A 144,179-nucleotide genomic window follows, 5' to 3' on the forward strand; every position below is an offset into this window, starting at 1 on the left:
TCGAGAGAATTAGAGTTTTTTCTCTTGTCAAATATGGAGATATGTATACATATGGGAACCAAATTGTGATAGCAATAATAAAAAATAAAAATAAAAACCCTATTACTATACCACCAGACTCTGCCGAGGACGGAAAAGAGCGCGAAAACAGCAATGGAACCTCGTCGGCCGAACGGTAAGGGAACCACCCAACCTCTTCCCACAGCTTGTCGTCAAGAAACAAGTTAGCCTCGCGATCACTAAGAGGTATCCCTTCAAGAAAAGAAGCAACCTCGGATCGCTAATCAGGGGGTTTTGGGCAATCAGCCGATGTACGAAAACCAAGGGGAATGTTTCCAAAATAGTCGACGTGCGTGTAAAAGAACTCATCGACCCACTCACGCCCCGTGCCGGGTAGTTTGTCGAGTATTTTTTTTGACGTATTGTTACGAAGAAAGAACGACCCTTTCGTTCTGTAATTCGGAATCACAGCACACAAACTTAGAAATTCACACACCGTCATTTCACGGTGCTTTTCCCGGAACCACATGATATAACAAGCCACGATGACCCAATAGCTCCTTGGATTTAGTTGACCGGGTGGCAGCTTGATCCTCTCGAGCAAATTGCATATGAAGGGGTGTGGAGGGAGCTTCAACCCATGCTTAAGACTCTCCACGTAGACGGTTGTATATCCCTCGGGTGGCTGGTCGGAATAATCATCGACGGAGGGAACAATGATGGAGATTTCCGGCGGGATCTCGTACTTCTCACGGAGGAACCTAACTCTATCTTCCGTTGTCAAGCTCACGGCATCGAGGCCAGCAAAATCCCCGCATCTCGACCGCCTCGACCAAGACCGCGGCCGTTTTGGGGGCTCAACTATAAACGAGTTGCACCGATAAGACTCGACCTCTCCCTCAGAGCATTCTGCCATAACAACCTTATCACCATCATCATCAATATCAACCCCAAGAGACGGAAAACTCACCTCGCCGCTCGCCGAGGAGTTGGCACCGAGGCCTTCGTCGTCGCGTCCTGGGATGTGACGTGCCGAAGTCTCACCTCCGACCAAATGACCAAACGCCTCGAGCAACAACGACATCTTCTTCCCGTTTTTTGGGGAGCTACAACGATGCTCGCTTGCTGGAGCCTCTACGCCCTCTGCGGCAAACGACGAGCAGGCATTCGGAAGAACGTCTACGTTGCCCTCCCCTGATGTCAACGAAGGCCCGCCGATGACAGAGCCTCGGTCCAGACCGACCTCCGAAGTCCGCCGGCAGCGACGGGGACCCGTTCGTGAAGAAAAGCGGCGTCGAAGTCAAGGGAGTATCACTTTCCAAACTCCGGAGAACACCCGGTGTGACACCATCTTCATTCGCTGGACCTACCTCGCAGCCTCTCACGGCCAGCGGGGACCGAGACGACTCGCCATGGGCCGCTGATCGAACGACATTACCTCTCCCATCGAAACACAGACCCGACACACGCGGAACCGGCCTCCGTCCGAGGACCACATCAAGAAAGGCATCGAGGTCGCCATCACCGAAACCATTAGGCGAATTTGTGGAACCCATACCTTCGCCAAAAGCGCATGGAAAGTCATCAAACACCCACGACTCACCAAAATCGAAAGTGTCAAAAGCTCTAGAACAATCGGGTGGGACCACTAGGTCGTTGGGACCACGGGGCGAATTAGGCCCACCATTGATCAGATTATTAAGAGTCATCACAGTATTTTGGAAGAAAAGCCAGAAAGATTCAAGGAAGGGGACAAGAGGGTCGAGAGACGGAGTGAAAAAGAAAGAAATGGAAAAGTGAGAAGTAAAGAATATATATAATCACCAAAGAAGAAACCAACCTCAAGAAGGAAGCCAGAAAATCCAAGGAGATTTGCTGATCTCAACTCTGCTACGCTCCTGTGATGGCAGCTCAATCCCCGGATACATCTCAGTTTTTAAAGAAAGAGAGCATGGGGTAGGTGTTAAAGTAAAAAAAAAACAAATGAGTAAACCAATCTATGCACAGAGTATAGGAAATAATAATAATAATAATAATAATAATAAATGATAAATAGGATAATGGGCATATACCTATACACGGAGTAATGATGATATAAAAACTGGCTACCTATAGTACATCAAAATACATATATAAGTCTATGCCTAAAAAGAAACCTACGCAACTTGCAAATGTGTGGGTACTTGTGCATGTATTTTTCAAAAGTTATAACCGGATTAGTCACCTTTCCTAAAAAGATAATAAAGATATTATACACATACAATATTATAAATAATAAATCAATAAAGAAGAGGATGAGAAGCAAAGTTTCCCACACGACAAGTCGCACGCGAAACTGGGGGGTTAATGTTATGCCGTCTTTTTCTTATGGTAAAAACGACGCCTCAATTGCAAAAACGACGTTACAATATAGAAGGACAATTTAGTCAAATGCTAAAAATACGCATGACTAAAACAAGCGACAAGCGAATTTTCAACAAGCGACAAGCAAATTTTAAACAAGCGACAAGCGACAAGCGAATTTTCAACAAGCGACAAGTGACAAGCAAATTTTCAACAAGCGGCATGTTTTCCCTATAAATAGCTCACTCACACAAATCAAAAGGGACAGAGAATCCTTTGAACTCAAAATTCTCTCAACCCCAAAATTCTCTCAACCCCAGAATTCTCTCAGCCAAATACTCTCCCAACTTCAAAATTATCCCGGATCATAAACAAAAACCGAGAGCCACCTCTCGGCGGGAGGAAAAAAAACAAAAATCCAAGAATCCATTCACATAGCAAACACACTCGCCCTGAACTACGTCATGACCTGATCCCGCAAAGCGGGTGCGTAGGCAGCTCACGAAGAGCACGGTCACACCCCCCAGGATCGACCTCCAGCCAGGTTCGACCTCCAGGCGAGCTCGACCCCCCAGGCGAGCTCAACCTCCAGGCAGGCCCGACCTCCAGCCAGGGTCGACCTCCAGGCGAGCTCGACCCCCCAGGCGAGCTCAACCCCCAGGCAGGCTCGACCTCCAGCCAGGGTCGACCTCCAGGCGAGCTCGACCCCCCAGGCGAGCTCAACCCCCAGGCAGGCTCGACCTCCAGCCAGGGTCGACCTCCAGGCGAGCTCGACCCCCCAGGCGAGCTCAACCTCCAGGCAGGCCCGACCTCCAGCCAGGGTCGACCTCCAGGCGAGCTCGACCTCCAGGCGAGCTCGACCCCCCAGGCGAGCTCAACCTCCAGGCAGGCTCGACCTCCAGCCAGGGTCGACCTCCAGGCCAGGCTCGGCCTCCAGGCGAGCTCGACGCCCCAGGGGAGCTCCACCCCCCAGGCCAGGCTCGACCTCCAGGCGAGCTCGACCTCCAGCCAGGGTCGACCTCCAGGCCAGACTCGACCTCCAGCCAGGGTCGACCTCCAGGCCAGTCTTGACCTCCAGGCGAGCTCGACCTCCAGGCGAGCTCGACCTCCAGCCAGGGTCGACCTCCAGGCCAGGCTCGACCTCCAGGCGAGCTCGACCCCCCAGACGAGCTCAACCTCCAGGCAGGCTCGACCTCCAGCCAGGGTCGACCTCCAGGCCAGGCTCGACTTCCAGGCGAGCTCGACCTCCAGGCAGGTTCGACCTCCAGGTAGGCTCAACCTCCAGGCCAGGAATCAAAGACGAAGAACGCATTCCCGACGAAGAAGAAAGCAAAGCATTATTTCCCTCTTTGCGATTCTAAGATCCTCTGAAGCTCTTGGACGCTTTGGGCTTTGTCCCGAACTTCCTTGAGCCCTTTGGACTCTCGGAAAGTAATTTGGGCCGATCCAATACTAGGCACGTGACTATTCCAGGCCCACCACGTGTACTCAAATGTTAAAACCAAAAAACGGCTTAACAGTTATTTAATTAATTGTTAACTTAATGAGAATTATCATCAATTGCGTGCTTAAAAGGGGTGCATATTGCACCCTTCCTTCCTTGCCTGAGAGCGTGACTTATATACAATCTCACTAATAATGTAAAATTATTAATTTTATCTTTATAATTTATCAAATTTATTTTATTATAAATGAATACTAAATTATTTAAAGAGAAAAATATTTAAAATATGTGTATTTAACTTTTAGTCAAATTATTTACAAAATTTAAATTAAATATTTTTAATTATTGACATCCTAAATAATCATTTTCATCACTTTGTATACCAATTCTGTAAATTTCATTTTTGTCTTCTAAATTGTGAATTCGTACTCTTGGATGATTACATGGATTTTTTATTCATCATCAATATTATTTTTAGATCAATAGTTACTGAGATTTAATTGCAACTAAATACCTATTAGCTTTGTTATTCCATTGAAAAATGATTTATTACTCGTAAAGTTATGTTCAGATAGTTTTATTTATTTTATTATATTTGTTTACTTTATAGTTAATATTTAATATTCTGATTATGCTCTTCTCTGGGATTCTAATCCAAAGTTTTATCCATCATCAAATCTATTTTTTGAAATTCGGACATATTGAGATTTATTTTTATATAAATTTAGCTAACTATGTTTTTCAATCGAAATTTTTTTATTAACTATTCGAAGAGTTATTTTGTTACGATGATTTTACCTCATGATATGTTTTTTTATTTATTTACCATTTATCACGTTCGTATGAACTTCAAGCTTTTTTATATCAACATTTCTCATTAATATAATTTAATGTAATTCCCTACAAATAATAAAAAAAAAACAAAAACAAAAAAAACAACAACAAAGCGGTGTTAATGAAAAGCTAAGCAAGCAAAATGTCCACCTAGTTTATTAATAAGCAAAATAAAATAAAAAATATGCTCAAGTTCATTAGATCGTCGTCAATGTTTGGACAGTTATCGTTGTACCGACGTGCAAAGCATTTTTAATAGCCATAAATATTGTATTAATATTTCTTCTCCAATAATAATATATTACAGTTTTAACGAAGAAAAAAAAAGAACTATTATATATATTACAGATGTCTATACTGTCGTCTCAGATTGGTTTTTATTATTAACATTATCATTATGCAACTCTTTTTTTTGTTTTTTCTTTTTTCTTTAAAAGGGGGAATGCATCTGGTTGGTTATTACTATCATAATTAAATCTAATTAAATCAGATAAATGACAGACAAGCCACATGAGAAGAGACAAAAGAGAGGTAAAGGCGTAAAGCATACTAGAACCCCCCCACAAGTTTAAAACGTGCGTGGTGACTTTTACCTTTATTTTGGTACCATTCCTTTCTAATTAGATGTAAAGCGATCAGTCATTTTTTTTTTACTCATACAATTTAATCGGTAAGAAAGTTAGGTGGGCCAAATTTATTGCTCTCTCCTCCTCTCTCTCCTTTCTCTTTCTCAGCGTCTTCTTCCTCGAAATTCGAGTAAACAACTCAAACAATGCACAAATTTATTGTTTGTGCTACGAAGCCCTGCTGCTATTTTTATTTTTTTATTGTGTTATTAATTTATGAATAGTACAGCTCTCTCTCTCTCTCTCTCTCTCTCTCTTGTCGTCAATGTTTGGACAGTTGTCGTTGTACCGACGTGCAAAGCATTTTTAATAGCCATAAATATTGTATTAATATTTCTTCTCCAATAATAATATAAATACATCGTAAAGTATGTGCTTTTTGAATTAATCAACGGCTCAATTAATATACCCTCTTTTTTTTCCTCCACTATAAATACACCACCACCCCAAAGCAAAGAGTTCCAAGTCCCAAGACTCCCAACCCATCTCTCTCTCTCTCTCTCTCTCTCTCTCTCTCTCTTGTCGTCAATGTTTGGACAGTTGTCGTTGTACCGACTAACCGACGTGCGAAGCATTTTTAATAGCCATAAATATTGTATTAATATTTCTTCTCCCCCTCTCTCTCCTTTCTCTTTCTCAGCGTCATCTTCGTCTATAAATATAAAGCCCACCTAATCGATTATTTCATGCCCACACGCACATAAGAGTCCCGCACTTGTAATATATAAATATATGTATATATCATATATGTTCCGATTGTTAATGTTTACAATTGAGAAAGTGAAGCTGCCAGCATGTTTTTATATACATACATATTTATTATATTTATGTTTTTGTTAATTAGAGGAAACATGGTGGTCTATATGTTTATAGACGATGACAGAAGAGAGAAAGCACAGATGATTTGAAATGCATGGAAGCTATAGCATTTCACTCATTCGTACTTTCTTTCTTCTGTCGCCGTCACTTTGATATACAACATTATCACCTAAGTTCCTCTGGTATAACCTGGTGTTTTTTAATCTAATTTAAGCCTCTGAATTATCCTCGGTATGATCTTTCGAATGTGTGTAAATTAGGTCGCGTTTAACTTTGGGAGTCATACCATAAGCGTCGATACGATTCAGAATTCCATCCTAGGGTGTCGATTACCTCGACCGGGACAATTAAAACCGATTCTCATTTTATTAATATCATTGAAACTGTTTGATCATTGCTTTTTTGCCTTACCTTTTTTTGTTGTTGTTTATCAGCAGTGGTTGAGGATGCTTTTTTCGTTAAAGAGCAGGTTCAAAATTGGAGATGCTCGGAGACCTTTTGCCATCCAAAGAATCGAGCCTCTTCTACACTTCTCGATTTGCTTGGGAAGCAAATCCGATCCCGCGGTACACCTGATATTTCTTCTTTACTTGTTGGCCTAGTAATCTTCATAGTAGGGGTCTTTAATTGCTAATTATCTTAACCGGACTAGACCAGATCGTTTGAAATTGAGACTGAATTGTGCCTGAGAAAAAATAAAAATAAATTTTTACTTGTTAAGATATCTTAACCAGACTATCGTTTTGGATACGTTTAAATTTTTCTTTTTTTCAAATTTCGAAACTCCAAGTAAATGAAGCGGCGTATAAATTTCATCCATGCTACCAAGTCTTAAAATAAGCACGGATTCATCTTTAATTAACAAGTTTTAAATCCTTGCAAATTGAAAATAATAAAAAATTTCTGATACGATTTCGTTTGGACTGCGGTTTCCATTACTTGAAACCAAACCGGACGTGCCTTTTCAAATAAAAGCTGGTGATCCAATCTGATGTGGAGTTTGGACAATTTTTTTTTTTGGGCACCACGTCTAGTAAGTATTGACTTTTATTTCAGGTTCGTGTATTTACTCGGAAAAGGGTGTTCGAGGAGATGGAAAAAGCAAGAGATGTGTTCATCCGGTCGAGCTTGTTCGCGCAGAAAGAGCAAAAGATTCTTCTCCCGAAGATCGTGGAGTCTTTCGCAAAGGACTCGGGTTGACAACTGCTTATCTGGCCGATATGGTCAATAATTTGATGCTCGATTCTCGAAGCAAATTCGTCCACAAGAAAGGTTCCAAGGGCATCGAGTGGATTCCCCACAACTTCACTTTCCACTATTCCATCTCGAAAGAGGTCGTTTTTAAGGATTGACGATCGATCCACCAAGATCTCCTTTCCGGAAATGGTGTCCCGATCTTTAGCTTTACTGAGTCGCGCCATAAATAAGCTGTGTGTGAAAAAAGAGAGGCTTTAATGGGTGATCAAATTGGCTCAACTGAAACTAGTTATAAATAATAATAATATAATGCGAGTACAAAAGAGGAACGGAAGCAGAGAATGTCATTGACGTCTTTGTAAGGTTGAGCTTGTTTGATCACTAGTTTTAATGGCTTGGTTTGAATGTATTATATAGACTTGCTATTGCTATGCAAATTTTTGAGGAATAGCTAAATTATTGGTTTCTATTTAATGCATTCCTGTGTAATTAGGAGCGATTGACTAACAACTAATCAGCTTTTAATCACCGGATTAAAACTGACACAACAGAGATTTTTAAGTGTTTATTAAAAGCTCCAAAATTCAACACATTTTTTCGGAATAAATTAAAAAAACAATCGTAATCATTCTTTGCCGGAAAATAGCATATCTATTTGAGCAATTTTAATCCATGTATCTGAGGTTTCTATCAAATAATAAATATTCTAAGTTTATTGTTTAATTATCTCTTTTAAAATTGAAGACTCCATAACTCTGTTTTTCGAAATAACAAAAATGCCCTCAAAATCATTCACATAATATTTGAAAAATGAAAAACATCATTCACAATTATTTCACTTTCTTTTGTTCAAAATAACGATAGTTTATTTCGAAATAGTTAATATTTAAAAAGAAAAGAAGAAAATAAGAACTGAGCTGATTTTGAACAGAATAAAATAGAAAAATAGAAGAATTTTTTCACCAAATAAAAATTAATGAAAAATGTAAAAGATAATTAAGAAATAAAATGATAATTAATGAAGAAAATAAGAACTTAGAAACAGGCTTAAAATTTCAGCGTGGATCGATGAGGACACAAAGAAAATCGAGGTGGATTCCATGTTGATTCCTAACAAGAAGCCTCCCGACAAACCGCCCGTGTGAAGGCCGAGAAGATCAGTCTTTGTGAACCTCTCAATGTCCATAAGAAAAAAAACACACCCTTACAAATTCGAGGACAAATTTTCTCCACTCCGGACGAATTATGAGCATCAATTGTGATCAGTTTTATTTCATTTCAATTTTAGAATTTGGTGCATTGATTATGGTTTATTTCCTTTTTTTACGCCCTTTTCAACTCTATAAGTATTATTCTCCATTGATGTAATTTGGTAGATTTTATGAAATAGTAAAAAGAAGTCAATATTGCAATTTGCGATTATCTCTCTTTCCTATATTACGCTCTACATCAGTCATGCTGTGACAGCCTCACTTCTTCCTGTTTGTGGACCCTTGGTCAATGATTTCAGGAAACTACAACACCATAAACAAAATGATAAGTAGGAAATATATATATATATGCCCGGAATTTCCCATCTCAGTAGGAGCCTCTTGTTTGTGACATGCTATGTTTCCCTTATAATATAAAGGGTGAGTCCCTTTTCTTCTCTATGAAGCATTAAACATATAGAAAACAAAATCATAATATGAAGTATGAACTAAACTTTCACAACCTAATCCCATAACCTCTGTACCTGGACGTTGTCGTAGAGCTCAAACAACGGAACTGCGAGTACTCTCTCTCCGACAAGTGAACAACGTAAAGCTTTTTGCATTTCTGTAATGAACCTGGCGAACATCGGTAGAGAAATATTGACATTTACACCGATAATAGCAACAACCCAAACATATATAACCAGTAAAGGCTACAGATTTGAACAAATATGTTTGTTCCATTGCAACTTAACTACAAGCTGAAACACAACTGGATACCAGAGAAGAACTCTACAAAAGTCATTATTTACACCCTTTACAAGATAACTTCTAAAACATGCCAGCTGTCTTTCGCTTCCTGCTGACGTGAAACCACTTTCTTATTCAAATTGTATGGTTTCACTTCGTGTACTCTTTCCGTATCATTATACAAATTCATCTTTCTTTATTTTCGGAATATTCAGAGGAAAATATCAAACGTATGTTATGATCCTACAAAGCCCATATTAGCTTTGTAAATCCGATATAGAGCTTAATGAGATATATATAAATGACTGTAAGCTAACATCTCACGTTGAAAGATAACTTGAACATGAAAAAAAGATGCAGTAGCTGAAATATGGTAACATACGTTGGTGACTGTAAGCTAACATATCCCATATTAGTGACTGTAAGCTAATTCATATTTATGCATACGTAAGTTATCTTGTATCTCCTATAAATTCACATATATCCCCATCTCTTTACGTTGGTTTCTTAGTGCACTTATTTGAATAACTTGTTCTCTGGGATGGATGGGTTTCCCTGCTTTCGTATCATTAGCTTGTATTTCAGCAGTGAAACAAAAGACTTGCAACGGTACATGTGTATAAAAAAAAATATAGGAGAGATACCTTGAGATGATCAGGCATGCGCTTAAACTTCTTTACAAGATCCTTCTCCAAGGGAGCTGCTCCGGAAACTTGAACTAAAAGTCTTCGCATCAGCTGGATCGCCACTTGATCTGCCGAGCCGAAATTAAGCAAAACAAGAACTCTACATAATGCCAAGATGTAGGACTTCACCATTAACAATCCACACTCTTGAAATCATAATGAGATCAATCAATCTAATTGAAACTCAATCAATAAGTCAGCCTAAAATCTCAATCAACCAAAAACCATGAATCACCAACTAAATCAATCCAAACAACCACGATTTCGGAATCCCCAAATCAGATGACAATTTCAAACCTTAGAAAACAATTAAAAAACCCCTAATTTACAAACCTAAAAGTCTGGAAGCTGATGACGAAGACAGAGGAATCGGGCGGCCGAGATTCTTCGGAAGCGTCGTTGCCAGCGAGGACAGAGCAGAGGTCAACGACGGGGCGGAAGCGGCTTGGCAGAGGCGGACTCGGCGGAGGAGAAAGAGTCCTGTCAAGTCGCGCAGAGGACTCGGAAGCGCGCGTCGAGTGAGCGCGAGGACAGAGAGACAACAGGCGAGAGGGAGAGATGGCGGCGCCCGGTCGCTGGTCGCGCAGTCGGCAGAGGCGCGCGCGCAGTCGGGGTCGGCGCTCGCGCGGGAGAGAGGAAGAGAGGACGAAGGAGAGGGAGCGGGTGAGAGAGAGGAAGAGCGGAAAAGGGTGGTGGCGACAGCTGTATCGAACAAGTGTGAAAACAAAATCAGAACAGCAAAAGCGTGAAAGAGATTTGGATTTCATATTGACTTACTCTCTATATCCGGAAGCTCTTGCGCAAAGAATAATTGGCGTGCAGACATGTAGGGGACCTTAGACCGTTCGCATGTCGTCGTTAATTTCTTATTTGCCTGAAAAATACATAATGTAAAAACAATGCAAGAGCAAGTGTTGGTAACCTATATACTATTCTAAAAATATAATTGATCCCCGATCAATTAACATTTTAATTTTTTGTCTAAGCTATTTCTATTGGGAAAACATTTTTTTCCTGAAATTTGACAATATTAACAAGTAACGTGGCAGAAGTTTAAGTTAAAACAAGGAATAAAATAGCACGTCCCCAACCATTTAGTTTGTATTTGATTTTTCATTTCTTGACAGTTACTAATAATATCTACAAAACATTTGCTTGGATATGTAATCAGTTACTAACAATTTACGATAGAAAACGGGGAAAAAAAAAAAAACTATGTTTCTACCTGCGTACTGGGAAGTATTTTTTTCCAAATCCTAGTATTCTCAAGAGAAAGGAAGGTTTTCCCGAAAACATGTTTCTTTATGATGGAATCGCCATGAAAATAAATACTGTATTTATAAATAATTGATGTACATATTCTTGTACCTTTATGGAAGAGTTCTTATTCTTCAACGCCAGAAAAGTACTCAGTACCGTTTCTGAAGGAACAGATTCAGAAGTGGTGTCAGTAGAAGTCCGTGCTCCTGCAGTACGTATTTATTACGTTATTAGGCAGGGATAACTACAACTTGTTGTACCAACATGATAGTAAAAGTAAGCAGCATAAAATGAACACAAGTTGTAAAAGCGTGTAGCGTAAAGGAAATATGGTATAAGCTGAATATAGAAAAGCATATATTTACCATTTGGGTGTGACTGTGTGGTTGATAGGAGAGGAAGAGTTTGCTGTAAAGAAACATGAAGTTATTAATGTAATAAGAAAATAAAACATAGACAGTTGTTCGAATTCCTTATGATCCGCAACTGAAACAAGTTCTTGCTAATGGTAAAAAAAAGGCTGGGGAAAGGAAAAAGAATTTCAAGTTCTTCCTTTCGAGAAATGGGGTTTTTTCCTATTGATTGCAGCTTTCTCCAGATCAGAATAGCCCTAAGAAGACATGATAGCTAAAATGACCTTTAAAATTAATTCATTAGGCTTCCTGGAATACTTAGTAACACAAGCAAATGAATTTTTTAAAAAACTATTGTATATAAATAGCCCAAAAACTCAAATTCAATGAGGGTATTTCAATCTCTTATGTTAAACTAAAACAACTCAAAAAATTATAATAGACAGCTGAACTCATATTAGGCAAAGCTTTAATAACTCAAGCGGCATCATGGAAAAAATCATGTAGTTATGTTGGAAAACATTCACAATCTAAAATTACACCAAAATGGAAAAAAAAATAGACAAAACACGAAATTGGGTTATTATTTAGAGTAATCTAATTTAAAGGTGAAAACAAAAAGGACAAAACTCAGTAAATGTGTTTTGTGGTAATACGTTTCCAAAGGTCGGGTAGTGGTCAAACCTAAATAGGTACTTAACATCATGTCTGAAGAAATGGAATCACCAATAGCGTCGGATGTGGATGCGTCGTCATTACCTGCTTATTAAGTATAGGGAAAAGATAATGCATTATACAGTCAGTGCTTCAAAAAGCAACTAATATAAATTGAAATATTAAAAAGATGACAAATGTAAAATAATAAAGACATACTTAAATTGAAGGGCCGATGTACAGGATTCTGTAAGCCAAGATTACGCTTACTCATACATTTCGATACGATTGATGGAGGTTCAGAGGACCGGAGTTTCCGGTACAGAAAAGATACGAAAGCAATTATTTTGATGAGCGTCATTGTAAGAGGTAGCTAATTTAACACAACTAAATGATTTCTGACTGTAGAAGACATTTATACTATATGATGCGCATTTTGGAACCGTTGAAGAGAGTAGTTTAGAAAGAAAAACCATAAACAGACCTTTTTATATTTTCTCGACCGAGTGGAGTCGCGATATGAAGCTAATATTGTAGCCGATGATATAGAATCTTCCGGTCCTAAAAAGGACACCAACATACCAAGAATGAACAGACACCAAGGTCATGTAAGCATAGTAAAAGACTGACAATTGTGATAAAAGTGCACCGTAAAAAAAGAAGACGTTAGAAAATATAATGGCTAACCTTCTTCAGCCATTTTGTTCATGTGCGGAAGTAAGATTCAGAAGTAAAACTGGTGTTGACAATCCTGCAATGCCACGGCGATGACAAGTGCATTGGACGTTTAAACCCGCTACAGAAAACCTATATCAGTTGATCCAATACTATTGTAATATGCATGGTAGCACAGAATTAACAGTGATCTGCACAATGGCCAAATCGATTCCGTATACAATGCCCAATGTCCAATCCAACCAAATTTTATTTTTTTCAAGATGCTTAACCAAATTTTGACATTTCGTGATTTTTTTTTCTTTTTTCTTTTTCTTTTTTTTTGTATTTAAAGGAAAAGGTAAAAGTTACAGTACAAGAGCCCAACACCCAAACAAGACCCAACAACTCTGGAGCAAAACAACATTTCCTGAATTTTGATTGGCAGAGGATTTAATGGTTGAGAGAAAAATGTACATGTATGCACAACATAAACTTGTAAAATAAACAAGATCACACAATTATCAAAGAAGTGGATACATACTGGTGGTTTCCCATACGTCTGGTGGAATCTAAATTGAATCTGATTTAGATTTTCTAAATATAAAAATTTGATTTTGATACAGTAACTACGATTTAGCATTTCCTTTATGTATGGTTACTTTCCAATTTTTTTGTCCCGAGGATATAAGTTATATGAAAAGTGGCTCAAAGAAAACTTTTATGCTCATGATTTGAAAGTGCCAACATTTTTTTTATGCTGTCTAAACTGCAGGCAAAACATGCTCATTTAGACGCTCAAAGAATTGCTGTCAGATGTCTTGGGACTTTTTGGGTTGTTAGAGAGAAACCCAAGCAAAGATATAGTGAGGCAATTACTGCTCTCTTTTGCTAAAGGACTTGCGCGAATAGACATAATGGCCTCTAAGACATTAATTGATCTCAGGAACAACTAATACCGAGTACATATAAGTATCGGTATTGATTAAAGAAGAAAAAATCGAATCTCAGTAGAGGGTTTTGTGACATAAATATGTATTATTTGCATTTATAAAAGTATTTGTAAGCTGCTTTGATATTTTGTATATTCGATATTTTTGGTACATAAATATTTTATGATGAGGAAGTGCTAAATTAATGTGTTGAGAGTGTGTTCCCCTATTTTATTTAACTAATTTCAGCAATTACGTGTCTTTAAGTATCTACAGCCATGCGACTATTTTTGGTTAAATTGTTGCCAATAAAAAAATATAACTCTTTAAATTTTTATACATTATGGTTTTATTAAAGTTCTGCATAATTTTCGTTAAACCAGCATTGTTGACATAAAAAAATAAATGCATATATACTTATATAAATGTAAAACAGATCACGCATACAATAAAATACTGTGAATCAATTCAATTTCGTACTCGGTATTTGATTCTCTACTACAAGTGCACAACACCATAGACCATACTATATACCTATATCCATCAAATTGTTCTGCAGAAAGTTTGTCAAAAAAAAAAAAAAAAATTGTAGCTACTTCAAGGAAAGCATTGTTGACATTAAAAAATCAATGCATATATACGTATATAAATGTAAAACAGATCACGCATACAATAAAATACTGTGAATCAATTCAATTTCGTACTCGGTATTTGATTCTCTACTACAAGTGCACAACACCATAGACCATACTATATACCTATATCCATCAAATTGTTCTGCAGAAAGTTTGTCACAAAAAAAAAAATTGTAGCTACTTCAAGGAAAGCATATTATTTTTTAAAAAGTCAATGAGCTTTCTGTGTGTATTCTTTAAAAGTCAAGGAAAACATACTATATACAGAAAACAAAATCATAATATGAAGTATGAACTAAACTTTCACAACCTAATCCCATAACCTCTGTACCTGGACGTTGTCGTAGAGCTCAAACAACGGAACTGCGAGTACTCTCTCTCCGACAAGTGAACAACGTAAAGCTTTTTGCATTTCTGTAATGAACCTGGCAAACATCGGAAGAGAAAAATTGACATTTACACCGATAATAGCAACAACCCAAACATATATAACCAGTAAAGGCTACAGATTTGAACAAATATGTTTGTTCCATTGCAACTTAACTACAAGCTGAAACACAACTGGATACCAGAGAAGAACTCTACAAAAGTCATTATTTACACCCTTTACAAGATAACTTCTAAAATATGCCAGCTGTCTTTCGCTTCCTGCTGACGTGAAACCACTTTCTTATTCAAATTGTATGGTTTCACGTCATGTACTCTTTCCGTATCATTATACAAATTCATCTTTCTTTATTTTCGGAATATTCAGAGGAAAATATCAAACGTATGTTATGATCCTACAAAGCCCATATTAGCTTTGTAAATCCGATATAAAGCTTAATGAGATATATATAAATGACTGTAAGCTAACATCTCACGTTGAAAGATAACTTGAACATGAAAAAAAGATGCAGTAGCTGAAATATGGTAACATACGTTGGTGACTGTAAGCTAACATCTCCCATATTAGTGACTGTAAGCTAATTCATATTTATGCATACGTAAGTTATCTTGTATCTCCTATAAATTCACATATATCCCCATCTCTTTACGTTGGTTTCTTAGTGCACTTATTTGAATAACTTGTTCTCTGGGATGGATGGGTTTCCCTGCTTTCGTATCATTAGCTTGTATTTCAGCAGTGAAACAAAAGACTTGCAACGGTACATGTGTATAAAAAAAAATATAGGAGAGATACCTTGAGATGATCAGGCATGCGCTTAAACTTCTTTACAAGATCCTTCTCCAAGGGAGCTGCTCCGGAAACTTGAACTAAAAGTCTTCGCATCAGCTGGATCGCCACTTGATCTGCCGAGCCAAAATTAAGCAAAACAAGAACTCTACACAATGCCAAGATGTAGGACTTCACCATTAACAATCCACACTCTTGAAATCATAATGAGATCAATCAATCTAATTGAAACTCAATCAATAAGTCAGCCTAAAATCTCAATCAACCAAAAACCATGAATCACCAACTAAATCAATCCAAACAACCACGATTTCGGAATCCCCAAATCAGATGACAATTTCAAACCTTAGAAAACAATTAAAAAACCCCTAATTTACAAACCTAAAAGTCTGGAAGCTGATGACGAAGACAGAGGAATCGGGCGGCCGAGATTCTTCGGAAGCGTCGTTGCCAGCGAGGACAGAGCAGAGGTCAGCGACGGGGCGGAAGCGGCTTGGCAGAGGCGGACTCGGTGGAGGAGAAAGAGTCCTGTCAAGTCGCGCAGAGGACTCGGAAGCGCGCGTCGAGTGAGCGCGAGGACAGAGAGACAACAGGCGAGAGGGAGAGATGGCGGCGCCCGGTCGCTGGTCGCGCAGTCGGCAGAGGCGCGCGCGCAGTCGGGGTCGGCGCTCGCGCGGGAGAGAGGAAGAGAGGACGAAGGAGAGGGAGCGGGTGAGAGAGAGGAAGAGGGGAAAAGGGTGGTGGCGACAGCTGGATCGAACAAGTGTGAAAACAAAATCAGAACAGCAAAAGCGTGAAAGAGATTTGGATTTCATATTGACTTACTCTCTATATCCGGAAGCTCTTGCGCAAGACATTTCTTAATTTATTTTTTGTTGATTTGGAATGTAAATGAGACAGTCCAGTGTGAGTGATGGAGAGACATTTACCATTCCCGACCATGAGTTTGTCACTGCCATTGTACTCAGTGTTCATGTGAAGCTTGTCCAGCTCAGCAGTCACGTGATTCGTTGCACCAGAATCAGCATACCACGCTGGATCAGCTACAGTTTCAGGACCAGCATAGAACGCTGCCTTGTTGAGTGGATTGTTGTTGTTGCTTGTTGCTGGTGCTGAGATAGGTCCTTGGAAGGACTCATCGAGTCTGTGCCAACACGCAATAGCCACGTGTCCTTGCTTACCACAGATATGACAAGTAGGTCTTGAGTTTGAACCTCGACCACCAGTGAAACGTCCTCGACCACCTCTGCCCCTAGAGCGACCTCTACCATGAGTATCTGTGTAGTTCGCCATTGCTCCATTGTAGTTTGTTGAGACTGACTGAACATCAATCTATGATTATGAGGTGAGCTGGTCAATGCGCGTTTCTTGTGAGAGAGCCATAGCTAAGACCTCTTGGACGGTTATTCCAGACGATTCACCATCACATTGTTGCAGACGGTTGTTTACCAATGCAACAACAACATCATACTCAACAGGTAATCCCATGAGTAGTGCCAGGATCAGATCATCGTCGGAGATGTCACCACCAGCCAAGAAAATTGAGTCTACGATGGCTTCCATTTTGGCGAAGTAGTCACAGATCGAAAGACTTCCTTTCTTTGTTGCTTGGAGCTGAGTCTTCAGAGGAATTAACCTAGCCTTCGATCTGACAGCAAACCTCTGTTCCAGAGGAATCCACATTCCATGAGAAGAACGGATTCTTGTGACTGACCTGAGAATCGTGGTTGATAGAGACGAAAGGAGCCAACTCAAGAGAAGCTGATCCTCTCTCAACCACTGGATATACTCTGGATTTGTTGATTTCGTGACATTTCCTTGCGGATCTGTGTGTTTGACGAATTCCTTGGGGTAGATCTTCGTTCCGATGACAAATCCTTCAAGGTTGTGTCCAATTACTGCTGGTAAGACTTGGCTTCTCCAAACAGAGTAGTTTTCTTTGTCGAGCTTGACAGAGATTGCAGATGAGAGAGTAGGAGCGAAGTGTGGAGAGACTGATGATCTCGGGATCTCTGATGACGACGAGGAAATTCCGTCGAACGCCATTGATATATCTCTGATACCAAGTGAAGCTTTGGATAATCTCAGATCTAGGAGAATCCAATGCTCTAGAGAGAGAATCTTCTCTATGAGCCTTTTTGTGTATTTGTATTGCTTAACTGAATTAATTGAGTTACACGTATTTATATAAACCATAACTGTCTAGATACATTGTATTTATCTAACTATCTTCCTAACCGCCTAACCGTCTTGACCAGCGCCTTGACCAATGGGCGCTCAGCTGGCACGGCAGGTGAGCTGGCTGTGATCAGGTGTGGACCTCTTCAGGGTTGTTTCTATCAAATGTCGATCATAAGCATACCTTAGTACAGTTCCCGACGCGCGATTGCCCTTTCATCCTTAAAGTGACTAACAATATTGGACACTCAAAAGAACTAACTATTCATATAGCATTTTAATTTTCCAAGTTTTAACATCTTTAAACTCGGTGATCTCGTCTTCTAGCTAGATCTACAAATCTCATTTACAAATCAAGTGAAGTGATTTATATTAGAGATGAAATGCAGTCGTTTCAGTCTCTGCTTTTGTTTTTATTTTATCTTGTGTATAGACACGTGTATAGCACGGATAGGCTAAATTAGTTATGTTAGTTGCTCCGTGTATATAAACACACACATTGTACATTTTCTGGTTAATGAGAATTTGCATACTCGATCTCACATTGAGTCGAGACCATTCTCTCCCAAACACTCTCTCAGTCTGATCTCAATATCGTATCAGAGCTCTAAATTCCGCCATTGTTAGAGCATTTTGGAGCTTCGTCTTTACCTGAACTCGAGTCATCGGCGATACTCTGTTTCTGGCACCAAGTGAATGGAGGAACAGAGCAACACTTCGATGGAGAATTTAGCGTTCGGAGCTTCACGAAGGTCAGTAATCGATGATCCACTGAGTGCATATTATCATTCAGACAATCCAGGTACAGTTCTCGTATCTCAATTGCTGAATGGAGATAATTATGCGTCGTGGAATCGATCGATGTTGATTGCGCTGTCCGTGAAGAACAAGTTAGGGTTTGTTGATGGATCTATCGTGAAAACTGATGGATCTGATCCACACCTATTGAATTCATGGAGACGCAACAACCATATCGTGATCTCTTGGTTGTTGAACTCTGTTTCGAAGGAAATTTCATCGAACATTTTGTTCGGAGAATCAGCTGCGGAGATCTGGAATGATCTGAACGAGAGGTTTCAGCAATCCAATGGACCGCGCATTTTCCAGTTGAAACGAGAACTCACAAACCTAACTCAAGATCAGCGATCGGTTGGGATGTACTTCACAAGGTTGAAAGCAATTTGGGAGGAGTTGAACAATTTTCGACCAAATTGTACTTGTGGAACGTGTAAATGTGGAGGTGTGAAGAAACTTAATGAGTTCTTCCAAAATGAGTATGTGATGAGCTTCCTTATGGGACTCAATGACTCGTTCTCAGCAGTGAGGAGTCAAGTGCTACTCATGGATCCTATTCCTGCAATCAACAAGGTGTTTGCATTAATTACACAAGAGGAGAAACAGCGAAGTGTTGGAAACGAGCATGGCAACATGGAACAAACCAGTACTGTGGCGATGGCAGTGAAAGATGACTTGCAGAAGAAGCCATACAAAAAGGACAAGGAGAAACCGACGTGTGCTCATTGCAAGATCCCAGGCCACACTGCTGACAAGTGCTACAAACTCCATGGCTATCCCCCGGGGAGCAGGAAGCCGAAGAGTCAGGTCAACTGTGCTGAGGCCAAAGATCAGGCAGTCAAGCATGAGGATCAAGACCAGCTGACAACAACTCAGTTGTATGAGCAGTGCAACCAGTTGATGGCGATGCTCTCCAGTCACATGAACACCTCCAAGCCTAGCTCATCCAATTCAGATGTCAATCAGACTACCTATGTCACAGGTGCCTGTTACTATGCCAACTCTTGTGATTACTTGTCAAACACACATACAGTATGGCTTTCAGATTCTGGAGCTTCCAAGCACATATGTGCTCATAGCTCTCAGTTCATAAGCCTCAAGCCCATCAGTGGTGCTACTGTTACACTACCCAACCATACTGTCATACCAGTTCATTTGTTTGGAGATGTCAGACTCAACAATAATCTGGTTTTGAGAAGTGTGTTGTATGTTCCTGGATTCAAGTTCAACTTACTGTCAGTTGGAGCTATCACTGAGCAGTCTGGTGTTGAAGTTACATTTACAGATGTTGATTTCGTCAAGCCTCCTCCTTCTTCTCGAAGTATGGAGGATTTGTGCGACAAATGGTCTGAGATGGGCATCGGAGAGGAAGAGGACGGGGATGTGTTAGTCATTGAAGAGGAGGAACTTGCGAGCACGGCGGTCGATCTCTCTGACTGCCTTCTCGGGAGGCTGCTCCGGCAAAAAGCCTTCAACCGAGGTGCGCTTAAGTCGGTCATGGCCACGATTTGGAGGACGAGTGGAAAGCTCGAAATCAGCGATCACCGGGACGGAATCCTCTGCTTCTGCTCGGGAACAGGGCCGATAAGAGGCGGGTCTGGGAATTGGGGCCATGGACGTTTGACAAATCCCTCCTAGTTTTGAATGACCCTGAGATTGAAAAGGACAAAGATGATGAATTCCGACATGTGGATTTCTGGGTTCAGATTCACGGAATCCCTCTCAAGTTTCGGTCAGCAAGAATGGGTGAGCTTGTCGGAGGACGAATAGGACGGGTTACCAAAGTTGACAAGGATAAGGAGGGTAGAATCAGTGGGGATTTCATTCGGGTCCGTGTCGCGGTGGACATAGGCAAACCTCTGATGAAGGGAACATTTCTAAAGCTTGGGACGGAGGAGGGGAAGGCCTGGGTGACTTTCCGATACGAAAAACTCGGAGACTTTTGTTTCGTGTGTGGAAGGCTCGGGCAATGTGGCTCTGACTGTCATGAGAAGGAGGAGCTGGGTGTGGGGGAAACCCCAAGTATGGAGCTGGGCTGAGAGGACAGCCCCCTCACAAATCTAACGGTGGTACTTGGAGGTTTAACGGTGTGGGACCTAACCGGGAACCTGGTTGGGCTGGGCCGGAGTCCTGTTTTGCGAAAACTCACCGGGACTCGTCAAAAGCTTTGCAAGAGGAGTCGGGGGAGAGAGGCGAGAAACAGAGGCGTGGGAAGGAAAAACAATCGCCGCCGATGGAGACAGAGACCGGCCCGACCGCGACTCTGACCAAGCCACCGACAAGGGAAGATGAGCCGACGAAGGATAAAGAGATCAATCCGGGAGGGCCGCCGAGTGAAGCCATGGATACCGAGATGCCGACTGAGGAGAACCACCACGACAACCCTGGTCCGACGACGGTTAGGGCTGACGCGCGTGGATCTCAAACGAGGAGCGAAGTCAATCCCTCGGCCACCGGGTCTCATTGCCAGTCTGGGGTAGGCAAAACTTACCCTAAAAAAAAGGAGGAGGGTTTTGGGGCCGTTTCGGGGAGAGGAAGTGACAACGGCTCTTTGGAGCAGGTTACTAGTTCTGGTAAAGAGAAAGCTACAGAGAGCATGAATTCTGGGGCAGTTGGTAAAGGATTTATCAATCCCGCTGAGGACCTAGTGGGTATTTCGAGTGAGCTGGGACCCACTGTCCTTGGGGCAGAGGAGGATTTGGTCAAAGATGGAGGGGAAGACCTTGTTGGGCCTACCAGAATTTTTAAGCCCAACGGCTTGGAAGGCCTTGCCCATGACTTGGCTGGGAAACTTGCTGGGCCTCTTCGGCAACGCTCCAAAGGCCAGTCTGGGCCCCTTTTTCAACCGGGCCTGGACCCCTTTGGGGCTCTTCAGCAAAAGGGCCAGGACCCCCCTGGGAGTTTCACTGCCAAGAGAACGCCCTGCGACACCAGGAAAAGGCCCCTTGGGTGCAAACCGGGTCTAGGACGGGATGTGGGAGCCGAGACAAAAGCGGGGGCTGCCGGCGACAATGAAGGTGGGTCAGGGAAGAGGAAATCGAGCGAGAGGGTCAGAATTGGGAACGTCAAGAAGATGGCACGCATGTTTGAAGCCGGCGGAGGTGAGACCAATGAGGGAGGCTACACCGACGGGAACAAGGCGAGCCCTTCTTCCACTCGTCGGGTGATCCAGTGGGAGATGGTAGCTGACACGGGCCCCGGGTCCGATGGTGAGAGTGGGCAAGGGAGAGTGTTGAGATCCACGCTCGACACTCAGGTAAGTCCATCTATCTCCCCTCATTCTCTTGCGCTTCAGTTTGATATAGGACATAGAGACTTACTTTCTGCCACACATGACCTAGGGAGGAGAGACTTATTTTCTGTTACTCGCACTTTGGAAGTTTCTAGTCCGTTAGATTCGACCTTAGTTGTTACTGATGAGAGAGCGGCGCCCCTCGAGAGCGAGGGCCGCCGAACGCGATGATAGGCGTTATCTGGAACGTCCAGGGGTTAGGCAACCCCGGGACGAGGTCAGCCCTCCTCGCCCACGTTCGTGATCATAGTCCCGATTTTATCTTTCTGTCGGAGACTAGACTACGGAGTGAGGGGGCTGAAAGAGTGAGAGTGTTGCTGGGTTTTGATGGTTGTATGACGGTGGACTGTCTTGGTAGGAGTGGAGGCTTGATGTTACTTTGGAAAGAGCCTGTGAGATTCCTACTCGGGACGTTTTCGAGATATCACATCGAGGGAGATTTGGTTAACGAGTTAGGCGAGAGTTGGAGATTTGCGGGGATCTACGGTGATCCAGTGAGCGCTCAGAGGAGACATACTTGGGAGCTTCTTCGTCGCCTCCGGAATTCTTACACGGGTCCTTGGTTAGTTGGGGGCGACATGAACGAAGTCGCCTCCAACTCTGAGATTAGAGGAGGTAGAGATAGAGGTCCCGGCCAGTTGTCTTCTTTCAGAGAGATGATTTCGGATTGCGACATCCATGACTTAGGCTTTGAGGGAGACCCCTTCACCTGGCGTAGAGGAAGTATAGAGGAGCGCTTGGATAGATGCCTCGCGAGTCACGAGTGGAGCGATCTCTTCCCTTCGGCCACTGTTCGACACTTGAGGTGCAGGGATAAGAACACGAAGCTTTTTCACCACAAGGCTTCTGCTAGGAGGAAGAGGAACGCTATCAGAGGACTGGAGGACGATCACGGGGATTGGCACAGTGGAGACACTGAGATAGAGAGGATCGTCTCCGGTTACTTTGGTGACATTTTCTCTTCCACGAGGCCTTCTTCGCAGAGTATCGAGTTAGTTTCTGCGGACGTACAGCCTAGGATCTCAGAGGCTTTGAACGCCGAGTTCGAGCGCCCTTTTGAGCCATGGGAGGTGAAAAAGGCGCTTTTCTCGATGGATGCGATCAAGGCCCCGGGAAGTGACGGCTTTCCCGCGATTTTTTACCAGAGATATTGGGACGTAGTAGGCGAATCGGTCTTGAAGACCTGCCTTGGGATTCTTAACGACGGGGACGAGGTGGCCACCATTAATGATACTGTGGTCACCCTTATCCCCAAAGTCGAGGACCCGAGACGATTAGCCTGTGCAACGTGATCTATAAGATAGTGGCCAAGTGCTTGGTCAACCGTCTTAAGACTACTATGCACGTCGCTATTTCTGAGTCCCAGAGCGCTTTCGTTGGTGGTAGACTGATCTTCGATAATGTCATGGTTGGTTTCGAGGCTCTCCACACGATGAAGCGGAAACGCTTCGGTAATGGAAAGTGTGCGTCTCTCAAGCTCGACATGGCGAAGGCTTTCGACAGGGTCGAGTGGGTCTACCTGGAGTCGATGATGCTGAAACTGGGATACAGCACGCGTTGGGTGCACCTTATCATGAGATGCGTTACCTCAGTCAGATTTGCTTTCAACATCAACGGCTCCATTCGAGGCAGTGTGACTCCTTTCAGAGGCCTCCGCCAGGGGGACCCTCTCTCTCCTTTCCTCTTCCTCTTCTGCTCTGAGGGTCTCTCGAGCCTCTTTCGAGCGAGTGAGGATTCCGGAGCGATTTTAGGAGTCCGGTTCCGGGATATCCATGTGTCTCACCTTCTCTTTGCGGATGATAGCTTGGTTTTTTGCCGAGCGACTCCTGACGAGTGTGAGAGGGTTACTGACATTCTTCGAACTTATTCTATGGCCTCGGGCCAGATGGTGAACTTTCAGAAGTCCGATGTTTGTTTCGGTACGGAGGTTAGCGATGAGGAGGGTGAGGTGTTGGCTCAGATCCTAGGTGTCAGGAAGACGGACTGCCATAAGCGATACCTGGGTCTTCCCGCGTTCACGGGTCGGCGGAAGGCGAAGCTTTTTGGATTTGTGAGAGACCGTGTTTGGGCTAAGATTAAGAGTTGGAATGGCCTCTCCCTCTCGCAGGCTGGTAGAGAGGTCCTCATTAAATCCGTCCTTCAGTCGATCCCCAGTTACGTGGCCTCGTGCCACAAGATCCTGCTGCGTTTGATTAGAGACATCCACTCGGCGATCGCCAGATTCTGGTGGGGGGGTGGAACGGCGACGAAGAAGATCCACTGGTGCAAGTGGGAGGACCTCACGCGACACAAGTCAGAGGGCGGGATGGGCTTCAGAGATCTGGAGAAGTCCAACCATTCCCTTTTGGCTAAGAGTGTCTGGAGACTTCTCAGGAGACCGGATAGTCTGGTAGGTCGAGTCTATAGTCAGAGCTACTTCCCCGACGGTGATATTATGACAGCTCTCTCTGGCTCGTGCAGCTCTTCCATTTGGCGCAGTCTTCTCTGGGGACGTGAGATCATTCAGTCTGGTTCGAGATGGCGGATCGGGGACGGGGAGTCTGTGTTGGTCATGGGCGACAGTTGGGTTCCGAGGGACAGACTGGCCACCTGGATTGACCCCCCTTGGATTCCCCCCGATATGCGGGTAGCTGAGCTTATGAGACCCGACGGTAGCTGGGACGTTGATCTTATCACAGGGATGTTCGGTGAGGAGGACGCTGCGGTGATCCTGAGCATTCCGTGTGGGGGCGAGGGCACTCCTGACGTGCGTCGCTGGCATTTCACTGAGAACGGAGAGTACTCCGTCAAGAGCGGCTTCCGTGTTGCGATGGAGAGAGCCAGTACTCCGGTCGCCAGCTCTTCAGATCCGACGGTGATGGAGAAGTGGTGGACGAAGTTCTGGCAGCTGAGAGTCCCTCCTAAGGTGAAACTCTTCTGTTGGCGAGTCTGTTTAGGCCAGATCCCGGCCAGAGCAGTCTTAGCCAAAAAGAGGATCACCTCTGACGACAGCTGCCCTGTCTGTCAGGAGGCGAGAGAGACTGTTTTCCACGCGTTTTTGGGTTGCAGGTGGAGCAGGAGAGTCTGGAAAGAGGTGGGCTTCGGCCACATTCTTCCGCCTTTTAGAGACAGCGATGTTTTCGACGCTATCCTCAGAGCGATGGAGACCCTTGAGGTTCGTTTCCATGAGCTTTTCATTACCATTATTTGGGAACTTTGGAACCACAGGAACAATGTCTTGGCCGGGAGATCAGCTTGGAGCTAGCCACAGCTAGTCCAGTGGACGGCGAGCTTCCTCGAGGAGTACAGAGCGGCTATGGTTGGGGAGTCTCCGACGAACACGAGGGTGACTACGACCCCCAGATGGACCCCCCTACGGACGGGACCCTCTCGATTAACGTCGACGCGGCACTCGCTCGCGACCGTGGAGGCTTCGGTGTCGGTTGTATTGTTCGAGACCACACCGGAGAGGTGATCGCCTCGCAGACGCTTTTCCTGGCTAGGGGGTTCTCCCCCCAGCTTGCGGAAGCGTATGCTGTCCTCCAGGGCATAGAGCTAGTTCGCAGCGTCGGTGGCAGGAGAGCAGAGATCCAGTCTGACTGCTTGGGGGTGGTGAGGATGATTGATGAGGGCGTGACGCCTGCGACAGAGCTTGGGACGATCTTGCTCCGCATCTCCAGAGAGGCGAGGGAGCTTGAGGTTTTTCGCATTATGCATATTTCTCGTCTTTGTAATGTTGATGCGCATAATCTAGCGCGTTATGCGGTTAACCATCACTCGTCCTCGACCTGGCTGGGTTTAGTCCTGCCTTGTTCGGAAGAGGCCATTAGGGCCGATGATCGCGAGTTGAGGTCCCGCATGGTCTCCTAGGGCCCTGTTTGTTTTGAGCTTCCTTTTCCTTTTCCGTTGGTTTCTGTTTATCTCCTATCTTTGTAACCACGGTTTTCCTCCGCCATACGTGAGGGCTTTTATGAATTTTCGTGGCTCCGACCACGTTTCCTCAAAAAAAAAAAATATAACAGACGTCAAAGGTGCCATGGCTGATAACCAAAAGAATTTAGGGTATGTTTGGTTGGTGACTTTTTAAGGGAATGGAATGGAATGGATTCCTTAAATTTATTATTCTTTTATTTGATTCATTTTTAAATGAGGTAATCATCATTATACGGAATGATCATTGCATTAATTTGATTCTTTATAAATTGGGATGAATGAACCATTCCACCGTGTAATGAAATATTCTTCCCAAATTGACCTTTTATATCATTTAATATATATTTATATTTGTAATCTAAAACTAAAACGAGCGCCTTCTCGTAGAGCACGACGGAGACGATCATTCCCAGGGCGGCGACAGTGAAGATTGACGCCGGAGGGATCTCGAAGGCGCCGTCGACAGCCGAGCCACCGCAAATGGTAACTTTGATATGGGAGGTTGTGAAGGTCTTTGACGAGACATTCGGCACCACCCGCCTTCGCCGCCGTTCTCTTGCCGGAGAAGATGCGACGCCGACGATGAAGACGACGGAGACGAGTAGTCTAGAGTAGGTTCATAGATGAACGCAAAGCGATTTCAACATATTTTCATTTTTTTTCTTTTATCGATTGTTTTGTCGAGTTTGTGTATGGAAATTGTTAGGCATGGGAGATTAACCAGTAAAGATCCAAAAAAATTGAAACTGGTTTTGCCTGCACAACACCCAATGAAAGGGAAAAAAAATCGGGCCCTCAGATTATTCTCCTAAATAGACAATGGATTTGAAGTTTTATTGAGAAATATGGTTTAAAGTCCATTTTAGTTCATCTTGTTTTACTGTATCAGTCCATGCTGAGAAGAAGACGAAGTGGTAGTGATAAAGAAGAGAAAGTTGGTAAAGTTATGAAAATGGTAATATGGTAAATTTTACTTTCCATTCTTTTGGAGTTAATATTACAAACCAAACAAAAAAATATAATACCATTCCATTGTCATTGCCATTATCATTCCCATTGCCATTAACATTCCATTTTTTATTTTAAACCAAACATGCCCGGCCTTCTAAAAAAAAACAATATTGAAACACTTAATAAAATAGGTATAAAATAACACATATCAAATAGCCACATTTGTTTGGTGCTGATTAATTATTAATTTCCGTTCAAACAGCAGATTGCGTAAAATCACATTTTGAAACAACGTGCAAATTGCAAAGATGCAATGCAAATGTGGGAACCACAGCCACAGGTCCATAAATGATAAATCATAGCGAAAAGAAACAGTGGAATTATTGGTGAGGACCTACAAAAACATAAATTTCTTTCATACAAAAAATGTTAGCGCTGCTAATCAATAATTGTAGATAATCAGTCCAGTTATGCATCTGTAAGGTTCACAATGTTGTAAGGAGTAATTATGTGTGTGCGATAATGAGTCCAGTTAGGTGCGTGCGACATTATATGTAAAAATTCATTACAGAATTAAAACTACAGCGTTGCTCTTAGATAAAGTGACGCCAAAAGTCTGTTTTCACATCATGATCAGTCTCTTTGAGTGGTGGTTTACACCAGACATAATTACCAATTGTCTTGTATTTTTTATTTCTATTTGATTGTTTGTTAGTTTATCACTTTGAATAAAAGATTAGAACTGCTTAAAAACGATCAGCTGGTCAACAAATTGTTTCATTCATAGTTGAACAACTATTTTACACCCGTTTAGTAATTTCAGAGGATTACTAGCAAATAACTAGTTTTCCATATGTTAACAAATATTTTATTTACTGTTTCCGAAAGAATCAATTAGCATATTAATTTATACGCACACCATTAATTTATTTTTATACGCACACCATTAATTTATTTCAAGTGATTGTTTCATCATTAAAATAAATAAATTAGGCTTTTTATACGCACACCATTAATTTCTTGGGCAACTACCAAGACTAGACAGATAGATGCTTTGGATTTTTTTGTGAGTGCATAGAGATAAAGTGAAATACGCACACCATTAATTTCTTGGGCAACTACCAAGACTAGACAGATAAAGTGATATGGTAGATAAGAAATGAGTGCAGAGATGCTTTGGATTTTTTTATGAGTGCATAGAGATAAAGTGAAATATTTGTCGCACACCATTAATTTCTTGGGCAAGTTGCAATGGTGTCAGTATTGGAAGGTTAGAGAGAATGAGAGTTTAGAGGGCCAATCTCAATCACTTATTAAAGAAACGCTATTAATAAAAACAACAGCTTTCGATTTATATAAAGTTATTTAACCTTCGCGTAGTTGCGGGTAAGTGAAAAACAAATAGAGTTATGCTATTTAAAAAAAATATTAGCTTATGAATATAATAATAATAAATTTTATGATATTTACATAACCAAAATTTAATATATATAATATTTGAGTAATGCATGCATAGAGAGATTAGAGACATAATATGCCTCTCAAGACTTTGTCATGAAGACCCAATCCAAAATTATTTTGTTTTCCTAAAATAAATAAATAAAATTAAACAGGAACGTATATAAATTATAGCGGGTACGAGTAACGAAATCGGTGTACCCGACTTTACTCGTACCCGTTGCCATCCTATTTGCAGTTTGTGTTTGCATTCATTTCCAACTCATTGAAACAGTTTCCAACATTACTGTCGTAGCACAGTCCTACTATGCTAATGCTATTGCTAGCTAGTCCATATGAGACCAACTCAAACAATGCTGCTATTTTTATTTTTTTATTGTGGTATTAATTTGTCTTTTAAGCTGATCTCTCTTAATGATACATATTTATTGATCCCCAGCTACCTATTTTACATCTATAGCTGTTTCCTTTCTACCTATATCTATCTGCACCTCTCATATCTATCTCTCTCTCTCTCCACAGATCGTCGTCTGTTTGGACAGTTATCGTTGTACACTACCGACGTGCAAAGCATTTTTAATAGCCATAAATATTGTATTAATATTTCTTCTCCAATAATAATATACTCTTACAGTTTTAACGAAGAAAAAAAAAAGAACTATTATATATATTACAGATGTCTATACTGTCGGCTCAGATTGGTTTTTATTATTAACATTATCATTATGCAACTCTTTTTTTTCTTTTTTTTTTAAAAGGGGGAATGCATCTGGTTGGTTATTAACTTATTACTATCATAATTAAATCTAATTAAATCAGATAAATGACAGACATGCCACATGAGAAGAGACAAAAGAGAGGTAAAGCATGCTAGAACCCCCAAGTTTAAAACGTGCGTGGTGACTTTTACCTTCATTTTTTTTATCACTCATACAATTTAATCGGTAAAAATTTCTATGTACTAATAAATTAATTTAACGGCTCTCTTCAGATATAAAGTCATATGTAAATTTAAGTTTTGTCATATCTCCAAATTTTTATGGTATAGTTATTGTTATGCCGTCCTTTTCTTATGGTAAAAACGACGCCTCAATTGCAAAAACGACGTTACAATATAGAAGGACAATTTAGTCAAATGCTAAAAATACGCATGACTAAAAACAAGCGACAAGCGAATTTTCAACAAGCGACAAACGAATTTTCAACAAGCGACAAGCGAATTTTCAACAAGAGACAAGCGACAAGCGAATTTTCAACAAGCGGCATGTTTTCCCTATAAATAGCTCACTCACACAAATCAAAAGGAATAGAGAATCCTTTGAACTCAAAATTCTCTCAACCCCAGAATTCTCTCAGCCAAATACTCTCCCAACTTCAAAATTATCCCGGATCATAAACAAAAACCGAGAGCCACCTCTCGGCGGGAGGAAAAAAAAACAAAAATCCAAGAATCCATTCACATAGCAAACACACTCGCCCTGAACTACGTCATGACCTGATCCCACAAAGCGGGTGCGTAGGCAGCTCACGAAGAGCACGGTCACACCCCCCAGGATCGACCTCCAGCCAGGTTCGACCTCCAGGCGAGCTCGACCCCCCAGGCGAGCTCAACCTCCAGGCAGGCCCGACCTCCAGCCAGGGTCGACCTCCAGGCGAGCTCGACCCCCCAGGCGAGCTCAACCCCCAGGCAGGCTCGACCTCCAGCCAGGGTCGACCTCCAGGAGAGCTCGACCCCCCAGGCGAGCTCAACCTCCAGGCAGGCCCGACCTCCAGCCAGGGTCGACCTCCAGGCGAGCTCGACCCCCCAGGCGAGCTCAACCTCCAGGCAGGCTCGACCTCCAGCCAGGGTCGACCTCCAGGCCAGGCTCGGCCTCCAGGCGAGCTCAACCCCCCAGACGAGCTCAACCCCCAGGCCAGGCTCGACCTCCAGGCGAGCTCGACCTCCAGCCAGGGTCGACCTCCAGGCCAGACTCGACCTCCAGCCAGGGTCGACCTCCAGGCCAGACTCGACCTCCAGGTGAGCTCGACCTCCAGGCGAGCTCGACCTCCAGCCAGGGTCGACCTCCAGGCCAGGCTCGACCTCCAGGCGAGCTCGACCCCCCATGCGAGCTCAACCTCCAGGCAGGCTCGACCTCCAGCCAGGGTCGACCTCCAGGCCAGGCTCGACTTCCAGGCGAGCTCGACCTCCAGGCAGGTTCGACCTCCAGGCAGGCTCAACCTCCAGGCCAGGAATCAAAGACGAAGAACGCATTCCCGACGAAGAAGAAGGCAAAGCATTATTTCCCTCTTTGCGATTCTAAGATCCTCTGAAGCTCTTGGACGCTTTGGGCTTTGTCCCGAACTTCCTTGAGCCCTTTGGACTCTCGAAAAGTAATTTGGGCCGATCCAATACTAGGCACGTGACTATTGCAGGCCCACCACGTGTCCTCAAATGTTAAAACCAAAAAACGGCTTAACATTTTGGCGCTAGAAGGAGTGGGACTCGAAAACAACCACGAGTTCTCCACCGGCAAATCCACCTCCCTTCACGGGACCATCACAAGCCTCCCTGGTAGACCTTCTCTTTTCAAAACCAGAAGAATCCTCCACCGAAAGTCTCAAGACCGGAGGACTAATCCGCCAAATCATCATAACCGGAAGATTCCTCCGGCAAAAATCTCCTGCAAAATGTCCAACCGCGTCGCCGCTTCTAGGAGCAACGCCACTCAACAGGCGGAGAGCGTAGCACTTCACACACGGGCCCGAACTCAGGCTAGGCACGGTCAAGAAACCTCGCCACCAAGCGTCGTCCCGGCAGCAGGCACCGCGCCTCTGCCACACCCAAATACCACCGGCGTTAGAAATCCCGCCCTCGACACTGTCTTCGTCGAACGAGACAGTCGCATGGAGCGCCTCGAGAACAGTCTTTTCCTGCTAGCAAGCGAGTTCGCTAGAGATCGAGAGGAGAGGGTCATGACTTTACACGCCCATGCAAGAGAAGGACGCCCGCAAAACGCTAACTCTGGGGGTGAAAGGCGCGAACAAGGGCAAACACTAAATGCGAACATCGAAGGCAGACAAGACGACGACCCTGACCCAAGTATTCGGGACATCGACCGCCACCACCAGGCAGAACGAAGAACCGCTCGGGGGCTAGATCAACATGGACCGCAGAACTTAGGCACCGACCCACAACGCGTCAGTATCCCCCAGGCCGCCCGCTCCGTCGTAGGAACCAGAGCCGAATCACGAAGGTCTGCTCTCGATAGATTGGGCCGCGACGTACGGGGTCGCCAGGACGCTTAGTGCCCAACGTGGATCTACGACGTCACCTCAACGCTCGATGGGAGATCCCGGGGCGCCAAGCCGTCCCCGAAACAGGCGAACCACAAGAAGTCGCCCCTCCAATTACGGCAACGCCGCCAGCAGCACATATCACTCTGATCGATCAAGCATCGAATGAAAGAGAACGTACCACCAGATTTGCGCCTACCACCATACATGCCGGAAATAATGAAGTAACTAACATGTTCCACGTGTTGAGAGAGGAAATCCGAGAGTTGCAGGCAGCACATACAAGAACCCCCTTGGTGAGAAGCATGATCGAGGGCGTGGCTTCGCCATTCGCGGCACACGTGCTCGCTAACGACACCGGGGGGAGCTTCCGTCCGCCCACCATGCCACTCTATGACGGAAGCACAGACCCTCTTTACCACATCCACCAGTACCAGACCAACATGAGGATGGCGGGACAATCCCCGTCAACGATGTGCCAGGCATTTTGTCTCACCCTCACCGGTACCGCGTTCGAGTGGTTCCAAAGGCTCGTGCGAGGGTCCGTGCAATCGTTCGAAGACCTCCAGGCGAGGTTCCTCACTCGCTTCTCCGCCTCACGGGTCCGGAGAAAGGAAAAATCATACCTCCTGACGATCATACAGGGCGGCTCCGAGACGCTCCAACACTACCTCAACCGGTTCATCGAGGAGTCCAACAAGGTGGACAATTACGAGGACGGCGACGCTGTCTACGCCTTCATCGACGGCCTACGGGCTGGCGACCTCCTGACGTCGCTGGTGAAGCAGCGACCCGCCACGATGACGGAGCTCATCTCCCAAGCTACCCAGCACATCTCCGTCGAGGAGTACTACGAGAGTCGGAGGATCCGCGAGAGGGGAAACCGGCGCAGGGACGAGGACGAGGTCGACGACGAACAACGAAGAAAGAAGAGCCGGGGCGCCAGCGCCGCGGCTTCGAACGTCCGACCCTCGTCAAGACAGAGACCCCTACTAGTCGAGAAGTTCCAGAGGAACGCCAACTTCACGCCACTCAAAGCTACGCCGGATCGAATTCTGGCCTTGCACGGGGACATGTTCACCGAGCCCCGACCCATGGCGAAGGACCCATCAGAACGCAACAAGAACAAGTACTGTCGTTTCCACAAAGACCACGGTCACCTCACCGTCGAATGCTTCGAGCTCAGGAGGCAGATCGAAAGTCACATCCAAAATGGCGAGCTGAAGGAGTTCGTGATGGCCATGGTCGCCAATCCGAACCCCGCACCGAGGAGACAGGTTCCCCAAAACGACAGGCGGCAGAAACGTGGGAAAGAAGTTGTCGCGGGTGGAAGCAACAACAACAACACCCGAGGTAACGTGGCCAACGCCCTACTCAACTTGGTAACCACTATCTTTGGGGATAAATGGGAGATACCGCGCACGAACGAAGGAAATATGCGCGAGCGGCGAACGGAGAGGGTCCCTCCCACCATATCAACCTCACCCAGAGCACATGCCCGATTACGCCATACGAAACAATCCACTTCACCGAGGCAGAGGCCCGCCAGGTGATGCACCCGCACAACGACGCCATCGTTGTCAAGACGCAAGTAGCAAACAATATGGTGAAGAAGATTCTCATTGACAACGGGAGCTCAGCCGACATCCTATTCAAAACTGCCCTCGACCGGATGGACCTTGGAGAAGTTCGTCCAACCCCAGTCAAGACCCCGCTCTTCGGGTTTGCAGGAGAGTGCGTTTACACAGAAGGTTCCATAAGCCTCCCAGTCACATTTGGACAGGAGGGGGGAGCCCAGGTCACGCGCCTGGTGGACTTCCTAATTGTGGACCGACCTTCCACTCACAATGTCATTATAGGGCGACCGACGCTCAACAGGCTGCGCGCGGTCACCTCAACATACCACCTCCTCATGAAATTCCCGACACCGAAGGGAGTAGGGGTGATGCGATGAAGCCAAGCCGACTCCAGGGCATGCCACGTCCAGGGATCCCGCATCAGGAAAGGCGACGCCATGGTGAGTGTCATATGTGAGGTCGGAGACGACCTATCAGGCGAGATCGGCAAGGCGCAAACACTCGAGGACCTGGACCCGCGAGAAGAAGCCAACTCCAAGAAAGTAGAGGCGTCGAGCGACCTCGTACCTGTGATACTCGACAGCGCCAACCCCGAACATGTCGTCATGATCGGAGCACACCTGCCAGCCGAACTAAAAGATCGGCTCGGAGCGTTCCTCCAAGAACACAAAGACGTCTTTGCGTGGACACACGCAGACATGCCGGGGATCGACCCGGAGATTATCACCCACAGGCTCAACGTACTCCCTGGAGAGAAGGGAAAAATCCAAAAAAGAAGATCGTTCAACCTCGAAAGGTATCTCGCGATCAACAAGGAGGTCGAGAAGCTAATCACCGCTGGATTCGTCCGCGAGGCCAAGTTCCCTAGTTGGGTCTCTAATGTGGTCATGGTGAAAAAGTCGAACGGGAAGTGGCGAATCTGTATCGACTACACCGACCTCAACAAGGCTTGCCCGAAGGATTGCTTCCCCCTGCCGAGGATCGATCAGCTGGTCGATTCCACCGCAGGGCACGAACTCTTGAGTTTCATGGACGCCTACTCAGGATACAATCAGATCAGAATGTACGGACCGGACGAGTTGAAGACCACTTTCACCACCGATCGAGGCCTATTCTGTTACCAGGTGATGCCGTTCGGGCTGAAGAACGCCGGAGCCACTTATCAGCGCTTGGTAAACCAAATGTTCGCCAAGCAAATCGGGAAGACGATGGAGGTCTATGTCGACGACATGCTCGTCAAAAGCCTCGAGGCGCCTGACCACGTCAAAGACCTGGAGGAGACCTTCGCCCTTCTCCGAAAGTACAAGATGAAGTTGAACCCGAACAAGTGCGCGTTCGGTGTAGAGTCAGGGAAATTCATGGGATTTATCGTCAACCAGCGAGGCATCGAAGCCAACCCCGAAAAAATACAGGCACTCCTGGACATGAGGTCCCCAACCAAGGCGAAGGAAGTCCAAAGCCTCACTGGACGCGTGGCTACGCTAAGTCGGTTCGTCTCCAAGGCCACCGACCGATGTCAGCCTTTCTTCCAAGCCATCAAAGGAGGAGCCGACTTTAAGTGGACCAACGAGTGCGAAACCGCATTCCAGGACTTGAAGACATACTTCGCCACGCCACCGCTCCTAGCGAAGCCCAAGGACGGCGATGCCCTCTACCTGTACCTCTCTGTGTCAACGAGGGCGGTCAGGGCTGTCCTCGTCCGAGAAGAAGAGAAGATACAATGGCCCGTGTATTATGTAAGCAAGGCGCTCCTGGACGCTGAGACACGATACCTGGAGATAAAGAAGCTCTGCCTTGCTCTGACGATGTCCGCAAGAAAGCTTCGACCATATTTCCAAGCACACCAAGTCATAGTGAGGACCGGGTACCCAGTCAAGAAAGCTCTGCAGAAGGGCACCTCAACGAGAATGGCCGTCTGGTCCCAGGAGCTAGGAGAATACGGGGTGGAGTTCCAGCCAAGGATCGCGATTAAGGGACAGGCCGTCGCCGACTTCATCGCCGAATTCACTTACGATGTGAATCTATGCAAAGACGAGGAAGACAAGCGAGAAGAAGAAACCGCGGGGGACAAGGATCCGAAAAAGAAAAGGAAGGCCGCTCCCGATGGGCCGGTCTGGAACCTGCACGTGGACAGAGCATCCAATGTCCGCGGGTCAGGGGCATGAATCGTCTTCGTCAACCCGGACGGAGAAAAGCTCACGTACTCCATCCACTTACAATTCAAAGCCTCGAACAACAAGGCCGAATACAAAGCCCTCCTAGCCGGACTCGACATAGCCAGGAAGCTCGGGGCCGAAAACCTTAAGATCCACTACGACTCGCTCCTCATCGTCAACCAAGTCAAGGGAGAATACCAGGTGAAGGAGGAGAACATGGCGGCGTACCTGGAGGAAACCAAGCTCCGACTAGAGGCAATCTCCTGGTACGAGATCGTGCAGGTCCCCAGGGGTTCGAACGCTGAGGCCGACGCCTTGGCTAGGATGGCATCTGGCTGCGACAGCGAGGAGTTAGGCAAGGTACCTGTCGAGACCTTGAAGCTCCCGTCCATCACCAAGGAAGAAGTGAACCTGATCGAAGAAGAGCCCTAACCGAACTGGATGACACCGATCATCAAATACCTCCGCGATGGCGTCCTCCCCACCGACCAGGCTGAAGCTAAGAAGGTGAAGTATCACGCACACAAATATGTCTGGCGAGGATCCACACTCTATAAGAGATGGTATTCGCAGCCACTCCTCCGATGCCTGGACGACGCCGAAGCCGACTACGTCTTGAGGGAAATCCATGAAGGAATTTGCGGGAATCACTCCGCAGGTCAGTCCCTGACCTTGAAGGCGCTCAAGCAAGGCTACTTCTGGCCAACGATGAAGAAAGACGCGTTCAGTTGGGCGCAAAAATGCGACAAGTGCCAAAGATTCTCGCATATTCCGAGACAGGCCCCGGCCCCATTGTGCCCGATCCTCGTGGCACGTCCATTCGCGAAGTGGGGGTGGACCTCATAGGCAAGCTCCCGATGGCGTCCGGCCAGCGAGTCTGGGCGATAGTCGCCATCGACTACTTCACGAAATGGGTGGAGGCGGAGCCTCTGGCCACAAACCGAAGCAAACACTACAAGCTTTATGTGGAAATCGATCATATGCCGCCACGGCATCCCCGCCTCGATCGTCACCGACAACGGCAGCCAGTTCGACAACGCGATGGTCCGAAGGATATGCGAGCAATTGAAGATCAGCAAGACCTTCTCCTCACCACGCCACCCACAGGCAAACGGCCAAGTTGAGGCCGTGAACAAGACGATCAAGGAGACTTTGAAGAAGAAGCTGGAAGAAAAGAAAGGCGCATGGGCCGACGAGCTCCCCCTTGTCCTTTGGGCTTACCGGACAACCACGCGGACCGCCACAGGCGAAACGCCTTTCTCCCTCACTTACGGGGTTGAAGCCGTCATCCCCGTTGAGATCGGAGCGCCGTCATTCCGAACAGAGACCTTCGACGAAGACAGCAACAACGAAGCCCTCCGAATGGAGCTCGACATGATCGAAGAAAGGAGAGCTGAAGCGTTCGCCGGCATGGCCGCGCAGAAGAGGATCGTTGAGAAGCATTACAACACAAGGGTCAAAATCCGCCGTTGCGCCGAAGGAAGCCTCGTCCTGAGGAGGGTGTTCCAAAACACCCAGGTTCACGGAGCAGGGGTACTCGGGCCGAACTGGGAAGGGCCTTACCGAATTCGAAAGGTGATACACGACGGAACTTACCATCTCGACGAGATGGACGGCAAGGAAATTAGACACCCGTGGAACGCGGAGCATCTCCGCCAATACTACCAATAGGCCGTGGCGCCAAGGCACCTGAAGGTTAGCAAGCGACGAAACCTGAACAACAAATCAAGTCCTTTCAAATTTTTAGTTTTCCAAAAGCGACCACCGGCCCCAATGAACTTTGAATTTTTCAAAAGCAGGCCATTCGCCCAATTAATGAATGAAGTCGAAATTCGCGTTCAGTTTGCAATCTTTAGCTCCTAACTTTTCATACAATTTAAACAAAATTGCATAAAAACTGGGGGGTTAATAGAGTAAGACAAACACCAAGCACCACGGAAAACGCAACAAAAAAAAATATATGCATACATGTGAAAATGCAGGAATACAGACATAGCAACCGCGACATCGAGCCCCAAACGCACCTCAAAGCGTCCACGGAGTCCGAGATATGGGGTTTCGCAACGTTGAAACCCCGAGCATATCGCAAAGAACTCCGTGCGACCCGAGATGAGGGGACTTGCACCATCAAGTCCCCGACCGACCTCAAAGCGTCCACGGAGTCCGAGAAATGGGGTTTCGCAACGTTGAAACCCCGAACGTATCGCAAAGAACTCCGTGCGACCCGAGATGAGGGGACTTGCGCCATCAAGTCCCCGACCAACCTCAAAGCGTCCACGGAGTCCGAGAAATGGGGTTTCGAAACATTGAAACCCCGAACATATCGCAAAGAACTCCGTGCGACCTGAGATGAAGGGACTTGCGCCATCAAGTCCCCGACCAACCTCAAAGCGTCTACGGATCCGAGAAATGGGGTTTCGCAACGTCGAAACTCCGAACACATCTAAAAAAATCTCGTACGACCCGAGATGAGGGGGCTTGCGCCACCAAGTCCCCGACCGACCTCAAAGCGTCCACGGAGTCCGAGAAATGGGGTTTCGCAACGTTAAAACCCCGAACGTATCGCAAAGAACTCCGTGCGACCCGAGATGAGGGGACTTGCGCCATCAAGTCCCCGACTGACCTCAAAGCGTCCACGGAGTCCGAGAAATGGGGTTTCACAACGTTGAAACCCCGAACGTATCGCAAAGAACTCCGTGCGACCCAAGATGAGGGGACTTGCGCCATCAAGTCCCCGACCAACCTCAAAGCGTCTACGGATCCGAGAAATGGGGTTTCACAACGTTGAAACTCCGAACACATCTAAAAAAAATCCCGTACGACCCGAGATGAGGGGACTTGCGCCATCAAGTCCCCGACCGACCTCAAAGTGTCCACGGGATCCGAGAAATGAGATTTCGCAACATTGAAACTCCGAACACACCTCAAAGAATCTTGTGAAGCCCAAGATAAGGGAACTCGCGCCATCGAGAACCCGACCCACCTCGAAGCCTGCTCAAGGCGCAAGAAGGGAAAAGGCAGCAGGAGCCCCGCACAAGCTCAAAGCATTTCCATACGACAAACACGAAAAAGACGTTTGGACGAAGTGTCGAAGTCATTCCGGCTCGTCACGGACTGTGTGACGAGCTCGACTAGACGAGGAGACAAGCTCGACTAGAAAACGTGACGAGCTCGACTAGACGAGGAGACAAGCTCGACTAGACGAGAGACGAGCTCGACTAGACAACGTGACGAGCTCGACTAGACGAGGAGACAAGCTCGACTAGACGAGAGACGAGCTCGACTAGACAACGTGACGAGCTCGACTAGGCGAGGTGACGAGCTCGACTAGACGAGGAGACAAGCTCGACTAGACGAGGAGACAAGCTCGACTAGACGAGAGACGAGCTCGACTGGACAACGTGACGAGCTCGACTAGACGAGGAGACAAGCTCGACTAGACAACGTGACGAACTCGACTAGGCGAGGTGACGAGCTCGACTAGCTGGTGCCGAGCTCGACTAGACGAGGAGACAAGCTCGACTAGACGAGAGACGAGCTCGACTAGACGAGGTGACGAGCTCGACTAGCTGGTGACGAGCTCGACTAGACGAGCGGACTAGAAGGACGCTCAAACAAGCTGCGCCACCAAAAGGAAAAAACCAACAAATGACAGTTTTCCCAAAATCATACAAACACAGAAACTACGCAAAAAAGGGAAAATGCCCATTCGTCAGAGTTATACCCGAAATCGGGGCCCGCAAAAAACACAACGGGTCTTGAGAGACGCACAACCGACCGCGCCATCAAAAAGAAAAATCCTGACGAATGGAAGTTTGCCCGAATTCACATACAAAAAGGGGCGATAAGGCCGTTAGTCCATCACAAAAAAAGGGGGAAAGAGACGAGTCACTATCATCTAAGGCGGAGAGTCTCTCCGCTCCCTCCGGAGGATTTTCCTTTCCCGATCCACTCCAGTATGCAACCAAGTCGCGGTGTGCCCAGTCGATAGCCGAACTAGCCCGCTGCGCCTGAATGGTCCCCAGTTCGATACGCAAACGCTGAAGCTCGGCTCTTTGCTCACATATCTTCATAGCATCATCCACAGCACCTTTCCTGAGCCCTGCAATCTCAGCCTCGAGGGCCTCCGCGCGACCATCGGCATCCACCTGTGCCAGACGACGGGCCTCGGTCTCGTGTCCTAATTTCCTCACCAACTCGCGAACATTTCGCTTAGTTGCAACAGAAGCCAGATAACACTACAAAAAAAAATAGGTATATAAAAGAGGTGAAAAGATGGTGAACAAAGAAAATATTGGGCCATGCACGTGGAGGAAAACTTGTCGGGCCTCGCGAGTCAGCAACTCAGCAAGGGCAATCGCGGTCATCCGATCCAACTTAGTCACCTCCGATGCATGAGTGGACTCGATACCACTAATGCCTTTACGGGCCAAAGGAGTCAGCGACCGAGAACCTGACAACTATGTCGGACGACGAGCGAAGAGGAGCTTTAAACTTCTTCCCAAAATTGGCACGCGAGGAAGCCACTAACAGAGCCTCATCTCGCGCTCTTTTTGAACTAGTAATCGCTACTTTTATGGTTGACATAGATGCTGTAGTAGCGCGAGGAGATAAGCCTACCCTTGAGGGCTGCGAAGGGAGCGACGCCTCCGAACCAAGAAGAGGAACCGGCAACGACCGCCCCGCAGAGAGTCCCGGCCCTGTAACACCTCGGGCCCCATAAGCCGCCATACCTGCGAGGGATCGTCGAGAGAATTAGAGTTTTTTCTCTTGTCAAATATGGAGATATGTATACATATGGGAACCAAATTGTGATAGCAATAATAAAAAATAAAAATAAAAACCCTATTACTATACCACCAGACTCTGCCGAGGACGGAAAAGAGCGCGAAAACAGCAATGGAACCTCGTCGGCCGAACGGTAAGGGAACCACCCAACCTCTTCCCACAGCTTGTCGTCAAGAAACAAGTTAGCCTCGCGATCACTAAGAGGTATCCCTTCAAGAAAAGAAGCAACCTCGGATCGCTAATCAGGGGGCTTTGGGCAATCAGCCGATGTACGAAAACCAAGGGGAATGTTTCCAAAATAGTCGACGTGCGTGTAAAAGAACTCATCGACCCACTCACGCCCCGTGCCGGGTAGTTTGTCGAGTATTTTTTTTGACGTATTGTTACGAAGAAAGAACGACCCTTTCGTTCTGTAATTCGGAATCACAGCACACAAACTTAGAAATTCACACACCGTCATTTCACGGTGCTTTTCCCGGAACCACATGATATAACAAGCCACGATGACCCAATAGCTCCTTGGATTTAGTTGACCGGGTGGCAGCTTGATCCTCTCGAGCAAATTGCATATGAAGGGGTGTGGAGGGAGCTTCAACCCATGCTTAAGACTCTCCACGTAGACGGTTGTATATCCCTCGGGTGGCTGGTCGGAATAATCATCGACGGAGGGAACAATGATGGAGATTTCTGGCGGGATCTCGTACTTCTCACGGAGGAACCTAACTCTATCTTCCGTTGTCAAGCTCACGGCATCGAGGCCAGCAAAATCCCCGCATCTCGACCGCCTCGACCAAGACCGCGGCCGTTTTGGGGGCTCAACTATAAACGAGTTGCACCGATAAGACTCGACCTCTCCCTCAGAGCATTCTGCCATAACAACCTTATCACCATCATCATCAATATCAACCCCAAGAGACGGAAAACTCACCTCGCCGCTCGCCGAGGAGTTGGCACCGAGGCCTTCGTCGTCGCGTCCTGGGATGTGACGTGCCGAAGTCTCACCTCCGACCAAATGACCAAACGCCTCGAGCAACAACGACATCTTCTTCCCATTTTTTGGGGAGCTACAACGATGCTCGCTTGCTGGAGCCTCTACGCCCTCTGCGGCAAACGACGAGCAGGCATTCGGAAGAACGTCTACGTTGCCCTCCCCTGATGTCAACGAAGGCCCGCCGATGACAGAGCCTCGGTCCAGACCGACCTCGCCGCCCATCGACGCCGGAAGAAACCCACCCCTTGATGCTCCGAAGTCCGCCGGCAGCGACGGGGACCCGTTTGTGAAGAAAAGCGGCGTCGAAGTCAAGGGAGTATCACTTTCCAAACTCCGGAGAACACCCGGTGTGACACCATCTTCATTCGCTGGACCTACCTCGCAGCCTCTCACGGCCAGCGGGGACCGAGACGACTCGCCATGGGCCGCTGATCGAACGACATTACCTCTCCCATCGAAACACAGACCCGACACACGCGGAACCGGCCTCCGTCCGAGGACCACATCAAGAAAGGCATCGAGGTCGCCATCACCGAAACCATTAGGCGAATTTGTGGAACCCATACCTTCGCCAAAAGCGCATGGAAAGTCATCAAACACCCACGACTCACCAAAATCGAAAGTGTCAAAAGCTCTAGAACAATCGGGTGGGACCACTAGGTCGTTGGGACCACGGGGCGAATTAGGCCCACCATTGATCAGATTATTAAGAGTCATCACAGTATTTTGGAAGAAAAGCCAGAAAGATTCAAGGAAGGGGACAAGAGGGTCGAGAGACGGAGTGAAAAAGAAAGAAATGGCAAAGTGAGAAGTAAAGAATATATATAATCACCAAAGAAGAAACCAACCTCAAGAAGGAAGCCAGAAAATCCAAGGAGATTTGCTGAGATCAACTCTGCTACGCTCCTGTGATGGCAGCTCAATCCCCGGATACATCTCAGTTTTTAAAGAAAGAGAGCATGGGGTAGGTGTTAAAGTAAAAAAAAAACAAATGAGTAAACCAATCTATGCACAGAGTATAGGAAATAATAATAATAATAATAATAATAATAAATGATAAATAGGATAATGGGCATATACCTATACACGGAGTAATGATGATATAAAAACTGGCTACCTATAGTACATCAAAATACATATATAAGTCTATGCCTAAAAAGAAACCTACGCAACTTGTAAATGTGTGGGTACTTGTGCATGTATTTTTCAAAAGTTATAACCGGATTAGTCACCTTTCCTAAAAAGATAATAAAGATATTATACACATACAATATTATAAATAATAAATCAATAAAGAAGAGGATGAGAAGCAAAGTTTCCCACACGACAAGTCGCACGCGAAACTGGGGGGTTAATGTTATGCCGTCTTTTTCTTATGGTAAAAACGACGCCTCAATTGCAAAAACGACGTTACAATGTAGAAGGACAATTTAGTCAAATGCTAAAAATACGCATGACTAAAACAAGCGACAAGCGAATTTTCAACAAGCGACAAGCAAATTTTCAACAAGCGACAAGCGAATTTTCAACAAGCGACAAGTGACAAGCAAATTTTCAACAAGCGGCATGTTTTCCCTATAATTAGCTCACTCACACAAATCAAAAGGGACAGAGAATCCTTTGAACTCAAAATTTTCTCAACCCCAAAATTCTCTCAACCCCAGAATTCTCTCAGCCAAATACTCTCCCAACTTCAAAATTATCCCGGATCATAAACAAAAACCGAGAGCCACCTCTCGGCGGGAGGAAAAAAAACAAAAATCCAAGAATCCATTCACATAGCAAACACACTCGCCCAGAACTACGTCATGACCTGATCCCGCAAAGCGGGTGCGTAGGCAGCTCACGAAGAGCACGGTCACACCCCCCAGGATCGACCTCCAGCCAGCTTCGACCTCCAGGCGAGCTCGACCCCCCAGGCGAGCTCAACCTCCAGGCAGGCCCGACCTCCAGCCAGGGTCGACCTCCAGGCGAGCTCGACCCCCCAGGCGAGCCCAACCCCCAGGCAGGCTCGACCTCCAGCCAGGGTCGACCTCCAGGCGAGCTCGACCCCCCAGGCGAGCTCAACCCCCAGGCAGGTTCGACCTCCAGCCAGGGTCGACCTCCAGGCGAGCTCGACCCCCCAGGCGAGCTCAACCTCCAGGCAGGCCCGACCTCCAGCCAGGGTCGACCTCCAGGCGAGCTCGACCTCCAGGCGAGCTCGACCCCCCAGGCGAGCTCAACCTCCAGGCAGGCTCGACCTCCAGCCAGGGTCGACCTCCAGGCCAGGCTCGGCCTCCAGGCGAGCTCGACGCCCCAGGCGAGCTCCACCCCCCAGGCCAGGCTTGACCTCCAGGCGAGCTCGACCTCCAGCCAGGGTCGACCTCCAGGCCAGACTCGACCTCCAGCCAGGGTCGACCTCCAGGCCAGTCTCGACCTCCAGGCGAGCTCGACCTCCAGGCGAGCTCGACCTCCAGCCAGGGTCGACCTCCAGGCCAGGCTCGACCTCCAGGCGAGCTCGACCCCCCAGACGAGCTCAACCTCCAGGCAGGCTCGACCTCCAGCCAGGGTCGACCTCCAGGCCAGGCTCGACTTCCAGGCGAGCTCGACCTCCAGGCAGGTTCGACCTCCAGGTAGGCTCAACCTCCAGGCCAGGAATCAAAGACGAAGAACGCATTCCCGACGAAGAAGAAAGGAAAGCATTATTTCCCTCTTTGCGATTCTAAGATCCTCTGAAGCTCTTGGACGCTTTGGGCTTTGTCCCGAACTTCCTTGAGCCCTTTGGACTCTCGGAAAGTAATTTGGGCCGATCCAATACTAGGCACGTGACTATTCCAGGCCCACCACGTGTACTCAAATGTTAAAACCAAAAAACGGCTTAACAGTTATTTAATTAATTGTTAACTTAATGAGAATTATCATCAATTGCGTGCTTAAAAGGGGTGCATATTGCACCCTTCCTTCCTTGCCTGAGAGCGTGACTTATATACAATCTCACTAATAATGTAAAATTATTAATTTTATCTTTATAATTTATCAAATTTATTTTATTATAAATGAATACTAAATTATTTAAAGAGAAAAATATTTAAAATATGTGTATTTAACTTTTAGTCAAATTATTTACAAAATTTAAATTAAATATTTTTAATTATTGACATCCTAAATAATCATTTTCATCACTTTGTATACCAATTCTGTAAATTTCATTTTTGTCTTCTAAATTGTGAATTCGTACTCTTGGATGATTACATGGATTTTTTATTCATCATCAATATTATTTTTAGATCAATAGTTACTGAGATTTAATTGCAACTAAATACCTATTAGCTTTGTTATTCCATTGAAAAATGATTTATTACTCGTAAAGTTATGTTCAGATAGTTTTATTTATTTTATTATATTTGTTTACTTTATAGTTAATATTTAATATTCTGATTATGCTCTTCTCTGGGATTCTAATCCAAAGTTTTATCCATCATCAAATCTATTTTTTGAAATTCGGACATATTGAGATTTATTTTTATATAAATTTAGCTAACTATGTTTTTCAATCGAAATTTTTTTATTAACTATTCGAAGAGTTATTTTGTTACGATGATTTTACCTCATGATATGTTTATTTATTTATTTACCATTTATCACGTTCGTATGAACTTCAAGCTTTTTTATATCAACATTTCTCATTAATATAATTTAATGTAATTCCCTACAAATAAAAAAAAAAAAAAAAACAACAACAACAAAGCGGTGTTAATGAAAAGCTAAGCAAGCAAAATGTCCACCTAGTTTATTAATAAGCAAAATAAAATAAAAAAATATGCTCAAGTTCATTAGATCGTCGTCAATGTTTGGACAGTTATCGTTGTACCGACGTGCAAAGCATTTTTAATAGCCATAAATATTGTATTAATATTTCTTCTCCAATAATAATATATTACAGTTTTAACGAAGAAAAAAAAGAACTATTATATATATTACAGATGTCTATACTGTCGGCTCAGATTGGTTTTTATTATTAACATTATCATTATGCAACTCTTTTTTTTGTTTTTTCTTTTTTCTTTAAAAGGGGGAATGCATCTGGTTGGTTATTACTATCATAATTAAATCTAATTAAATCAGATAAATGACAGACAAGCCACATGAGAAGAGACAAAAGAGAGGTAAAGGCGTAAAGCATACTAGAACCCCCCAACAAGTTTAAAACGTGCGTGGTGACTTTTACCTTTATTTTGGTACCATTCCTTTCTAATTAGATGTAAAGCGATCAGTCATTTTTTTTTACTCATACAATTTAATCGGTAAGAAAGTTAGGTGGGCCAAATTTATTGCTCTCTCCTCCTCTCTCTCCTTTCTCTTTCTCAGCGTCTTCTTCCTCGAAATTCGAGTAAACAACTCAAACAATGCACAAATTTATTGTTTGTGCTACGAAGCCCTGCTGCTATTTTTATTTTTTTATTGTGTTATTAATTTATGAATAGTACAGCTCTCTCTCTCTCTCTCTCTCTCTCTCTCTCTCTCTCTCTTGTCGTCAATGTTTGGACAGTTGTCGTTGTACCGACGTGCAAAGCATTTTTAATAGCCATAAATATTGTATTAATATTTCTTCTCCAATAATAATATAAATACATCGTAAAGTATGTGCTTTTTGAATTAATCAACGGCTCAATTAATATACCCTCTTTTTTTTCCTCCACTATAAATACACCACCACCCCAAAGCAAAGAGTTCCAAGTCCCAAGACTCCCAACCCATCTCTCTCTCTCTCTCTCTCTCTCTCTCTCTCTCTCTCTTGTCGTCAATGTTTGGACAGTTGTCGTTGTACCGACTAACCGACGTGCGAAGCATTTTTAATAGCCATAAATATTGTATTAATATTTCTTCTCCCCCTCTCTCTCCTTTCTCTTTCTCAGCGTCATCTTCGTCTATAAATATAAAGCCCACCTAATCGATTATTTCATGCCCACACGCACATAAGAGTCCCGCACTTGTAATATATAAATATATGTATATATCATATATGTTCCGATTGTTAATGTTTACAATTGAGAAAGTGAAGCTGCCAGCATGTTTTTATATACATACATATTTATTATATTTATGTTTTTGTTAATTAGAGGAAACATGGTGGTCTATATGTTTATAGACGATGACAGAAGAGAGAAAGCACAGATGATTTGAAATGCATGGAAGCTATAGCATTTCACTCATTCGTACTTTCTTTCTTCTGTCGCCGTCACTTTGATATACAACATTATCACCTAAGTTCCTCTGGTATAACCTGGTGTTTTTTAATCTAATTTAAGCCTCTGAATTATCCTCGGTATGATCTTTCGAATGTGTGTAAATTAGGTCGCGTTTAACTTTGGGAGTCATACCATAAGCGTCGATACGATTCAGAATTCCATCCTAGGGTGTCGATTACCTCGACCGGGACAATTAAAACCGATTCTCATTTTATTAATATCATTGAAACTGTTTGATCATTGCTTTTTTGCCTTACCTTTTTTTGTTGTTGTTTATCAGCAGTGGTTGAGGATGCTTTTTTCGTTAAAGAGCAGGTTCAAAATTGGAGATGCTCGGAGACCTTTTGCCATCCAAAGAATCGAGCCTCTTCTACACTTCTCGATTTGCTTGGGAAGCAAATCCGATCCCGCGGTACACCTGATATTTCTTCTTTACTTGTTGGCCTAGTAATCTTCATAGTAGGGGTCTTTAATTGCTAATTATCTTAACCGGACTAGACCAGATCGTTTGAAATTGAGACTGAATTGTGCCTGAGAAAAAATAAAAATAAATTTTTACTTGTTAAGATATCTTAACCAGACTATCGTTTTGGATACGTTTAAATTTTTCTTTTTTTCAAATTTCGAAACTCCAAGTAAATGAAGCGGCGTATAAATTTCATCCATGCTACCAAGTCTTAAAATAAGCACGGATTCATCTTTAATTAACAAGTTTTAAATCCTTGCAAATTGAAAATAATAAAAAATTTCTGATACGATTTCGTTTGGACTGCGGTTTCCATTACTTGAAACCAAACCGGACGTGCCTTTTCAAATAAAAGCTGGTGATCCAATATGATGTGGAGTTTGGACAATTTTTTTTTTTGGGCACCACGTCTAGTAAGTATTGACTTTTATTTCAGGTTCGTGTATTTACTCGGAAAAGGGTGTTCGAGGAGATGGAAAAAGCAAGAGATGTGTTCATCCGGTCGAGCTTGTTCGCGCAAAAAGAGCAAAAGATTCTTCTCCCGAAGATCGTGGAGTCTTTCGCAAAGGACTCGGGATGACAACTGCTTATCTGGCCGATATGGTCGATAATTTGATGCTCGAAGCAAATTCGTCCACAAGAAAGGTTCCAAGGGCATCGAGTGGATTCCCCACAACTTCGCTTTCCACTATTCCATCTCGAAAGAGGTCGTTTTTAAGGATTGACGATCGATCCACCAAGATCTCCTTTCCAGAAATGGTGTACCGATCTTTAGCTTTACTGAGTCGCGCCATAAATAAGCTGTGTGTGAAAAAAGAGAGGCTTTAATGGGTGATCAAATTGGCTCAACTGAAACTAGTTATAAATAATAATAATATAATGCGAGTACAAAAGAGGAACGGAAGCAGAGAATGTCATTGACGTCTTTGTAAGGTTGAGCTTGTTTGATCACTAGTTTTAATGGCTTGGTTTGAATGTATTATATAGACTTGCTATTGCTATGCAAATTTTTGAGGAATAGCTAAATTATTGGTTTCTATTTAATGCATTCCTGTGTAATTAGGAGCGATTGACTAACAACTAATCAGCTTTTAATCACCGGATTAAAACTGACACAACAGAGATTTTTAAGTGTTTATTAAAAGCTCCAAATTCAACACATTTTTTCGGAATAAATTAAAAAAACAATCGTAATCATTCTTTGCCGGAAAATAGCATATCTATTTGAGCAATTTTAATCCATGTATCTGAGGTTTCTATCAAATAATAAATATTCTAAGTTTATTGTTTAATTATCTCTTTTAAAATTGAAGACTCCATAACTCTGTTTTTCGAAATAACAAAAATGCCCTCAAAATCATTCACATAATATTTGAAAAATGAAAAACATCATTCACAATTATTTCACTTTCTTTTGTTCAAAATAACGATAGTTTATTTCGAAATAGTTAATATTTAAAAAAGAAAAGAAGAAAATAAGAACTGAGCTGATTTTGAACAGAATAAAATAGAAAAATAGAAGAATTTTTTCACCAAATAAAAATTAATGAAAAATGTAAAAGATTATTAAGAAATAAAATGATAATTAATGAAGAAAATAAGAACTTAGAAACAGGCTTAAAATTTCAGCGTGGATCGATGAGGACACAAAGAAAATCGAGGTGGATTCCATGTTGATTCCTAACAAGAAGCCTCCCGACAAACCGCCCGTGTGAAGGCCGAGAAGATCAGTCTTTGTGAACCTCTCAATGTCCATAAGAAAAAAAACACACCCTTACAAATTCGAGGACAAATTTTCTCCACTCCGGACGAATTATGAGCATCAATTGTGATCAGTTTTATTTCATTTCAATTTTAGAATTTGGTGCATTGATTATGGTTTATTTCCTTTTTTTACGCCCTTTTCAACTCTATAAGTATTATTCTCCATTGATGTAATTTGGTAGATTTTATGAAATAGTAAAAAGAAGTCAATATTGCAATTTGCGATTATCTCTCTTTCCTATATTACGCTCTACATCAGTCATGTTGTGACAGCCTCACTTCTTCCTGTTTGTGGACCCTTGGTCAATGATTTCAGGAAACTACAACACCATAAACAAAATGATAAGTAGGAAATATATATATATGCCCGGAATTTCCCATCTCAGTAGGAGCCTCTTGTTTGTGACATGCTATGTTTCCCTTATAATATAAAGGGTGAGTCCCTTTTCTTCTCTATGAAGCATTAAACATACAGAAAACAAAATCATAATATGAAGTATGAACTAAACTTTCACAACCTAATCCCATAACCTCTGTACCTGGACGTTGTCGTAGAGCTCAAACAACGGAACTGCGAGTACTCTCTCTCCGACAAGTGAACAACGTAAAGCTTTTTGCATTTCTGTAATGAACCTGGCGAACATCGGTAGAGAAATATTGACATTTACACCGATAATAGCAACAACCCAAACATATATAACCAGTAAAGGCTACAGATTTGAACAAATATGTTTGTTCCATTGCAACTTAACTACAAGCTGAAACACAACTGGATACCAGAGAAGAACTCTACAAAAGTCATTATTTACACCCTTTACAAGATAACTTCTAAAACATGCCAGCTGTCTTTCGCTTCCTGCTGACGTGAAACCACATTCTTATTCAAATTGTATGGTTTCACTTCGTGTACTCTTTCCGTATCATTATACAAATTCATCTTTCTTTATTTTCGGAATATTCAGAGGAAAATATCAAACGTATGTTATGATCCTACAAAGCCCATATTAGCTTTGTAAATCCGATATAGAGCTTAATGAGATATATATAAATGACTGTAAGCTAACATCTCACGTTGAAAGATAACTTGAACATGAAAAAAAGATGCAGTAGCTGAAATATGGTAACATACGTTGGTGACTGTAAGCTAACATATCCCATATTAGTGACTGTAAGCTAATTCATATTTATGCATACGTAAGTTATCTTGTATCTCCTATAAATTCACATATATCCCCATCTCTTTACGTTGGTTTCTTAGTGCACTTATTTGAATAACTTGTTCTCTGGGATGGATGGGTTTCCCTGCTTTCGTATCATTAGCTTGTATTTCAGCAGTGAAACAAAAGACTTGCAACGGTACATGTGTATAAAAAAAAAAATATAGGAGAGATACCTTGAGATGATCAGGCATGCGCTTAAACTTCTTTACAAGATCCTTCTCCAAGGGAGCTGCTCCGGAAACTTGAACTAAAAGTCTTCGCATCAGCTGGATCGCCACTTGATCTGCCGAGCCGAAATTAAGCAAAACAAGAACTCTACACAATGCCAAGATGTAGGACTTCACCATTAACAATCCACACTCTTGAAATCATAATGAGATCAATCAATCTAATTGAAACTCAATCAATAAGTCAGCCTAAAATCTCAATCAACCAAAAACCATGAATCACCAACTAAATCAATCCAAACAACCACGATTTCGGAATCCCCAAATCAGATGACAATTTCAAACCTTAGAAAACAATTAAAAAAACCCCTAATTTACAAACCTAAAAGTCTGGAAGCTGATGACGAAGACAGAGGAATCGGGCAGCCGAGATTCTTCGGAAGCGTCGTTGCCAGCGAGGACAGAGCAGAGGTCAGCGACGGGGCGGAAGCGGCTTGGCAGAGGCGGACTCGGCGGAGGAGAAAGAGTCCTGTCAAGTCGCGCAGAGGACTCGGAAGCGCGCGTCGAGTGAGCGCGAGGACAGAGAGACAACAGGCGAGAGGGAGAGATGGCGGCGCCCGGTCGCTGGTCGCGCAGTCGGCAGAGGCGCGCGCGCAGTCGGGGTCGGCGCTCGCGCGGGAGAGAGGAAGAGAGGACAAAGGAGAGGGAGCGGGTGAGAGAGAGGAAGAGGGGAAAAGGGTGGTGGCGACAGCTGTATCGAACAAGTGTGAAAACAAAATCAGAACAGCAAAAGCGTGAAAGAGATTTGGATTTCATATTGACTTACTCTCTATATCCGGAAGCTCTTGCGCAAAGAATAATTGGCGTGCAGACATGTAGGGGACCTTAGACCGTTCGCATGTCGTCGTTAATTTCTTATTTGCCTGAAAAATACATAATGTAAAAACAATGCAAGAGCAAGTGTTGGTAACCTATATACTATTCTAAAAATATAATTGATCCCCGATCAATTAACATTTTAATTTTTTGTCTAAGCTATTTCTATTGGGAAAACATTTTTTTCCTGAAATTTGACAATATTAACAAGTAACGTGGCAGAAGTTTAAGTTAAAACAAGGATTAAAATAGCACGTCCCCAACCATTTAGTTTGTATTTGATTTTTCATTTCTTGACAGTTACTAATAATATCTACAAAACATTTGCTTGGATATGTAATCAGTTACTAACAATTTACGATAGAAAACGGGGGAAAAAAAAAAAAACTATGTTTCTACCTCCGTACTGGGAAGTATTTTTTTCCAAATCCTAGTATTCTCAAGAGAAAGGAAGGTTTTCCCGAAAACATGTTTCTTTATGATGGAATCGCCATGAAAATAAATACTGTATTTATAAATAATTGGTGTACATATTCTTGTACCTTTTTGGAAGAGTTCTTATTCTTCAACGCCAGAAAAGTACTCAGTACCGTTTCTGAAGGAACAGATTCAGAAGTGGTGTCAGTAGAAGTCCGTGCTCCTGCAGTACGTATTTATTACGTTATTAGGCAGGGATAACTACAACTTGTTGTACCAACATGATAGTAAAAGTAAGCAGCATAAAATGAACACAAGTTGTAAAAGCGTGTAGCGTAAAGGAAATATGGTATAAGCTGAATATAGAAAAGCATATATTTACCATTTGGGTGTGACTGTGTGGTTGATAGGAGAGGAAGAGTTTGCTGTAAAGAAACATGAAGTTATTAATGTAATAAGAAAATAAAACATAGACAGTTGTTCGAATTCCTTATGATCCGCAACTGAAACAAGTTCTTGCTAATGGTAAAAAAAAGGCTGGGGAAAGGAAAAAGAATTTCAAGTTCTTCCTTTCGAGAAATGGGGTTTTTTCCTATTGATTGCAGCTTTCTCCAGATCAGAATAGCCCTAAGAAGACATGATAGCTAAAATGACCTTTAAAATTAATTCATTAGGCTTCCTGGAATACTTAGTAACACAAGCAAATGAATTTTTTAAAAAACTATTGTATATAAATAGCCCAAAAACTCAAATTCAATGAGGGTATTTCAATCTCTTATGTTAAACTAAAACAACTCAAAAAATTATAATAGACAGCTGAACTCATATTAGGCAAAGCTTTAATAACTCAAGCGGCATCATGGAAAAAATCATGTAGTTATGTTGGAAAACATTCACAATCTAAAATTACACCAGAATGGAAAAAAAAAATAGACAAAACACGAAATTGGGTTATTATTTAGAGTAAATGTGTTTTGTGGTAATACCGTTTCCAAAGGTCGGGTAGTGGTCAAACCTAAATAGGTACTTAACATCATGTCTGAAGAAATGGAATCACCAATAGCGTCGGATGTGGATGCGTCGTCATTACCTGCTTATTAAGTATAGGGAAAAGATAATGCATTATACAGTCAGTGCTTCTAAAAGCAACTAATATAAATTGAAATATTAAAAAGATGACAAATGTAAAATAATAAAGACATACTTAAATTGAAGGGCCGATGTACAGGATTCTGTAAGCCAAGATTACGCTTACTCATACATTTCGATACGATTGATGGAGGTTCAGAGGACCGGAGTTTCCGGTACAGAAAAGATACGAAAGCAATTATTTTGATGAGCGTCATTGTAAGAGGTAGCTAATTTAACACAATGAAATGATTTCTGACTGTAGAAGACATTTATACTATATGATGCGCATTTTGGAACCGTTGAAGAGAGTAGTTTAGAAAGAAAAACCATAAACAGACCTTTTTATATTTTCTCGACCGAGTGGAGTCGCGATATGAAGCTAATATTGTAGCCGATGATATAGAATCTTCCGGTCCTAAAAAGGACACCAACATACCAAGAATGAACAGACACCAAGGTCATGTAAGCATAGTAAAAGACTGACAATTGTGATAAAAGTGCACCGTAAAAAAAGAAGACGTTAGAAAATATAATGGCTAACCTTCTTCAGCCATTTTGTTCATGTGCGGAAGTAAGATTCAGAAGTAAAACTGGTGTTGACAATCCTGCAATGCCACGGCGATGACAAGTGCATTGGACGTTTAAACCTGCTACAGAAAACCTATATAAGTTGATCCAATACTATTGTAATATGCATGGTAGCACAGAATTAACAGTGATCTGCACAATGGCCAAATCGATTCCGTATACAATGCCCAATGTCCAATCCAACCAAATTTTATTTTTTTCAAGATGCTTAACCAAATTTTGACATTTCGTGATTTTTTTTTTCTTTTTTCTTTTTCTTTTTTTTTTGTATTTAAAGGAAAAGGTAAAAGTTACAGTACAAGAGCCCAACACCCAAACAAGACCCAACAACTCTGGAGCAAAACAACATTTCCTGAATTTTGATTGGCAGAGGATTTAATGGTTGAGAGAAAAATGTACATGTATGCACAACATAAACTTGTAAAATAAACAAGATCACACAATTATCAAAGAAGTGGATACATACTGGTGGTTTCCCATACGTCTGGTGGAATCTAAATTGAATCTGATTTAGATTTTCTAAATATAAAAATTTGATTTTGATACAGTAACTACGATTTAGCATTTCCTTTATGTATGGTTACTTTCCAATTTTTTTGTCCCGAGGATATAAGTTATATGAAAAGTGGCTCAAAGAAAACTTTTATGCTCATGATTTGAAAGTGCCAACATTTTTTTTATGCTGTCTAAACTGCAGGCAAAACATGCTCATTTAGACGCTCAAAGAATTGCTGCCAGATGTCTTGGGACTTTTTGGGTTGTTAGAGAGAAACCCAAGCAAAGATATAGTGAGGCAATTACTGCTCTCTTTTGCTAAAGGACTTGCGCGAATAGACATAATGGCCTCTAAGACATTAATTGATCTCAGGAACAACTAATACCGAGTACATATAAGTATCGGTATTGATTAAAGAAAAAAAAATCGAATCTCAGTAGAGGGTTTTGTGACATAAATATGTATTATTTGCATTTATAAAAGTATTTGTAAGCTGCTTTGATATTTTGTATATTCGATATTTTTGGTACATAAATATTTTATGATGAGGAAGTGCTAAATTAATGTGTTGAGAGTGTGTTCCCCTATTTTATTTAACTAATTTCAGCAATTACGTGTCTTTAAGTATCTACAGCCATGCGACTATTTTTGGTTAAATTGTTGCCAATAAAAAAATATAACTCTTTAAATTTTTATACATTATGGTTTTATTAAAGTTCTGCATAATTTTCGTTAAACCAGCATTGTTGACATAAAAAAATAAATGCATATATACTTATATAAATGTAAAAACAGATCACGCATACAATAAAATACTGTGAATCAATTCAATTTCGTACTCGGTATTTGATTCTCTACTACAAGTGCACAACACCATAGACCATACTATATACCTATATCCATCAAATTGTTCTGCAGAAAGTTTGTCAAAAAAAAAAAAAATTTGTAGCTACTTCAAGGAAAGCATTGTTGACATTAAAAAATCAATGCATATATACGTATATAAATGTAAAACAGATCACGCATACAATAAAATACTGTGAATCAATTCAATTTCATACTCGGTATTTGATTCTCTACTACAAGTGCACAACACCATAGACCATACTATATACCTATATCCATCAAATTGTTCTGCAGAAAGTTTGTCAAAAAAAAAAAATTGTAGCTACTTCAAGGAAAGCATATTATTTTTTAAAAAGTCAATGAGCTTTCTGTGTGTATTCTTTAAAAGTCAAGGAAAACATACTATATACAGAAAACAAAATCATAATATGAAGTATGAACTAAACTTTCACAACCTAATCCCATAACCTCTGTACCTGGACGTTGTCGTAGAGCTCAAACAACGGAACTGCGAGTACTCTCTCTCCGACAAGTGAACAACGTAAAGCTTTTTGCATTTTTGTAATGAACCTGGCAAACATCGGAAGAGAAATATTGACATTTACACCGATAATAGCAACAACCCAAACATATATAACCAGTAAAGGCTACAGATTTGAACAAATATGTTTGTTCCATTGCAACTTAACTACAAGCTGAAACACAACTGGATACCAGAGAAGAACTCTACAAAAGTCATTATTTACACCCTTTACAAGATAACTTCTAAAACATGCCAGCTGTCTTTCGCTTCCTGCTGACGTGAAACCACTTTCTTATTCAAATTGTATGGTTTCACGTCATGTACTCTTTCCGTATCATTATACAAATTCATCTTTCTTTATTTTCGGAATATTCAGAGGAAAATATCAAACGTATGTTATGATCCTACAAAGCCCATATTAGCTTTGTAAATCCGATATAAAGCTTAATGAGATATATATAAATGACTGTAAGCTAACATCTCACGTTGAAAGATAACTTGAACATGAAAAAAAGATGCAGTAGCTGAAATATGGTAACATACGTTGGTGACTGTAAGCTAACATCTCCCATATTAGTGACTGTAAGCTAATTCATATTTATGCATACGTAAGTTATCTTGTATCTCCTATAAATTCACATATATCCCCATCTCTTTACGTTGGTTTCTTAGTGCACTTATTTGAATAACTTGTTCTCTGGGATGGATGGGTTTCCCTGCTTTCGTATCATTAGCTTGTATTTCAGCAGTGAAACAAAAGACTTGCAACGGTACATGTGTATAAAAAAAATATAGGAGAGATACCTTGAGATGATCAGGCATGCGCTTAAACTTCTTTACAAGATCCTTCTCCAAGGGAGCTGCTCCGGAAACTTGAACTAAAAGTCTTCGCATCAGCTGGATCGCCACTTGATCTGCCGAGCCGAAATTAAGCAAAACAAGAACTCTACACAATGCCAAGATGTAGGACTTCACCATTAACAATCCACACTCTTGAATTCATAATGAGATCAATCAATCTAATTGAAACTCAATCAATAAGTCAGCCTAAAATCTCAATCAACCAAAAACCATGAATCACCAACTAAATCAATCCAAACAACCACGATTTCAGAATCCCCAAATCAGATGACAATTTCAAACCTTAGAAAACAATTAAAAAACCCCTAATTTACAAACCTAAAAGTCTGGAAGCTGATGACGAAGACAGAGGAATCGGGCGGCCGAGATTCTTCGGAAGCGTCGTTGCCAGCGAGGACAGAGCAGAGGTCAGCGACGGGGCGGAAGCGGCTTGGCAGAGGCGGACTCAGCGGAGGAGAAAGAGTCCTGTCAAGTCGCGCAGAGGACTCGGAAGCGCGCGTCGAGTGAGCGCGAGGACAGAGAGACAACAGGCGAGAGGGAGAGATGGCGGCGCCCGGTCGCTGGTCGGGCAGTCGGCAGAGGCGCGCGCGCAGTCGGGGTCGGCGCTCGCGCGGGAGAGAGGAAGAGAGGACGAAGGAGAAGGAGCGGGTGAGAGAGAGGAAGAGGGGAAAAGGGTGGTGGCGACAGCTGTATCGAACAAGTGTGAAAACAAAATCAGAACAGCAAAAGCGTGAAAGAGATTTGGATTTCATATTGACTTACTCTCTATATCCGGAAGCTCTTGCGCAAAGAATAATTGGCGTGCAGACATGTAGGGGACCTTAGACCGTTCGCATGTCGTCGTTAATTTCTTATTTGCCTGAAAAATACATAATGTAAAAACAATGCAAGAGCAAGTGTTGGTAACCTATATACTATTCTAAAAATATAATTGATCCCCGATCAATTAACATTTTAATTTTTTGTCTAAGCTATTTCTATTGGGAAAACATTTTTTTCCTGAAATTTGACAATATTAACAAGTAACGTGGCAGAAGTTTAAGTTAAAACAAGGATTAAAATAGCACGTCCCCAACCATTTAGTTTGTATTTGATTTTTCATTTCTTGACAGTTACTAATAATATCTACAAAACATTTGCTTCGATATGTAATCAGTTACTAACAATTTACGATAGAAAACGGGGAAAAAAAAATAAAAAATAACTATGTTTCTACCTGCGTACTGGGAAGTATTTTTTTCCAAATCCTAGTATTCTCAAGAGAAAGGAAGGTTTTCCCGAAAACATGTTTCTTTATGATGGAATCGCCATGAAAATAAATACTGTATTTATAAATAATTGATGTACATATTCTTGTACCTTTATGGAAGAGTTCTTATTCTTAAACGCCAGAAAAGTACTCAGTACCGTTTCTGAAGGAACAGATTCAGAAGTGGTGTCAGTAGAAGTCCGTGCTCCTGCAGTACGTATTTATTACGTTATTAGGCAGGGATAACTACAACTTGTTGTACCAACATGATAGTAAAAGTAAGCAGCATAAAATGAACACAAGTTGTAAAAGCGTGTAGCGTAAAGGAAATATGGTATAAGCTGAATATAGAAAAGCATATATTTACCATTTGGGTGTGACTGTGTGGTTGATAGGAGAGGAAGAGTTTGCTGTAAAGAAACATGAAGTTATTAATGTAATAAGAAAATAAAACATAGACAGTTGTTCGAATTCCTTATGATCCGCAACTGAAACAAGTTCTTGCTAATGGTAAAAAAAAGGCTGGGGAAAGGAAAAAGAATTTCAAGTTCTTCCTTTCGAGAAATGGGGTTTTTTCCTATTGATTGCAGCTTTCTCCAGATCAGAATAGCCCTAAGAAGACATGATAGCTAAAATGACCTTTAAAATTAATTCATTAGGCTTCCTGGAATACTTAGTAACACAAGCAAATGAATTTTTTAAAAAACTATTGTATATAAATAGCCCAAAAACTCAAATTCAATGAGGGTATTTCAATCTCTTATGTTAAACTAAAACAACTCAAAAAATTATAATAGACAGCTGAACTCATATTAGGCAAAGCTTTAATAACTCAAGCGGCATCATGGAAAAAATCATGTAGTTATGTTGGAAAACATTCACAATCTAAAATTACACCAAAATGGAAAAAAAAAAATAGACAAAACACGAAATTGGGTTATTATTTAGAGTAATCTAATTTAAAGGTGAAAACAGAAAGGACAAAACTCAGTAAATGTGTTTTGTGGTAATACCGTTTCCAAAGGTCGGGTAGTGGTCAAACCTAAATAGGTACTTAACATCATGTCTGAAGAAATGGAATCACCAATAGCGTCGGATGTGGATGCGTCGTCATTACCTGCTTATTAAGTATAGGGAAAAGATAATGCATTATACAGTCAGTGCTTCAAAAAGCAACTAATATAAATTGAAATATTAAAAAGATGACAAATGTAAAATAATAAAGACATACTTAAATTGAAGGGCCGATGTACAGGATTCTGTAAGCCAAGATTACGCTTACTCATACATTTCGATACGATTGATGGAGGTTCAGAGGACCGGAGTTTCCGGTACAGAAAAGATACGAAAGCAATTATTTTGATGAGCGTCATTGTAAGAGGTAGCTAATTTAACACAACTAAATGATTTCTGACTGTAGAAGACATTTATACTATATGATGCGCATTTTGGAACCGTTGAAGAGAGTAGTTTAGAAAGAAAAACCATAAACAGACCTTTTTATATTTTCTCGACCGAGTGGAGTCGCGACATGAAGCTAATATTGTAGCCGATGATATAGAATCTTCCGGTCCTAAAAAGGACACCAACATACCAAGAATGAACAGACACCAAGGTCATGTAAGCATAGTAAAAGACTGACAATTGTGATAAAAGTGCACCGTAAAAAAAGAAGACGTTAGAAAATATAATGGCTAACCTTCTTCAGCCATTTTGTTCATGTGCGGAAGTAAGATTCAGAAGTAAAACTGGTGTTGACAATCCTGCAATGCCACGGCGATGACAAGTGCATTGGACGTTTAAACCTGCTACAGAAAACCTATATCAGTTGATCCAATACTATTGTAATATGCATGGTAGCACAGAATTAACAGTGATCTGCACAATGGCCAAATCGATTCCGTATACAATGCCCAATGTCCAATCCAACCAAATTTTATTTTTTTCAAGATGCTTAACCAAATTTTGACATTTCGTGATTTTTTTTTCTTTTTTCTTTTTCTTTTTTTTTTTGTATTTAAAGGAAAAGGTAAAAGTTACAGTACAAGAGCCCAACACCCAAACAAGACCCAACAACTCTGGAGCAAAACAACATTTCCTGAATTTTGATTGGCAGAGGATTTAATGGTTGAGAGAAAAATGTACATGTATGCACAACATAAACTTGTAAAATAAACAAGATCACACAATTATCAAAGAAGTGGATACATACTGGTGGTTTCCCATACGTCTGGTGGAATCTAAATTGAATCTGATTTAGATTTTCTAAATATAAAAATTTGATTTTGATACAGTAACTACGATTTAGCATTTCCTTTATGTATGGTTACTTTCCAATTTTTTTGTCCCGAGGATATAAGTTATATGAAAAGTGGCTCAAAGAAAACTTTTATGCTCATGATTTGAAAGTGCCAACATTTTTTTTATGCTGTCTAAACTGCAGGCAAAACATGCTCATTTAGACGCTCAAAGAATTGCTGTCAGATGTCTTGGGACTTTTTGGGTTGTTAGAGAGAAAACCAAGCAAAGATATAGTGAGGCAATTACTGCTCTCTTTTGCTAAAGGACTTGCGCGAATAGACATAATGGCCTCTAAGACATTAATTGATCTCAGGAACAACTAATACCGAGTACATATAAGTATCGGTATTGATTAAAGAAAAAAAAATCGAATCTCAGTAGAGGGTTTTGTGACATAAATATGTATTATTTGCATTTATAAAAGTATTTGTAAGCTGCTTTGATATTTTGTATATTCGATATTTTTGGTACATAAATATTTTATGATGAGGAAGTGCTAAATTAATGTGTTGAGAGTGTGTTCCCCTATTTTATTTAACTAATTTCAGCAATTACGTGTCTTTAAGTATCTACAGCCATGCGACTATTTTTGGTTAAATTGTTGCCAATAAAAAAATATAACTCTTTAAATTTTTATACATTATGGTTTTATTAAAGTTCTGCATAATTTTCGTTAAACCAGCATTGTTGACATAAAAAAATAAATGCATATATACTTATATAAATGTAAAAACAGATCACGCATACAATAAAATACTGTGAATCAATTCAATTTCGTACTCGGTATTTGATTCTCTACTACAAGTGCACAACACCATAGACCATACTATATACCTATATCCATCAAATTGTTCTGCAGAAAGTTTGTCCAAAAAAAAAAAAAATTGTAGCTACTTCAAGGAAAGCATTGTTGACATTAAAAAATCAATGCATATATACGTATATAAATGTAAAACAGATCACGCATACAATAAAATACTGTGAATCAATTCAATTTCATACTCGGTATTTGATTCTCTACTACAAGTGCACAACACCATAGACCATACTATATACCTATATCCATCAAATTGTTCTGCAGAAAGTTTGTCAAAAAAAAAAAAATTGTAGCTACTTCAAGGAAAGCATATTATTTTTTAAAAAGTCAATGAGCTTTCTGTGTGTATTCTTTAAAAGTCAAGGAAAACATACTATATACAGAAAACAAAATCATAATATGAAGTATGAACTAAACTTTCACAACCTAATCCCATAACCTCTGTACCTGGACGTTGTCGTAGAGCTCAAACAACGGAACTGCGAGTACTCTCTCTCCGACAAGTGAACAACGTAAAGCTTTTTGCATTTCTGTAATGAACCTGGCAAACATCGGAAGAGAAATATTGACATTTACACCGATAATAGCAACAACCCAAACATATATAACCAGTAAAGGCTACAGATTTGAACAAATATGTTTGTTCCATTGCAACTTAACTACAAGCTGAAACACAACTGGATACCAGAGAAGAACTCTACAAAAGTCATTATTTACACCCTTTACAAGATAACTTCTAAAACATGCCAGCTGTCTTTCGCTTCCTGCTGACGTGAAACCACTTTCTTATTCAAATTGTATGGTTTCACGTCATGTACTCTTTCCGTATCATTATACAAATTCATCTTTCTTTATTTTCGGAATATTCAGAGGAAAATATCAAACGTATGTTATGATCCTACAAAGCCCATATTAGCTTTGTAAATCCGATATAAAGCTTAATGAGATATATATAAATGACTGTAAGCTAACATCTCACGTTGAAAGATAACTTGAACATGAAAAAAAGATGCAGTAGCTGAAATATGGTAACATACGTTGGTGACTGTAAGCTAACATCTCCCATATTAGTGACTGTAAGATAATTCATATTTATGCATACGTAAGTTATCTTGTATCTCCTATAAATTCACATATATCCCCATCTCTTTACGTTGGTTTCTTAGTGCACTTATTTGAATAACTTGTTCTCTGGGATGGATGGGTTTCCCTGCTTTCGTATCATTAGCTTGTATTTCAGCAGTGAAACAAAAGACTTGCAACGGTACATGTGTATAAAAAAAAAATATAGGAGAGATACCTTGAGATGATAAGGCATGCGCTTAAACTTCTTTACAAGATCCTTCTCCAAGGGAGCTGCTCCGGAAACTTGAACTAAAAGTCTTCGCATCAGCTGGATCGCCACTTGATCTGCCGAGCCGAAATTAAGCAAAACAAGAACTCTACACAATGCCAAGATGTAGGACTTCACCATTAACAATCCACACTCTTGAAATCATAATGAGATCAATCAATCTAATTGAAACTCAATCAATAAGTTAGCCTAAAATCTCAATCAACCAAAAACCATGAATCACCAACTAAATCAATCCAAACAACCACGATTTCGGAATCCCCAAATCAGATGACAATTTCAAACCTTAGAAAACAATTAAAAAGCCCCTAATTTACAAACCTAAAAGTCTGGAAGCTGATGACGAAGACAGAGGAATCGGGCGGCCGAGATTCTTCGGAAGCGTCGTTGCCAGCGAGGACAGAGCAGAGGTCAGCGACGGGGCGGAAGCGGCTTGGCAGAGGCGGACTCGGCGGAGGAGAAAGAGTCCTGTCAAGTCGCGCAGAGGACTCGGAAGCGCGCGTCGAGTGAGCGCGAGGACAGAGAGACAACAGGCGAGAGGGAGAGATGGCGGCGCCCGGTCGCTGGTCGGGCAGTCGGCAGAGGCGCGCGCGCAGTCGGGGTCGGCGCTCGCGCGGGAGAGAGGAAGAGAGGACGAAGGAGAGGGAGCGGGTGAGAGAGAGGAAGAGGGGAAAAGGGTGGTGGCGACAGCTGTATCGAACAAGTGTGAAAACAAAATCAGAACAGCAAAAGCGTGAAAGAGATTTGGATTTCATATTGACTTACTCTCTATATCCGAAAGCTCTTGCGCAAAGAATAATTGGCGTGCAGACATGTAGGGGACCTTAGACCGTTCGCATGTCGTCGTTAATTTCTTATTTGCCTGAAAAATACATAATGTAAAAACAATGCAAGAGCAAGTGTTGGTAACCTATATACTATTCTAAAAATATAATTGATCCCCGATCAATTAACATTTTAATTTTTTGTCTAAGCTATTTCTATTGGGAAAACATTTTTTTCCTGAAATTTGACAATATTAACAAGTAACGTGGCAGAAGTTTAAGTTAAAACAAGGATTAAAATAGAACGTCCCCAACCATTTAGTTTGTATTTGATTTTTCATTTCTTGACAGTTACTAATAATATCTACAAATCATTTGCTTGGATATGTAATCAGTTACTAACAATTTACGATAGAAAACGGGGAAAAAAAAAAAAAAATAACTATGTTTCTACCTGCGTACTGGGAAGTATTTTTTTCCAAATCCTAGTATTCTCAAGAGAAAGGAAGGTTTTCCCGAAAACATGTTTCTTTATGATGGAATCGCCATGAAAATAAATACTGTATTTATAAATAATTGATGTACATATTCTTGTACCTTTATGGAAGAGTTCTTATTCTTCAACGCCAGAAAAGTACTCAGTACCGTTTCTGAAGGAACAGATTCAGAAGTGGTGTCAGTAGAAGTCCGTGCTCCTGCAGTACGTATTTATTACGTTATTAGGCAGGGATAACTACAACTTGTTGTACCAACATGATAGTAAAAGTAAGCAGCATAAAATGAACACAAGTTGTAAAAGCGTGTAGCGTAAAGGAAATATGGTATAAGCTGAATATAGAAAAGCATATATTTACCATTTGGGTGTGACTGTGTGGTTGATAGGAGAGGAAGAGTTTGCTGTAAAGAAACATGAAGTTATTAATGTAATAAGAAAATAAAACATAGACAGTTGTTCGAATTCCTTATGATCCGCAACTGAAACAAGTTCTTGCTAATGGTAAAAAAAAGGCTGGGGAAAGGAAAAAGAATTTCAAGTTCTTCCTTTCGAGAAATGGGGTTTTTTCCTATTGATTGCAGCTTTCTCCAGATCAGAATAGCCCTAAGAAGACATGATAGCTAAAATGACCTTTAAAATTAATTCATTAGGCTTCCTGGAATACTTAGTAACACAAGCAAATGAATTTTTTAAAAAACTATTGTATATAAATAGCCCAAAAACTCAAATTCAATGAGGGTATTTCAATCTCTTATGTTAAACTAAAACAACTCAAAAAATTATAATAGACAGCTGAACTCATATTAGGCAAAGCTTTAATAACTCAAGCGGCATCATGGAAAAAATCATGTAGTTATGTTGGAAAACATTCACAATCTAAAATTACACCAAAATGGAAAAAAAAAATAGACAAAACACGAAATTGGGTTATTATTTAGAGTAATCTAATTTAAAGGTGAAAACAGAAAGGACAAAACTCAGTAAATGTGTTTTGTGGTAATACCGTTTCCAAAGGTCGGGTAGTGGTCAAACCTAAATAGGTACTTAACATCATGTCTGAAGAAATGGAATCACCAATAGCGTCGGATGTGGATGCGTCGTCATTACCTGCTTATTAAGTATAGGGAAAAGATAATGCATTATACAGTCAGTGCTTCAAAAAGCAACTAATATAAATTGAAATATTAAAAAGATGACAAATGTAAAATAATAAAGACATACTTAAATTGAAGGGCCGATGTACAGGATTCTGTAAGCCAAGATTACGCTTACTCATACATTTCGATACGATTGATGGAGGTTCAGAGGACCGGAGTTTCCGGTACAGAAAAGATACGAAAGCAATTATTTTGATGAGCGTCATTGTAAGAGGTAGCTAATTTAACACAACTAAATGATTTCTGACTGTAGAAGACATTTATACTATATGATGCGCATTTTGGAACCGTTGAAGAGAGTAGTTTAGAAAGAAAAACCATAAACAGACCTTTTTATATTTTCTCGACCGAGTGGAGTCGCGACATGAAGCTAATATTGTAGCCGATGATATAGAATCTTCCGGTCCTAAAAAGGACACCAACATACCAAGAATGAACAGACACCAAGGTCATGTAAGCATAGTAAAAGACTGACAATTGTGATAAAAGTGCACCGTAAAAAAAGAAGACGTTAGAAAATATAATGGCTAACCTTCTTCAGCCATTTTGTTCATGTGCGGAAGTAAGATTCAGAAGTAAAACTGGTGTTGACAATCCTGCAATGCCACGGCGATGACAAGTGCATTGGACGTTTAAACCTGCTACAGAAAACCTATATCAGTTGATCCAATACTATTGTAATATGCATGGTAGCACAGAATTAACAGTGATCTGCACAATGGCCAAATCGATTCCGTATACAATGCCCAATGTCCAATCCAACCAAATTTTATTTTTTTCAAGATGCTTAACCAAATTTTGACATTTCGTGATTTTTTTTTTCTTTTTTCTTTTTCTTTTTTTTTTGTATTTAAAGGAAAAAGGTAAAAGTTACAGTACAAGAGCCCAACACCCAAACAAGACCCAACAACTCTGGAGCAAAACAACATTTCCTGAATTTTGATTGGCAGAGGATTTAATGGTTGAGAGAAAAATGTACATGTATGCACAACATAAACTTGTAAAATAAACAAGATCACACAATTATCAAAGAAGTGGATACATACTGGTGGTTTCCCATACGTCTGGTGGAATCTAAATTGAATCTGATTTAGATTTTCTAAATATAAAAATTTGATTTTGATACAGTAACTACGATTTAGCATTTCCTTTATGTATGGTTACTTTCCAATTTTTTTGTCTCGAGGATATAAGTTATATGAAAAGTGGCTCAAAGAAAACTTTTATGCTCATGATTTGAAAGTGCCAACATTTTTTTTATGCTGTCTAAACTGCAGGCAAAACATGCTCATTTAGACGCTCAAAGAATTGCTGTCAGATGTCTTGGGACTTTTTGGGTTGTTAGAGAGAAAACCAAGCAAAGATATAGTGAGGCAATTACTGCTCTCTTTTGCTAAAGGACTTGCGCGAATAGACATAATGGCCTCTAAGACATTAATTGATCTCAGGAACAACTAATACCGAGTACATATAAGTATCGGTATTGATTAAAGAAAAAAAAATCGAATCTCAGTAGAGGGTTTTGTGACATAAATATGTATTATTTGCATTTATAAAAGTATTTGTAAGCTGCTTTGATATTTTGTATATTCGATATTTTTGGTACATAAATATTTTATGACGAGGAAGTGCTAAATTAATGTGTTGAGAGTGTGTTCCCCTATTTTATTTAACTAATTTCAGCAATTACGTGTCTTTAAGTATCTACAGCCATGCGACTATTTTTGGTTAAATTGTTGCCAATAAAAAAATATAACTCTTTAAATTTTTATACATTATGGTTTTATTAAAGTTCTGCATAATTTTCGTTAAACCAGCATTGTTGACATAAAAAAAATAAATGCATATATACTTATATAAATGTAAAAACAGATCACGCATACAATAAAATACTGTGAATCAATTCAATTTCGTACTCGGTATTTGATTCTCTACTACAAGTGCACAACACCATAGACCATACTATATACCTATATCCATCAAATTGTTCTGCAGAAAGTTTGTCAAAAAAAAAAAAAAATTGTAGCTACTTCAAGGAAAGCATTGTTGACATTAAAAAATCAATGCATATATACGTATATAAATGTAAAACAGATCACGCATACAATAAAATACTGTGAATCAATTCAATTTCATACTCGGTATTTGATTCTCTACTACAAGTGCACAACACCATAGACCATACTATATACCTATATCCATCAAATTGTTCTGCAGAAAGTTTGTCAAAAAAAAAAAAAATTGTAGCTACTTCAAGGAAAGCATATTATTTTTTAAAAAGTCAATGAGCTTTCTGTGTGTATTCTTTAAAAGTCAAGGAAAACATACTATATACAGAAAACAAAATCATAATATGAAGTATGAACTAAACTTTCACAACCTAATCCCATAACCTCTGTACCTGGACGTTGTCGTAGAGCTCAAACAACGGAACTGCGAGTACTCTCTCTCCGACAAGTGAACAACGTAAAGCTTTTTGCATTTTTGTAATGAACCTGGCAAACATCGGAAGAGAAATATTGACATTTACACCGATAATAGCAACAACCCAAACATATATAACCAGTAAAGGCTACAGATTTGAACAAATATGTTTGTTCCATTGCAACTTAACTACAAGCTGAAACACAACTGGATACCAGAGAAGAACTCTACAAAAGTCATTATTTACACCCTTTACAAGATAACTTCTAAAACATGCCAGCTGTCTTTCGCTTCCTGCTGACGTGAAACCACTTTCTTATTCAAATTGTATGGTTTCACGTCATGTACTCTTTCCGTATCATTATACAAATTCATCTTTCTTTATTTTCGGAATATTCAGAGGAAAATATCAAACGTATGTTATGATCCTACAAAGCCCATATTAGCTTTGTAAATCCGATATAAAGCTTAATGAGATATATATAAATGACTGTAAGCTAACATCTCACGTTGAAAGATAACTTGAACATGAAAAAAAGATGCAGTAGCTGAAATATGGTAACATACGTTGGTGACTGTAAGCTAACATCTCCCATATTAGTGACTGTAAGCTAATTCATATTTATGCATACGTAAGTTATCTTGTATCTCCTATAAATTCACATATATCCCCATCTCTTTACGTTGGTTTCTTAGTGCACTTATTTGAATAACTTGTTCTCTGGGATGGATGGGTTTCCCTGCTTTCGTATCATTAGCTTGTATTTCAGCAGTGAAACAAAAGACTTGCAACGGTACATGTGTATAAAAAAAAAATATAGGAGAGATACCTTGAGATGATAAGGCATGCGCTTAAACTTCTTTACAAGATCCTTCTCCAAGGGAGCTGCTCCGGAAACTTGAACTAAAAGTCTTCGCATCAGCTGGATCGCCACTTGATCTGCCGAGCCGAAATTAAGCAAAACAAGAACTCTACACAATGCCAAGATGTAGGACTTCACCATTAACAATCCACACTCTTGAAATCATAATGAGATCAATCAATCTAATTGAAACTCAATCAATAAGTCAGCCTAAAATCTCAATCAACCAAAAACCATGAATCACCAACTAAATCAATCCAAACAACCACGATTTCGGAATCCCCAAATCAGATGACAATTTCAAACCTTAGAAAACAATTAAAAAAACCCCTAATTTACAAACCTAAAAGTCTGGAAGCTGATGACGAAGACAGAGGAATCGGGCAGCCGAGATTCTTCGGAAGCGTCGTTGCCAGTGAGGACAGAGCAGAGGTCAGCGACGGGGCGGAAGCGGCTTGGCAGAGGCGGACTCGGCGGAGGAGAAAGAGTCCTGTCAAGTCGCGCAGAGGACTCGGAAGCGCGCGTCGAGTGAGCGCGAGGACAGAGAGACAACAGGCGAGAGGGAGAGATGGCGGCGCCCGGTCGCTGGTCGCGCAGTCGGCAGAGGCGCGCGCGCAGTCGGGGTCGGCGCTCGCGCGGGAGAGAGGAAGAGAGGACAAAGGAGAGGGAGCGGGTGAGAGAGAGGAAGAGGGGAAAAGGGTGGTGGCGACAGCTGTATCGAACAAGTGTGAAAACAAAATCAGAACAGCAAAAGCGTGAAAGAGATTTGGATTTCATATTGACTTACTCTCTATATCCGGAAGCTCTTGCGCAAGACATTTCTTAATTTATTTTTTGTTGATTTGGAATGTAAATGAGACAGTCCAGTGTGAGTGATGGAGAGACATTTACCATTCCCGACCATGAGTTTGTCACTGCCATTGTACTCAGTGTTCATGTGAAGCTTGTCCAGCTCAGCAGTCACGTGATTCGTTGCACCAGAATCAGCATACCACGCTGGATCAGCTACAGTTTCAGGACCAGCATAGAACGCTGCCTTGTTGAGTGGATTGTTGTTGTTGCTTGTTGCTGGTGCTGAGATAGGTCCTTGGAAGGACTCATCGAGTCTGTGCCAACACGCAATAGCCACGTGTCCTTGCTTACCACAGTTCTGACAAGTAGGTCTTGAGTTTGAACCTCGACCACCAGTGAAACGTCCTCGACCACCTCTGCCCCTAGAGCGACCTCTACCATGAGTATCTGTGTAGTTCGCCATTGCTCCATTGTAGTTTGTTGAGACTGACTGAACATCAATCGTTGATTGTGAGGTGAGCTGGTCAATGCGCGTTTCTTGTGAGAGAGCCATAGCTAAGACCTCTTGGACGGTTATTCCAGACGATTCACCATCACATTGTTGCAGACGGTTGTTTACCAATGCAACAACAACATCATACTCAACAGGTAATCCCATGAGTAGTGCCAGGATCAGATCATCGTCGGAGATGTCACCACCAGCCAAGAAAATTGAGTCTACGATGGCTTCCATTTTGGCAAAGTAGTCACAGATCGAAAGACTTCCTTTCTTTGTTGCTTGGAGCTGAGTCTTCAGAGGAATTAACCTAGCCTTCGATCTGACAGCAAACCTCTGTTCCAGAGCAATCCACATTCCATGAGAAGAACGGATTCTTGTGACTGACCTGAGAATCGTGGTTGATAGAGACGAAAGGAGCCAACTCAAGAGAAGCTGATCCTCTCTCAACCACTGGATATACTCTGGATTTGTTGATTTCGTGACATTTCCTTGCGGATCTGTGTGTTTGACGAATTCCTTGGGGTAGATCTTCATTCCGAAGACAAATCCTTCAAGGTTGTGTCCAATTACTGCTGGTAAGACTTGGCTTCTCCAAACAGAGTAGTTTTCTTTGTCGAGCTTGACAGAGATTGCAGATGAGAGAGTAGGAGCGAAGTGTGGAGAGACTGATGATCTCGGGATCTCTGATGACGACGAGGAAATTCCGTCGAACGCCATTGATATATCTCTGATACCAAGTGAAGCTTTGGATAATCTCAGATCTAGGAGAATCCAATGCTCTAGAGAGAGAATCTTCTCTATGAGCCTTTTTGTGTATTTGTATTGCTTAACTGAATTAATTGAGTTACACGTATTTATATAAACCATAACTGTCTAGATACATTGTATTTATCTAACTATCTTCCTAACCGCCTAACCGTCTTGACCAGCGCCTTGACCAATGGGCGCTCAGCTGGCACGGCAGGTGAGCTGGCTGTGATCAGGTGTGGACCTCTTCAGGGTTGTTTCTATCAAATGTCGATCATAAGCATACCTTAGTACAGTTCCCGACGCGCGATGGCCCTTTCATCCTTAAAGTGACTAACAATATTGGACACTCAAAAGAACTAACTATTCCTATAGCATTTTAATTTTCCAAGTTTTAACATCTTTAAACTCGGTGATCTCGTCTTCTAGCTAGATCTACAAATCTCATTTACAAATCAAGTGAAGTGATTTATATTAGAGATGAAACGCAGTCGTTTCAGTCTCTGCTTTTGTTTTTATTTTATCTTGTGTATAGACACGTGTATAGCACGGATAGGCTAAATTAGTTATGTTAGTTGCTCCGTGTATATAAACACACACATTGTACATTTTCTGGTTAATGAGAATTTGCATACTCGATCTCACATTGAGTCGAGACCATTCTCTCCCAAACACTCTCTCAGTCTGATCTCAATATGGTATCAGAGCTCTAAATTCCGCCATTGTTAGAGCATTTTGGAGCTTCGTCTTTACCTGAACTCGAGTCATCGGCGATACTCTGTTTCTGGCACCAAGTGAATGGAGGAACAGAGCAACACTTCGATGGAGAATTTAGCGTTCGGAGCTTCACGAAGGTCAGTAATCGATGATCCACTGAGTGCATATTATCTGCATCATTCAGACAATCCAGGTACAGTTCTCGTATCTCAATTGCTGAATGGAGATAATTATGCGTCGTGGAATTGATCGATGTTGATTGCGCTGTCCGTGAAGAACAAGTTAGGGTTTGTTGATGGATCTATCGTGAAACCTGATGGTTCTGATCCACACCTATTGAATTCATGGAGACGCAACAACCATATCGTGATCTCTTGGTTGTTGAACTCTGTTTCGAAGGAAATTTCATCGAACATTTTGTTCGAAGAATCAGCTACGGAGATCTGGAATGATCTGAACGAGAGGTTTCAACAATCCAATGGACCGCGCATTTTCCAGTTGAAACGAGAACTCACAAACCTAACTCAAGATCAGCGATCGGTTGGGATGTACTTCACAAGGTTGAAAGCAATTTGGGAGGAGTTGAACAATTTTCGACCAAATTGTACTTGTGGAACGTGTAAATGTGGAGGTGTGAAGAAACTTAATGAGTTCTTCCAAAATGAGTATGTGATGAGCTTCCTTATGGGACTCAATGACTCGTTCTCAGCAGTGAGGAGTCAAGTGCTACTCATGGATCCTATTCCTGCAATCAACAAGGAGTTTGCATTAATTACACAAGAGGAGAAACAACGAAGTGTTGGAAACGAGCATGGCAACATGGAACAAACCAGTACTGTGGCGATGGCAGTGAAAGATGACTTGCAGAAGAAGCCATACAAAAAGGACAAGGAGAAACCGACGTGTGCTCATTGCAAGATCCCAGGCCACACTGCTGACAAGTGCTACAAACTCCATGGCTATCCCCCGGGGAGCAGGAAGCCGAAGAGTCAGGTCAACTGTGCTGAGGCCAAAGATCAGGCAGTCAAGCATGAGGATCAAGACCAGCTGACAACAACTCAGTTGTATGAGCAGTGCAACCAGTTGATGGCGATGCTCTCCAGTCACATGAACACCTCCAAGCCTAGCTCATCCAATTCAGATGTCAATCAGACTACCTATGTCACAGGTGCCTGTTACTATGCCAACTCTTGTGATTACTTGTCAAACACACATACAGTATGGCTTTCAGATTCTGGAGCTTCCAAGCACATATGTGCTCATAGCTCTCAGTTCATAAGCCTCAAGCCCATCAGTGGTGCTACTGTTACACTGAGAGACGCACACTTTCCATTACCGAAGCGTTTCCGCTTCATCGTGTGGAGAGCCTCGAAACCAACCATGACATTATCGAAGATCAGTCTACCACCAACGAAAGCGCTCTGGGACTCAGAAATAGCGACGTGCATAGTAGTCTTAAGACGGTTGACCAAGCACTTGGCCACTATCTTATAGATCACGTTGCACAGGCTTATCGTCTCGGGTCCTCGACTTTGGGGATAAGGGTTACCACAGTATCATTAATGGTGGCCACCTCGTCCCCGTCGTTAAGAATCCCAAGGCAGGTCTTCAAGACCGATTCGCCTACTACGTCCCAATATCTCTGGTAAAAAATCGTGGGAAAGCCGTCACTTCCCGGGGCCTTGATCGCATCCATCGAGAAAAGCGCCTTTTTCACCTCCCATGGCTCAAAAGGGCGCTCCAACTCGGCGTTCAAAGCCTCTGAGATCCTAGGCTGTACGTCCGCAGAAACTAACTCGATACTCTGCGAAGAAGGCCTCGTGGAAGAGAAAATGTCACCAAAGTAACCGGAGACGATCCTCTCTATCTCAGTGTCTCCACTGTGCCAATCCCCGTGATCGTCCTCCAGTCCTCTGATAGCGTTCCTCTTCCTCCTAGCAGAAGCCTTGCGGTGAAAAAGCTTCGTGTTCTTATCCCCGCACCGCATCCAGGACACTCTGCTCCTCTTTCTCCAGTACTGCTCCTCCTTCTGAACTAAGGTGTCAAGCTGTCTCTCCTCCCGTCTGAAGGACTCCATACAGAAGTTCGGGCCCGAAAGACCCGCAAGCTCAACGATCTTCTTCTGCTTCTCAATCCTGTCTCTGATCTCTCTGTTCCTCTCTCCGCCCCAGCGGGAAAGACTCTGTCTGCACTGACAGATCGCATCAGCTAAGCTCGGACTCTGATCACCACTCTGGCCCGTCTCCCAAGCTCTACGGATCCGCTCGTCGCACTCAGGCTCACCTATCCAAGACTACTCAAAGAAGAAACGCCTCGGCCTCCTGCTCCGCCGGCGATCTCTGAGACCCGCTGTAAGCAGAAGAAGTGGTCTATGGTCCAAACTCCAGAACCTCAAGTGTCGAACAGTGGCCGAAGGGAAGAGATCGCTCCACTCGTGACTCGCGAGGCATCTATCCAAGCGCTCCTCTATACTTCCTCTGCGCCAGGTGAAGGGGTCTCCCTCAAAGCCTAAGTCATGGATGTCGCAATCCGAAATCATCTCTCTGAAAGAAGACAACTGGCCGGGACCTCTATCTCTACCTCCTCTAATCTCAGAGTTGGAGGCGACTTCGTTCATGTCGCCCCCAACTAACCAAGGACCCGTGTAAGAATCCCGGAGGCGACGAAGAAGCTCCCAAGTATGTCTCCTCTGAGCGCTCACTGGATCACCGTAGATCCCCGCAAATCTCCAACTCTCGCCTAACTCGTTAACCAAATCTCCCTCGATGTGATATCTCGAAAACGTCCCGAGTAGGAATCTCACAGGCTCTTTCCAAAGTAACATCAAGCCTCCACTCCTACCAAGACAGTCCACCGTCATACAACCATCAAAACCCAGCAACACTCTCACTCTTTCAGCCCCCTCACTCCGTAGTCTAGTCTCCGACAGAAAGATAAAATCGGGACTATGATCACGAACGTGGGCGAGGAGGGCTGACCTCGTCCCGGGGTTGCCTAACCCCTGGACGTTCCAGATAACGCCTATCATCGCGTTCGGCGGCCTCGCTCTCGAGGGGCGCCGCTCTCTCATCAGTAACAACTAAGGTCGAATCTAACGGACTAGAAACTTCCAAAGTGCGAGTAACAGAAAATAAGTCTCTCCTCCCTAGGTCATGTGTGGCAGAAAGTAAGTCTCTATGTCCTATATCAAACTGAAGCGCAAGAGAATGAAGGGAGATAGATGGACTTACCTGAGTGTCGAGCGTGGATCTCAACACTCTCCCTTGCCCACTCTCACCATCGGACCCGGGGCCCGTGTCAGCTACCATCTCCCACTGGATCACCCGACGAGTGGAAGAAGGGCTCGCCTTGTTCCCGTCGGTGTAGCCTCCCTCATTGGTCTCACCTCCGCCGGCTTCAAACATGCTTGACGTTCCCAATTCTGACCCTCTCGCTCGATTTCCTCTTCCCCGACCCACCTTCATTGTCGCCGGCAGCCCCCGCTTTTGTCTCGGCTCCCACATCCCGTCCTAGACCCGGTTTGCACCCAAGGGGCCTTTTCCTGGTGTCGCAGGGCATTCTCTTGGCAGTGAAACTCCCAGGGGGGTTCTGGCCTTTTTGCTGAATAGCCCCAAAGGGGTCCAGGCCCGGTTGAAAAAGGGGCCCAGACTGGCCTTTGGAGCGTTGCCGAAGAGGCCCAGCAAGTTTCCCAGCCAAGTCATGGGCAAGGCCTTCCAAGCCGTTGGGCTTAAAAATTCTGGTAGGCCCAACAAGGTCTTCCCCTCCATCTTTGACCAAATCCTCCTCTGCCCCAAGGACAGTGGGTCCCAGCTCACTCGAAATACCCACTAGGTCCTCAGCGAGATTGATAAATCCTTCACCAACTGCCCCAGAATTCATGCTCTCTGTAGCTTTCTCTTTACCAGAACTAGTAACCTGCTCCAAAGAGCCGTTGTCACTTCCTCTCCCCGAAACGCCCCCAAAACCCTCCTCCTTTTTTTTAGGGTAAGTTTTGCCTACCCCAGACTGGCAATGAGACCCGGTGGCCGAGGGATTGACTTCGCTCCTGGTTTGAGATCCACGCGCGTCAGCCCTAACCGTCGTCGGACCAGGGTTGTCGTGGTGGTTCTCCTCAGTCGGCATCTTGGTATCCATGGCTTCACTCGGCGGCCCTCCCGGATTGATCTCTTTATCCTTCGTCGGCTCATCTTCCCTTGTCGGTGGCTTGGTCAGAGTCGCGGTCGGGCCGGTCTCTGTCTCCATCGGCGGCGATTGTTTTTCCTTCCCACGCCTCTGTTTCTCGCCTCTCTCCCCCGACTCCTCTTGCAAAGCTTTTGACGAGTCCCGGTGAGTTTTCGCAGAACAGGACTCCGGCCCAGCCCAACCAGGTTCCCGGTTAGGTCCCACACCGTTAAACCTCCAAGTACCACCGTTAGATTTGTGAGGGGGCTGTCCTCTCAGCCCAGCTCCATACTTGGGGTTCCCCCCACACCCAGCTCTTCCTTCTCATGACAGTCAGAGCCACAGTGCCCGAGCCTTCCACACACGAAACAAAAGTCTCCGAGTTTTTCGTATCGGAAAGTCACCCAGGCCTTCCCCTCCTCCGTCCCAAGCTTTAGAAATGTTCCCTTCATCAGAGGTTTGCCTATGTCCACCGCGACACGGACCCGAATGAAATCCCCACTGATTCTACCCTCCTTATCCTTGTCAACTTTGGTAACCCGTCCTATTCGTCCTCCGACAAGCTCACCCATTCTTGCCGACCGAAACTTGAGAGGGATTCCGTGAATCTGAACCCAGAAATCCACATGTCGGAATTCATCATCTTTGTCCTTTTCAATCTCAGGGTCATTCAAAACTAGGAGGGATTTGTCAAACGTCCATGGCCCCAATTCCCAGACCCGCCTCTTATCGGCCCTGTTCCCGAGCAGAAGCAGAGGATTCCGTCCCGGTGATCGCTGATTTCGAGCTTTCCACTCGTCCTCCAAATCGTGGCCATGACCGACTTAAGCGCACCTCGGTTGAAGGCTTTTTGCCGGAGCAGCCTCCCGAGAAGGCAGTCAGAGAGATCGACCGCCGTGCTCGCAAGTTCCTCCTCTTCAATGACTAACACATCCCCGTCCTCTTCCTCTCCGATGCCCATCTCAGACCATTTGTCGCACAAATCCTCCATACTTCGAGAAGAAGGAGGAGGCTTGACGAAATCAACATCTGTAAATGTAACTTCAACACCAGACTGCTCAGTGATAGCTCCAACTGACAGTAAGTTGAACTTGAATCCAGGAACATACAACACACTTCTCAAAACCAGATTATTGTTGAGTCTGACATCTCCAAACAAATGAACTGGTATGACAGTATGGTTGGGTAGTGTAACAGTAGCACCACTGATGGGCTTGAGGCTTATGAACTGAGAGCTATGAGCACATATGTGCTTGGAAGCTCCAGAATCTGAAAGCCATACTGTATGTGTGTTTGACAAGTAATCACAAGAGTTGGCATAGTAACAGGCACCTGTGACATAGGTAGTCTGATTGACATCTGAATTGGATGAGCTAGGCTTGGAGGTGTTCATGTGACTGGAGAGCATCGCCATCAACTGGTTGCACTGCTCATACAACTGAGTTGTTGTCAGCTGGTCTTGATCCTCATGCTTGACTGCCTGATCTTTGGCCTCAGCATAGTTGACCTGACTCTTCGGCTTCCTGCTCCCCGGGGGATAGCCATGGAGTTTGTAGCACTTGTCAGCAGTGTGGCCTGGGATCTTGCAATGAGCACACGTCGGTTTCTCCTTGTCCTTTTTGTATGGCTTCTTCTGCAAGTCATCTTTCACTGCCATCGCCACAGTACTGGTTTGTTCCATGTTGCCATGCTCGTTTCCAACACTTCGCTGTTTCTCCTCTTGTGTAATTAATGCAAACACCTTGTTGATTGCAGGAATAGGATCCATGAGTAGCACTTGACTCCTCACTGCTGAGAACGAGTCATTGAGTCCCATAAGGAAGCTCATCACATACTCATTTTGGAAGAACTCATTAACTTTCTTCACACCTCCACATTTACACGTTCCACAAGTACAATTTGGTCGAAAATTGTTCAACTCCTCCCAAATTGCTTTCAACCTTGTGAAGTACATCCCAACCGATCGCTGATCTTGAGTTAGGTTTGTGAGTTCTCGTTTCAACTGGAAAATGCGCGGTCCATTGGATTGCTGAAACCTCTCGTTCAGATCATTCCAGATCTCCGCAGCTGATTCTCCGAACAAAATGTTCGATGAAATTTCCTTCGAAACAGAGTTCAACAACCAAGAGATCACGATATGGTTGTTGCGTCTCCATGAATTCAACAGGTGTGGATCAGATCCATCAGGTTTCACGATAGATCCATCAACAAACCCTAACTTGTTCTTCACGGACAGCGCAATCAACATCGATCGATTCCACGACGCATAATTATCTCCATTCAGCAATTGAGATAAGAGAACTGTACCTGGATTGTCTAAATGATGCAGATAATATGCACTCAGTGGATCATCGATTACTGACCTTCGTGAAGCTCCGAACGCTAAATTCTACATCAAAGTGTTGCTCTGTTCCTCCATTCACTTGGTGCCAGAAACAGAGTATCGCCGATGACTCGAGTTCAGGTAAAGACGAAGCTCCAAAATGCTCTAACAATGGCGGAATTTAGAGCTCTGATACCATATTGAGATCAGACTGAGAGAGTGTTTGGGAGAGAATGGTCTCGACTCAATGTGAGATCGAGTATGCAAATTCTCATTAACCAGAAAATGTACAATGTGTGTGTTTATATACACGGAGCAACTAACATAACTAATTTAGCCTATCCGTGCTATACACGTGTCTATACACAAGATAAAATAAAAACAAAAGCAGAGACTGAAACGACTGCGTTTCATCTCTAATATAAATCACTTCACTTGATTTGTAAATGAGATTTGTAGATCTAGCTAGAAGACGAGATCACCGAGTTTAAAGATGTTAAAACTTGGAAAATTAAAATGCTATAGGAATAGTTAGTTCTTTTGAGTGTCCAATATTGTTAGTCACTTTAAGGATGAAAGGGCCATCGCGCGTCGGGAACTGTACTAAGGTATGCTTATGATCGACATTTGATAGAAACAACCCTGAAGAGGTCCACACCTGATCACAGCCAGCTCACCTGCCATGCCAGCTGAGCGCCCATTGGTCAAGGCGCTGGTCAAGACGGTTAGGCGGTTAGGAAGATAGTTAGATAAATACAATGTATCTATACAGTTATGGTTTATATAAATACGTGTAAATCAATTAATTTAGTTAAGCAATACAAATACACAAAAAGGCTCATAGAGAAGATTCTCTCTCTAGAGCATTGGATTCTCCTAGATCTGAGATTATCCAAAGCTTCACTTGGTATCAGAGATATATCAATGGCGTTCGACGGAATTTCCTCGTCGTCATCAGAGATCCCGAGATCATCAGTCTCTCCACACTTCGCTCCTACTCTCTCATCTGCAATCTCTGTCAAGCTCGACAAAGAAAACTACTCTGTTTGGAGAAGCCAAGTCTTACCAGCAGTAATTGGACACAACCTTGAAGGATTTGTCTTCGGAACGAAGATCTACCCCAAGGAATTCGTCAAACACACAGATCCGCAAGGAAATGTCATGAAATCAACAAATCCAGAGTATATCCAGTGGTTGAGAGAGGATCAGCTTCTCTTGAGTTGGCTCCTTTCGTCTCTATCAACCACGATTCTCAGGTCAGTCACAAGAATCCGTTCTTCTCATGGAATGTGGATTGCTCTGGAACAGAGGTTTGCTGTCAGATCGAAGGCTAGGTTAATTCCTCTGAAGACTCAGCTCCAAGCAACAAAGAAAGGAAGTCTTTCGATCTGTGACTACTTCGCCAAAATGGAAGCCATCGTAGACTCAATTTTCTTGGCTGGTGGTGACATCTCCGACGATGATCTGATCCTGGCACTACTCATGGGATTACCTGTTGAGTATGATGTTGTTGTTGCATTGGTAAACAACCGTCTGCAACAATGTGATGGTGAATCGTCTGGAATAACCGTCCAAGAGGTCTTAGCTATGGCTCTCTCACAAGAAACGCGCATTGACCAGCTCACCTCACAATCAACGATTGATGTTCAGTCAGTCTCAACAAACTACAATGGAGCAATGGCGAACTACACAGATACTCATGGTAGAGGTCGCTCTAGGGGCAGAGGTGGTCGAGGACGTTTCACTGGTGGTCGAGGTTCAAACTCAAGACCTACTTGTCAGATCTGTGGTAAGCAAGGACACGTGGCTATTGCGTGTTGGCACAGACTCGATGAGTCCTTCCAAGGACCTATCTCAGCACCAGCAACAAGCAACAACAACAATCCACTCAACAAGGCAGCGTTCTATGCTGGTCCTGAAACTGTAGCTGATCCAGCGTGGTATGCTGATTCTGGTGCAACGAATCACGTGACTGCTGAGCTGGACAAGCTTCACATGAACACTGAGTACAATGGCAGTGACAAACTCATGGTCGGGAATGGTAAATGTCTCTCCATCACTCACACTGGACTGTCTCATTTACATTCCAAATCAACAAAAAATAAATTAAGAAATGTCTTGCGCAAGAGCTTCCGGATATAGAGAGTAAGTCAATATGAAAACCAAATCTCTTTCACGCTTTTGCTGTTCTGATTTTGTTTTCACACTTGTTCGATACAGCTGTCGCCACCACCCTTTTCCCCTCTTCCTCTCTCTCACCCGCTCCCTCTCCTTCGTCCTCTCTTCCTCTCTCCCGCGCGAGCGCCGACCCCGACTGCGCGCGCGCCTCTGCCGACTGCGCGACCAGCGACCGGGCGCCGCCATCTCTCCCTCTCGCCTGTTGTCTCTCTGTCCTCGCGCTCACTCGACGCGCGCTTCCGAGTCCTCTGCGCGACTTGACAGGACTCTTTCTCCTCCGCCGAGTCCGCCTCTGCCAAGCCGCTTCCGCCCCGTCGCTGACCTCTGCTCTGTCCTCGCTGGCAACGACGCTTCCGAAGAATCTCGGCCGCCCGATTCCTCTGTCTTCGTCATCAGCTTCCAGACTTTTAGGTTTGTAAATTAGGGGTTTTTTAATTGTTTTCTAAGGTTTGAAATTGTCATCGGATTTGGGGATTCTGAAATCGTGGTTGTTTGGATTGATTTAGTTGGTGATTCATGGTTTTTGGTTGATTGAGATTTTAGGCTGACTTATTGATTGAGTTTCAATTAGATTGATTGATCTCATTATGATTTCAAGAGTGTGGATTGTTAATGGTGAAGTCCTACATCTTGGCATTGTGTAGAGTTCTTGTTTTGCTTAATTTCGGCTCGGCAGATCAAGTGGCGATCCAGCTGATGCGAAGACTTTTAGTTCAAGTTTCTGGAGCAGCTCCCTTGGAGAAGGATCTTGTAAAGAAGTTTAAGCGCATGCCCGATCATCTCAAGGTATCTCTCCTATATTTTTTTTTATACACATGTACCGTTGCAAGTCTTTTGTTTCACTGCTGAAATACAAGCTAATGATACGAAAGCAGGGAAACCCATCCATCCCAGAGAACAAGTTATTCAAATAAGTGCACTAAGAAACCAACGTAAAGAGATGGGGATATATGTGAATTTATAGGAGATACAAGATAACTTACGTATGCATAAATATGAATTAGCTTACAGTCACTAATATGGAATATGTTAGCTTACAGTCACCAACGTATGTTACCATATTTCAGCTACTGCATCTTTTTTTCATGTTCAAGTTATCTTTCAACGTGAGATGTTAGCTTACAGTCATTTATATATATCTCATTAAGCTTTATATCGGATTTACAAAGCTAATATGGGCTTTGTAGGATCATAACATACGTTTGATATTTTCCTCTGAATATTCCGAAAATAAAGAAAGATGAATTTGTATAATGATACGGAAAGAGTACATGACGTGAAACCATACAATTTGAATAAGAAAGTGGTTTCACGTCAGCAGGAAGCGAAAGACAGCTGGCATGTTTTAGAAGTTATCTTGTAAAGGGTGTAAATAATGACTTTTGTAGAGTTCTTCTCTGGTATCCAGTTGTGTTTCAGCTTGTAGTTAAGTTGCAATGGAACAAACATATTTGTTCAAATCTGTAGCCTTTACTGGTTATATATGTTTGGGTTGTTGCTATTATCGGTGTAAATGTCAATATTTCTCTTCCGATGTTTGCCAGCAAAAAGCTTTACGTTGTTCACTTGTCGGAGAGAGAGTACTCGCAGTTCCGTTGTTTGAGCTCTACGACAACGTCCAGGTACAGAGGTTATGGGATTAGGTTGTGAAAGTTTAGTTGATACTTCATATTATGATTTTGTTTTCTGTATATAGTATGTTTTCCTTGACTTTTAAAGAATACACACAGAAAGCTCATTGACTTTTTAAAAAATAATATGCTTTCCTTGAAGTAGCTACAATTTTTTTTTTTTTTTTGACAAACTTTCTGCAGAACAATTTGATGGATATAGGTATATAGTATGGTCTATGGTGTTGTGCACTTGTAGTAGAGAATCAAATACCGAGTACGAAATTGAATTGATTCACAGTATTTTATTGTATGCGTGATCTGTTTTACATTTATATACGTATATATGCATTGATTTTTTAATGTCAACAATGCTTTCCTAGAAGTAGCTACAATTTTTTTTTTTGACAAACTTTCTGCAGAACAATTTGATGGATATAGGTATATAGTATGGTCTATGGTGTTGTGCACTTGTAGTAGAGAATCAAATACCGAGTACGAAATTGAATTGATTCACAGTATTTTATTGTATGCGTGATCTGTTTTACATTTATATAAGTATATATGCATTTATTTTTTTATGTCAACAATGCTGGTTTAACGAAAATTATGCAGAACTTTAATAAAACCATAATGTATAAAAATTTAAAGAGTTATATTTTTTTATTGGCAACAATTTAACCAAAAATAGTCGCATGGCTGTAGATACTTAAAGACACGTAATTGCTGAAATTAGTTAAATAAAATAGGGGAACACACTCTCAACACATTAATTTAGCACTTCCTCATCATAAAATATTTATGTACCAAAAATATCGAATATACAAAATATCAAAGCAGCTTACAAATACTTTTATAAATGCAAATAATACATATTTATGTCACAAAACCCTCTACTGAGATTCGATTTTTTTTTCTTTAATCAATACCGATACTTATATGTACTCGGTATTAGTTGTTCCTGAGATCAATTAATGTCTTAGAGGCCATTATGTCTATTCGCGCAAGTCCTTTAGCAAAAGAGAGCAGTAATTGCCTCACTATATCTTTGCTTGGTTTTCTCTCTAACAACCCAAAAAGTCCCAAGACATCTGACAGCAATTCTTTGAGCGTCTAAATGAGCATGTTTTGCCTGCAGTTTAGACAGCATAAAAAAATGTTGGCACTTTCAAATCATGAGCATAAAAGTTTTCTTTGAGCCACTTTTCATATAACTTATATCCTCGGGACAAAAAAATTGGAAAGTAACCATACATAAAGGAAATGCTAAATCGTAGTTACTGTATCAAAATCAAATTTTTATATTTAGAAAATCTAAATCAGATTCAATTTAGATTCCACCAGACGTATGGGAAACCACCAGTATGTATCCACTTCTTTGATAATTGTGTGATCTTGTTTATTTTACAAGTTTATGTTGTGCATACATGTACATTTTTCTCTCAACCATTAAATCCTCTGCCAATCAAAATTCAGGAAATGTTGTTTTGCTCCAGAGTTGTTGGGTCTTGTTTGGGTGTTGGGCTCTTGTACTGTAACTTTTACCTTTTCCTTTAAATACAAAAAAAAAAGAAAAAGAAAAAAGAAAAAAAAAATCACGAAATGTCAAAATTTGGTTAAGCATCTTGAAAAAAATAAAATTTGGTTGGATTGGACATTGGGCATTGTATACGGAATCGATTTGGCCATTGTGCAGATCACTGTTAATTCTGTGCTACCATGCATATTACAATAGTATTGGATCAACTGATATAGGTTTTCTGTAGCAGGTTTAAACGTCCAATGCACTTGTCATCGCCGTGGCATTGCAGGATTGTCAACACCAGTTTTACTTCTGAATCTTACTTCCGCACATGAACAAAATGGCTGAAGAAGGTTAGCCATTATATTTTCTAACGTCTTCTTTTTTTACGGTGCACTTTTATCACAATTGTCAGTCTTTTACTATGCTTACATGACCTTGGTGTCTGTTCATTCTTGGTATGTTGGTGTCCTTTTTAGGACCGGAAGATTCTATATCATCGGCTACAATATTAGCTTCATATCGCGACTCTACTCGGTCGAGAAAATATAAAAAGGTCTGTTTATGGTTTTTCTTTCTAAACTACTCTCTTCAACGGTTCCAAAATGCGCATCATATAGTATAAATGTCTTCTACAGTCAGAAATCATTTAGTTGTGTTAAATTAGCTACCTCTTACAATGACGCTCATCAAAATAATTGCTTTCGTATCTTTTCTGTACCGGAAACTCCGGTCCTCTGAACCTCCATCAATCGTATCGAAATGTATGAGTAAGCGTAATCTTGGCTTACAGAATCCTGTACATCGGCCCTTCAATTTAAGTATGTCTTTATTATTTTACATTTGTCATCTTTTTAATATTTCAATTTATATTAGTTGCTTTTTGAAGCACTGACTGTATAATGCATTATCTTTTCCCTATACTTAATAAGCAGGTAATGACGACGCATCCACATCCGACGCTATTGGTGATTCCATTTCTTCAGACATGATGTTAAGTACCTATTTAGGTTTGACCACTACCCGACCTTTGGAAACGTATTACCACAAAAACACATTTACTGAGTTTTGTCCTTTCTGTTTTCACCTTTAAATTAGATTACTCTAAATAATAACCCAATTTCGTGTTTTGTCTATTTTTTTTTTCCATTTTGGTGTAATTTTAGATTGTGAATGTTTTCCAACATAACTACATGATTTTTTCCATGATGCCGCTTGAGTTATTAAAGCTTTGCCTAATTTGAGTTCAGCTGTCTATTATAATTTTTTGAGTTGTTTTAGTTTAACATAAGAGATTGAAATACCCTCATTGAATTTGAGTTTTTGGGCTATTTATATACAATAGTTTTTTTAAAAATTCATTTGCTTGTGTTACTAAGTATTCCAGGAAGCCTAATGAATTAATTTTAAAGGTCATTTTAGCTATCATGTCTTCTTAGGGCTATTCTGATCTGGAGAAAGCTGCAATCAATAGGAAAAAACCCCATTTCTCAAAAGGAAGAACTTGAAATTCTTTTTCCTTTCCCCAGCCTTTTTTTTACCATTAGCAAGAACTTGTTTCAGTTGCGGATCATAAGGAATTCGAACAACTGTCTATGTTTTATTTTCTTATTACATTAATAACTTCATGTTTCTTTACAGCAAACTCTTCCTCTCCTATCAACCACACAGTCACACCCAAATGGTAAATATATGCTTTTCTATATTCAGCTTATACCATATTTCCTTTACGCTACACGCTTTTACAACTTGTGTTCATTTTATGCTGCTTACTTTTACTATCATGTTGGTACAACAAGTTGTAGTTATCCCTGCCTAATAACGTAATAAATACGTACTGCAGGAGCACGGACTTCTACTGACACCACTTCTGAATCTGTTCCTTCAGAAACGGTACTGAGTACTTTTCTGGCGTTGAAGAATAAGAACTCTTCCATAAAGGTACAAGAATATGTACATCAATTATTTATAAATACAGTATTTATTTTCATGGCGATTCCATCATAAAGAAACATGTTTTCGGGAAAACCTTCCTTTCTCTTGAGAATACTAGGATTTGGAAAAAAATACTTCCCAGTACGCAGGTAGAAACATAGTTTTTTTTTTTTTCCCCGTTTTCTATCGTAAATTGTTAGTAACTGATTACATATCCAAGCAAATGTTTTGTAGATATTATTAGTAACTGTCAAGAAATGAAAAATCAAATACAAACTAAATGGTTGGGGACGTGCTATTTTAATCCTTGTTTTAACTTAAACTTCTGCCACGTTACTTGTTAATATTGTCAAATTTCAGGAAAAAAATGTTTTCCCAATAGAAATAGCTTAGACAAAAAATTAAAATGTTAATTGATCGGGGATCAATTATATTTTTAGAATAGTATATAGGTTACCAACACTTGCTCTTGCATTGTTTTTACATTATGTATTTTTCAGGCAAATAAGAAATTAACGACGACATGCGAACGGTCTAAGGTCCCCTACATGTCTGCACGCCAATTATTCTTTGCGCAAGAGCTTCCGGATATAGAGAGTAAGTCAATATGAAATCCAAATCTCTTTCACGCTTTTGCTGTTCTGATTTTGTTTTCACACTTGTTCGATACAGCTGTCGCCACCACCCTTTTCCCCTCTTCCTCTCTCTCACCCGCTCCTTCTCCTTCGTCCTCTCTTCCTCTCTCCCGCGCGAGCGCCGACCCCGACTGCGCGCGCGCCTCTGCCGACTGCGCGACCAGCGACCGGGCGCCGCCATCTCTCCCTCTCGCCTGTTGTCTCTCTGTCCTCGCGCTCACTCGACGCGCGCTTCCGAGTCCTCTGCGCGACTTGACAGGACTCTTTCTCCTCCGCCGAGTCCGCCTCTGCCAAGCCGCTTCCGCCCCGTCGCTGACCTCTGCTCTGTCCTCGCTGGCAACGACGCTTCCGAAGAATCTCGGCCGCCCGATTCCTCTGTCTTCGTCATCAGCTTCCAGACTTTTAGGTTTGTAAATTAGGGGTTTTTTAATTGTTTTCTAAGGTTTGAAATTGTCATCTGATTTGGGGATTCCGAAATCGTGGTTGTTTGGATTGATTTAGTTGGTGATTCATGGTTTTTGGTTGATTGAGATTTTAGGCTGACTTATTGATTGAGTTTCAATTAGATTGATTGATCTCATTATGATTTCAAGAGTGTGGATTGTTAATGGTGAAGTCCTACATCTTGGCATTGTGTAGAGTTCTTGTTTTGCTTAATTTCGGCTCGGCAGATCAAGTGGCGATCCAGCTGATGCGAAGACTTTTAGTTCAAGTTTCCGGAGCAGCTCCCTTGGAGAAGGATCTTGTAAAGAAGTTTAAGCGCATGCCTGATCATCTCAAGGTATCTCTCCTATATTTTTTTTTATACACATGTACCGTTGCAAGTCTTTTGTTTCACTGCTGAAATACAAGCTAATGATACGAAAGCAGGGAAACCCATCCATCCCAGAGAACAAGTTATTCAAATAAGTGCACTAAGAAACCAACGTAAAGAGATGGGGATATATGTGAATTTATAGGAGATACAAGATAACTTACGTATGCATAAATATGAATTAGCTTACAGTCACTAATATGGGATATGTTAGCTTACAATCACCAACGTATGTTACCATATTTCAGCTACTGCATCTTTTTTTCATGTTCAAGTTATCTTTCAACGTGAGATGTTAGCTTACAGTCATTTATATATATCTCATTAAGCTCTATATCGGATTTACAAAGCTAATATGGGCTTTGTAGGATCATAACATACGTTTGATATTTTCCTCTGAATATTCCGAAAATAAAGAAAGATGAATTTGTATAATGATACGGAAAGAGTACACGAAGTGAAACCATACAATTTGAATAAGAAAGTGGTTTCACGTCAGCAGGAAGCGAAAGACAGCTGGCATGTTTTAGAAGTTATCTTGTAAAGGGTGTAAATAATGACTTTTGTAGAGTTCTTCTCTGGTATCCAGTTGTGTTTCAGCTTGTAGTTAAGTTGCAATGGAACAAACATATTTTTTCAAATCTGTAGCCTTTACTGGTTATATATGTTTGGGTTGTTGCTATTATCGGTGTAAATGTCAATATTTCTCTACCGATGTTCGCCAGGTTCATTACAGAAATGCAAAAAGCTTTACGTTGTTCACTTGTCGGCGAGAGAGTACTCGCAGTTCCGTTGTTTGAGCTCTACGACAACGTCCAGGTACAGAGGTTATGGGATTAGGTTGTGAAAGTTTAGTTCATACTTCATATTATGATTTTGTTTTCTGTATGTTTAATGCTTCATAGAGAAGAAAAGGGACTCACCCTTTATATTATAAGGGAAACATAGCATGTCACAAACAAGAGCCTCCTACTGAGATGCGAAATTCCGGGCATATATATATATTTCCTACTTATCATTTTGTTTATGGTGTTGTAGTTTCCTGAAATCATTGACCAAGGGTCCACAAACAGGAAGAAGTGAGGCTGTCACAGCATGACTGATGTAGAGCGTAATATAGGAAAGAGAGATAATCGCAAATTGCAATATTGACTTCTTTTTACTATTTCATAAAATCTACCAAATTACATCAATGGAGGATAATACTTATAGAGTTGAAAAGGGCGTAAAAAAGGAAATAAACCATAATCAATGCACCAAATTCTAAAATTGAAATGAAATAAAACTGATCACAATTGATGCTCATAATTCGTCCGGAGTGGAGAAAATTTTTCCTCGAATTTGTAAGGGTGTGTTTTTTTTCTTATGGACATTGAGAGGTTCACAAAGACAGATCTTCTCGGCCTTCACACGGGCGGTTTGTCGGGAGGCTTCTTGTTAGGAATCAACATGGAATCCACCTCGATTTTCTTTGTGTCCTCATCGATCCACGCTGAAATTTTAAGCCTGTTTCTAAGTTCTTATTTTCTTCATTAATTATCATTTTATTTCTTAATTATCTTTTACATTTTTCATTAATTTTTATTTGGTGAAAAAATTCTTCTATTTTTCTATTTTATTCTGTTCAAAATCAGCTCAGTTCTTATTTTCTTCTTTTCTTTTTAAATATTAACTATTTCGAAATAAACTATCGTTATTTTGAACAAAAGAAAGTGAAATAATTGTGAATGATGTTTTTCATTTTTCAAATATTATGTGAATGATTTTGAGGGCATTTTTGTTATTTCGAAAAACAGAGTTATGGAGTCTTCAATTTTAAAAGAGATAATTAAACAATAAACTTAGAATATTTATTATTTGATAGAAACCTCAGATACATGGATTAAAATTGCTCAGATAGATATGCTATTTTCCGGCAAAGAATGATTACGATTGTTTTTTTAATTTATTCCGAAAAAATGTGTTGAATTTGGAGCTTTTAATAAACACTTAAAAATCTCTGTTGTGTCAGTTTTAATCCGGTGATTAAAAGCTGATTAGTTGTTAGTCAATCGCTCCTAATTACACAGGAATGCATTAAATAGAAACCAATAATTTAGCTATTCCTCAAAAATTTGCATAGCAATAGCAAGTCTATATAATACATTCAAACCAAGCCATTAAAACTAGTGATCAAACAAGCTCAACCTTACAAAGACATCAATGACATTCTCTGCTTCCGTTCCTCTTTTGTACTCGCATTATATTATTATTATTTATAACTAGTTTCAGTTGAGCCAATTTGATCACCCATTAAAGCCTCTCTTTTTTCACACAAAGCTTATTTATGGCGCGACTCAGTAAAGCTAAAGATCGGGACACCATTTCCGGAAAGGAGATCTTGGGGGATCGATCGTCAATCCTTAAAAACGACCTCTTTCGAGATGGAATAGTGGAAAGTGAAGTTGTGGGGAATCCACTCGATGCCCTTGGAACCTTTCTTGTGGACGAATTTGCTTCGAGAATCGAGCATCAAATTATCGACCATATCGGCCAGATAAGCAGTTGTCAACCCGAGTCCTTGCGAAAGACTCCACGATCTTCGGGAGAAGAATCTTTTGCTCTTTCTGCGCGAACAAGCTCGACCGGATGAACACATCTCTTGCTTTTTCCATCTCCTCGAACACCCTTTTCCGAGTAAATACACGAACCTGAAATAAAAGTCAATACTTACTAGACGTGGTGCCCAAAAAAAAAATTGTCCAAACTCCACATCAGATTGGATCACCAGCTTTTATTTGAAAAGGCACGTCCGGTTTGGTTTCAAGTAATGGAAACCGCAGTCCAAACGAAATCGTATCAGAAATTTTTTATTATTTTCAATTTGCAAGGATTTAAAACTTGTTAATTAAAGATGAATCCGTGCTTATTTTAAGACTTGGTAGCATGGATGAAATTTATACGCCGCTTCATTTACTTGGAGTTTCGAAATTTGAAAAAAAGAAAAATTTAAACGTATCCAAAACGATAGTCTGGTTAAGATATCTTAACAAGTAAAAATTTATTTTTATTTTTTCTCAGGCACAATTCAGTCTCAATTTCAAACGATCTGGTCTAGTCCGGTTAAGATAATTAGCAATTAAAGACCCCTACTATGAAGATTACTAGGCCAACAAGTAAAGAAGAAATATCAGGTGTACCGCGGGATCGGATTTGCTTCCCAAGCAAATCGAGAAGTGTAGAAGAGGCTCGATTCTTTGGATGGCAAAAGGTCTCCGAGCATCTCCAATTTTGAACCTGCTCTTTAACGAAAAAAGCATCCTCAACCACTGCTGATAAACAACAACAAAAAAAGGTAATTAGATTAAAAAACACCAGGTTATACCAGAGGAACTTAGGTGATAATGTTGTATATCAAAGTGACGGCGACAGAAGAAAGAAAGTACGAATGAGTGAAATGCTATAGCTTCCATGCATTTCAAATCATCTGTGCTTTCTCTCTTCTGTCATCGTCTATAAACATATAGACCACCATGTTTCCTCTAATTAACAAAAACATAAATATAATAAATATGTATGTATATAAAAACATGCTGGCAGCTTCACTTTCTCAATTGTAAACATTAACAATCGGAACATATATGATATATACATATATTTATATATTACAAGTGCGGGACTCTTATGTGCGTGTGGGCATGAAATAATCGATTAGGTGGGCTTTATATTTATAGACGAAGATGACGCTGAGAAAGAGAAAGGAGAGAGAGGGGGAGACGAAATATTAATGCAATATTTATGGCTATTAAAAATGCTTCGCACGTCGGTTAGTCGGTACAACGACAACTGTCCAAACATTGACGACAAGAGAGAGAGAGAGAGAGAGAGAGAGAGAGAGATGGGTTGGGAGTCTTGGGACTTGGAACTCTTTGCTTTGGGGTGGTGGTGTATTTATAGTGGAGGAAAAAAAAGAGGGTATATTAATTGAGCCGTTGATTAATTCAAAAAGCACATACTTTACGATGTATTTATATTATTATTGGAGAAGAAATATTAATACAATATTTATGGCTATTAAAAATGCTTTGCACGTCGGTACAACGACAACTGTCCAAACATTGACGACAAGAGAGAGAGAGAGAGAGAGAGAGAGAGAGAGCTGTACTATTCATAAATTAATAACACAATAAAAAAATAAAAATAGCAGCAGGGCTTCGTAGCACAAACAATAAATTTGTGCATTGTTTGAGTTGTTTAATCGAATTTCGAGGAAGAAGACGCTGAGAAAGAGAAAGGAGAGAGAGGAGGAGAGAGCAATAAATTTGGCCCACCTAACTTTCTTACCGATTAAATTGTATGAGTAAAAAAAAAATGACTGATCGCTTTACATCTAATTAGAAAGGAATGGTACCAAAATAAAGGTAAAAGTCACCACGCACGTTTTAAACTTGTTGGGGGGTTCTAGTATGCTTTACGCCTTTACCTCTCTTTTGTCTCTTCTCATGTGGCTTGTCTGTCATTTATCTGATTTAATTAGATTTAATTATGATAGTAATAACCAACCAGATGCATTCCCCCTTTTAAAGAAAAAAGAAAAAACAAAAAAAAGAGTTGCATAATGATAATGTTAATAATAAAAACCAATCTGAGCCGACAGTATAGACATCTGTAATATATATAATAGTTCTTTTTTTTCTTCGTTAAAACTGTAATATATTATTATTGGAGAAGAAATATTAATACAATATTTATGGTTATTAAAAATGCTTTGCACGTCGGTACAACGATAACTGTCCAAACATTGACGACGATCTAATGAACTTGAGCATATTTTTTATTTTATTTTGCTTATTAATAAACTAGGTGGACATTTTGCTTGCTTAGCTTTTCATTAACACCGCTTTGTTGTTGTTTTTTTTGTTTTTGTTTTTTTTTTATTATTTGTAGGGAATTACATTAAATTATATTAATGAGAAATGTTGATATAAAAAAGCTTGAAGTTCATACGAACGTGATAAATGGTAAATAAATAAAAAAAAACATATCATGAGGTAAAATCATCGTAACAAAATAACTCTTCGAATAGTTAATAAAAAAATTTCGATTGAAAAACATAGTTAGCTAAATTTATATAAAAATAAATCTCAATATGTCCGAATTTCAAAAAATAGATTTGATGATGGATAAAACTTTGGATTAGAATCCCAGAGAAGAGCATAATCAGAATATTAAATATTAACTATAAAGTAAACAAATATAATAAAATAAATAAAACTATCTGAACATAACTTTACGAGTAATAAATCATTTTTCAATGGAATAACAAAGCTAATAGGTATTTAGTTGCAATTAAATCTCAGTAACTATTGATCTAAAAATAATATTGATGATGAATAAAAAATCCATGTAATCATCCAAGAGTACGAATTCACAATTTAGAAGACAAAAATGAAATTTACAGAATTGGTATACAAAGTGATGAAAATGATTATTTAGGATGTCAATAATTAAAAATATTTAATTTAAATTTTGTAAATAATTTCACTAAAAGTTAAATACACATATTTTAAATATTTTTCTCTTTAAATAATTTAGTATTCATTTATAATAAAATAAATTTGATAAATTATAAAGATAAAATTAATAATTTTACATTATTAGTGAGATTGTATATAAGTCACGCTCTCAGGCAAGGAAGGAAGGGTGCAATATGCACCCCTTTTAAGCACGCAATTGATGATAATTCTCATTAAGTTAACAATTAATTAAATAACTGTTAAGCCGTTTTTTGGTTTTAACATTTCAGTACACGTGGTGGGCCTGGAATAGTCACGTACCTAGTATTGGATCGGCCCAAATTACTTTCCGAGAGTCCAAAGGGCTCAAGGAAGTTCGGGACAAAGCCCAAAGCGTCCAAGAGCTTCAGAGGATCTTAGAATCGCAAAGAGGGAAATAATGCTTTGCTTTCTTCTTCGTCGGGAATGCGTTCTTCGTCTTTGATTCCTGGCCTGGAGGTTGAGCCTACCTGGAGGTCGAACCTGCCTGGAGGTCGAGCTCGCCTGGAAGTCGAGCCTGGCCTGGAGGTCGACCCTGGCTGGAGGTCGAGCCTGCCTGGAGGTTGAGCTCGTCTGGGGGGTCGAGCTCGCCTGGAGGTCGAGCCTAGCCTGGAGGTCGACCCTGGCTGGAGGTCGAGCTCGCCTGGAGGTCGAGCTCGCCTGGAGGTCGAGCTCGCCTGGAGGTCGAGACTGGCCTGGAGGTCGACCCTGGCTGGAGGTCGAGTCTGGCCTGGAGGTCGACCCTGGCTGGAGGTCGAGCTCGCCTGGAGGTCGAGCCTGGCCTGGGGGGTTGAGCTCGCCTGGGGGTCGACCCTGGCTGGAGGTCGAGCCTGGCCTGGAGGTCGACCCTGGCTGGAGGTCGAGCCTGCCTGGAGGTTGAGCTCGTCTGGGGGGTCGAGCTCGCCTGGAGGTCGAGCCTGGCCTGGAGGTCGACCCTGGCTGGAGGTCGAGCTCGCTTGGAGGTCGAGCTCGCCTGGAGGTCGAGACTGGCCTGGAGGTCGACCCTGGCTGGAGGTCGAGTCTGGCCTGGAGGTCGACCCTGGCTAAAGGTCGAGCTCGCCTGGAGGTCGAGCCTGGCCTGGGAGGTCGAGCTCGCCTGGAGGTCGAGACTGGCCTGGAGGTCGACCCTGGCTGGAGGTCGAGTCTGGCCTGGAGGTCGAGCCTGGCTGGAGGTCGGGCCTGCCTGGAGGTCGAGCTCGCCTGGAGGTCGACCCTGGCTGGAGGTCGGGCCTGCCTGGAGGTTGAGCTCGCCTGGGGGGTCGAGCTCGCCTGGAGGTCGACCCTGGCTGGAGGTCGAGCCTGCCTGGGGGTTGAGCTCGCCTGGGGGGTCGAGCTCGCCTGGAGGTCGACCCTGGCTGGAGGTCGAGCTTGCCTGGGGGTTGAGCTCGCCTGGGGGGTCGAGCTCGCCTGGAGGTCGACCCTGGCTGGAGGTCGGGCCTGCCTGGAGGTTGAGCTCGCCTGGGGGGTCGAGCTCGCCTGGAGGTCGAACCTGGGTGGAGGTCGATCCTGGGGGGTTTGACCGTGCTCTTCGTGAGCTGCCTACGCACCCGCTTTGCGGGATCAGGTCATGACGTAGTTCAGGGCGAGTGTGTTTGCTATGTGAATGGATTCTTGGATTTTTGTTTTTTTTCCTCCCGCCGAGAGGTGGCTCTCGGTTTTTGTTTATGATCCGGGATAATTTTGAAGTTGGGAGAGTATTTGGCTGAGAGAATTCTGGGGTTGAGAGAATTTTGGGGTTGAGAGAATTTTGAGTTCAAAGGATTCTCTGTCCCTTTTGATTTGTGTGAGTGAGCTATTTATAGGGAAAACATGCCGCTTGTTGAAAATTTGCTTGTCACTTGTCGCTTGTTGAAAATTCGCTTGTCGCTTGTCGCTTGTTGAAAATTTGCTTGTCGCTTGTTGAAAATTCGCTTGTCGCTTGTTTTAGTCATGCGTATTTTTAGCATTTGACTAAATTGTCCTTCTATATTGTAACGTCGTTTTTGCAATTGAGGCGTCATTTTTACCATAAGAAAAAGACGGCATAACATTAACCCCCCAGTTTCGCGTGCGACTTGTCGTGTGGGAAACTTTGCTTCTCATCCTCTTCTTTATTGATTTATTATTTATAATATTGTATGTGTATAATATCTTTATTATCTTTTTAGGAAAGGTGACTAATCCGGTTATAACTTTTGAAAAATACATGCACAAGTACCCACACATTTGCAAGTTGCGTAGGTTTCTTTTTAGGCATAGACTTATATATGTATTTTGATGTACTATAGGTAGCCAGTTTTTATATCATCATTACTCCGTGTATAGGTATATGCCCATTATCCTATTTATCATTTATTATTATTATTATTATTATTATTTCCTATACTCTGTGCATAGATTGGTTTACTCATTTGTTTTTTTTACTTTAACACCTACCCCATGCTCTCTTTCTTTAAAAACTGAGATGTATCCGGGGATTGAGCTGCCATCACAGGAGCGTAGCAGAGTTGAGATCAGCAAATCTCCTTGGATTTTCTGGCTTCCTTCTTGAGGTTGGTTTCTTCTTTGGTGATTATATATATTCTTTACTTCTCACTTTGCCATTTCTTTCTTTTTCACTCCGTCTCTCGACCCTCTTGTCCCCTTCCTTGAATCTTTCTGGCTTTTCTTCCAAAATACTGTGATGACTCTTAATAATCTGATCAATGGTGGGCCTAATTCGCCCCGTGGTCCCAACGACCTAGTGGTCCCACCCGATTGTTCTAGAGCTTTTGACACTTTCGATTTTGGTGAGTCGTGGGTGTTTGATGACTTTCCATGCGCTTTTGGCGAAGGTATGGGTTCCACAAATTCGCCTAATGGTTTCGGTGATGGCGACCTCGATGCCTTTCTTGATGTGGTCCTCGGACGGAGGCCGGTTCCGCGTGTGTCGGGTCTGTGTTTCGATGGGAGAGGTAATGTCGTTCGATCAGAGGCCCATGGCGAGTCGTCTCGGTCCCCGCTGGCCGTGAGAGGCTGCGAGGTAGGTCCAGCGAATGAAGATGGTGTCACACCGGGTGTTCTCCGGAGTTCGGAAAGTGATACTCCCTTGACTTCGACGCCGCTTTTCTTCACAAACGGGTCCCCGTCGCTGCCGGCGGACTTCGGAGCATCAAGGGGTGGGTTTCTTCCGGCGTCGATGGGCGGCGAGGTCGGTCTGGACCGAGGCTCTGTCATCGGCGGGCCTTCGTTGACATCAGGGGAGGGCAACATAGACGTTCTTCCGAATGTCTGCTCGTCGTTTGCCGCAGAGGGCGTAGAGGCTCCAGCAAGCGAGCATCGTTGTAGCTCCCCAAAAAACGGGAAGAAGATGTCGTTGTTGCTCGAGGCGTTTGGTCATTTGGTCGGAGGTGAGACTTCGGCACGTCACATCCCAGGACGCGACGACGAAGGCCTCGGTGCCAACTCCTCGGCGAGCGGCGAGGTGAGTTTTCCGTCTCTTGGGGTTGATATTGATGATGATGGTGATAAGGTTGTTATGGCAGAATGCTCTGAGGGAGAGGTCGAGTCTTATCGGTGCAACTCGTTTATAGTTGAGCCCCCAAAACGGCCGCGGTCTTGGTCGAGGCGGTCGAGATGCGGGGATTTTGCTGGCCTCGATGCCGTGAGCTTGACAACGAAAGATAGAGTTAGGTTCCTCCGTGAGAAGTACGAGATCCCGCCGGAAATCTCCATCATTGTTCCCTCCGTCGATGATTATTCTGACCAGCCACCCGAGGGAAATACAACAGTCTACGTGGAGAGTCTTAAGCATGGGTTGAAGCTCCCTCCACACCCCTTCATATGCAATTTGCTCGAGAGGATCAAGCTGCCACCCGGCCAACTAAATCCAAGGAGCTATTGGGTCATCGTGGCTTGTTATATCATGTGGTTCCGGGAAAAGCACCGTGAAATGACGGTGTGTGAATTTCTAAGTTTGTGTGCTGTGATTCCGAATTACAGAACGAAAGGGTCGTTCTTTCTTCGTAACAATACGTCAAAAAAAATACTCGACAAACTACCCGGCACGGGGCGTGAGTGGGTCGATGAGTTCTTTTACACGCACGTCGACTATTTTGGAAACATTCCCCTTGGTTTTCGTACATCGGCTGATTGCCCAAAACCCCCTGATTAGCGATCCGAGGTTGCTTCTTTTCTTGAAGGGATACCTCTTAGTGATCGCGAGGCTAACTTGTTTCTTGACGACAAGCTGTGGGAAGAGGTTGGGTGGTTCCCTTACCGTTCGGCCGACGAGGTTCCATTGCTGTTTTCGCGCTCTTTTCCGTCCTCGGCAGAGTCTGGTGGTATAGTAATAGGGTTTTTATTTTTATTTTTTATTATTGCTATCACAATTTGGTTCCCATATGTATACATATCTCCATATTTGACAAGAGAAAAAACTCTAATTCTCTCGACGATCCCTCGCAGGTATGGCGGCTTATGGGGCCCGAGGTGTTACAGGGCCGGGACTCTCTGCGGGGCGGTCGTTGCCGGTTCCTCTTCTTGGTTCGGAGGCGTCGCTCCCTTCGCAGCCCTCAAGGGTAGGCTTATCTCCTCGCGCTACTACAGCATCTATGTCAACCATAAAAGTAGCGATTACTAGTTCAAAAAGAGCGCGAGATGAGGCTCCGTTAGTGGCTTCCTCGCGTGCCAATTTTGGGAAGAAGTTTAAAGCTCCTCTTCGCTCGTCGTCCGACATAGTTGTCAGGTTCTCGGTCGCTGACTCCTTTGGCCCGTAAAGGCATTAGTGGTATCGAGTCCACTCATGCATCGGAGGTGACTAAGTTGGATCGGATGACCGCGATTGCCCTTGCTGAGTTGCTGACTCGCGAGGCCCGACAGGTTTTCCTCCACGTGCATGGCCCAATATTTTCTTTGTTCACCATCTTTTCACCTCTTTTATATACCTATTTTTTTTTGTAGTGCTATCTGGCTTCTGTTGCAACTACGCGAAATGTTCGCGAGTTGGTGAGGAAATTAGGACACGAGACCGAGGCCCGTCGTCTGGCACAGGTGGATGCCGATGGTCGCGCGGAGGCCCTCGAGGCTGAGATTGCAGGGCTCAGGAAAGGTGCTGTGGATGATGCTATGAAGATATGTGAGCAAAGAGCCGAGCTTCAGCGTTTGCGTATCGAACTGGGGACCATTCAGGCGGAGCGGGCTAGTTCGGCTATCGACTGGGCACACCGCGACTTGGTTGCATACTGGAGTGGATCGGGAAAGGAAAATCCTCCGGAGGGAGCGGAGAGACTCTCCGCCTTAGATGATAGTGACTCGTCTCTTTCCCCCTTTTTTTGTGATGGACTAACGGCCTTATCGCCCCTTTTTGTATGTGAATTCGGGCAAACTTCCATTCGTCAGGATTTTTCTTTTTGATGGCGCGGTCGGTTGTGCGTCTCTCAAGACCCGTTGTGTTTTTTGCGGGCCCCGATTTCGGGTATAACTCTGACGAATGGGCATTTTCCCTTTTTTGCGTAGTTTCTGTGTTTGTATGCTTTTGGGAAAACTGTCATTTGTTGGTTTTTTCCTTTTGGTGGCGCAGCTTGTTTGAGCGTCCTTCTAGTCCGCTCGTCTAGTCGAGCTCGTCACCAGCTAGTCGAGCTCGTCACCTCGTCTAGTCGAGCTCGTCACGTTGTCCAGTCGAGCTTGTCTCTCGTCTAGTCGAGCTTGTCTCCTCGTCTAGTCGAGCTCGGCACCAGCTAGTCGAGCTCGTCACCTCGCCTAGTCGAGTGCGTCACGTTGTCTAGTCGAGCTTGTCTCCTCGTCTAGTCGAGCTCGTCACGTTGTCCAGTCGAGCTCGTCTCTCTTCTAGTCGAGCTTGTCTCCTCGTCTAGTCGAGCTTGTCTCCTCGTCTAGTCGAGCTCGGCACCAGCTAGTCGAGCTCGTCACCTCGCCTAGTCGAGTTCGTCACGTTGTCTAGTCGAGCTTGTCTCCTCGTCTAGTCGAGCTCGTCACGTTGTCCAGTCGATCTCGTCTCTCGTCTAGTCGAGCTTGTCTCCTCGTCTAGTCGAGCTTGTCTCCTCGTCTAGTCGAGCTCGTCACGTTTTCTAGTCGAGCTTGTCTCCTCGTCTAGTCGAGCTCGTCACACAGTCCGTGACGAGCCGGAATGACTTCGACACTTCGTCCAAACGTCTTTTTCGTGTTTGTCGTATGGAAATGCTTTGAGCTTGTGCGGGGCTCCTGCTGCCTTTTCCCTTCTTGCGCCTTGAGCAGGCTTCGAGGTGGGTCGGGTTCTCGATGGCGCGAGTTCCCTTATCTTGGGCTTCACAAGATTCTTTGAGGTGTGTTCGGAGTTTCAATGTTGCGAAATCTCATTTCTCGGATCCCGTGGACACTTTGAGGTCGGTCGGGGACTTGATGGCGCAAGTCCCCTCATCTCGGGTCGTACGGGATTTTTTTTTAGATGTGTTCGGAGTTTCAACGTTGTGAAACCCCATTTCTCGGATCCGTAGACGCTTTGAGGTTGGTCGGGGACTTGATGGCGCAAGTCCCCTCATCTTGGGTCGCACGGAGTTCTTTGCGATACGTTCGGGGTTTCAACGTTGCGAAACCCCATTTCTCGGACTCCGTGGACGCTTTGAGGTCGGTCGGGGACTTGATGGCGCAAGTCCCCTCATCTCGGGTCGCACGGAGTTCTTTGCGATACGTTCGGGGTTTTAACATTGCGAAACCCCATTTCTCAGACTCCGTGGACGCTTTGAGGTCGGTCGGGGACTTGGTGGCGCAAGCCCCCTCATCTCGGGTCGTACGGGATTTTTTTTAGATGTGTTCGGAGTTTCGACGTTGCGAAACCCCATTTCTCGGATCCGTAGACGCTTTGAGGTTGGTCGGGGACTTGATGGCGCAAGTCCCTTCATCTCAGGTCGCACGGAGTTCTTTGCGATACGTTCGGGGTTTCAACGTTGCGAAACCCCATTTCTCGGACTCCGTGGACGCTTTGAGGTTGGTCGGGGACTTGATGGCACAAGTCCCCTCATCTCGGGTCGCACGGAGTTCTTTGCGATACGTTCGGGGTTTCAACGTTGCGAAACCCCATTTCTCGGACTCCGTGGACACTTTGAGGTCGGTCGGGGACTTGATGGTGCAAGTCCCCTCATCTCGGGTTGCACGGAGTTCTTTGCGATATGCTCGGGGTTTCAACGTTGCGAAACCCCATATCTCGGACTCCGTGGACGCTTTGAGGTGCGTTTGGGGCTCGATGTCGCGGTTGCTATGTCTGTATTCCTGCATTTTCACATGTATGCATATATATTTTTTTTTGTTGCGTTTTCCGTGGTGCTTGGTGTTTGTCTTACTCTATTAACCCCCCAGTTTTTATGCAATTTTGTTTAAATTGTATGAAAAGTTAGGAGCTAAAGATTGCAAACTGAACGCGAATTTCGACTTCATTCATTAATTGGGCGAATGGCCTGCTTTTGAAAAATTCAAAGTTCATTGGGGCCGGTGGTCGCTTTTGGAAAACTAAAAATTTGAAAGGACTTGATTTGTTGTTCAGGTTTCGTCGCTTGCTAACCTTCAGGTGCCTTGGCGCCACGGCCTATTGGTAGTATTGGCGGAGATGCTCCGCGTTCCACGGGTGTCTAATTTCCTTGCCGTCCATCTCGTCGAGATGGTAAGTTCCGTCGTGTATCACCTTTCGAATTCGGTAAGGCCCTTCCCAGTTCGGCCCGAGTACCCCTGCTCCGTGAACCTGGGTGTTTTGGAACACCCTCCTCAGGACGAGGCTTCCTTCGGCGCAACGGCGGATTTTGACCCTTGTGTTGTAATGCTTCTCAACGATCCTCTTCTGCGCGGCCATGCCGGCGAACGCTTCAGCTCTCCTTTCTTCGATCATGTCGAGCTCCATTCGGAGGGCTTCGTTGTTGATGTCTTCGTCGAAGGTCTCTGTTCGGAATGACGGCGCTCCGATCTCAACGGGGATGACGGCTTCAACCCCGTAAGTGAGGGAGAAAGGCGTTTCGCCTGTGGCGGTCCGCGTGGTTGTCCGGTAAGCCCAAAGGACAAGGGGGAGCTCGTCGGCCCATGCGCCTTTCTTTTCTTCCAGCTTCTTCTTCAAAGTCTCCTTGATCGTCTTGTTCACGGCCTCAACTTGGCCGTTTGCCTGTGGGTGGCGTGGTGAGGAGAAGGTCTTGCTGATCTTCAATTGCTCGCATATCCTTCGGACCATCGCGTTGTCGAACTGGCTGCCGTTGTCGGTGACGATCGAGGCGGGGATGCCGTGGCGGCATATGATCGATTTCCACATAAAGCTTGTAGTGTTTGCTTCGGTTTGTGGCCAGAGGCTCCGCCTCCACCCATTTCGTGAAGTAGTCGATGGCGACTATCGCCCAGACTCGCTGGCCGGACGCCATCGGGAGCTTGCCTATGAGGTCCACCCCCACTTCGCGAATGGACGTGCCACGAGGATCGGGCACAATGGGGCCGGGGCCTGTCTCGGAATATGCGAGAATCTTTGGCACTTGTCGCATTTTTGCGCCCAACTGAACGCGTCTTTCTTCATCGTTGGCCAGAAGTAGCCTTGCTTGAGCGCCTTCAAGGTCAGGGACTGACCTGCGGAGTGATTCCCGCAAATTCCTTCATGGATTTCCCTCAAGACGTAGTCGGCTTCGGCGTCGTCCAGGCATCGGAGGAGTGGCTGCGAATACCATCTCTTATAGAGTGTGGATCCTCGCCAGACATATTTGTGTGCGTGATACTTCACCTTCTTAGCTTCAGCCTGGTCGGTGGGGAGGACGCCATCGCGGAGGTATTTGATGATCGGTGTCATCCAGTTCGGTTGGGGCTCTTCTTCGATCAGGTTCACTTCTTCCTTGGTGATGGACGGGAGCTTCAAGGTCTCGACAGGTACCTTGCCTAACTCCTCGTTGTCGCAGCCAGATGCCATCCTAGCCAAGGCGTCGGCCTCAGCGTTCGAACCCCTGGGGACCTGCACGATCTCGTACCAGGAGATTGCCTCTAGTCGGAGCTTGGTTTCCTCCAGGTACGCCGCCATGTTCTCCTCCTTCGCCTGGTATTCTCCCTTGACTTGGTTGACGATGAGGAGCGAGTCGTAGTGGATCTTAAGGTTTTCGGCCCCGAGCTTCCTGGCTATGTCGAGTCCGGCTAGGAGGGCTTTGTATTCGGCCTCGTTGTTCGAGGCTTTGAATTGGAAGTGGATGGAGTACTTGAGCTTTTCTCCGTCCGGGTTGACGAAGACGATTCATGCCCCTGACCCGCGGACATTGGATGCTCCGTCCACGTGCAGGTTCCAGACCGGCCCATCGGGAGCGGCCTTCCTTTTCTTTTTCGGATCCTTGTCCCCCGCGGTTTCTTCTTCTCGCTTGTCTTCCTCGTCTTTGCATAGATTCACATCGTAAGTGAATTCGGCGATGAAGTCGGCGACGGCCTGTCCCTTAATCGCGATCCTTGGCTGGAACTCCACCCCGTATTCTCCTAGCTCCTGGGACCAGACGGCCATTCTCGTTGAGGTGCCCTTCTGCAGAGCTTTCTTGACTGGGTACCCGGTCCTCACTATGACTTGGTGTGCTTGGAAATATGGTCGAAGCTTTCTTGCGGACATCGTCAGAGCAAGGGAGAGCTTCTTTATCTCCGGGTATCGTGTCTCAGCGTCCAGGAGCGCATTGCTTACATAATACACGGGCCATTGTATCTTCTCTTCTTCTCGGACGAGGACAGCGCTGACCGCCCTCGTCGACACAGAGAGGTACAGGTAGAGGGCATCGCCGTCCTTGGGCTTCGCTAGGAGCGGTGGCGTGGCGAAGTATGTCTTCAAGTCCTGGAATGCGGTTTCGCACTCGTTGGTCCACATAAAGTCGGCTCCTCCTTTGATGGCTTGGAAGAAAGGCTGACATCGGTCGGTGGCCTTGGAGACGAACCGACTTAGCGTAGCCACGCGTCCAGTGAGGCTTTGGACTTCCTTCGCCTTGGTTGGGGACCTCATGTCCAGGAGTGCCTGTATTTTTTCGGGGTTGGCTTCGATGCCTCGCTGGTTGACGATAAATCCCATGAATTTCCCTGACTCTACACCGAACGCGCACTTGTTCGGGTTCAACTTCATCTTGTACTTTCGGAGAAGGGCGAAGGTCTCCTCCAGGTCTTTGACGTGGTCAGGCGCCTCGAGGATTTTGACGAGCATGTCGTCGACATAGACCTCCATCGTCTTCCCGATTTGCTTGGCGAACATTTGGTTTACCAAGCGCTGATAAGTGGCTCCGGCGTTCTTCAGCCCGAACGGCATCACCTGGTAACAGAATAGGCCTCGATCGGTGGTGAAAGTGGTCTTCAACTCGTCCGGTCCGTACATTCTGATCTGATTGTATCCTGAGTAGGCGTCCATGAAACTCAAGAGTTCGTGCCCTGCGGTGGAATCGACCAGCTGATCGATCCTCGGCAGGGGGAAGCAATCCTTCGGGCAAGCCTTGTTGAGGTCGGTGTAGTCGATACAGATTCGCCACTTCCCGTTCGACTTTTTCACCATGACCACATTAGAGACCCAACTAGGGAACTTGGCCTCGCAGACGAATCCAGCGGTGATTAGCTTCTCGACCTCCTTGTTGATCGCGAGATACCTTTCGAGGTTGAACGATCTTCTTTTTTGGATTTTTCCCTTCTCTCCAGGGAGTACGTTGAGCCTGTGGGTGATAATCTCCGGGTCGATCCCCGGGATGTCTGCGTGTGTCCACGCAAAGACGTCTTTGTGTTCTTGGAGGAACGCTCCGAGCCGATCTTTTAGTTCGGCTGGCAGGTGTGCTCCGATCATGACGACATGTTCGGGGTTGGCGCTGTCGAGTATCACAGGTACGAGGTCGCTCGACGCCTCTACTTTCTTGGAGTTGGCTTCTTCTCGCGGGTCCAGGTCCTCGAGTGTTTGCGCCTTGCCGATCTCGCCTGAGAGGTCGTCTCCGACCTCACATATGACACTCACCATGGCGTCGCCTTTCCTGATGCGGGATCCCTGGACGTGGCATGCCCTGGAGTCGGCTTGGCTTCATCGCATCACCCCTACTCCCTTCGGTGTCGGGAATTTCATGAGGAGGTGGTATGTTGAGGTGACCGCGCGCAGCCTGTTGAGCGTCGGTCGGGCATGTGCTCTGGGTGAGGTTGATATGGTGGGAGGGACCCTCTCCGTTCGCCGCTCGCGCATATTTCCTTCGTTCGTGCGCGGTATCTCCCATTTATGGCCCCCCAAAGATAGTGGTTACCAAGTTGAGTGGGGCGTTGGCCACGTTACCTCGGGTGTTGTTGTTGTTGCTTCCACCCGCGACAACTTCTTTCCCACGTTTCTGCCGCCTGTCGTTTTGGGGAACCTGTCTCCTCGGTGCGGGGTTCGGATTGGCGACCATGGCCATCACGAACTCCTTCAGCTCGCCATTTTGGATGTGACTTTCGATCTGCCTCCTGAGCTCGAAGCATTCGACGGTGAGGTGACCGTGGTCTTTGTGGAAACGGCAGTACTTGTTCTTGTTGCGTTCTGATGGGTCCTTCGCCATGGGTCGGGGCTCGGTGAACATGTCCCCGTGCAAGGCCAGAATTCGATCCGGCGTAGCTTTGAGTGGCGTGAAGTCGGCGTTCCTCTGGAACTTCTCGACTAGTAGGGGTCTCTGTCTTGACGAGGGTCGGACGTTCGAAGCCGCGGCGCTGGTGCCCCGGCTCTTCTTTCTTCGTTGTTCGTCGTCGACCTCGTCCTCGTCCCTGCGCCGGTTTCCCCTCTCGCGGATCCTCCGACTCTCGTAGTACTCCTCGACGGAGATGTGCTGGGTAGCTTGGGAGATGAGCTCTGTCATCGTGGCGGGTCGCTGCTTCACCAGCGACGTCAGGAGGTCGCCAGCCCGTAGGCCGTCGATGAAGGCGTAGACAGCGTCGCCGTCCTCGTAATTGTCCACCTTGTTGGACTCCTCGATGAACCGGTTGAGGTAGTGTTGGAGCGTCTCGGAGCCGCCCTGTTTGATCGTCAGGAGGTATGATTTTTCCTTTCTCCGGACCCGTGAGGCGGAGAAGCGAGTGAGGAACCTCTCCTGGAGGTCTTCGAACGATTGCACGGACCCTCGCACGAGCCTTTGGAACCACTCGAACGCGGTACCGGTGAGGGTGAGACAAAATGCCTGGCACATCGTTGACGGGGATTGTCCCGCCATCCTCATGTTGGTCTGGTACTGGTGGATGTGGTAAAGAGGGTCTGTGCTTCCGTCATAGAGCGGCATGGTGGGCGGACGGAAGCTCCCCCCGGTGTCGTTAGCGAGCACGTGTGCCGTGAATGGCGAAGCCACGCCCTCGATCATGCTTCTCACCAAGGGGGTTCTTGTATGTGCTGCCTGCAACTCTCGGATTTCCTCTCTCAACACGTGGAACATGTTAGTTACTTCATTATTTCCGGCATGTATGGTGGTAGGCGCAAATCTGGTGGTACGTTCTCTTTCATTCGATGCTTGATCGATCAGAGTGATATGTGCTGCTGGCGGCGTTGCCGTAATTGGAGGGGCGACTTCTTGTGATTCGCCTGTTTCGGGGACGGCTTGGCGCCCCGGGATCTCCCATCGAGCGTTGAGGTGACGTCGTAGATCCACGTTGGGCACTAAGCGTCCTGGCGACCCCGTACGTCGCGGCCCAATCTATCGAGAGCAAACCTTCGTGATTCGGCTCCGGTTCCTACGACGGAGCGGGCGGCCTGGGGGATACTGACGCGTTGTGGGTCGGTGCCTAAGTTCTGCGGTCCATGTTGATCTAGCCCCCGAGCGGTTCTTCGTTCTGCCTGGTGGTGGCGGTCGATGTCTCGAATACTTGGGTCAGGGTCGTCGTCTTGTCTGCCTTCGATGTTCGCATTTAGTGTTTGCCCTTGTTCGCGCCTTTCACCCCCAGAGTTAGCGTTTTGCGGGCGTCCTTCTCTTGCATGGGCGTGTAAAGTCATGACCCTCTCCTCTCGATCTCTAGCGAACTCGCTTGCTAGCAGGAAAAGACTGTTCTCGAGGCGCTCCATGCGACTGTCTCGTTCGACGAAGACAGTGTCGAGGGCGGGATTTCTAACGCCGGTGGTATTTGGGTGTGGCAGAGGCGCGGTGCCTGCTGCCGGGACGACGCTTGGTGGCGAGGTTTCTTGACCGTGCCTAGCCTGAGTTCGGGCCCGTGTGTGAAGTGCTATGCTCTCCGCCTGTTGAGGGGCGTTGCTCCCAGAAGCGGCGACGCGGTTGGACATTTTGCAGGAGATTTTTGCCGGAGGAATCTTCCGGTTATGATGATTTGGCGGATTAGTCCTCCGGTCTTGAGACTTTCGGTGGAGGATTCTTCTGGTTTTGAAAAGAGAAGGTCTACCAGGGAGGCTTGTGATGGTCCCGTGAAGGGAGGTGGATTTGCCGGTGGAGAACTCGTGGTTGTTTTCGAGTCCCACTCCTTCTAGCGCCAAAATGTTAAGCCGTTTTTTGGTTTTAACATTTGAGGACACGTGGTGGGCCTGCAATAGTCACGTGCCTAGTATTGGATCGGCCCAAATTACTTTTCGAGAGTCCAAAGGGCTCAAGGAAGTTCGGGACAAAGCCCAAAGCGTCCAAGAGCTTCAGAGGATCTTAGAATCGCAAAGAGGGAAATAATGCTTTGCCTTCTTCTTCTTCGGGAATGCGTTCTTCGTCTTTGATTCCTGGCCTGGAGGTTGAGCCTGCCTGGAGGTCGAACCTGCCTGGACGTCGAGCTCGCCTGGAAGTCGAGCCTGGCCTGGAGGTCGACCCTGGCTGGAGGTCGAGCCTGCCTGGAGGTTGAGCTCGCATGGGGGGTCGAGCTCGCCTGGAGGTCGAGCCTGGCCTGGAGGTCGAGCTCGCCTGGAGGTCGAGTCTGGCCTGGAGGTCGACCCTGGCTGGAGGTCGAGTCTGGCCTGGAGGTCGACCCTGGCTGGAGGTCGAGCTCGCCTGGAGGTCGAGCCTGGCCTGGGGGTTGAGCTTGTCTGGGGGGTTGAGCTCGCCAGGAGGCCGAGCCTGGCCTGGAGGTCGACCCTGGCTGGAGGTCGAGCCTGCCTGGAGGTTGAGCTCGCCTGGGGGGTCGAGCTCGCCTGGAGGTCGACCCTGGCTGGAGATCGGGCCTGCCTGGAGGTTGAGCTCGCCTGGTGGGTCGAGCTCTCCTGGAGGTCGACCCTGGCTGGAGGTCGAGCCTGCCTGGGGGTTGAGCTCGCCTGGGGGGTCGAGCTCGCCTGGAGGTCGACCCTGGCTGGAGGTCGGGCCTGCCTGGAGGTTGAGCTCGCCTGGGGGGTCGAGCTCGCCTGGAGGTCGAACCTGGCTGGAGGTCGATCCTGGGGGGTGTGACCGTGCTCTTCGTGAGCTGCCTACGCACCCGCTTTGTGGGATCAGGTCATGACGTAGTTCAGGGCGAGTGTGTTTGCTATGTGAATGGATTCTTGGATTTTTGTTTTTTTTTTCCTCCCGCCGAGAGGTGGCTCTCGGTTTTTGTTTATGATCCGGGATAATTTTGAAGTTTGGAGAGTATTTGGCTGAGAGAATTCTGGGGTTGAGAGAATTTTGAGTTCAAAGGATTCTCTATTCCTTTTGATTTGTGTGAGTGAGCTATTTATAGGGAAAACATGCCGCTTGTTGAAAATTCGCTTGTCGCTTGTCTCTTGTTGAAAATTCGCTTGTCGCTTGTTGAAAATTCGTTTGTCGCTTGTTGAAAATTCGCTTGTCGCTTGTTTTTAGTCATGCGTATTTTTAGCATTTGACTAAATTGTCCTTCTATATTGTAACGTCGTTTTTGCAATTGAGGCGTCGTTTTTACCATAAGAAAAGGACGGCATAACAATAACTATACCATAAAAATTTGGAGATATGACAAAACTTAAATTTACATATGACTTTATATCTGAAGAGAGCCCTTAAATTAATTTATTAGTACATAGAAATTTTTACCGATTAAATTGTATGAGTGATAAAAAAAATGAAGGTAAAAGTCACCACGCACGTTTTAAACTTGGGGGTTCTAGCATGCTTTACCTCTCTTTTGTCTCTTCTCATGTGGCATGTCTGTCATTTATCTGATTTAATTAGATTTAATTATGATAGTAATAAGTTAATAACCAACCAGATGCATTCCCCCTTTTAAAAAAAAAAGAAAAAAAAGAGTTGCATAATGATAATGTTAATAATAAAAACCAATCTGAGCCGACAGTATAGACATCTGTAATATATATAATAGTTCTTTTTTTTCTTCGTTAAAACTGTAAGAGTATATTATTATTGGAGAAGAAATATTAATACAATATTTATGGCTATTAAAAATGTTTTGCACGTCGGTAGTGTACAACGATAACTGTCCAAACAGACGACGATCTGTGGAGAGAGAGAGAGATAGATATGAGAGGTGCAGATAGATATAGGTAGAAAGGAAACAGCTATAGATGTAAAATAGGTAGCTGGGGATCAATAAATATGTATCATTAAGAGAGATCAGCTTAAAAGACAAATTAATACCACAATAAAAAAATAAAAATAGCAGCATTGTTTGAGTTGGTCTCATATGGACTAGCTAGCAATAGCATTAGCATAGTAGGACTGTGCTACGACAGTAATGTTGGAAACTGTTTCAATGAGTTGGAAATGAATGCAAACACAAACTGCAAATAGGATGGCAACGGGTACGAGTAAAGTCGGGTACACCGATTTCGTTACTCGTACCCGCTATAATTTATATACGTTCCTGTTTAATTTTATTTATTTATTTTAGGAAAACAAAATAATTTTGGATTGGGTCTTCATGACAAAGTCTTGAGAGGCATATTATGTCTCTAATCTCTCTATGCATGCATTACTCAAATATTATATATATTAAATTTTGGTTATGTAAATATCATAAAATTTATTATTATTATATTCATAAGCTAATATTTTTTTAAATAGCATAACTCTATTTTTTTTTCACTTACCCGCAACTACGCGAGGGTTAAATAACTTTATATAAATCGAAAGCTGTTGTTTTTATTAATAGCGTTTCTTTAATAAGTGATTGAGATTGGCCCTCTAAACTCTCATTCTCTCTAACCTTCCAATACTGACACCATTGCAACTTGCCCAAGAAATTAATGGTGTTCGACAAATATTTCACTTTATCTCTATGCACTCACAAAAAAATCCAAAGCATCTCTGCACTCATTTCTTATCTACCATATCACTTTATCTGTCTAGTCTTGGTAGTTGCCCAAGAAATTAATGGTGTGCGTATTTCACTTTATCTCTATGCACTCACAAAAAAATCCAAAGCATCTATCTGTCTAGTCTTGGTAGTTGCCCAAGAAATTAATGGTGTGCGTATAAAAAGCCTAATTTATTTATTTTAATGATGAAACAATCACTTGAAATAAATTAATGGTGTGCGTATAAAAATAAATTATGCTAATTGATTCTTTCGGAAACAGTAAATAAAATATTTGTTAACATATGGAAAACTAGTTATTTGCTAGTAACCCTCTGAAATTACTAAACGGGTGTAAAATAGTTGTTCAACTATGAATGAAACAATTTGTTGACCAGCTGATCGTTTTTAAGCAGTTCTAATCTTTTATTCAAAGTGATAAACTAACAAACAATCAAATAGAAATAAAAAATACAAGACCATTGGTAATTATGTCTGGTGTAAACCACCACTCAAAGAGACTGATCATGATGTGAAAACAGACTTTTGGCGTCACTTTATCTAAGAGCAACGCTGTAGTTTTAATTCTGTAATGAATTTATACATATAATGTCGCACGCACCTAACTGGACTCATTATCGCACACACATAATTACTCCTTACAACATTGTGAACCTTACAGATGCATAACTGGACTGATTATCTACAATTATTGATTAGCAGCGCTAACATTTTTTGTATGAAAGAAATTTATGTTTTTGTAGGTCCTCACCAATAATTCCACTGTTTCTTTTCGCTGTGATTTATCATTTATGGACCTGTGGCTGTGGTTCCCACATTTGCATTGCATCTTTGCAATTTGCACGTTGTTTGAAAATGTGATTTTACGCAATCTGCTGTTTGAACGGAAATTAATAATTAATCAGCACCAAACAAATGTGGCTATTTGATATGTGTTATTTTATACCTATTTTATAAAGTGTTTCAATATTGTTTTTTTTTAGAAGGCCGGGCATGTTTGGTTTAAAATAAAAAATGGAATGTTAATGGCAATTGGAATGATAATGGCAATGACAATGGAATGGTATTATATTTTTTTGTTTGGTTTGTAATATTAACTCCAAAAGAATGGAAAGTAAAATTTACCATATTACCATTTTCATAACTTTACCAACTTTCTCTTTTTTATCACTACCACTTCGTCTTCTTCTCAGCATGGACTGATACAGTAAAACAAGATGAACTAAAATGGACTTTAAACCATATTTCTCAATAAAACTTCAAATCCATTGTCTATTTAGGAGAATAATCTGAGGGCCCGATTTTTTTTCCCTTTCATTGGGTGTTGTGCAGGCAAAACCAATTTCAATTTTTTTGGATCTTTACTGGTTAATCTCCCATGCCTAACAATTTCCATACACAAACTCGACAAAACAATCGATAAAAGAAAAAAATGAAAATATGTTGAAATCGCTGTGCGTTCATCTATGAACCTACTCTAGACTACTCGTCTCCGTCGTCTTCATCGTCGGCGTCGCATCTTCTCCGGCAAGAGAACGGCGGCGAAGGCGGGTGGTGCCGAATGTCTCGTCAAAGACCTTCACAACCTCCCATATCAAAGTTACCATTTGCGGTGGCTCGGCTGTCGACGGCGCCTTCGAGATCCCTCCGGCGTCAATCTTCACTGTCGCCGCCCTGGGAATGATCGTCTCCGTCGTGCTCTACGAGAAGGCGCTCGTTTTAGTTTTAGATTACAAATATAAATATATATTAAATGATATAAAAGGTCAGTTTGGGAAGAATATTTCATTACACGGTGGAATGGTTCATTCATCCCAATTTATAAAGAATCAAATTAATGCAATGATCATTCCGTATAATGATGATTACCTCATTTAAAAATGAATCAAATAAAAGAATAATAAATTTAAGGAATCCATTCCATTCCATTCCCTTAAAAAGTCACCAACCAAACATACCCTAAATTCTTTTGGTTATCAGCCATGGCACCTTTGACGTCTGTTATATTTTTTTTTTGAGGAAACGTGGTCGGAGCCACGAAAATTCATAAAAGCCCTCACGTATGGCGGAGGAAAACCGTGGTTACAAAGATAGGAGATAAACAGAAACCAACGGAAAAGGAAAAGGAAGCTCAAAACAAACAGGGCCCTAGGAGACCATGCGGGACCTCAACTCGCGATCATCGGCCCTAATGGCCTCTTCCGAACAAGGCAGGACTAAACCCAGCCAGGTCGAGGACGAGTGATGGTTAACCGCATAACGCGCTAGATTATGCGCAGCAACATTACAAAGACGAGAAATATGCATAATGCGAAAAACCTCAAGCTCCCTCGCCTCTCTAGAGATGCGGAGCAAGATCGTCCCAAGCTCTGTCGCAGGCGTCACGCCCTCATCAATCATCCTCACCACCCCCAAGCAGTCAGACTGGATCTCTGCTCTCCTGCCACCGACGCTGCGAACTAGCTCTATGCCCTGGAGGACAGCATACGCTTCCGCAAGCTGGGGGGAGAACCCCCTAGCCAGGAAAAGCGTCTGCGAGGCGATCACCTCTCCGGTGTGGTCTCGAACAATACAACCGACACCGAAGCCTCCACGGTCGCGAGCGTGTGCCGTGTCGACGTTAATCGAGAGGGTCCCGTCCGTAGGGGGGTCCATCTGGGGGTCGTAGTCACCCTCGTGTTCGTCGGAGACTCCCCAACCATAGCCGCTCTGTACTCCTCGAGGAAGCTCGCCGTCCACTGGACTAGCTGTGGCTGGCTCCAAGCTGATCTCCCGGCCAAGACATTGTTCCTGTGGTTCCAAAGTTCCCAAATAATGGTAATGAAAAGCTCATGGAAACGAACCTCAAGGGTCTCCATCGCTCTGAGGATAGCGTCGAAAACATCGCTGTCTCTAAAAGGCGGAAGAATGTGGCCGAAGCCCACCTCTTTCCAGACTCTCCTGCTCCACCTGCAACCCAAAAACGCGTGGAAAACAGTCTCTCTCGCCTCCTGACAGACAGGGCAGCTGTCGTCAGAGGTGATCCTCTTTTTGGCTAAGACTGCTCTGGCCGGGATCTGGCCTAAACAGACTCGCCAACAGAAGAGTTTCACCTTAGGAGGGACTCTCAGCTGCCAGAACTTCGTCCACCACTTCTCCATCACCGTCGGATCTGAAGAGCTGGCGACCGGAGTACTGGCTCTCTCCATCGCAACACGGAAGCCGCTCTTGACGAAGTACTCTCCGTTCTCAGTGAAATGCCAGCGACGCACGTCAGGAGTGCCCTCGCGCCCACACGGAATGCTCAGGATCGCCGCAGCGTCCTCCTCACCGAACATCGCTGTGATAAGATCAACGTCCCAGCTCCCGTCGGGTCTCATAAGCTCAGCTACCCGCATATCGGGGGGAATCCAATGGGGGTCAATCCAGGTGGCCGGTCTGTCCCTCGGAACCCAACTTTCGCCCATGACCAACACAGACTCCCCGTCCCCGATCCGCCATCTCGAACCGGACTGAATGATCTCACGTCCCCAGAGAAGACTGCGCCAAATGGAAGAGCTGCACGAGCCAGGGAGAGCTGTCATAATATCACCGTCGGGGAAGTAGCTCTGACTATAGACTCGACCTACCAGACTATCCGGTCTCCTGAGAAGTCTCCAGACACTCTTAGCCAAAAGGGCCTGGTTGGACTTCTCCAGATCTCTGAAGCCCATCCCGCCCTCTGACTTGTGTCGCGTGAGGTCCTCCCACTTGCACCAGTGGATCTTCTTCGTCGCCGTTCCACCCCCCCACCAGAATCTGGCGATCGCCGAGTGGATGTCTCTAATCAAACGCAGCGGGATCTTGTGGCACGAGGCCACGTAACTGGGGATCGACTGAAGGACGGATTTAATGAGGACCTCTCTACCAGCCTGCGAGAGGGAGAGGCCATTCCAACTCTTAATCTTAGCCCAAACACGGTCTCTCACAAATCCAAAAAGCTTCGCCTTCCGCCGACCCGTGAACGCGGGAAGACCCAGGTATCGCTTATGGCAGTCCGTCTTCCTGACACCTAGGATCTGAGCCAACACCTCACCCTCCTCATCGCTAACCTCCGTACCGAAACAAACATCGGACTTCTGAAAGTTCACCATCTGGCCCGAGGCCATAGAATAAGTTCGAAGAATGTCAGTAACCCTCTCACACTCGTCAAGAGTCGCTCGGCAAAAAACCAAGCTATCATCCGCAAAGAGAAGGTGAGACACATGGATATCCCGGAACCGGACTCCTAAAATCGCTCCGGAATCCTCACTCGCTCGAAAGAGGCTCGAGAGACCCTCAGAGCAGAAGAGGAAGAGGAAAGGAGAGAGAGGGTCCCCCTGGCGGAGGCCTCTGAAAGGAGTCACACTGCCTCGAATGGAGCCGTTGATGTTGAAAGCAAATCTGACTGAGGTAACGCATCTCATGATAAGGTGCACCCAACGCGTGCTGTATCCCAGTCTCAGCATCATCGACTCCAGGTAGACCCACTCAACCCTGTCGAAAGCCTTCGCCATGTCGAGCTTGAGAGACGCACACTTTCCATTACCGAAGCGTTTCCGCTTCATCGTGTGGAGAGCCTCGAAACCAACCATGACATTATCGAAGATCAGTCTACCACCAACGAAAGCGCTCTGGGACTCAGAAATAGCGACGTGCATAGTAGTCTTAAGACGGTTGACCAAGCACTTGGCCACTATCTTATAGATCACGTTGCACAGGCTAATCGTCTCGGGTCCTCGACTTTGGGGATAAAGGTGACCACAGTATCATTAATGGTGGCCACCTCGTCCCCGTCGTTAAGAATCCCAAGGCAGGTCTTCAAGACCGATTCGCCTACTACGTCCCAATATCTCTGGTAAAAAATCGCGGGAAAGCCGTCACTTCCCGGGGCCTTGATCGCTTCCATCGAGAAAAGCGCCTTTTTCACCTCCCATGGCTCAAAAGGGCGCTCCAACTCGGCGTTCAAAGCCTCTGAGATCCTAGGCTGTACGTCCGCAGAAACTAACTCGATACTCTGCGAAGAAGGCCTCGTGGAAGAGAAAATGTCACCAAAGTAACCGGAGACGATCCTCTCTATCTCAGTGTCTCCACTGTGCCAATCCCCGTGATCGTCCTCCAGTCCTCTGATAGCGTTCCTCTTCCTCCTAGCAGAAGCCTTGCGGTGAAAAAGCTTCGTGTTCTTATCCCCGCACCGCATCCAGGACACTCTGCTCCTCTGTCTCCAGTACTGCTCCTCCTTCTGAACTAAGGCGTCAAGCTGTCTCTCCTCCCGTCTGAAGGACTCCATACAGAAGTTCGGGCCCGAAAGACCCGCAAGCTCAACGATCTTCTTCTGCTTCTCAATCCTGTATCTGATCTCTCTGTTCCTCTCTCCGCCCCAGCGGGAGAGACTCTGTCTGCACTGACAGATCGCATCAGCTAAGCTCGGACTCTGATCACCACTCTGGCCCGTCTCCCAAGCTCTACGGATCCGCTCGTCGCACTCAAGCTCACCTATCCAAGACTCCACAAAGAAGAAACGCCTCGGCCTCCTGCTCCGCCGGCGATCTCTGAGACCCGCTGTAAGCAGAAGAAGTGGTCTATGGTCCGAACTCCAGAACCTCAAGTGTCGAACAGTGGCCGAAGGGAAGAGATCGCTCCACTCGTGACTCGCGAGGCATCTATCCAAGCGCTCCTCTATACTTCCTCTGCGCCAGGTGAAGGGGTCTCCCTCAAAGCCTAAGTCATGGATGTCGCAATCCGAAATCATCTCTCTGAAAGAAGACAACTGGCCGGGACCTCTATCTCTACCTCCTCTAATCTCAGAGTTGGAGGCGACTTCGTTCATGTCGCCCCCAACTAACCAAGGACCCGTGTAAGAATTCCGGAGGCGACGAAGAAGCTCCCAAGTATGTCTCCTCTGAGCGCTCACTGGATCACCGTAGATCCCCGCGAATCTCCAACTCTCGCCTAACTCGTTAACCAAATCTCCCTCGATGTGATATCTCGAAAACGTCCCAAGTAGGAATCTCACAGGCTCTTTCCAAAGTAACATCAAGCCTCCACTCCTACCAAGACAGTCCACCGTCATACAACCATCAAAACCCAGCAACACTCTCACTCTTTCAGCCCCCTCACTCCGTAGTCTAGTCTCCGACAGAAAGATAAAATCGGGACTATGATCACGAACGTGGGCGAGGAGGGCTGACCTCGTACCGGGGTTGCCTAACCCCTGGACGTTCCAGATAACGCCTATCATCGCGTTCAGCGGCCCTCGCTCTCGAGGGCCGCCGCTCTCTCATCAGTAACAACTAAGGTCGAATCTAACGGACTAGAAACTTCCAAAGTGCGAGTAACAGAAAATAAGTCTCTCCTCCCTAGGTCATGTGTGGCAAAAAGTAAGTCTCTATGTCCTATATCAAACTGAAGCGCAAGAGAATGAGGGGAGATAGATGGACTTACCTGAGTGTCGAGCGTGGATCTCAACACTCTCCCTTGCCCACTCTCACCATCGGACCCGGGGCCCGTGTCAGCTACCATCTCCCACTGGATCACCCGACGAGTGGAAGAAGGGCTCGCCTTGTTCCCGTCGGTGTAGCCTCCCTCATTGGTCTCACCTCCGCCAGCTTCAAACATGCGTGCCATCTTCTTGACGTTCCCAATTCTGACCCTCTCGCTCGATTTCCTCTTCCCCGACCCACCTTCATTGTCGCCGGCAGCCCCCGCTTTTGTCTCGGCTCCCACATCCCGTCCTAGACCCGGTTTGCACCCAAGGGGCCTTTTCCTGGTGTCGCAGGGTGTTCTCTTGGCAGTGAAACTCCCAGGGGGTCCTGGCCCTTTTGCTGAAGAGCCCCAAAGGGGTCCAGGCCTGGTTGAAAAAGGGGCCCAAACTGCCTTTTGGAGCGTTGCCGAAGAGGCCCAGCAAGTTTCCCAGCCAAGTCATGGGCAAGGCCTTCCAAGCCGTTGGGCTTAAAAATTCTGGTAGGCCCAACAAGGTCTTCCCCTCCATCTTTGACCAAATCCTCCTCTGCCCCAAGGACAGTGGGTCCCAGCTCACTCGAAATACCCACTAGGTCCTCAGCGGGATTGATAAATCCTTCACCAACTGCCCCAGAATTCATGCTCTCTGTAGCTTTCTCTTTACCAGAACTAGTAACCTGCTCCAAAGAGCCGTTGTCACTTCCTCTCCCCGAAACGGCCCCAAAACCCTCCTCCTTTTTTTTAGGGTAAGTTTTGCCTACCCCAGATTGGCAATGAGACCCGGTGGCCGAGGGATTGACTTCGCTCCTCGTTTGAGATCCACGCGCGTCAGCCCTAACCGTCGTCGGACCAGGGTTGTCGTGGTGGTTCTCCTCAGTCGGCATCTCGGTATCCATGGCTTCACTCGGCGGCCCTCCAGGATTGATCTCTTTATCCTTCGTTGGCTCATCTTCCCTTGTCGGTGGCTTGGTCAGAGTCGCGGTCGGGCCGGTCTCTGTCTCCATCGGCGGCGATTGTTTTTCCTTCCCACGCCTCTGTTTCTCGCCTCTCTCCCCCGACTCCTCTTGCAAAGCTTTTGACGAGTCCCGGTGAGTTTTCGCAAAACAGGACTCCGGCCCAGCCCAACCTGGTTCCCGGTTAGGTCCCACACCGTTAAACCTCCAAGTACCACCGTTAGATTTGTGAGGGGGCTGTCCTCTCAGCCCAGCTCCATACTTGGGGTTCCCCCCACACCCAGCTCCTCCTTCTCATGACAGTCAGAGCCACAATGCCCGAGCCTTCCACACACGAAACAAAAGTCTCCGAGTTTTTCGTATCGGAAAGTCACCCAGGCCTTCCCCTCCTCCGTCCCAAGCTTTAGAAATGTTCCATTCATCAGAGGTTTGCCTATGTCCACCGCGACACGGACCCGAATGAAATCCCCACTGATTCTACCCTCCTTATCCTTGTCAACTTTGGTAACCCGTCCTATTCGTCCTCCGACAAGCTCACTCATTCTTGCCGACCGAAACTTGAGAGGGATTCCGTGAATCTGAACCCAGAAATCCACATGTCGGAATTCATCATCTTTGTCCTTTTCAATCTCAGGGTCATTCAAAACTAGGAGGGATTTGTCAAACGTCCATGGCCCCAATTCCCAGACCCGCCTCTTATCGGCCCTGTTCCCGAACCGGAAGCAGAGGATTCCGTCCCGGTGATCGCTGATTTCGAGCTTTCCACTCGTCCTCCAAATCGTGGCCATGACCGACTTAAGCGCACCTCGGTTGAAGGCTTTTTGCCGGAGCAGCCTCCCGAGAAGGCAGTCAGAGAGATCGACCGCCGTGCTCGCAAGTTCCTCCTCTTCAATGACTAACACATCCCCATCCTCTTCCTCTCCGATGCCCATCTCAGACCATTTGTCGCACAAATCCTCCATACTTCGAGAAGAAGGAGGAGGCTTGACGAAATCAACATCTGTAAATGTAACTTCAACACCAGACTGCTCAGTGATAGCTCCAACTGACAGTAAGTTGAACTTGAATCCAGGAACATACAACACACTTCTCAAAACCAGATTATTGTTGAGTCTGACATCTCCAAACAAATGAACTGGTATGACAGTATGGTTGGGTAGTGTAACAGTAGCACCACTGATGGGCTTGAGGCTTATGAACTGAGAGCTATGAGCACATATGTGCTTGGAAGCTCCAGAATCTGAAAGCCATACTGTATGTGTGTTTGACAAGTAATCACAAGAGTTGGCATAGTAACAGGCACCTGTGACATAGGTAGTCTGATTGACATCTGAATTGGATGAGCTAGGCTTGGAGGTGTTCATGTGACTGGAGAGCATCGCCATCAACTGGTTGCACTGCTCATACAACTGAGTTGTTGTCAGCTGGTCTTGATCCTCATGCTTGACTGCCTGATCTTTGGCCTCAGCACAGTTGACCTGACTCTTCGGCTTCCTGCTCCCCGGGGGATAGCCATGGAGTTTGTAGCACTTGTCAGCAGTGTGGCCTGGGATCTTGCAATGAGCACACGTCGGTTTCTCCTTGTCCTTTTTGTATGGCTTCTTCTGCAAGTCATCTTTCACTGCCATCGCCACAGTACTGGTTTGTTCCATGTTGCCATGCTCGTTTCCAACACTTCGCTGTTTCTCCTCTTGTGTAATTAATGCAAACACCTTGTTGATTGCAGGAATAGGATCCATGAGTAGCACTTGACTCCTCACTGCTGAGAACGAGTCATTGAGTCCCATAAGGAAGCTCATCACATACTCATTTTGGAAGAACTCATTAAGTTTCTTCACACCTCCACATTTACACGTTCCACAAGTACAATTTGGTCGAAAATTGTTCAACTCCTCCCAAATTGCTTTCAACCTTGTGAAGTACATCCCAACCGATCGCTGATCTTGAGTTAGGTTTGTGAGTTCTCGTTTCAACTGGAAAATGCGCGGTCCATTGGATTGCTGAAACCTCTCGTTCAGATCATTCCAAATCTCCGCAGCTGATTCTCCGAACAAAATGTTCGATGAAATTTCCTTCGAAACAGAGTTCAACAACCAAGAGATCACGATATGGTTGTTGCGTCTCCATGAATTCAATAGGTGTGGATCAGATCCATCAGGTTTCACGATAGATCCATCAACAAACCCTAACTTGTTCTTCACGGACAGCGCAATCAACATCGATCGATTCCACGACGCATAATTATCTCCATTCAGCAATTGAGATACGAGAACTGTACCTGGATTGTCTGAATGATGCAGATAATATGCACTCAGTGGATCATCGATTACTGACCTTCGTGAAGCTCCGAACGCTAAATTCTCCATCGAAGTGTTGCTCTGTTCCTCCATTCACTTGGTGCCAGAAACAGAGTATCGCCGATGACTCGAGTTCAGGTAAAGACAAAGCTCCAAAATGCTCTAACAATGGCGGAATTTAGAGCTCTGATACCATATTGAGATCAGACTGAGAGAGTGTTTGGGAGAGAATGGTCTCGACTCAATGTGAGATCGAGTATGCAAATTCTCATTAACCAGAAAATGTACAATGTGTGTGTTTATATACACGGAGCAACTAACATAACTAATTTAGCCTATCCGTGCTATACACGTGTCTATACACAAGATAAAATAAAAACAAAAGCAGAGACTGAAACGACTGCATTTCATCTCTAATATAAATCACTTCACTTGATTTGTAAATGAGATTTGTAGATCTAGCTAGAAGACGAGATCACCGAGTTTAAAGATGTTAAAACTTGGAAAATTAAAATGCTATAGGAATAGTTAGTTCTTTTGAGTGTCCAATATTGTTAGTCACTTTAAGGATGAAAGGGCCATCACGCGTCGGGAACTGTACTAAGGTATGCTTATGATCGACATTTGATAGAAACAACCCTGAAGAGGTCCACACCTGATCACAGCCAGCTCACCTGCCGTGCCAGCTGAGCGCCCATTGGTCAAGGCGCTGGTCAAGACGGTTAGGCGGTTAGGAAGATAGTTAGATAAATACAATGTATCTAGACAGTTATGGTTTATATAAATATGTGTTACTCAATTAATTCAGTTAAGCAATACAAATACACAAAAAGGCTCATAGAGAAGATTCTCTCTCTAGAGCATTGGATTCTCCTAGATCTGAGATTATCCAAAGCTTCACTTGGTATCAGAGATATATCAATGGCGTTCGACGGAATTTCCTCGTCGTCATCAGAGATCCCGAGATCATCAGTCTCTCCACACTTCGCTCCTACTCTCTCATCTGCAATCTCTATCAAGCTCGACAAAGAAAACTACTCTGTTTGGAGAAGCCAAGTCTTACCAGCAGTAATTGGACACAACCTTGAAGGATTTGTCTTCGGAACGAAGATCTACCCCAAGGAATTCGTCAAACACACAGATCCGCAAGGAAATGTCACGAAATCAACAAATCCAGAGTATATCCAGTGGTTGAGAGAGGATCAGCTTCTCTTGAGTTGGCTCCTTTCGTCTCTATCAACCACGATTCTCAGGTCAGTCACAAGAATCCGTTCTTCTCATGGAATGTGGATTGCTCTGGAACAGAGGTTTGCTGTCAGATCGAAGGCTAGGTTAATTCCTCTGAAGACTCAGCTCCAAGCAACAAAGAAAGGAAGTCTTTCGATCTGTGACTACTTCGCCAAAATGGAAGCCATCGTAGACTCAATTTTCTTGGCTGGTGGTGACATCTCCGACGATGATCTGATCCTGGCACTACTCATGGGATTACCTGTTGAGTATGATGTTGTTGTTGCATTGGTAAACAACCGTCTGCAACAATGTGATGGTGAATCGTCTGGAATAACCGTCCAAGAGGTCTTAGCTATGGCTCTCTCACAAGAAACGCGCATTGACCAGCTCACCTCACAATCAACGATTGATGTTCAGTCAGTCTCAACAAACTACAATGGAGCAATGGCGAACTACACAGATACTCATGGTAGAGGTCGCTCTAGGGGCAGAGGTGGTCGAGGACGTTTCACTGGTGGTCGAGGTTCAAACTCAAGACCTACTTGTCAGATCTGTGGTAAGCAAGGACACGTGGCTATTGCGTGTTGGCACAGACTCGATGAGTCCTTCCAAGGACCTATCTCAGCACCAGCAACAAGCAACAACAACAATCCACTCAACAAGGCAGCGTTCTATGCTGGTCCTGAAACTGTAGCTGATCCAGCGTGGTATGCTGATTCTGGTGCAACGAATCACGTGACTGCTGAGCTGGACAAGCTTCACATGAACACTGAGTACAATGGCAGTGACAAACTCATGGTCGGGAATGGTGAATGTCTCTCCATCACTCACACTGGACTGTCTCATTTACATTCCAAATCAACAAAAAATAAATTAAGAAATGTCTTGCGCAAGAGCTTCCGGATATAGAGAGTAAGTCAATATGAAATCCAAATCTCTTTCACGCTTTTGCTGTTCTGATTTTGTTTTCACACTTGTTCGATACAGCTGTCGCCACCACCCTTTTCCCCTCTTCCTCTCTCTCACCCGCTCCCTCTCCTTCGTCCTCTCTTCCTCTCTCCCGCGCGAGCGCCGACCCCGACTGCGCGCGCGCCTCTGCCGATGCGCGACCAGCGACCGGGCGCCGCCATCTCTCCCTCTCGCCTGTTATCTCTCTGTCCTCGCGCTCACTCGACGCGCGCTTCCGAGTCCTCTGCGCGACTTGACAGGACTCTTTCTCCTCCGCCGAGTCCGCCTCTGCCAAGCCGCTTCCGCCCCGTCGCTGACCTCTGCTCTGTCCTCGCTGGCAACGACGCTTCCGAAGAATCTCGGCCGCCCGATTCCTCTGTCTTCGTCATCAGCTTCCAGACTTTTAGGTTTGTAAATTAGGGGTTTTTTAATTGTTTTCTAAGGTTTGAAATTGTCATCTGATTTGGGGATTCCGAAATCGTGGTTGTTTGGATTGATTTAGTTGGTGATTCATGGTTTTTGGTTGATTGAGATTTTAGGCTGACTTATTGATTGAGTTTCAATTAGATTGATTGATCTCATTATGATTTCAAGAGTGTGGATTGTTAATGGTGAAGTCCTACATCTTGGCATTGTGTAGAGTTCTTGTTTTGCTTAATTTCGGCTCGGCAGATCAAGTGGCGATCCAGCTGATGCGAAGACTTTTAGTTCAAGTTTCCGGAGCAGCTCCCTTGGAGAAGGATCTTGTAAAGAAGTTTAAGCGCATGCCTGATCATCTCAAGGTATCTCTCCTATATTTTTTTTTATACACATGTACCGTTGCAAGTCTTTTGTTTCACTGCTGAAATACAAGCTAATGATACGAAAGCAGGGAAACCCATCCATCCCAGAGAACAAGTTATTCAAATAAGTGCACTAAGAAACCAACGTAAAGAGATGGGGATATATGTGAATTTATAGGAGATACAAGATAACTTACGTATGCATAAATATGAATTAGCTTACAGTCACTAATATGGGAGATGTTAGCTTACAGTCACCAACGTATGTTACCATATTTCAGCTACTGCATCTTTTTTTCATGTTCAAGTTATCTTTCAACGTGAGATGTTAGCTTACAGTCATTTATATATATCTCATTAAGCTTTATATCGGATTTACAAAGCTAATATGGGCTTTGTAGGATCATAACATACGTTTGATATTTTCCTCTGAATATTCCGAAAATAAAGAAAGATGAATTTGTATAATGATACGGAAAGAGTACATGACGTGAAACCATACAATTTGAATAAGAAAGTGGTTTCACGTCAGCAGGAAGCGAAAGACAGCTGGCATGTTTTAGAAGTTATCTTGTAAAGGGTGTAAATAATGACTTTTGTAGAGTTCTTCTCTGGTATCCAGTTGTGTTTCAGCTTGTAGTTAAGTTGCAATGGAACAAACATATTTGTTCAAATCTGTAGCCTTTACTGGTTATATATGTTTGGGTTGTTGCTATTATCGGTGTAAATGTCAATATTTCTCTTCCGATGTTTGCCAGGTTCATTACAGAAATGCAAAAAGCTTTACGTTGTTCACTTGTCGGAGAGAGAGTACTCGCAGTTCCGTTGTTTGAGCTCTACGACAACGTCCAGGTACAGAGGTTATGGGATTAGGTTGTGAAAGTTTAGTTCATACTTCATATTATGATTTTGTTTTCTGTATATAGTATGTTTTCCTTGACTTTTAAAGAATACACACAGAGAGCTCATTGACTTTTTAAAAAATAATATGCTTTCCTTGAAGTAGCTACAATTTTTTTTTTTGGACAAACTTTCTGCAGAACAATTTGATGGATATAGGTATATAGTATGGTCTATGGTGTTGTGCACTTGTAGTAGAGAATCAAATACCGAGTACGAAATTGAATTGATTCACAGTATTTTATTGTATGCGTGATCTGTTTTACATTTATATACGTATATATGCATTGATTTTTTAATGTCAACAATGCTTTCCTTGAAGTAGCTACAATATTTTTTTTTTTTTGACAAACTTTCTGCAGAACAATTTGATGGATATAGGTATATAGTATGGTCTATGGTGTTGTGCACTTGTAGTAGAGAATCAAATACCGAGTACGAAATTGAATTGATTCACAGTATTTTATTGTATGCGTGATCTGTTTTACATTTATATAAGTATATATGCATTTATTTTTTTATGTCAACAATGCTGGTTTAACGAAAATTATGCAGAACTTTAATAAAACCATAATGTATAAAAATTTAAAGAGTTATATTTTTTTATTGGCAACAATTTAACCAAAAATAGTCGCATGGCTGTAGATACTTAAAGACACGTAATTGCTGAAATTAGTTAAATAAAATAGGGGAACACACTCTCAACACATTAATTTAGCACTTCCTCATCATAAAATATTTATGTACCAAAAATATCGAATATACAAAATATCAAAGCAGCTTACAAATACTTTTATAAATGCAAATAATACATATTTATGTCACAAAACCCTCTACTGAGATTCGATTTTTTTTCTTTAATCAATACCGATACTTATATGTACTCGGTATTAGTTGTTCCTGAGATCAATTAATGTCTTAGAGGCCATTATGTCTATTCGCGCAAGTCCTTTAGCAAAAGAGAGCAGTAATTGCCTCACTATATCTTTGCTTGGTTTTCTCTCTAACAACCCAAAACGTCCCAAGACATCTGACAGCAATTCTTTGAGCGTCTAAATGAGCATGTTTTGCCTGCAGTTTAGACAGCATAAAAAAAATGTTGGCACTTTCAAATCATGAGCGTAAAAGTTTTCTTTGAGCCACTTTTCATATAACTTATATCCTCGGGACAAAAAAATTGGAAAGTAACCATACATAAAGGAAATGCTAAATCGTAGTTACTGTATCAAAATCAAATTTTTATATTTAGAAAATCTAAATCAGATTCAATTTAGATTCCACCAGACGTATGGGAAACCACCAGTATGTATCCACTTCTTTGATAATTGTGTGATCTTGTTTATTTTACAAGTTTATGTTGTGCATACATGTACATTTTTCTCTCAACCATTAAATCCTCTGCCAATCAAAATTCAGGAAATGTTGTTTTGCTCCAGAGTTGTTGGGTCTTGTTTGGGTGTTGGGCTCTTGTACTGTAACTTTTACCTTTTCCTTTAAATACAAAAAAAAAAAGAAAAAGAAAAAAGAAAAAAAAAATCACGAAATGTCAAAATTTGGTTAAGCATCTTGAAAAAATAAAATTTGGTTGGATTGGACATTGGGCATTGTATACGGAATCGATTTGGCCATTGTGCAGATCACTGTTAATTCTGTGCTACCATGCATATTACAATAGTATTGGATCAACTGATATAGGTTTTCTGTAGCAGGTTTAAACGTCCAATGCACTTGTCATCGCCGTGGCATTGCAGGATTGTCAACACCAGTTTTACTTCTGAATCTTACTTCCGCACATGAACAAAATGGCTGAAGAAGGTTAGCCATTATATTTTCTAACGTCTTCTTTTTTTACGGTGCACTTTTATCACAATTGTCAGTCTTTTACTATGCTTACATGACCTTGGTGTCTGTTCATTCTTGGTATGTTGGTGTCCTTTTTAGGACCGGAAGATTCTATATCATCGGCTACAATATTAGCTTCATATCGCGACTCCACTCGGTCGAGAAAATATAAAAAGGTCTGTTTATGGTTTTTCTTTCTAAACTACTCTCTTCAACGGTTCCAAAATGCGCATCATATAGTATAAATGTCTTCTACAGTCAGAAATCATTTAGTTGTGTTAAATTAGCTACCTCTTACAATGACGCTCATCAAAATAATTGCTTTCGTATCTTTTCTGTACCGGAAACTCCGGTCCTCTGAACCTCCATCAATCGTATCGAAATGTATGAGTAAGCGTAATCTTGGCTTACAGAATCCTGTACATCGGCCCTTCAATTTAAGTATGTCTTTATTATTTTACATTTGTCATCTTTTTAATATTTCAATTTATATTAGTTGCTTTTTGAAGCACTGACTGTATAATGCATTATCTTTTCCCTATACTTAATAAGCAGGTAATGACGACGCATCCACATCCGACGCTATTGGTGATTCCATTTCTTCAGACATGATGTTAAGTACCTATTTAGGTTTGACCACTACCCGACCTTTGGAAACGTATTACCACAAAACACATTTACTGAGTTTTGTCCTTTCTGTTTTCACCTTTAAATTAGATTACTCTAAATAATAACCCAATTTCGTGTTTTGTCTATTTTTTTTTTCCATTTTGGTTTAATTTTAGATTGTGAATGTTTTCCAACATAACTACATGATTTTTTCCATGATGCCGCTTGAGTTATTAAAGCTTTGCCTAATATGAGTTCAGCTGTCTATTATAATTTTTTGAGTTGTTTTAGTTTAACATAAGAGATTGAAATACCCTCATTGAATTTGAGTTTTTGGGCTATTTATATACAATAGTTTTTTTAAAAATTCATTTGCTTGTGTTACTAAGTATTCCAGGAAGCCTAATGAATTAATTTTAAAGGTCATTTTAGCTATCATGTCTTCTTAGGGCTATTCTGATCTGGAGAAAGCTGCAATCAATAGGAAAAAACCCCATTTCTCGAAAGGAAGAACTTGAAATTCTTTTTCCTTTCCCCAGCCTTTTTTTTACCATTAGCAAGAACTTGTTTCAGTTGCGGATCATAAGGAATTCGAACAACTGTCTATGTTTTATTTTCTTATTACATTAATAACTTCATGTTTCTTTACAGCAAACTCTTCCTCTCCTATCAACCACACAGTCACACCCAAATGGTAAATATATGCTTTTCTATATTCAGCTTATACCATATTTCCTTTACGCTACACGCATTTACAACTTGTGTTCATTTTATGCTGCTTACTTTTACTATCATGTTGGTACAACAAGTTGTAGTTATCCCTGCCTAATAACGTAATAAATACGTACTGCAGGAGCACGGACTTCTACTGACACCACTTCTGAATCTGTTCCTTCAGAAACGGTACTGAGTACTTTTCTGGCGTTGAAGAATAAGAACTCTTCCATAAAGGTACAAGAATATGTACATCAATTATTTATAAATACAGTATTTATTTTCATGGCGATTCCATCATAAAGAAACATGTTTTCGGGAAAACCTTCCTTTCTCTTGAGAATACTAGGATTTGGAAAAAATACTTCACAGTACGCAGGTAGAAACATAGTTTTTTTTTTCCCCGTTTTCTATCGTAAATTGTTAGTCACTGATTACATATCCAAGCAAATGTTTTGTAGATATTATTAGTAACTGTCAAGAAATGAAAAATCAAATACAAACTAAATGGTTGGGGACGTGCTATTTTAATCCTTGTTTTAACTTAAACTTCTGCCACGTTACTTGTTAATATTGTCAAATTTCAGGAAAAAAATGTTTTCCCAATAGAAATAGCTTAGACAAAAAATTAAAATGTTAATTGATCGGGGATCAATTATATTTTTAGAATAGTATATAGGTTACCAACACTTGCTCTTGCATTGTTTTTACATTATGTATTTTTCAGGCAAATAAGAAATTAACGACGACATGCGAATGGTCTAAGGTCCCCTACATGTCTGCACGCCAATTATTCTTTGCGCAAGAGCTTCCGGATATAGAGAGTAAGTCAATATGAAATCCAAATCTCTTTCACGCTTTTGCTGTTCTGATTTTGTTTTCACACTTGTTCGATACAGCTGTCGCCACCACCCTTTTCCCCTCTTCCTCTCTCTCACCCGCTCCCTCTCCTTCGTCCTCTCTTCCTCTCTCCCGCGCGAGTGCCGACCCCGACTGCGCGCGCGCCTCTGCCGACTGCGCGACCAGCGACCGGGCGCCGCCATCTCTCCCTCTCGCCTGTTGTCTCTCTGTCCTCGCGCTCACTCGATGCGCGCTTCCGAGTCCTCTGCGCGACTTGACAGGACTCTTTCTCCTCCGCCGAGTCCGCCTCTGCCAAGCCGCTTCCGCCCCGTCGCTGACCTCTGCTCTGTCCTCGCTGGCAACGACGCTTCCGAAGAATCTCGGCCGCCCGATTCCTCTGTCTTCGTCATCAACTTCCAGACTTTTAGGTTTGTAAATTAGGGGTTTTTTTAATTGTTTTCTAAGGTTTGAAATTGTCATCTGATTTGGGGATTCCGAAATCGTGGTTGTTTGGATTGATTTAGTTGGTGATTCATGGTTTTTGGTTGATTGAGATTTTAGGCTGACTTATTGATTGAGTTTCAATTAGATTGATTGATCTCATTATGATTTCAAGAGTGTGGATTGTTAATGGTGAAGTCCTACATCTTGGCATTGTGTAGAGTTCTTGTTTTGCTTAATTTCGGCTCGGCAGATCAAGTGGCGATCCAGCTTATGCGAAGACTTTTAGTTCAAGTTTCCGGAGTAGCTCCCTTGGAGAAGGATCTTGTAAAGAAGTTTAAGCGCATGCCTGATCATCTCAAGGTATCTCTCCTATATTTTTTTTTATACACATGTACCGTTGCAAGTCTTTTGTTTCACTGCTGAAATACAAGCTAATGATACGAAAGCAGGGAAACCCATCCATCCCAGAGAACAAGTTATTCAAATAAGTGCACTAAGAAACCAACGTAAAGAGATGGGGATATATGTGAATTTATAGGAGATACAAGATAACTTACGTATGCATAAATATGAATTAGCTTACAGTCACTAATATGGGATATGTTAGCTTACAGTCACCAACGTATGTTACCATATTTCAGCTACTGCATCTTTTTTTCATGTTCAAGTTATCTTTCAACGTGAGATGTTAGCTTACAGTCATTTATATATATCTCATTAAGCTCTATATCGGATTTACAAAGCTAATATGGGCTTTGTAGGATCATAACATACGTTTGATATTTTCCTCTGAATATTCCGAAAATAAAGAAAGATGAATTTGTATAATGATACGGAAAGAGTACACGAAGTGAAACCATACAATTTGAATAAGAAAGTGGTTTCACGTCAGCAGGAAGCGAAAGACAGCTGGCATGTTTTAGAAGTTATCTTGTAAAGGGTGTAAATAATGACTTTTGTAGAGTTCTTCTCTGGTATCCAGTTGTGTTTCAGCTTGTAGTTAAGTTGCAATGGAACAAACATATTTGTTCAAATCTGTAGCCTTTACTGGTTCTATATGTTTGGGTTGTTGCTATTATCGGTGTAAATGTCAATATTTCTCTACCGATGTTCGCCAGGTTCATTACAGAAATGCAAAAAGCTTTACGTTGTTCACTTGTCGGAGAGAGAGTACTCGCAGTTCCGTTGTTTGAGCTCTACGACAACGTCCAGGTACAGAGGTTATGGGATTAGGTTGTGAAAGTTTAGTTCATACTTCATATTATGATTTTGTTTTCTGTATGTTTAATGCTTCATAGAGAAGAAAAGGGACTCACCCTTTATATTATAAGGGAAACATAGCATGTCACAAACAAGAGGCTCCTACTGAGATGGGAAATTCCGGGCATATATATATATTTCCTACTTATCATTTTGTTTATGGTGTTGTAGTTTCCTGAAATCATTGACCAAGGGTCCACAAACAGGAAGAAGTGAGGCTGTCACAGCATGACTGATGTAGAGCGTAATATAGGAAAGAGAGATAATCGCAAATTGCAATATTGACTTCTTTTTACTATTTCATAAAATCTACCAAATTACATCAATGGAGAATAATACTTATAGAGTTGAAAAGGGCGTAAAAAAGGAAATAAACCATAATCAATGCACCAAATTCTAAAATTGAAATGAAATAAAACTGATCACAATTGATGCTCATAATTCGTCCGGAGTGGAGAAAATTTGTCCTCGAATTTGTAAGGGTGTGTTTTTTTTCTTATGGACATTGAGAGGTTCACAAAGACTGATCTTCTCGGCCTTCACACGGGCGGTTTGTCGGGAGGCTTCTTGTTAGGAATCAACATGGAATCCACCTCGATTTTCTTTGTGTCCTCATCGATCCACGCTGAAATTTTAAGCCTGTTTCTAAGTTCTTATTTTCTTCATTAATTATCATTTTATTTCTTAATTATCTTTTACATTTTTCATTAATTTTTATTTGGTGAAAAAATTCTTCTATTTTTCTATTTTATTCTGTTCAAAATCAGCTCAGTTCTTATTTTCTTCTTTTCTTTTTAAATATTAACTATTTCGAAATAAACTATCGTTATTTTGAACAAAAGAAAGTGAAATAATTGTGAATGATGTTTTTCATTTTTCAAATATTATGTGAATGATTTTGAGGGCATTTTTGTTATTTCGAAAAACAGAGTTATGGAGTCTTCAATTTTAAAAGAGATAATTAAACAATAAACTTAGAATATTTATTATTTGATAGAAACCTCAGATATATGGATTAAAATTGCTCAGATAGATATGCTATTTTCCGGCAAAGAATGATTACGATTGTTTTTTTAATTTATTCCGAAAAAATGTGTTGAATTTGGAGCTTTTAATAAACACTTAAAAATCTCTGTTGTGTCAGTTTTAATCCGGTGATTAAAAGCTGATTAGTTGTTAGTCAATCGCTCCTAATTACACAGGAATGCATTAAATAGAAACCAATAATTTAGCTATTCCTCAAAAATTTGCATAGCAATAGCAAGTCTATATAATACATTCAAACCAAGCCATTAAAACTAGTGATCAAACAAGCTCAACCTTACAAAGACGTCAATGACATTCTCTGCTTCCGTTCCTCTTTTGTACTCGCATTATATTATTATTATTTATAACTAGTTTCAGTTGAGCCAATTTGATCACCCATTAAAGCCTCTCTTTTTTCACACACAGCTTATTTATTGCGCGACTCAGTAAAGCTAAAGATCGGGACACCATTTCCGGAAAGGAGATCTTGGTGGATCGATCGTCAATCCTTAAAAACGACCTCTTTCGAGATGGAATAGTGGAAAGTGAAGTTGTGGGGAATCCACTCGATGCCCTTGGAACCTTTCTTGTGGACGAATTTTCTTCGAGAATCGAGCATCAAATTATCGACCATATCGGCCAGATAAGCAGTTGTCAACCCGAGTCCTTTGCGAAAGACTCCACGATCTTCGGGAGAAGAATCTTTTGCTCTTTCTGCGCGAACAAGCTCGACCGGATGAACACATCTCTTGCTTTTTCCATCTCCTCGAACACCCTTTTCCGAGTAAATACACGAACCTGAAATAAAAGTCAATACTTACTAGACGTGGTGCCCAAAAAAAAAAATTGTCCAAACTCCACATCAGATTGGATCACCAGCTTTTATTTGAAAAGGCACGTCCGGTTTGGTTTCAAGTAATGGAAACCGCAGTCCAAACGAAATCGTATCAGAAATTTTTTATTATTTTCAATTTGCAAGGATTTAAAACTTGTTAATTAAAGATGAATCCGTGCTTATTTTAAGACTTGGTAGCATGGATGAAATTTATACGCCGCTTCATTTACTTGGAGTTTCGAAATTTGAAAAAAAGAAAAATTTAAACGTATCCAAAACGATAGTCTGGTTAAGATATCTTAACAAGTAAAAATTTATTTTTATTTTTTCTCAGGCACAATTCAGTCTCAATTTCAAACGATCTGGTCTAGTCCGGTTAAGATAATTAGCAATTAAAGACCCCTACTATGAAGATTACTAGGCCAACAAGTAAAGAAGAAATATCAGGTGTACCGCGGGATCGGATTTGCTTCCCAAGCAAATCGAGAAGTGTAGAAGAGGCTCGATTCTTTGGATGGCAAAAGGTCTCCGAGCATCTCCAATTTTGAACCTGCTCTTTAACGAAAAAAGCATCCTCAACCACTGCTGATAAACAACAACAAAAAAAGGTAAGGCAAAAAAGCAATGATCAAACAGTTTCAATGATATTAATAAAATGAGAATCGGTTTTAATTGTCCCGGTCGAGGTAATCGACACCCTAGGATGGAATTCTGAATCGTATCGACGCTTATGGTATGACTCCCAAAGTTAAACGCGACCTAATTTACACACATTCGAAAGATCATACCGAGGATAATTCAGAGGCTTAAATTAGATTAAAAAACACCAGGTTATACCAGAGGAACTTAGGTGATAATGTTGTATATCAAAGTGACGGCGACAGAAGAAAGAAAGTACGAATGAGTGAAATGCTATAGCTTCCATGCATTTCAAATCATCTGTGCTTTCTCTCTTCTGTCATCGTCTATAAACATATAGACCACCATGTTTCCTCTAATTAACAAAAACATAAATATAATAAATATGTATGTATATAAAAACATGCTGGCAGCTTCACTTTCTCAATTGTAAACATTAACAATCGGAACATATATGATATATACATATATTTATATATTACAAGTGCGGGACTCTTATGTGCGTGTGGGCATGAAATAATCGATTAGGTGGGCTTTATATTTATAGACGAAGATGACGCTGAGAAAGAGAAAGGAGAGAGAGGGGGAGAAGAAATATTAATACAATATTTATGGCTATTAAAAATGCTTCGCACGTCGGTTAGTCGGTACAACGACAACTGTCCAAACATTGACGACAAGAGAGAGAGAGAGAGAGAGAGAGATGGGTTGGGAGTCTTGGGACTTGGAACTCTTTGCTTTGGGGTGGTGGTGTATTTATAGTGGAGGAAAAAAAAGAGGGTATATTAATTGAGCCGTTGATTAATTCAAAAAGCACATATTTTACGATGTATTTATATTATTATTGGAGAAGAAATATTAATACAATATTTATGGCTATTAAAAATGCTTTGCACGTCGGTACAACGACAACTGTCCAAACATTGACGACAAGAGAGAGAGAGAGAGAGAGAGAGAGAGAGAGAGAGAGAGCTGTACTATTCATAAATTAATAACACAATAAAAAAATAAAAATAGCAGCAGGGCTTCGTAGCACAAACAATAAATTTGTGCATGTTTACTCGAATTTCGAGGAAGAAGACGCTGAGAAAGAGAAAGGAGAGAGAGGAGGAGAGAGCAATAAATTTGGCCCACCTAACTTTCTTACCGATTAAATTGTATGAGTAAAAAAAAAATGACTTATCGCTTTACATCTAATTAGAAAGGAATGGTACCAAAATAAAGGTAAAAGTCACCACGCACGTTTTAAACTTGTTGGGGGGTTCTAGTATGCTTTACGCCTTTACCTCTCTTTTGTCTCTTCTCATGTGGCTTGTCTGTCATTTATCTGATTTAATTAGATTTAATTATGATAGTAATAACCAACCAGATGCATTCCCCCTTTTAAAGAAAAAAGAAAAAACAAAAAAAAGAGTTGCATAATGATAATGTTAATAATAAAAACCAATCTGAGCCGACAGTATAGACATCTGTAATATATATAATAGTTCTTTTTTTTCTTCGTTAAAACTGTAATATATTATTATTGGAGAAGAAATATTAATACAATATTTATGGCTATTAAAAATGCTTTGCACGTCGGTACAACGATAACTGTCCAAACATTGACGACGATCTAATGAACTTGAGCATATTTTTTATTTTATTTTGCTTATTAATAAACTAGGTGGACATTTTGCTTGCTTAGCTTTTCATTAACACCGCTTTGTTGTTGTTTTTTTTGTTTTTGTTTTTTTTTTATTATTTGTAGGGAATTACATTAAATTATATTAATGAGAAATGTTGATATAAAAAAGCTTGAAGTTCATACGAACGTGATAAATGGTAAATAAATAAAAAAACATATCATGAGGTAAAATCATCGTAACAAAATAACTCTTCGAATAGTTAATAAAAAAATTTCGATTGAAAAACATAGTTAGCTAAATTTATATAAAAATAAATCTCAATATGTCCGAATTTCAAAAAATAGATTTGATGATGGATAAAACTTTGGATTAGAATCCCAGAGAAGAGCATAATCAGAATATTAAATATTAACTATAAAGTAAACAAATATAATAAAATAAATAAAACTATCTGAACATAACTTTACGAGTAATAAATCATTTTTCAATGGAATAACAAAGCTAATAGGTATTTAGTTGCAATTAAATCTCAGTAACTATTGATCTAAAAATAATATTGATGATGAATAAAAAATCCATGTAATCATCCAAGAGTACGAATTCACAATTTAGAAGACAAAAATGAAATTTACAGAATTGGTATACAAAGTGATGAAAATGATTATTTAGGATGTCAATAATTAAAAATATTTAATTTAAATTTTGTAAATAATTTGACTAAAAGTTAAATACACATATTTTAAATATTTTTCTCTTTAAATAATTTAGTATTCATTTATAATAAAATAAATTTGATAAATTATAAAGATAAAATTAATAATTTTACATTATTAGTGAGATTGTATATAAGTCACGCTCTCAGGCAAGGAAGGAAGGGTGCAATATGCACCCCTTTTAAGCACGCAATTGATGATAATTCTCATTAAGTTAACAATTAATTAAATAACTGTTAAGCCGTTTTTTGGTTTTAACATTTGAGTACACGTGGTGGGCCTGGAATAGTCACGTGCCTAGTATTGGATCGGCCCAAATTACTTTCCGAGAGTCCAAAGGGCTCAAGGAAGTTCGGGACAAAGCCCAAAGCGTCCAAGAGCTTCAGAGGATCTTAGAATCGCAAAGAGGGAAATAATGCTTTGCTTTCTTCTTCGTCGGGAATGCGTTCTTCGTCTTTGATTCCTGGCCTGGAGGTTGAGCCTACCTGGAGGTCGAACCTGCCTGGAGGTCGAGCTCGCCTGGAAGTCGAGCCTGGCCTGGAGGTCGACCCTGGCTGGAGGTCGAGCCTGCCTGGAGGTTGAGCTCGTCTGGGGGGTCGAGCTCGCCTGGAGGTCGAGCCTGGCCTGGAGGTCGACCCTGGTTGGAGGTCGAGCTCGCCTGGAGGTCGAGCTCGCCTGGAGGTCGAGCTCGCCTGGAGGTCGAGACTGGCCTGGAGGTCGACCCTGGCTGGAGGTCGAGTCTGGCCTGGAGGTCGACCCTGGCTGGAGGTCGAGCTCGCCTGGAGGTCGAGCCTGGCCTGGGGGGTTGAGCTCGCCTGGGGCGTCGAGCTCGCCTGGAGGCCGAGCCTGGCCTGGAGGTCGACCCTGGCTGGAGGTCGAGCCTGCCTGGAGGTTGAGCTCGCCTGGGGGGTCGAGCTCGCCTGCAGGTCGAGCTCGCCTGGAGGTCGACCCTGGCTGGAGGTCGGGCCTGCCTGGAGGTTGAGCTTGCCTGGGGGGTCGAGCTCGCCTGGAGGTCGACCCTGGCTGGAGGTCGAGCCTGCCTGGGGGTTGAGCTCGCCTGGGGGGTCGAGCTCGCCTGGAGGTCGACCCTGGCTGGAGGTCGAGCCTGCCTGGGGGTTGAGCTCGCCTGGGGGGTCGAGCTCGCCTGGAGGTCGACCCTGGCTGGAGGTCGGGCCTACCTGGAGGTTGAGCTCGCCTGGGCTGTATGTGTATAATATCTTTATTATCTTTTTAGGAAAGGTGACTAATCCGGTTATAACTTTTGAAAAATACATGCACAAGTACCCACACATTTGCAAGTTGCGTAGGTTTCTTTTTAGGCATAGACTTATATATGTATTTTGATGTACTATAGGTAGCCAGTTTTTATATCATCATTACTCCGTGTATAGGTATATGCCCATTATCCTATTTATCATTTATTATTATTATTATTATTATTTCCTATACTCTGTGCATAGATTGGTTTACTCATTTGTTTTTTTTTTACTTTAACACCTACCCCATGCTCTCTTTCTTTAAAAACTGAGATGTATCCGGGGATTGAGCTGCCATCACAGGAGCGTAGCAGAGTTGAGATCAGCAAATCTCCTTGGATTTTCTGGCTTCCTTCTTGAGGTTGGTTTCTTCTTTGGTGATTATATATATTCTTTACTTCTCACTTTGCCATTTCTTTCTTTTTCACTCCGTCTCTCGACCCTCTTGTCCCCTTCCTTGAATCTTTCTGGCTTTTCTTCCAAAATACTGTGATGACTCTTAATAATCTGATCAATGGTGGGCCTAATTCGCCCCGTGGTCCCAACGACCTAGTGGTCCCACCCCATTGTTCTAGAGCTTTTGACACTTTCGATTTTGGTGAGTCGTGGGTGTTTGATGACTTTCCATGCGCTTTTGGCGAAGGTATGGGTTCCACAAATTCGCCTAATGGTTTCGGTGATGGCGACCTCGATGCCTTTCTTGATGTGGTCCTCGGACGGAGGCCGGTTCCGCGTGTGTCGGGTCTGTGTTTCGATGGGAGAGGTAATGTCGTTCGATCAGAGGCCCATGGCGAGTCGTCTCGGTCCCCGCTGGCCGTGAGAGGCTGCGAGGTAGGTCCAGCGAATGAAGATGGTGTCACACCGGGTGTTCTCCGGAGTTCGGAAAGTGATACTCCCTTGACTTCGACGCCGCTTTTCTTCACAAACGGGTCCCCGTCGCTGCCGGCGGACTTCGGAGCATCAAGGGGTGGGTTTCTTCCGGCGTCGATGGGCGGCGAGGTCGGTCTGGACCGAGGCTCTGTCATCGGCGGGCCTTCGTTGACATCAGGGGAGGGCAACGTAGACGTTCTTCCGAATGCCTGCTCGTCGTTTGCCGCAGAGGGCGTAGAGGCTCCAGCAAGCGAGCATCGTTGTAGCTCCCCAAAAAACGGGAAGAAGATGTCGTTGTTGCTCGAGGCGTTTGGTCATTTGGTCGGAGGTGAGACTTCGGCACGTCACATCCCAGGACGTGACGACGAAGGCCTCGGTGCCAACTCCTCGGCGAGCGGCGAGGTGAGTTTTCCGTCTCTTGGGGTTGATATTGATGATGATGGTGATAAGGTTGTTATGGCAGAATGCTCTGAGGGAGAGGTCGAGTCTTATCGGTGCAACTCGTTTATAGTTGAGCCCCCAAAACGGCCGCGGTCTTGGTCGAGGCGGTCGAGATGCGGGGATTTTGCTGGCCTCGATGCCGTGAGCTTGACAACGGAAGATAGAGTTAGGTTCCTCCGTGAGAAGTACGAGATCCCGCCGGAAATCTCCATCATTGTTCCCTCCGTCGATGATTATTCCGACCAGCCACCCGAGGGATATACAACCGTCTACATGGAGAGTCTTAAGCATGGGTTGAAGCTCCCTCCACACCCCTTCATATGCAATTTGCTCGAGAGGATCAAGCTGCCACCCGGTCAACTAAATCCAAGGAGCTATTGGGTCATCGTGGCTTGTTATATCATGTGGTTCCGGGAAAAGCACCGTGAAATGACGGTGTGTGAATTTCTAAGTTTGTGTGCTGTGATTCCGAATTACAGAACGAAAGGGTCGTTCTTTCTTCGTAACAATACGTCAAAAAAAATACTCGACAAACTACCCGGCACGGGGCGTGAGTGGGTCGATGAGTTCTTTTACACGCACGTCGACTATTTTGGAAACATTCCCCTTGGTTTTCGTACATCGGCTGATTGCCCAAAACCCCCTGATTAGCGATCCGAGGTTGCTTCTTTTCTTGAAGGGATACCTCTTAGTGATCGCGAGGCTAACTTGTTTCTTGACGACAAGCTGTGGGAAGAGGTTGGGTGGTTCCCTTACCGTTCGGCCGACGAGGTTCCATTGCTGTTTTCGCGCTCTTTTCCATCCTCGGCAGAGTCTGGTGGTATAGTAATAGGGTTTTTATTTTTATTTTTTATTATTGCTATCACAATTTGGTTCCCATATGTATACATATCTCCATATTTGACAAGAGAAAAAACTCTAATTCTCTCGACGATCCCTCGCAGGTATGGCGGCTTATGGGGCCCGAGGTGTTACAGGGCCGGGACTCTCTGCGGGGCGGTCGTTGCCGGTTCCTCTTCTTGGTTCGGAGGCGTCGCTCCCTTCGCAGCCCTCAAGGGTAGGCTTATCTCCTCGCGCTACTACATCATCTATGTCAACCATAAAAGTAGCGATTACTAGTTCAAAAAGAGCGCGAGATGAGGCTCCGTTAGTGGCTTCCTCGCGTGCCAATTTTGGGAAGAAGTTTAAAGCTCCTCTTCGCTCGTCGTCCGACATAGTTGTCAGGTTCTCGGTCGCTGACTCCTTTGGCCCGTAAAGGCATTAGTGGTATCGAGTCCACTCATGCATCGGAGGTGACTAAATTGGATCGGATGACCGCGATTGCCCTTGCTGAGTTGCTGACTCGCGAGGCCCGACAGGTTTTCCTCCACGTGCATGGCCCAATATTTTCTTTGTTCACCATCTTTTCACCTCTTTTATATACCTATTTTTTTTGTAGTGCTATCTGGCTTCTGTTGCAACTAAGCGAAATGTTCGCGAGTTGGTGAGGAAATTAGGACACGAGACCGAGGCCCGTCGTCTGGCACAGGTGGATGCCGATGGTCGCGCGGAGGCCCTCGAGGCTGAGATTGCAGGGCTCAGGAAAGGTGCTGTGGATGATGCTATGAAGATATGTGAGCAAAGAGCCGAGCTTCAGCGTTTGCGTATCGAACTGGGGACAATTCAGGCGGAGCGGGCTAGTTCGGATATCGACTGGGCACACCGCGACTTGGTTGCATACTGGAGTGGATCGGGAAAGGAAAATCCTCCGGAGGGAGCGGAGAGACTCTCCGCCTTAGATGATAGTGACTCGTCTCTTTCCCCCTTTTTTTGTGATGGACTAACGGCCTTATCGCCCCTTTTTGTATGTGAATTCGGGCAAACTTCCATTCGTCAGGATTTTTCTTTTTGATGGCGCGGTTGGTTGTGCGTCTCTCAAGACCCGTTGTGTTTTTTGCGGGCCCCGATTTCGGGTATAACTCTGACGAATGGGCATTTTCCCTTTTTTGCGTAGTTTCTGTGTTTGTATGCTTTTGGGAAAACTGTCATTTGTTGGTTTTTTCCTTTTGGTGGCGCAGCTTGTTTGAGCGTCCTTCTAGTCCGCTCGTCTAGTCGAGCTCGTCACCAGCTAGTCGAGCTCGTCACCTCGTCTAGTCGAGCTCGTCACGTTGTCCAGTCGAGCTCGTCTCTCGTCTAGTCGAGCTTGTCTCCTCGTCTAGTCGAGCTCGGCACCAGCTAGTCGAGCTCGTCACCTCGCCTAGTCGAGTTCGTCACGTTGTCTAGTCGAGCTTGTCTCCTCGTCTAGTCGAGCTCGTCACGTTGTCCAGTCGATCTCGTCTCTCGTCTAGTCGAGCTTGTCTCCTCGTCTAGTCGAGCTTGTCTCCTCGTCTAGTCGAGCTCGTCACGTTTTCTAGTCGAGCTTGTCTCCTCGTCTAGTCGAGCTCGTCACACAGTCCGTGACGAGCCGGAATGACTTCGACACTTCGTCCAAACGTCTTTTTCGTGTTTGTCGTATGGAAATGCTATGAGCTTGTGCGGGGCTCCTGCTGCCTTTTCCCTTCTTGCGCCTTGAGCAGGCTTCGAGGTGGGTCGGGTTCTCGATGGCGCGAGTTCCCTTATCTTGGGCTTCACAAGATTCTTTGAGGTGTGTTCGGAGTTTCAATGTTGCGAAATCTCATTTCTCGGATCCCGTGGACACTTTGAGGTCGGTCGGGGCCTTGATGGCGCAAGTCCCCTCATCTCGGGTCGTACGGGATTTTTTTTTAGATGTGTTCGGAGTTTCAACGTTGTGAAACCCCATTTCTCGGATCCGTAGACGCTTTGAGGTTGGTCGGGGACTTGATGGCGCAAGTCCCCTCATCTTGGGTCGCACGGAGTTCTTTGCGATACGTTCGGGGTTTCAACGTTGCGAAACCCCATTTCTCGGACTCCGTGGACGCTTTGAGGTCGGTCGGGGACTTGATGGCGCAAGTCCCCTCATCTCGGGTCGCACGGAGTTCTTTGCGATACGTTCGGGGTTTTAACGTTGCGAAACCCCATTTCTTGGACTCCGTGGACGCTTTGAGGTCGGTCGGGGACTTGGTGGCGCAAGCCCCCTCATCTCGGGTCGTACGAGATTTTTTTAGATGTGTTCGGAGTTTCGACGTTGCGAAACCCCATTTCTCGGATCCGTAGACGCTTTGAGGTTGGTCGGGGACTTGATGGCGCAAGTCCCTTCATCTCAGGTCGCACGGAGTTCTTTGCGATACGTTCGGGGTTTCAACGTTGCGAAACCCCATTTCTCGGACTCCGTGGACGCTTTAAGGTTGGTCGGGGACTTGATGGCGCAAGTCCCCTCATCTCGGGTCGCACGGAGTTCTTTGCGATACGTTCGGGGTTTCAACGTTGCGAAACCCCATTTCTCGGACTCCGTGGACGCTTTGAGGTCGGTCGGGGACTTGATGGTGCAAGTCCCCTCATCTCGGGTCGCACGGAGTTCTTTGCGATATGCTCGGGGTTTCAACGTTGCGAAACCCCATATCTCGGACTCCGTGGACGCTTTGAGGTGCGTTTGGGGCTCGATGTCGCGGTTGCTATGTCTGTATTCCTGCATTTTCACATGTATGCATATATTTTTTTTTTGTTGCGTTTTCCGTGGTGCTTGGTGTTTGTCTTACTCTATTAACCCCCCAGTTTTTATGCAATTTTGTTTAAATTGTATGAAAAGTTAGGAGCTAAAGATTGCAAACTGAACGCGAATTTCGACTTCATTCATTAATTGGGCGAATGGCCTGCTTTTGAAAAATTCAAAGTTCATTGGGGCCGGTGGTCGCTTTTGGAAAACTAAAAATTTGAAAGGACTTGATTTGTTGTTCAGGTTTCGTCGCTTGCTAACCTTCAGGTGCCTTGGCGCCACGGCCTATTGGTAGTATTGGCGGAGATGCTCCGCGTTCCACGGGTGTCTAATTTCCTTGCCGTCCATCTCGTCGAGATGGTAAGTTCCGTCGTGTATCACCTTTCGAATTCGGTAAGGCCCTTCCCAGTTCGGCCCGAGTACCCCTGCTCCGTGAACCTGGGTGTTTTGGAACACCCTCCTCAGGACGAGGCTTCCTTCGGCGCAACGGCGGATTTTGACCCTTGTGTTGTAATGCTTCTCAACGATCCTCTTCTGCGCGGCCATGCGGGCGAACGCTTCAGCTCTCCTTTCTTCGATCATGTCGAGCTCCATTCGGAGGGCTTCGTTGTTGCTGTCTTTGTCGAAGGTCTCTGTTCGGAATGACGGCGCTCCGATCTCAACGGGGATGACGGCTTCAACCCCGTAAGTGAGGGAGAAAGGCGTTTCGCCTGTGGCGGTCCGCGTGGTTGTCCGGTAAGCCCAAAGGACAAGGGGGAGCTCGTCGGCCCATGCGCCTTTCTTTTCTTCCAGCTTCTTCTTCAAAGTCTCCTTGATCGTCTTGTTCACGGCCTCAACTTGGCCGTTTGCCTGTGGGTGGCGTGGTGAGGAGAAGGTCTTGCTGATCTTCAATTGCTCGCATATCCTTCGGACCATCGCGTTGTCGAACTGGCTGCCGTTGTCGGTGACGATCGAGGCGGGGATGCCGTGGCGGCATATGATCGATTTCCACATAAAGCTTGTAGTGTTTGCTTCGGTTTGTGGCAAGAGGCTCCGCCTCCACCCATTTCGTGAAGTAGTCGATGGCGACTATCGCCCAGACTCGCTGGCCGGACGCCATCGGGAGCTTGCCTATGAGGTCCACCCCCACTTCGCGAATGGACGTGCCACGAGGATCGGGCACAATGGGGCCGGGGCCTGTCTCGGAATATGCGAGAATCTTTGGCACTTGTCGCATTTTTGCGCCCAACTGAACGCGTCTTTCTTCATCGTTGGCCAGAAGTAGCCTTGCTTGAGCGCCTTCAAGGTCAGGGACTGACCTGCGGAGTGATTCCCGCAAATTCCTTCATGGATTTCCCTCAAGACGTAGTCGGCTTCGGCGTCGTCCAGGCATCGGAGGAGTGGCTGCGAATACCATCTCTTATAGAGTGTGGATCCTCGCCAGACATATTTGTGTGCGTGATACTTCACCTTTTTAGCTTCAGCCTGGTCGGTGGGGAGGACGCCATCGCGGAGGTATTTGATGATCGGTGTCATCCAGTTCGGTTGGGGCTCTTCTTCGATCAGGTTCACTTCTTCCTTGGTGATGGACGGGAGCTTCAAGGTCTCGACAGGTACCTTGCCTAACTCCTCGCTGTCGCAGCCAGATGCCATCCTAGCCAAGGCGTCGGCCTCAGCGTTCGAACCCCTGGGGACCTGCATGATCTCGTACCAGGAGATTGCCTCTAGTCGGAGCTTGGTTTCCTCCAGGTACGCCGCCATGTTCTCCTCCTTCGCCTGGTATTCTCCCTTGACTTGGTTGACGATGAGGAGCGAGTCGTAGTGGATCTTAGGGTTTTCGGCCCCGAGCTTCCTGGCTATGTCGAGTCCGGCTAGGAGGGCTTTCTATTCGGCCTCGTTGTTCGAGGCTTTGAATTGGAAGTGGATGGAGTACTTGAGCTTTTCTCCGTCCGGGTTGACGAAGACGATTCATGCCCCTGACCCGCGGACATTGGATGCTCCGTCCACGTGCAGGTTCCAGACCGGCCCATCGGGAGCGGCCTTCCTTTTCTTTTTCGGATCCTTGTCCCCCGCGGTTTCTTCTTCTCGCTTGTCTTCCTCGTCTTTGCATAGATTCACATCGTAAGTGAATTCGGCGATGAAGTCGGCGACGGCCTGTCCCTTAATCGCGATCCTTGGCTGGAACTCCACCCCGTATTCTCCTAGCTCCTGGGACCAGACGGCCATTCTCGTTGAGGTGCCCTTCTGCAGAGCTTTCTTGACTGGGTACCCGGTCCTCACTATGACTTGGTGTGCTTGGAAATATGGTCGAAGCTTTCTTGCGGACATCGTCAGAGCAAGGGAGAGCTTCTTTATCTCCGGGTATCGTGTCTCAGCGTCCAGGAGCGCCTTGCTTACATAATACACGGGCCATTGTATCTTCTCTTCTTCTCGGACGAGGACAGCGCTGACCGCCCTCGTCGACACAGAGAGGTACAGGTAGAGGGCATCGCCGTCCTTGAGCTTCGCTAGGAGCGGTGGCGTGGCGAAGTATGTCTTCAAGTCCTGGAATGCGGTTTCGCACTCGTTGGTCCACTTAAAGTCGGCTCCTCCTTTGATGGCTTGGAAGAAAGGTTGACATCGGTCGGTGGCCTTGGAGACGAACCGACTTAGCCACGCGTCCAGTGAGGCTTTGGACTTCCTTCGCCTTGGTTGGGGACCTCATGTCCAGGAGTGCCTGTATTTTTTCGGGGTTGGCTTCGATGCCTCGCTGGTTGACGATAAATCCCAGGAATTTCCCTGACTCTACACCGAACGCGCACTTGTTCGGGTTCAACTTCATCTTGTACTTTCGGAGAAGGGCGAAGGTCTCCTCCAGGTCTTTGACGTGGTCAGGCGCCTCGAGGCTTTTGACGAGCATGTCGTCGACATAGACCTCCATCGTCTTCCCGATTTGCTTGGCGAACATTTGGTTTACCAAGCGCTGATAAGTGGCTCCGGCGTTCTTCAGCCCGAACGGCATCACCTGGTAACAGAATAGGCCTCGATCGGTGGTGAAAGTGGTCTTCAACTCGTCCGGTCCGTACATTCTGATCTGATTGTATCTTGAGTAGGCGTCCATGAAACTCAAGAGTTCGTGCCCTGCGGTGGAATCGACCAGCTGATCGATCCTCGGCAGGGGGAAGCAATCCTTCGGGCAAGCCTTGTTGAGGTCGGTGTAGTCGATACAGATTCGCCACTTCCCGTTCGACTTTTTCACCATGACCACATTAGAGACCCAACTAGGGAACTTGGCCTCGCGGACGAATCCAGCGGTGATTAGCTTCTCGACCTCCTTGTTGATCGCGAGATACCTTTCGAGGTTGAACGATCTTCTTTTTTGGATTTTTCCCTTCTCTCCAGGGAGTACGTTGAGCCTGTGGGTGATAATCTCCAGGTCGATCCCCGGCATGTCTGCGTGTGTCCACGCAAAGACGTCTTTGTGTTCTTGGAGGAACGCTCCGAGCCGATCTTTTAGTTCGGCTGGCAGGTGTGCTCCGATCATGACGACATGTTCGGGGTTGGCGCTGTCGAGTATCACAGGTACGAGGTCGCTCGACGCCTCTACTTTCTTGGAGTTGGCTTCTTCTCGCGGGTCCAGGTCCTCGAGTGTTTGCGCCTTGCCGATCTCGCCTGAGAGGTCGTCTCCGACCTCACATATGACACTCACCATGGCGTCGCCTTTCCTGATGCGGGATCCCTGGACGTGGCATGCCCTGGAGTCGGCTTGGCTTCATCGTATCACCCCTACTCCCTTCGGTGTCGGGAATTTCATGAGGAGGTGGTATGTTGAGGTGACCGCGCGCAGCCTGTTGAGCGTCGGTCGCCCTATAATGACATTGTGAGTGGAAGGTCGGTCCACAATTAGGAAGTCCACCAGGCGCGTGACCTGGGCTCCCCCCTCCTGTCCAAATGTGACTGGGAGGCTTATGGAACCTTCTGTGTAAACGCACTCTCCTGCAAACCCGAAGAGCGGGGTCTTGACTGGGGTTGGACGAACTTCTCCAAGGTCCATCCGGTCGAGGGCAGTTTTGAATAGGATGTCGGCTGAGCTCCCGTTGTCAATGAGAATCTTCTTCACCATATTGTTTGCTACTTGCGTCTTGACAACGATGGCGTCGTTGTGCGGGTGCATCACCTGGCGGGCCTCTGCCTCGGTGAAGTGGATTGTTTCGTATGGCGTAATCGGGCATGTGCTCTGGGTGAGGTTGATATGGTGGGAGGGACCCTCTCCGTTCGCCGCTCGCGCATATTTCCTTCGTTCGTGCGCGGTATCTCCCATTTATGGCCCCCCAAAGATAGTGGTTACCAAGTTGAGTGGGGCGTTGACCACGTTACCTCGGGTGTTGTTGTTGTTGCTTCCACCCGCGACAACTTCTTTCCCACGTTTCTGCCGCCTGTCGTTTTGGGGAACCTGTCTCCTCGGTGCGGGGTTCGGATTGGCGACCATGGCCATCACGAACTCCTTCAGCTCGCCATTTTGGATGTGACTTTCGATCTGCCTCCTGAGCTCGAAGCATTCGACGGTGAGGTGACCGTGGTCTTTGTGGAAACGGCAGTACTTGTTCTTGTTGCGTTCTGATGGGTCCTTCGCCATGGGTCGGGGCTCGGTGAACATGTCCCCGTGCAAGGCCAGAATTCGATCCGGCGTAGCTTTGAGTGGCGTGAAGTCGGCGTTCCTCTGGAACTTCTCGACTAGTAGGGGTCTCTGTCTTGACGAGGGTCGGACGTTCGAAGCCGCGGCGCTGGCGCCCCGGCTCTTCTTTCTTCGTTGTTCGTCGTCGACCTCGTCCTCGTCCCTGCGCCGGTTTCCCCTCTCGCGGATCCTCCGACTCTCGTAGTACTCCTTGACGGAGATGTGCTGGGTAGCTTGGGAGATGAGCTCCGTCATCGTGGCGGGTCGCTGCTTCACCAGCGACGTCAGGAGGTCGCCAGCCCGTAGGCCGTCGATGAAGGCGTAGACAGCGTCGCCGTCCTCGTAATTGTCCACCTTGTTGGACTCCTCGATGAACCGGTTGAGGTAGTTTGGAGCGTCTCGGAGCCGCCCTGTTTGATCGTCAGGAGGTATGATTTTTCCTTTCTCCGGACCCGTGAGGCGGAGAAGCGAGTGAGGAACCTCTCCTGGAGGTCTTCGAACGATTGCACGGACCCTCGCACGAGCCTTTGGAACCACTCGAACGCGGTACCGGTGAGGGTGAGACAAAATGCCTGGCACATTGTTGACGGGGATTGTCCCGCCATCCTCATGTTGGTCTGGTACTGGTGGATGTGGTAAAGAGGGTCTGTGCTTCCGTCATAGAGCGGCATGGTGGGCGGACGGAAGCTCCCCCCGGTGTCTTTGGCGAGCACGTGTGCCGCGAATGGCGAAGCCACGCCCTCGATCATGCTTCTCACCAAGGGGGTTCTTGTATGTGCTGCCTGCAACTCTCGGATTTCCTCTCTCAACACGTGGAACATGTTAGTTACTTCATTATTTCCGGCATGTATGGTGGTAGGCGCAAATCTGGTGGTACGTTCTCTTTCATTCGATGCTTGATCGATCAGAGTGATATGTGCTGCTGGCGGCGTTGCCGTAATTGGAGGGGCGACTTCTTGTGGTTCGCCTGTTTCGGGGACGGCTTGGCGCCCCGGGATCTCCCATCGAGCGTTGAGGTGACGTCGTAGATCCACGTTGGGCACTAAGCGTCCTGGCGACCCCGTACGTCGCGGCCCAATCTATCGAGAGCAGACCTTCGTGATTCGGCTCCGGTTCCTACGACGGAGCGGGCGGCCTGGGGGATACTGACGCGTTGTGGGTCGGTGCCTAAGTTCTGCGGTCCATGTTGATCTAGCCCCCGAGCGGTTCTTCGTTCTGCCTGGTGGTGGCGGTCGATGTCTCGAATACTTGGGTCAGGGTCGTCGTCTTGTCTGCCTTCGATGTTCGCATTTAGTGTTTGCCCTTGTTCGCGCCTTTCACCCCCAGAGTTAGCGTTTTGCGGGCGTCCTTCTCTTGCATGGGCGTGTAAAGTCATGACCCTCTCCTCTCGATCTCTAGCGAACTCGCTTGCTAGCAGGAAAAGACTGTTCTCGAGGCGCTCCATGCGACTGTCTCGTTCGACGAAGACAGTGTCGAGGGCGGGATTTCTAACGCCGGTGGTATTTGGGTGTGGCAGAGGCGCGGTGCCTGCTGCCGGGACGACGCTTGGTGGCGAGGTTTCTTGACCGTGCCTAGCCTGAGTTCGGGCCCGTGTGTGAAGTGCTACGCTCTCCGCCTGTTGAGGGGCGTTGCTCCCAGAAGCGGCGACGCGGTTGGACATTTTGCAGGAGATTTTTGCCGGAGGAATCTTCCGGTTATGATGATTTGGCGGATTAGTCCTCCGGTCTTGAGACTTTCGGTGGAGGATTCTTCTGGTTTTGAAAAGAGAAGGTCTACCAGGGAGGCTTGTGATGGTCCCGTGAAGGGAAGTGGATTTGCCGGTGGAGAACTCGTGGTTGTTTTCGAGTCCCACTCCTTCTAGCGCCAAAATGTTAAACCGTTTTTTGGTTTTAACATTTGAGGACACGTGGTGGGCCTGCAATAGTCACGTGCCTAGTATTGGATCGGCCCAAATTACTTTCCGAGAGTCCAAAGGGCTCAAGGAAGTTCGGGACAAAGCCCAAAGCGTCCAAGAGCTTCAGAGGATCTTAGAATCGCAAAGAGGGAAATAATGCTTTGCCTTCTTCTTCGTCGGGAATGCGTTCTTCGTCTTTGATTCCTGGCCTGGAGGTTGAGCCTGCCTGGAGGTCGAACCTGCCTGGAGGTCGAGCTCGCCTGGAAGTCGAGCCTGGCCTGGAGGTCGACCCTGGCTGGAGGTCGAGCCTGCCTGGAGGTTGAGCTCGCATGGGGGGTCGAGCTCGCCTGGAGGTCGAGCCTGGCCTGGAGGTCGACCCTGGCTGGAGGTCGAGCTCGCCTGGAGGTCGAGCTCGCCTGGAGGTCGAGTCTGGCCTGGAGGTCGACCCTGGCTGGAGGTCGAGTCTGGCCTGGAGGTCGACCCTGGATGGAGGTCGAGCTCGCCTGGAGGTCGAGCCTCGCCTGGGGGTTGAGCTCGTCTGGGGGGTTGAGCTCGCCTGGAGGCCGAGCCTGGCCTGGAGGTCGAGCCTGGCTGGAGGTCGAGCCTGCCTGGAGGTTGAGCTCGCCTGGGGGGTCGAGCTCGCCTGGAGGTCGACCCTGGCTGGAGGTCGGGCCTGCCTGGAGGTTGAGCTCGCCTGGGGGGTCGAGCTCTCCTGGAGGTCGACCCTGGCTGGAGGTCGAGCCTGCCTGGGGGTTGAGCTCGCCTGGGGGGTCGAGCTCGCCTGGAGGTCGACCCTGGCTGGAGGTCGGGCCTGCCTGGAGGTTGAGCTCGCCTGGGGGGTCGAGCTCGCCTGGA

The sequence above is a fragment of the Urtica dioica genome, chromosome 8 (genome assembly GCF_054948205.1).
Source record: "Urtica dioica subsp. dioica isolate 48M chromosome 8, U.dioica_male_clone48M_v1_H2, whole genome shotgun sequence".
Lineage (NCBI taxonomy): Eukaryota > Viridiplantae > Streptophyta > Magnoliopsida > Rosales > Urticaceae > Urtica > Urtica dioica.